The 136,417-nt window shown below is 41.8% G+C and overlaps 19 protein-coding genes, 1 long non-coding RNA gene, 1 other non-coding gene and 1 pseudogene across 35 annotated transcripts in view; 11 read left to right on the top strand and 11 right to left on the bottom strand.

Moving 5' to 3' along the window:
- LOC125316524 overlaps window positions 1-4,518 on the top strand; it is a 22,381-nt pseudogene extending 17,863 nt beyond the window's left edge.
- The window catches only part of LOC115748610 (TMV resistance protein N-like), a 47,060-nt gene extending 27,570 nt beyond the window's left edge, over window positions 1-19,490 (top strand). The window contains exons 2-6 of the mRNA XM_048285485.1: window positions 14,391-15,155; window positions 15,332-16,421; window positions 17,327-17,611; window positions 17,697-18,040; window positions 18,191-19,490. Coding sequence (XP_048141442.1) covers window positions 14,410-15,155; window positions 15,332-16,421; window positions 17,327-17,611; window positions 17,697-18,040; window positions 18,191-19,490 — 3,765 coding nt within the window. The 5' untranslated portion in view covers window positions 14,391-14,409. The remainder of the gene's footprint in view (window positions 1-14,390; window positions 15,156-15,331; window positions 16,422-17,326; window positions 17,612-17,696; window positions 18,041-18,190) is intronic.
- Window positions 19,491-22,769: 3,279 nt separating this feature from the next.
- On the bottom strand, window positions 22,770-28,886 carry LOC115748609 (peroxisome biogenesis protein 16). 2 transcript variants are annotated; one of them, XM_030685141.2, is made up of 8 exons: window positions 28,582-28,886; window positions 25,303-25,360; window positions 24,596-24,812; window positions 24,195-24,511; window positions 23,856-24,124; window positions 23,625-23,692; window positions 23,468-23,529; window positions 22,770-23,365 (listed from the first exon to the last, which is right to left on the bottom strand). In XM_030685141.2, the coding sequence occupies exons 1-8, from the start codon at window positions 28,648-28,650 to the stop codon at window positions 23,304-23,306; spliced, it is 1,122 nt and encodes a 373-aa protein (XP_030541001.1). In that variant the 5' UTR covers window positions 28,651-28,886; the 3' UTR covers window positions 22,770-23,303. The 2 variants fall into 2 exon arrangements, with proteins under 2 accessions (XP_030541001.1, XP_030541002.1); XM_030685142.2 differs by having other exon boundaries at window positions 24,207-24,511; window positions 28,582-28,884.
- Window positions 27,698-33,456, top strand: LOC115748611 (serine/arginine-rich splicing factor RS31-like). Of its 3 annotated transcripts, XM_030685144.2 has the most exons (7): window positions 27,698-27,737; window positions 30,856-30,894; window positions 31,025-31,161; window positions 32,168-32,280; window positions 32,416-32,645; window positions 32,735-32,995; window positions 33,132-33,456. In XM_030685144.2, the coding sequence occupies exons 3-7, from the start codon at window positions 31,056-31,058 to the stop codon at window positions 33,160-33,162; spliced, it is 741 nt and encodes a 246-aa protein (XP_030541004.1). In that variant the 5' UTR covers window positions 27,698-27,737; window positions 30,856-30,894; window positions 31,025-31,055; the 3' UTR covers window positions 33,163-33,456. The 3 variants fall into 3 exon arrangements, with proteins under 3 accessions (XP_030541004.1, XP_030541005.1, XP_030541006.1); XM_030685145.2 differs by lacking the exons at window positions 27,698-27,737; window positions 30,856-30,894 and adding an exon at window positions 30,716-30,835; XM_030685146.2 differs by lacking the exons at window positions 27,698-27,737; window positions 30,856-30,894; window positions 31,025-31,161 and adding an exon at window positions 31,643-32,052.
- Window positions 33,457-33,653: 197 nt separating this feature from the next.
- LOC115748614 (calcium-binding protein KIC) lies at window positions 33,654-34,674 on the bottom strand. The gene has a single exon (XM_030685151.2). The coding sequence runs from the start codon at window positions 34,368-34,370 to the stop codon at window positions 33,939-33,941; it is 432 nt and encodes a 143-aa protein (XP_030541011.1). The 5' UTR covers window positions 34,371-34,674; the 3' UTR covers window positions 33,654-33,938.
- Window positions 34,675-35,291: 617 nt separating this feature from the next.
- On the bottom strand, window positions 35,292-39,174 carry LOC115748608 (probable serine/threonine-protein kinase WNK4). The gene is made up of 8 exons (XM_048285014.1): window positions 38,721-39,174; window positions 38,151-38,188; window positions 37,786-38,013; window positions 37,400-37,620; window positions 37,169-37,326; window positions 36,671-37,067; window positions 35,666-36,555; window positions 35,292-35,620 (listed from the first exon to the last, which is right to left on the bottom strand). Exons 1-7 carry the CDS (start codon window positions 39,033-39,035, stop codon window positions 35,675-35,677), a joined length of 2,238 nt encoding a protein of 745 aa, XP_048140971.1. The 5' UTR covers window positions 39,036-39,174; the 3' UTR covers window positions 35,292-35,620; window positions 35,666-35,674.
- A 12,595-nt stretch (window positions 39,175-51,769) lies between these two features.
- On the top strand, window positions 51,770-53,366 carry LOC115748552 (transcription factor MYB4-like). Of its 2 annotated transcripts, none has more exons than XM_048285384.1 (3): window positions 51,770-52,072; window positions 52,282-53,043; window positions 53,078-53,366. In XM_048285384.1, coding segments are annotated over exons 1-3 (897 nt in total). In that variant the 5' UTR covers window positions 51,770-51,939; the 3' UTR covers window positions 53,080-53,366. The 2 variants fall into 2 exon arrangements, with proteins under 2 accessions (XP_048141341.1, XP_030540925.1); XM_030685065.2 differs by having other exon boundaries at window positions 51,771-52,072; window positions 52,282-53,066; window positions 53,097-53,366.
- A 2,745-nt stretch (window positions 53,367-56,111) lies between these two features.
- On the top strand, window positions 56,112-71,832 carry LOC115748551. 5 transcript variants are annotated; one of them, XM_048285383.1, is made up of 5 exons: window positions 56,112-56,121; window positions 56,815-56,818; window positions 68,061-68,377; window positions 70,030-70,919; window positions 71,257-71,832. In XM_048285383.1, exons 4-5 carry the CDS (start codon window positions 70,057-70,059, stop codon window positions 71,747-71,749), a joined length of 1,356 nt encoding a protein of 451 aa, XP_048141340.1. In that variant the 5' UTR covers window positions 56,112-56,121; window positions 56,815-56,818; window positions 68,061-68,377; window positions 70,030-70,056; the 3' UTR covers window positions 71,750-71,832. The 5 variants fall into 5 exon arrangements, with proteins under 5 accessions (XP_048141340.1, XP_048141339.1, XP_030540923.1 ...); XM_048285382.1 differs by lacking the exons at window positions 56,112-56,121; window positions 56,815-56,818 and having other exon boundaries at window positions 67,849-68,201; window positions 68,323-68,377; XM_030685063.2 differs by lacking the exons at window positions 56,112-56,121; window positions 56,815-56,818 and having other exon boundaries at window positions 67,849-68,377; window positions 70,030-70,326; window positions 70,429-70,919.
- LOC115748553 (pyridoxine/pyridoxamine 5'-phosphate oxidase 2) lies at window positions 56,849-59,114 on the top strand. Of its 2 annotated transcripts, none has more exons than XM_048285385.1 (7): window positions 56,849-57,003; window positions 57,088-57,137; window positions 57,245-57,302; window positions 57,613-57,645; window positions 57,811-57,906; window positions 58,367-58,531; window positions 58,617-59,114. In XM_048285385.1, the coding sequence occupies exons 1-7, from the start codon at window positions 56,908-56,910 to the stop codon at window positions 58,716-58,718; spliced, it is 600 nt and encodes a 199-aa protein (XP_048141342.1). In that variant the 5' UTR covers window positions 56,849-56,907; the 3' UTR covers window positions 58,719-59,114. The 2 variants fall into 2 exon arrangements, with proteins under 2 accessions (XP_048141342.1, XP_030540926.1); XM_030685066.2 differs by having other exon boundaries at window positions 56,850-57,003; window positions 58,364-58,531.
- LOC115748550 (probable alkaline/neutral invertase F) lies at window positions 59,565-63,652 on the bottom strand. 2 transcript variants are annotated; one of them, XM_030685058.2, is made up of 5 exons: window positions 63,433-63,652; window positions 62,581-63,276; window positions 61,355-61,792; window positions 60,239-60,797; window positions 59,565-60,052 (listed from the first exon to the last, which is right to left on the bottom strand). In XM_030685058.2, the coding sequence occupies exons 2-5, from the start codon at window positions 63,274-63,276 to the stop codon at window positions 59,760-59,762; spliced, it is 1,986 nt and encodes a 661-aa protein (XP_030540918.1). In that variant the 5' UTR covers window positions 63,433-63,652; the 3' UTR covers window positions 59,565-59,759. The 2 variants fall into 2 exon arrangements, with proteins under 2 accessions (XP_030540918.1, XP_048141338.1); XM_048285381.1 differs by having other exon boundaries at window positions 62,581-63,287; window positions 63,436-63,651.
- On the bottom strand, window positions 64,239-67,057 carry LOC125316607. Of its 2 annotated transcripts, XM_048285387.1 has the most exons (4): window positions 66,065-66,418; window positions 65,193-65,534; window positions 64,634-64,658; window positions 64,239-64,585 (listed from the first exon to the last, which is right to left on the bottom strand). In XM_048285387.1, exons 2-4 carry the CDS (start codon window positions 65,443-65,445, stop codon window positions 64,576-64,578), a joined length of 288 nt encoding a protein of 95 aa, XP_048141344.1. In that variant the 5' UTR covers window positions 65,446-65,534; window positions 66,065-66,418; the 3' UTR covers window positions 64,239-64,575. The 2 variants fall into 2 exon arrangements, with proteins under 2 accessions (XP_048141344.1, XP_048141343.1); XM_048285386.1 differs by lacking the exon at window positions 66,065-66,418 and adding an exon at window positions 66,993-67,057 and having other exon boundaries at window positions 64,239-64,658.
- Window positions 71,833-72,177: 345 nt separating the features above from the next.
- LOC115748544 (exportin-2) lies at window positions 72,178-76,746 on the bottom strand. The gene is made up of 2 exons (XM_048285380.1): window positions 73,669-76,746; window positions 72,178-72,555 (listed from the first exon to the last, which is right to left on the bottom strand). Exon 1 carries the CDS (start codon window positions 76,604-76,606, stop codon window positions 73,673-73,675), a length of 2,934 nt encoding a protein of 977 aa, XP_048141337.1. The 5' UTR covers window positions 76,607-76,746; the 3' UTR covers window positions 72,178-72,555; window positions 73,669-73,672.
- A 1,067-nt stretch (window positions 76,747-77,813) lies between these two features.
- On the bottom strand, window positions 77,814-77,885 carry TRNAQ-CUG. The gene has a single exon. It is a non-coding gene; the product is annotated as a tRNA-Gln (tRNA).
- Window positions 77,886-79,313: 1,428 nt separating this feature from the next.
- Window positions 79,314-81,127, top strand: LOC115748545 (cytochrome P450 703A2). Its single transcript, XM_030685053.2, has 2 exons — window positions 79,314-80,368; window positions 80,436-81,127. The coding sequence occupies exons 1-2, from the start codon at window positions 79,394-79,396 to the stop codon at window positions 81,072-81,074; spliced, it is 1,614 nt and encodes a 537-aa protein (XP_030540913.2). The 5' UTR covers window positions 79,314-79,393; the 3' UTR covers window positions 81,075-81,127.
- Window positions 81,128-83,223: 2,096 nt separating this feature from the next.
- Window positions 83,224-84,939, top strand: LOC115748546 (aspartyl protease family protein 2). The gene has a single exon (XM_030685054.2). The coding sequence runs from the start codon at window positions 83,363-83,365 to the stop codon at window positions 84,854-84,856; it is 1,494 nt and encodes a 497-aa protein (XP_030540914.1). The 5' UTR covers window positions 83,224-83,362; the 3' UTR covers window positions 84,857-84,939.
- Window positions 84,940-87,642: 2,703 nt separating this feature from the next.
- LOC115748635 lies at window positions 87,643-92,197 on the top strand. The gene is made up of 5 exons (XM_030685186.2): window positions 87,643-90,062; window positions 90,347-90,978; window positions 91,297-91,506; window positions 91,630-91,847; window positions 92,059-92,197. The coding sequence occupies exons 1-5, from the start codon at window positions 87,707-87,709 to the stop codon at window positions 92,138-92,140; spliced, it is 3,498 nt and encodes a 1,165-aa protein (XP_030541046.1). The 5' UTR covers window positions 87,643-87,706; the 3' UTR covers window positions 92,141-92,197.
- Window positions 92,198-93,645: 1,448 nt separating this feature from the next.
- Window positions 93,646-96,756, bottom strand: LOC115748602 (phosphatidylinositol 4-kinase gamma 4-like). The gene is made up of 2 exons (XM_030685129.2): window positions 94,727-96,756; window positions 93,646-94,131 (listed from the first exon to the last, which is right to left on the bottom strand). Exons 1-2 carry the CDS (start codon window positions 96,125-96,127, stop codon window positions 93,730-93,732), a joined length of 1,803 nt encoding a protein of 600 aa, XP_030540989.1. The 5' UTR covers window positions 96,128-96,756; the 3' UTR covers window positions 93,646-93,729.
- Window positions 96,757-98,412: 1,656 nt separating this feature from the next.
- Window positions 98,413-101,066, bottom strand: LOC115748603. Of its 3 annotated transcripts, none has more exons than XM_030685132.2 (3): window positions 100,558-101,066; window positions 100,148-100,260; window positions 98,413-98,713 (listed from the first exon to the last, which is right to left on the bottom strand). In XM_030685132.2, exons 1-3 carry the CDS (start codon window positions 100,865-100,867, stop codon window positions 98,552-98,554), a joined length of 585 nt encoding a protein of 194 aa, XP_030540992.1. In that variant the 5' UTR covers window positions 100,868-101,066; the 3' UTR covers window positions 98,413-98,551. The 3 variants fall into 3 exon arrangements, with proteins under 3 accessions (XP_030540992.1, XP_030540991.1, XP_030540990.1); XM_030685131.2 differs by having other exon boundaries at window positions 98,413-98,504; window positions 98,541-98,713; window positions 100,148-101,064; XM_030685130.2 differs by having other exon boundaries at window positions 100,148-101,063.
- A 924-nt stretch (window positions 101,067-101,990) lies between these two features.
- LOC115748601 (wax ester synthase/diacylglycerol acyltransferase 11-like) lies at window positions 101,991-105,719 on the top strand. Its single transcript, XM_030685128.2, has 7 exons — window positions 101,991-102,352; window positions 102,729-103,313; window positions 103,422-103,488; window positions 104,431-104,540; window positions 104,654-104,863; window positions 104,969-105,106; window positions 105,286-105,719. The coding sequence occupies exons 1-7, from the start codon at window positions 102,071-102,073 to the stop codon at window positions 105,457-105,459; spliced, it is 1,566 nt and encodes a 521-aa protein (XP_030540988.1). The 5' UTR covers window positions 101,991-102,070; the 3' UTR covers window positions 105,460-105,719.
- A 295-nt stretch (window positions 105,720-106,014) lies between these two features.
- Window positions 106,015-107,164, top strand: LOC115748606. Its single transcript, XM_030685135.2, has 2 exons — window positions 106,015-106,068; window positions 106,451-107,164. The coding sequence occupies exons 1-2, from the start codon at window positions 106,015-106,017 to the stop codon at window positions 107,162-107,164; spliced, it is 768 nt and encodes a 255-aa protein (XP_030540995.1).
- Window positions 107,165-108,073: 909 nt separating this feature from the next.
- LOC115748604 (protein REDUCED CHLOROPLAST COVERAGE 1) lies at window positions 108,074-122,454 on the bottom strand. Its single transcript, XM_030685133.2, has 24 exons — window positions 122,386-122,454; window positions 122,218-122,279; window positions 121,487-121,579; window positions 120,444-120,516; window positions 120,018-120,338; window positions 119,868-119,935; window positions 119,494-119,625; window positions 118,831-118,872; window positions 118,154-118,678; window positions 117,887-118,044; window positions 117,085-117,625; window positions 116,923-116,985; window positions 116,737-116,838; window positions 115,928-116,245; window positions 115,592-115,684; window positions 115,412-115,513; window positions 115,219-115,323; window positions 114,900-115,033; window positions 114,208-114,391; window positions 113,453-113,584; window positions 113,055-113,167; window positions 111,984-112,074; window positions 108,874-111,217; window positions 108,074-108,383 (listed from the first exon to the last, which is right to left on the bottom strand). The coding sequence occupies exons 1-23, from the start codon at window positions 122,444-122,446 to the stop codon at window positions 109,046-109,048; spliced, it is 5,685 nt and encodes a 1,894-aa protein (XP_030540993.1). The 5' UTR covers window positions 122,447-122,454; the 3' UTR covers window positions 108,074-108,383; window positions 108,874-109,045.
- Window positions 122,455-126,257: 3,803 nt separating this feature from the next.
- Window positions 126,258-134,526, bottom strand: LOC125316583. 2 transcript variants are annotated; one of them, XR_007199707.1, is made up of 4 exons: window positions 134,340-134,526; window positions 132,998-133,314; window positions 127,082-127,201; window positions 126,258-126,555 (listed from the first exon to the last, which is right to left on the bottom strand). It is a non-coding gene; the product is annotated as an uncharacterized LOC125316583 (long non-coding RNA). The 2 variants fall into 2 exon arrangements; XR_007199708.1 differs by lacking the exon at window positions 126,258-126,555 and having other exon boundaries at window positions 126,995-127,201.
- Between the last annotated feature and the right edge of the window lie 1,891 nt (window positions 134,527-136,417).

The raw sequence follows: 136,417 nt of genomic DNA, 5'->3' as shown, positions 1-136,417 counted from the left end.
TCGTGGTAAAATTAGCACTTTGAATAAAAATAAAAAAGAAAATATTTCAATTTAGCGACGAAAATAATTTTTTCGTTGCTAATTTAGCGACGAAATGTATTATTCGTCGCTAACATGATATAAATAAAAATAAAAAAGAAAATATTAGTGACGAATTTTTTTTCCGTCACTAATTTAGTGACGAATTAGCTTTTTTGTCGCTAAATTAGCAACGAATTGTTTTGTTCGTCGCTAAATAAGCCACAAATTATTTTTTTCGTCGCTACGTTTCTCTCTCTTATCTTTTTAATCTTTCTTTTGGCGGTATTTTTTAAAAGCCTCCCGCCCTCTCTCTCTCCCGCTTGTACGACGTCTTCAGTCTGCTGGTACGACTACCTTATCTTCCTTTCTTTTTCTGCTTCTGCGTCTTCTTCCTTTTTCTTCTTGTTCTTCCTTGCTTCTGCATCTTCTTCCTTTCTTTTTTCTTCTTGTTCTTCCTTGCTTCTGCATCTTCTTCCTTTCTTTTTCTTCTTGTTCTTCCTTTCTTTTTCTTCTTCAGCCGATTGACCCACCTCCACCCGACCACTACAGCCTGCACCACCACCCTCCGTCCACTCCCGTTGCCGGTCACGCCTCACGGTCGGCCGGCCTCGCGCGAGCCGCAACCAGCTGAGATCGTCGCTTGGTCGCCGTAAACCCGGGACCTTCGCCCACGACCCTCCTCCACCCGAGCTCCGCCGCCACCGATCGCCGTTACCCAACCACCTCCAACCACGTGAGCTGGCCGAGACCCACAGGATCGACGACAAGCCCGCCGCGACGACGATTTGAGCTCCCTGCTCGTGAACCCGACGTGCCGATGAGAAAGACGACGAGGGGCTTCGTGAGGAGGATGGCGAGGCGGCGGAGGAAGCAGCCCGCGGCGGCCGAGAGCCCGGAATAGTACCGGGAGAGCGGGACCGGGGCGAGGAGGAGCTCGAGGGCGTGGGCGAGGATCCCGAGCTTGCGGGTCCTTTGGTACCTGCGCATGGCCTTGGCTTTCTCGGCCTTGACGACGTCGAACTCGTGGGACGACGCCGAGTCCATTTCTTTTCTCGAGAAAGGCGGTGGTGGCTGGTTCTGATCGCTTCTACAAGGGAAGAGAGGATTAGAGAGTCGGATCGGAGCAGCGCATTTATAGTACGAAGAAGAAAGAACGGGTCCTCTGAATACATAGCATTGATGAATATTTCTATTTCGAGTGCTTGCTTGCTTGCTGTGGGTTAGGACGACGAGATCGCCGCCGTCCCGCGCCATCTTCCCCAACAGCCCCGGCGCCGTTGTCCAGCCACTATCCGAGCCCTAGCCGTCCGTGGCGCGTCGACCAACTACTGTCGATTGTGGAACCGTGAGCCTCGCGACCCGAACCCGTTAAGTTGACCCAACCCGAGGAACCCGACTCCTACGGAACCATGATATTATTAAGTGCTTAATCAATGTTAAATATAAATTGCAGAAATTAATTTTTTTTAATCAAATTTAAAATCGAAAAGTAAAAAAATGATTTTATCATATGAAAAAAATAAAATTTCGTCGCTAAATTGGGTTTTGTGACAAATTTTGCCACGAAAAAAAATTCGTGGCTAATCCGGCGTCGCTAAATTTAGCGACGAAAACACAATGTTTTCGTCGCTAAATTTAGCGACGAAATTTATTTTCGTGGGAAAATTCGTGACTAATTAATGAGGAATAATTTTTGTCGCTAATTTGCCACTGAGGGTAATTCGTCGCAAAATTCGTGGCCAATTAGCGACGAAACTTTTTCCTCGCTAATTAGCCACCGATAGGTATTCGTCGCAAAATTCGTCGCTAATTAGTCACAAATTTTTTTTTTTCGTCGCTAAATTTTGCGACGCCGGATTAGCCACGAATTTTTTTTCGTGGCAAAATTCGTCGCAAAAGTCAATTAGCGACGAATTTTGCAAAATTTTTCGTGGCAAAATTCGTCACTAAATCCTTGTTTTTTTGTAGTGGGAATGAATTGCTAGACATCACAGCCGACATTACTCTCCTTATGTTATTTCCTTGATGTGATTAGGTAGACATTTTCTATTGGTTGAAAAAGAAAACAAAACGTTTGGGTTTAAAGAATAAAAAACTTTTGTAATTTAAGGACATCATTTCCTCTTATGAAGGGAAAAGTGCATTTACTAAAGAAAGAAATTTAGTGCTCACATTTATTAAAATAGGGGAAATCTAAACAAAATCATCCGAAAAATCTAAAGTGGTACACGCTTACCCTTGAATTTCCAACTGTTACCTAATAATACCGCATCAACTCTCATTTCGTCATAGCCATTAACTTATTATTATTAGTTTTCTGTCAGCATGTGCAATACATGTAACTTTTACGGTGTAAAAGTATATTTTCATCTAATCTTTTGGAAGGGAATTCCTCTTTTCCCCTTAATTACTGTATAAAAATAAATAGCATATAAAATAGGAGAAAACTAGAGTAACTGACGTACGAATAATAGAAAAAAATAAATATCAACAACAATATTAAGCAATAAAATTTATTATTTGACAGCCACTTTAACAGAAGATATTTTGTAAAAAGAGTAAACAGAAATTGGAAAAGGCCTCAACAATCAAGGTGAAATGACGAAAATTGATTTACTGATTATCTATATTTAAGGGGTTCATTGATATAAAATACGATTAATTAATAAACATATTTCAAACTTCATAAAAGGAAATGATGTCCTTAACTTATAAAAGGATATGGTTAACCAAAATCCACTGCAATAATCTTAAATATTTTTTTGTTGATTGCTCCTCTCCACTGTTATGTAACATTTGTGAAGGGAAAAGAAAAGGATCGCGTTAAGGCCCTTGATTTATTCAACAACAACTCGCACGTGGAGCTCGCAACGGAGCAATTTGAGACACTACCGAACTTGAGGTTCCTTTCAGTACATAACGCAACACTCATTGGAAATTCCAAAGGCTTGCTTCCTCAGTTACGATGCCTCGTGTGGACGAAATGTCCTGTATCCGGGCTTACTGGCTTTCATCTGGAGAAATTAGTCGTACTTGGGTTTGCACAAAGTGACATTTCAGAGCATTGGGAAGGTTGGAGTCATCTTAAGGTCAGAAGAAGAGCATCTTGTTTTGTCTTTTGTTTCTAATGATTTATATTCTCAGTGAAAATTTATCAATCATTTTGTTTTGCAGGTGGCAACCCAGTTGAAATTTCTAGTTCTTGTAGATTGCTATTGTTTAAATGTTTCTCCTGATTTCTCAGCCTTCCAAAATTTGGAGGTGTTAACCATCAAAAGATGTCATAATCTGAAGCAAATTCACCCTTCTATTGGAGAAGCCAAGGGCCTCCTTCATTTGAAATTTCAGGGATGTGAGAAACTCCAAAAGCTACCCCAAGGAATGGGCAAGTTGAAAGAACTGAAGCAACTTTCCCTAACCAATACTGCTATAGAGGAAATTCCTCCATGTATAGTTTCTTTGAAGAAGCTGGAGAAGCTAGTTGCCTCTGATTGCAAATCGTTGGTTGCACTTCCTGACTCAATTAGCCATCTGGTAAATCTGTCGCACCTTGACTTGAGTGGTTGCTCGAAATTATGTAGACTTCCAGAATGGATCGGATCCCTCGTGAAATTACGGTACTTGTCATTGGAGGGAGTGGGTATTCCAGAAGATGCCCAACTTGATCATGCTCTCTTTCATATCCCCAACTCAATTGGGAAGTTAGAATGGTTGACTAAATTAAACTTGTCACGATCAGGCATTTGCGAATTACCTGAATCTATTGGGGATTTGAAAAACTTGAAAATTTTGAATATTGCTCATTGTGAGAAATTGAGGAGTTTGCCTAGTACTATTAGCAAGTTGGGCAGCCTTGAACGATTAGATGCCACCGAATGTCAGGGTTTAGGAGGGGAAATTCATATAGATGGGTTATCTTCATTGAAGATCCTTCAATTAAGTGGGACATGCATTTCTGGCTTATTCGACACATTCAATAAGCTCTCTCGTCTCGAGAAACTTGAAATGCCATAAATTGTGAGAGTCTGGGAGGGGAAATCCCAATAGATCGGTTGTCTTCATTGAAAATCCTTCGATTAAGATCGACAAGTGTTTCTGGCTTCCCCGATGAATTCGAGAAGTTGTCTCGTCTTGAGAAACTCGATTTGTGCCACTGCAACATGCTTCGATTTCTGCCACAAAGCATCAGTAAGCTGCCTTCTCTGCAACACCTGACTTATTAAGGTGTGACAATCTTCAGTCGCTGCCGGAACTTCCTGCCTGTTTAATTGGTTTGGCAATCACCTGTCAGCATCGCACATTGCCTCAACTTTCTCATCTAATCCACCTCAAAAAGCTCAATGTTGTGGATTGCCGATTGCTGGAATCCATGCCAAAGCTTCCCTCAGGATTATTGCAGCTTCATGTTGACGATTGTGATCAATTGAAAGAGTTACCGAGTTTGTCAAGTTTGGAATTCTTGTCAAAATTAGATCTTAATTCATGCGGAGAGCTGACAGAAATCAAGGGTCTAGAAGCTTTAAAATCCTTAGCAAGACTGACTGTATCAAGATGCGGGAAGTAGTCCAAACTTGACGGCCTTGAACATCTATTCAGAAACTTAGAAGAATTGGATATCCACGGGTGCACATGCATTGAAACATTACCAGACCTCTCCTGCTTCGATAACCTGAAAAAATTGGACATTAGAGGGTGCTCGAAGCTTCGTGAGGTTCAGGGACTGGACAAAGTCACATATGTGTACGAACGACTCTGGCAGCTGGGAGAAACAATTGGTCCATGAAAAGAATGCTGTGATGAGGAGCACTTTGGCTGCAATTTCCGGAACGATTCACGTTTTGCTTTGAAAGGTAAATAAAGCAGGTCAGATGTCATGGCCATCAAGTAATATTGCTCATCCTGGATAAGCTATTGATGACTATCACAAGCAATCTGAGCTGTAATTTTTTTGAAATCCCAAGTTTGAAGAATGATTTGCTTTCCCCCTTGACATCTATTTGTTTATGTTTATTTGCCTAAACACAGATACTTACGATTTGGCCGTCCAAAGTTCTTGTAGTTGGTCGCGCAGCTCAGTAAGTTTTGGATGCACTTCTTGCTCAAATAGTCGTCGGCACAACACCCGCCAGGTCTCAATGTCACATATATCTATATATGTGGACGATACTACCCATCCATGAAAAAAGATCAAATTAAATCATCACACAATATGATTTCATCATCATAGCCGTCCATTAGTGCATTTCAGAAGCCAAAATATTTGTGATTTTATTGTCCCAGAACGGTCAAGAGAATCGAGATATGCGCTTTTTTATGTAAAGCCATATGTTGATATTGTAGCCAACATGAGTGCATTTGCTCCTCCACGATCTCCTCCCCCAAAACCTCAGAACAGTAACGAAGAGATGTTTTAGTGAAATTGGGAATCAACAGCGCCTTTGAATGTTTTTTACCACACTTGATGTCTCTTCTTTGTTTTGACCCATTAGACCCTTACGCCATTTTCTCTGCATCCACTCCGCAATATACTTTGCCATGAATGTCAATCCATGCATGTATAGAGTCTATAGATACTTCTGAGAGCAAAACATTCACGAAGCTCCTTTGCTCGGAATCAAATCTATGCTCGTTCAACCTTTGTACTCTACTCAGTGATGGTGTTGGGGATGCCGAACATAGGTGCGTACCGTCAAAAGGCAAAGTCGTAGCAACAAATGGATTACTAAAGACGAATTCGGTGATCGGTCGCTGATTTTGATACGAAGAAGTCATAAATGTGCTCTTTAAGTGTGTGATTCTATAATTATGAGCTTGTTTTGTTTTGGAGGTGTCTGAAATTTGTCTTGATTTGATGTTATGCTCTTTGAACCGAGATGTTTCTCTCTAGTATTTCGAGGAAAGTGAATGAAATTTTATTTTGACTGAAAAAAAAAGTCTATTGACGTGTAAAAGCTATATCGTTCACCAGTGAAAAACTTTCCCACATTCATCCTCATAAAATCCCCATGCCAATGTGTTGACGAAGAACAAGCTGGAAATACCAATTTCGAAACTCACTGTTTTGGCTTGAAACCAGGCGTCGTTCTTCATGCAGCAAGCATCAAGGCCCGTCGTAGGGTCTTTTCCTTGGAAGAGAAATTGTCTAATTAATCTTGAATTTAGTGTACGAATTCCAATTTAACCTTAAACTTTTTATTTTTGCCAATTTAATCTTAAACATTTGCTCAAAATTCCTATGTAGTTCTCTCGGCTAATTTTCTCCATAAATCGGTGACTTGGCTATATGCCACATAGGACGGTCAGCGATAACTGGACTGACATTAAACAAAATAAAAATTAAAGATGACATTACACATTGGGCCAAAGTTCATAGACTATTCGTGTTGTTATCCTAACTTTTTCCCCCTTACCAATTACTTTGACCAATGGCTGAGTGACACATCATTTTTTCCCTACTCGTTTTTCTACGACTAGTGTTCAACAAACTCAATATACAAACACACACAACCTTAACTCCGAGTCCAGACCGGTAAATTTAGTGAGACCTATACTAGATTTACATGAATCTTGTCATTATCGGTGGTTCGGGTTCAATTTAGTATTTGTACTAGGTGTGTGTAGTAAGAGTAAAAAACGAATTGTCTCCCTTGGGCACCGTACAAATTCCAAAGGATCTATAACCGTTGGATCGCAAAAGAACAAATCCCAATCGTTCATTGAGAACCTAATCCGAAAAAGTGATTCTGATTAGAATAGATTTTTTTTTCAAATTTTGTTCCTTGTATGAGTTTTAGAGAATCGAAACATATATGGTAACTGCACAAAATTTCTATTTTAGGTCTAGGGAAAATTATGAGAGAACTAAAAAGGTAAAGTGAGAAACGTGGGACTTCATACTACTTTGTGTTTTTGAAAAGTCATTCTTTTTTTCAGAATCAACCTTTTTTTTGCTTCTTTTTTTGCTCCAAAAATGTTCTCTAGAACAGAATGAAAATCAAAATCAAAACCATTTACCTTACCAAACATACTTTTCATCTTTTTTTGTTTCGGGGAACAGAATCGGAGAATCAAAAACGTCACGCAAGCTCTATAAAACCCTATCACCGGAACGGTGGTGACTTCAAGTCTTTAACATGCATGGGAAGTGTTGTGTGTGATCTTTGAGATGAAACATTCTTAGCGTCGGATTTTCCTCTAAGAAAATTAATGTGAAGGAAATAAATACTGTTCGACGAAAATAAACATATGGGACCCACCCTTATCAATGGCCGTAATCGATTGGCTCTACCGAGACCAGCAAAATCTAGCAGTTGAAAATCTACATATGCTAGTCCGGTGACAGGAATTAAGGGAGATTGGTCAGAGAGGAGGAGATCAAAATCGAGATTTCTTTTACCATTGCCATAAATATGGTTGCCACTGAAGTTTCTGACGAAGTACAAAGCAGATGCACAACCGTTGATTGCTCTCAAAATTCAAAATCTCCTTGTTGCAGCTCAAAGCATGTGATAATCACTTTTCCTCTATTTGTTGCGGGTTAAGGACTCTTTCTCCTTCACCTTCTTCAAACTTCGGTTCGTATTTTTCATGAAAAGATGTCTGATCAATAATAGAACAAAATCCACTTTCACACATCTAAAGGATTCCTTCATTTGAATTGAAGACACAATGTCACTCAACCATTACCAATATTCTTCTGTTACGCAGGGATCTAAACAAAGGGCTTGGCTTAAAAAGAAATAAGGAAGAAAACATAAGGGAAGAGGAATTAGTAGACAGCATAAAGTAAAGGGGATACCAGATTTTCCTCCTCAACCCCCCAAGACAATTGAACATGATCGAGCCCCGACTCTGAAGAAAAAATAGAGAAGTAATCACTCACCACCATTATTAGCCCCGGAGAACAACTATGCCCCGTTGGTTGGGTACCTAGCATAGCACTTGGCCAGGAATATGTCACCATACACCCCCGTGCCACACTCGCTTTTCAACCGTCGGATCGCCTTCGCAACGCAATCCCGGCACTGCCCCGTGCTCAAATCCCCCTACGCATGGGACATGCCCAGCACTTTACCCAACCCGCCCACGCGGTAAAGGCTGCTTGCGCTCACGATGCTCTCCAGAACTGCGTCCCCCCGGCCCATTGAGTCAGTGCTATACCCTTCCGAGGTCCCGCACCTCTTCATCACCTCGGTGTTACTTCGTATCTTACCCATATTATTCCAGGGGGCATCGATTTTATGATCCCACCCCAGAACCGCATCTCTCCGGCCCATTGAGTCCACGTTGTACCCATCCGAGGTCTCGCACCTCTTTAGCACCTTGGTGTTACTTCGTATCTTACCCATATTAGTCCAAGGGGCATTGATTTTATGATCCCCATGGAGACATAAGAATCGTGGAATCATGGGTATCGAATTTTTTGGAGTTTAATATGGCCAAAGAGGATAGTTGCTCATCGACTATTGAGGATAATAGTACGGTGGGAACTTTTGTTTCTTTTTCTCTACCTATACAGACTATTGTGGAGGCTCCCACACCAAAGACTAAGCATGTTGAGGTCTAGGATCATATTCCCGAGGCAGGTCCCGATGAAGTTTTTCAAGCCCCTCGGATGCAAGATGGGTTGAAATAGCTCCACTTAGAAAATTTATCCGACAGAGATGATCAGCTATGCCACCAAACTATATAGTCTACATGGAGGGCATGACTACGATATTGGTTGTTTGATTAATTCAGTGACTTATGAAAATGATGTTTCTTATCCTCACCGAGATTTGTGGTTGGATACAATAAAAGACAATATGCAGTCTATGAAATATAATGGTGCTTGGGGGCTTGTTCAATTGCTGATAGTTACAAGCCCATCAGCTGTAAATGGGTGTATGAGACTACATTGGTCTCCAAAGGAAAAACCGAGAAGTTTAAAACCAGACTGGTAGCCAAGAATTTCCCTCAAAGAAAAGGAGAAGATCATGAAGTAACTTTTTCCCTAATCTCTTCTAAATATTCTTTCGGAGTAATCATGGCATTGGTAGCTCATTTTGATGTGGAGTTACACTTGATGGATGTTAAACCTGTCTTTCCGAATGGAGACCTTGATGATAAAGTCTGCGTGATGCAACTCAAAGGTTTTATAGCAGATGATTCGGTTAAACTTGTGTATAGAACGTAAAAGTTAACTTATGGCCTTAAGCAAGCCTCAAACAATGGCACTTAAAATATCATAGTGTTGTCACTTCTTTCGATTTTGTTAAGAACAAAGTGGATCGGTATATATACTGCAAGGTTAGTGGGAGTAAATTTATTTTTCTCATACTTTATGTAGACGATATCTTGCGTGAAGTAGTAATCTTGGATTATTGCATGAGACAAAGTGGATGTTGTCGAAAAATTTTGACATGAAAGACGTTGGTTAGGCATCTTTTGTTCTTGGCATTAAGATCCATATGAACTGTTCTCGCCGTGTATTGTGTTAGAGAAAATTCCTTCTGATGTTTTAAAAATGACAAAATAATCAAAGACTACTAATGTATTTATTGGTTGAGTAAAACCGGGTAAAAGATGCATAAGCTATTATGCAGATGTTGTCTTGACGAAAAGTCTGAAGGTTATGAGTTCTCTATCAATGGTGAACAAGACTTTAGGCATAGAGGTTTCTAGAAGCTGGACGTATCTAATTAGACGGTGAACAAACCTATAACAGGAAGTTCGGTAAAGCTTGGAAAGAGCTTGGATAGGTGAACAGTGAGGTAGAGCCGTAGTTACCAATACACTTAGAGGGAGCAGAAGATGGAAGCTCGGATACTGATGCGGGACAAGCTCGGATGCTATTTTGAGAAGCTCGGACGTTGTTGCAAAACTCAAGCTTTGGGGAAGTATTTCATATGTAACGAGCAGACTATTGTGAGATACATACGAGATGATATAATTGAGATATTAAATTATCACAAGACTAGCAAATCAGGCTAGATTCATTTTTGAAATTATCAATCACGAAGATCATCCAAGAACGTGGATTAAAGAAGACAAGGATGGCTTACTGTACGAAGAAGTCCATCTTGGGAAACCCCGATCACGATGTTATAGGCGATTTGATCAAATGGGGATTCTTTTTTTTTTCATTATTCTCAACGGCTTTGAAATCCTTTGTATACAATCTCGGCAAAGGGGAAGCTTAGAGAGTGATCCTTTGGAGAGTTTGCAATGGCAAGTTTGAAGGTAAAGGAGTACAAAAAAAGACCTCAAGGCTGAAAAGAATGCGAGAATCCATAATCTTAAATTCCAAAGTTCAAGAGAGATTCACATCCTTTGTATATCATTCAAGTGTGTGAGTGATACACGTGAAGTCTATTGACTTGAGAATTATTAGCAAGTTGTAAGCTCGGAGCTATTCACTAATGGAATCCAGCCGATTAGCTGCCGGTATGAAGAAGTAGACGTAGGTTTGAACAAAGCCGAACCACTATAAACTCTCTATGCAAATTCTCTATTCCTTGAACTCCTTATCATTTTCATTTGATATTTGAATTGCGCACATTACTGCTTTTGAGGACACCTCGGATCTTGCTCATGCTTAGTCTCCGAACTAATCTCTGAGCTTATTTATTTAGAATTTCGCATTAATTTTTAAAACTCATTCAAATTAACTATTCACCCTCTCTAAGTGATAATACTAGCCTCAACATATTGGGTTTGTTTCAAAGGGTATAGGTTGATCGCATTTTGGAAGTATGCAACATTGCAAGACATGAATTGCTTCTGTCTTAAGGGTGATAAACTAAGTCCGTCACAGTGCCCTCATTCCGATATTGAGAAAGCCCACATTAATGATGTATCTTATGATAGTGCACTTGGAAGTATCATGTAATAACTAAATATTTCAAGCGATAAAAGCGAACGTTTTTAGGGAAATATCTTCGAAAATATATTTTTTTAATAAAACAAACAAAGCCTAATTGAATGTCCCATCTCGCAAACTCTTTTGGGACATAAACAAAAGAAGGGTTTGAGAAGTCAAACACCTAACTTACTGTCATGCCCAAGTTCCACTTGTTAATGATATTGTCTGCTTTGGGCTGGAGCCCACACGGTTTTGTTCTTCTAGGCTTCGCCCGAAAAAGACCTCGTTGCAAGTTAAGAACAAGTACCACACAAATATAGTACTTCACCTTACCACACCTAGGTAATGTGGGACTCGGTTCATTCATGCCTCCTTCGCCATCCTAGAAGCCTACTAGGAATCGCTCCTTGTCCGAGTCATCTAGCCCCGGCGACCACTCCTTGCCCTTGTCGGACCTGGTTGTTAGAGGCCCACCAGCTTCTACCCGGTTCGTCCCCGAACCACACACTTTTGGCTAGCCTTGACTATGATACCATTATGTCATGCCTAGGTCCCACTTGTCAACAATATTGTCCGCTTTGGGCCGGAGCCCGCACAGTCTTATTCTTCTGGGCTTCGCCCAAAAAAGGCTTTTTTGCAAGTTAAGAACAAGTACCACACAAATATAGCACTTCACCTTACCTCACCATGGCGATGCGGAATTCGATTCATCCCTACCTCCTTTACCATCTTAGAAGCATGCTAGGAGCTACTCTTTGTCCAGTCCCTCTAGCCCCGGGGGCCACTCCTTGCCCTCATCGAATCGTGTCATTAAGGAAGGGGGACTTGGGTGTGACACTTATGTCCGGGGTTCCCCTCCTCTATGAGCGAGCGGGCGTCTAGGGGAACCGCCCCAACCGAGGTCTCAAAGGGCAGAGCCTCCGAACTCCATAGTGTTTTTATAGTTTGAGTCAATATTTTTTCATTAGTAATTTGGGCTCGGGCTCATGAATAGCTACTGCTATATATACTCTTTTTGGCGTATAATTGAGTGATGTAATAGAAAAGTGCGAATTGCTAAGTATAGTGAAATTCTCTACTGGACGTAGCCCTAATTTAAGGATGAACCGGGATAAAATCTTGTGTCTCAAATTCTCTTTCTCGCTTTTACGCTTTACTTTGTTGTTATTATGCGCCGAATTCTAACATAAACCACATAATATTTGGTGTCGTTTGCTTCGTTTTGAAAATTGCAAATTTGCTCAAGAAAAATTAAAGACAAGTGGAATACAAGGTGTTGGTGGTTTGTTTGTAAAAACAAACTAAGAGGTGCCTTGTCCCACATTGAAAAAATGTGAGTGCGTGCATGGACTAGATTTTTGCACTAATTAATAATTACCATTATTTTTTAGTGAAATAGTGCGACTGTTCACAAAGAGTTCTTACAACCTTTGAAGAGTTGTGTTCGTATTATGTCTATTCGGACATAACTTCTTAATCTTTGAAAGGTCGTGCCTGTTCGGACAAACTCCTTAGCTTTTGAAAGATCGTATCTGTTCAAACACTTTCTTTATATATTACTAAACATGTCTGTTCAATTCGGAACTTCATCTTCCATTTTTTCACTTTCTCTTTCAAGAGAAATACAGCCACGCTTTCCAATTGTTTTCTAGAGAGATCTTGGAGAAATATCAAAATTTCTATCTGTTATTCTCACCGAGACTTTGTTGTATCCCGAAGGATATTTGTCGAAAACCATTAGCAACATTGTGGGGCAAATAAATCCTTAAAGAGAGTGTTATCACTCTTCAAAGTCTGATTTCATTGTTCATCTCATTCGTCAAATTTCTCAACACAAGGTCTCATAATTAAGCTATTTACCAATGTAGCAATTTGTTTAGTCTAAAAGATTGCAAAACAAATAATGCTAAGAAGATTTGGGCCAAGAGTTGAAAATGAAGTAAGAATATGAGTGCCCCATAATTAAATTTATCATCTTTTTCTATTAAATTTCATAAGTTAATCAAAAAGCAAACTGTTGATGTGCTTGCTCGAAAAAGAATGCATTATTTTATAGAGCTTGGCATTAGGCTTATAAAATGAAATATTTCCAGTGTACAGCTCTCAAATAGATATGATGAATCTTTTGCTATATAAATGTAAAGAGGTGCTCCAAGGCACTTTCAATGGGTGGCCGACACGTGACACACTCCTTGAGTGGCATCTATCTTCACTTCCTTTCTGAAAGCAAAAAAAAATGCCTTTGATTTTTCGACATTAGTCGAACTAAAATATTCCCCTTCCAGTCCAAGGGGTGAGTAATCACTTTCGCTATAACGAAAAAATCTTACCCTAGTAATGATCAAGTACACTTCTACGACGACAATTCAGTAATCTGTTTCACAAGTCTTTTCTAGTGCACGGCACAGGTGTATAGGCTAGCATAACGTCATCTATTGAGTTCTTTTTCGTTATTTCCTTTTCCTTGCTTTTGAAAGAGTTTATCGAAACCGAATCAGATGATCACACAGAGAATCAAGAAAAATTAGAATGACACACGAGATTACCCAGGTTCACCCCAAGATTAGGGCTACGTCCCGCAAAGAGGTTTTACTATATTTTTTCGGTTTACAGCCAATTCGCACTTACATAATGATAAAACCGAGCAAAATATATATGCCCCAAAAACGGGCTAAAAAACCTAAAACCTCTTAATTCCACCATACGGGCCAGCTTAAATAAAAGCTCAAACCCGTAAAGGTTTGGGGGCGCTGCCCCCGAACCCCCACATCTCGCTCGCAGAGGTCACATGTCGTTGGGTAACACTTCGGTTTCCCTAAGCTCACGTGGGCGTACCCGGTGTGAGAAACAAGGGTCCTCGAAGTATTCGCCAACTCCAACAGCTTTTAGATACAAAATTAATGACGGGGCCAAAAAGTAACATAATTACAGTGGTGATAATAGTTTCTGATTCAAAAAACTATGGGCAAGTGCCAGTTTGCTTAACAAGCTTCTCATTTCCCAGGAATAAAAAGATCAATGCTTGGTATCTTTGCTAGTACTAATCCATTTTATTCCTCGAGATTGGGTTTCCCAAATCACCCAGCTGGCTCGTAGCACTAATTCCAAATAGTCATCCATTGGGGAAAGAGCAAAGATGCCAGGATTTTGAGACCCTACAAACGCAAAGAGTCGCTCACCCCCCCAAAAAAATAATTTGCCATTCGCGTTTATCAATGAAAAATATAGTTCAACTTGCTTGACTTTTCTCCTGGGCCAGTGGGAACATACATTGTTTTGAATTATGCTCTACACTATATTAAGCAATCAACATGTTCACATGCTTTCAAACACATTCAGAAACCTACGCTCTATTTTTTTTCTCCTCGGGCAACGGGAGGGCTTCTTCATATTGTTTCTTTATTAAACACGGAGAGAGAGGGAGTCGAACTCTCCAACTACGAATAGCTTTCGAGTCAGAACATGGAGAGCGAGGATGGGTGGTTCACGCGACGACTAAATCCAGTGATTTTCTATTAATTTGTCTACTTTTTCCCTCCCGATCCATGTGCTTCTTGAAGTATAAAGTACCAAAAACTCAGCTCACTACGATCAGCTTGTTGGGCAACCCGAATAGAGGCATTTTGTTCCTTGATATTAACCGAGAGATCGGTTCGAGAGTTATTGAAGAAGTAACAATGGCGCGGGGTCTAGTGTCTGGGCGTTCTTTTGCGGTGCTGGTTGGGTCGATTCTTCTCTCTGTGCTCGCACGCAAATTTGTCAACGGTAACAAGAAGAGCACGCGTCGAAAAGCGGATGATACCGGCGCGTCTAGCCCGTCAGCCACTTTGGCTGGAAGTGACAACTACGATGTTTTCTTGAGCTTCAGTGGCAAGGATACTCGCAAAACCTTCGTGGATCACCTCTACTACAGCCTCGTCGATGCTGGAATCCGCGTGTTCAGAGACGACAATGAGCTTCACGAAGGTGAGAAGATCGGCCCCAACCTTCTCCAGGCCATTAAGAACAGTAAGATCTCGATCCCGATTTTCTCTCGAAATTTTGCTTCGAGCAAATGGTGCCTTCAAGAACTCCTTCAGATGACAGAGTGCATGAAGAGCATCGGGCAAGTTGTCTTGCCCATATTTTACCGGGTTGAACCAGCTCATGTGCGATACCAAATAGAAAGCTTTGAAAAGACTTTCTCCCGTTTAAGTAGGAAGTATTTGGAAGAGGATGTTGCGAAATGGAAACAAGCGCTCCAAGAAGTGGCTTCCCTAAAGGGATGGGAATCGGAGAGAACTGCTAACGGGTATTTCTTTTACTTTCTTTCAACAAGATCTTGCTCGTAGACGAGGCTATTCATTCGTGTTCTTCTCATCTTGTGCTTGCATTTTTACTCTTACATGCTGTAGTGTTGTGATAGTGAGGAATAACAGGATATGATCGTTCTTCTAATGAATTTTAGCTCGAATGCTTTATAAACAGCCATGAAGGAGAATTGGTGAAAATGGTGGTCAGAAAAGTTTTGAGAGAGTTAAAGAAAGCCTTTCAGCTGCTTGTTCCCGAACAACTTGTCGGAATCGATAATGCTGTGGAGGATATCTTGAGATTGCTGGATAATGACCCTAGTGCTACCCAAATTGTTGGTATTCATGGAATGGGGGGCATCGGTAAGACAACTTTAGCCAAGGTTGTCTACAATAAGCTCTCTCACCAGTTTCATCATCGCAGTTTCATTGCGGATATTCGAGAATCCACGCGGCGCAAGGGCATTTCATGTTTGCAAAATCAATTAATATTCGATATACTGAAAATGAACGATCAAGTGTCTAATATTGATGAAGGAATCAGGATCATGGAATCTAGATTTAAATGTAAGAAAGTCCTACTTCTTCTAGATGACTTGGATGATAATGATCGGATCAAAGCTTTTGTTGGAAAACATGACTGGTTTGAGAATGGAAGTAGGATAATAATAACCACGAGAATAAGGTCTGTTCTTGATGATGTGAACTGCAAGTACGAACTTGAGGGAATTGCTGAGGATAAATCTTTGATCTTGTTTAGTAGACATGCTTTTCCGAGGGACTCTCCTCCGTGTGAATTCGAGTCTCTCTCTCGTGCTGTCGTATCCACCGCCGAAGGACTGCCCTTAGCTCTCGAGGTTGTAGGTTCGTTTTTGTATGGGCGAAATCAAGGATTTTGGGAAGACGCGTTAAAGAAGTTGAAGGAAGTACCACATATTAAAGTGCAAGAAAAGCTAAGAATAAGTTATGACGCACCGAACTATGAGGAACAACAGATATTTTTAGATATTGCTTGTTTCTTCTATGGATCTGAGATAATTTTTATGTCCCGCATGTGGGAGGCTTGCAATTTTCTTCCAAATATGGGGATTGAAACATTGAGATTGATGTCACTAGTAAAAATTGGAGATAATGGAAAGTTGATAATGCATGACCAACTGATAGACCTTGGTAGGGAAATTGTTCGTCAAGAAGATTACAATACACCTATGAATCGAAGTAGGGTGTGGATCCATGAGGAAGCCTTGGAAGTACTTCAAAGGAATAAGGTAATTATAAGCTCTATTGTTGTTCTACTCTCTTTTGACATGAATTCTCTTGATGGGAATGAATAGTTAGACATCACAGCCGACTTTACTCTCCTCATATTATTTCCTTGATGTGATTAGGTAGACATTTTCTATTGGGTTGAAAAAGAAAAGAAAATGTTTGGGTTTAAATAATAAAAGGACATCATTTCCTTATGACGGGAAAAGTACATTTAAAAAAGAAAATGAAACCGCGTTTAGATCCTTGATGGGATCCTGGTCAAACTGCATTTACTAAAGAAAGAGATTTAGTGCCCACAGTTATCAAAATAGATTGAAAATCTAAACAAAATCCTCTGAAAAATCTGAAGTGGTACGCGTTTATCTTTGAATTTTCGACTTCTACCTAATGATAATACCGCATGAACTCTCATTTCTTCATAGCCATTAACTTATTATTATTATTTTAAGGTGTAAGAGTATATTTTCATCTAATCTTTTGGAAGGGAATTCCTCTTTTCCCCTTAATTATTGTAAGAAAATGAATAGTATATAAAATAGGAGAAAACTAAAGTAATAAAGTACGAATAATAGAAAAAATAAATATCAACAATGATATTAAGCAATGAAATTTATTATTTGACAGCCACTTTAATAGAAGATATTTTGAAAAAAGAGTAAACAAAAATTAAACAAGAATTGGAAAAGGCCTCAACAATCACGGTTAAATGACGAAAATTGGTTATTGATTATCCATATTTAAGGGATATAAAATATGGTTAATTAATGAACATATTTCAAACTTCATGAAAGGAAATGATGTCCTGAACTTATAAAAGGATATGGTTAACCGAAATCCAATGCCATAATCTTAAATATTTTTTTTGTGGATTGCTCCTCTCCACTGATATGCAACATTTGTGAAGGGAAAAGAAAAGGATCGCGTTCAGGCACTTTGTTTCGACGAAAACGACTCGCACGTGGAACTCACAACGGAGCAAATTGAGACACTACCGAACTTAAGGTTGCTTATAGTGGATAACGCAACACTGATTGGAGATTCCAAAGGCTTGCTTCCTCAGTTACGATGCCTCGTGTGGAAGAAATGTCCTGCATCCGTGGTCACTAGTTTTCATCTGGAGAAATTAGTCGTACTTTATTTATCAGAGTGTGACATTTCGGAGTATTGGGAAGGTTGGAGTCATCTCAAGGTCAGACGGAGAGCATCTTGTTTTGTCTTTTGTTTCTAATGACTTATATTCTCTGTGAAAATTTATCAATCATTTTGTTTTGCAGGTGGCGACCCAGTTGAAAGTTCTTGCTCTTGTAGATTGCCATTGTTTAAAAGTTTCTCCTGATCTCTCAGCCTTCCAAAATTTAGAGACGTTAACCTTCGAAGGATGTCATAATCTGAAGCAAATTCACCCTTCGATCGGAGAAGTCAAGGGCCTCGTTCATTTGTTCTTTCATAGATGTGAGAAACTCCAAAAGCTACCCCAAGGAATTGGCAAGTTGGAAGAACTGGAGCGACTTTGCATATGCAAGACTGCTATAGAGGAAATCCCTCCATGTATAGCTTCTTTGAAGAAGCTGGAGAAGCTTGTTGCCTCTGATTGCAAATCATTGATTGGACTTCCAGACTCAATTAGCCACCTGGTAAATTTGTCACACCTTGACTTGAGTGGTTGCTCGGAATTACGTAGACTTCCAGAATGCATCGGATCCCTCGTGAAATTGCAGTACTTGTCATTAAAGGGAGTTGGTATTCTAGAAGATTATCATATCCCCAACTCAATTGGGAAATTGGAACGGTTGACTGAATTGGACTTGTCATGCTCGTTCATTTACGAATTACCTGAATCCATTGGGGATTTGAAAAGCTTGAAAATTTTGAATATTGCTCATTGTGAGAACTTGAGGAGTTTGCCTAGTACTATTAGCAAGTTGGGCAGCCTTGAACTATTAGACGCCACCAAATGCCGGCTTTTAGGAGGGGAAATTCATATAGATGGGTTATCTTCACTGAAGATCCTTCGATTAAGTTGGACATATGTTTCTGGCTTATTCGACACATTCAATAAGCTCTCTCGTCCTGAGAAACTTGAAGAACTAGATGCCACAAATTGCGAGAGGCTGGGAGGGGAAATCCCTATAGATCGGTTGTCTTCACTAAAGATCCTTCGATTAAGATCGACAGGCGTTTCTGGCTTCTCCGATGAATTCGATAAGCTCTCTCGTCTTGAGGAACTTGATTTGCGCGACTGCAAGATGCTTCAATCGCTGCCACAAAGCATCAGTAAGTTGCCTTCTCTGCAACACCTTGATTTAAGGAGGTGTGACAATCTTCAATCGCTGCCAGAGCTTCCCCCTTGTTTAACATCTTTGGGAGTCACTTGTCGGCATCGCACATTGCCTCAACTTTCTCGTCTAATCCATCTAAAAGTGCTCAAGGTCGTGGGTTGCCGATTGCTAGAATCCCTGCCGGTGCTTCCCTCTGGATTATTCAAGCTTTCTGTCCAATATTGTGACGAGTTGAAAGAGTTACCGAGTTTGTCAAGTATGGAATTCTTGTCAAAATTAAGTATCAAGTCATGCAGCGAGCTGACAGAAATCAAGGGTCTAGAAGCGTTAAAATACTTAGCAGAATTAACTGTATCAAGTTGCGGGAAGTTGTCCAATCTCGACGGCCTTGAACATCTAGAGTCTTTGAGATTCTTGGGTTTGCGTAAGTTCTTTAAGTCAGATTATGCTCTTTGTCTGGTAGAGGATGATATAGTTCAAGTTGGAGGTCTTGACAGACTGAAAAACTTGGAAGAGTTGCAGATATGGGACTGTCAGTCCCTTGTAAGACCGGACCTTTCGCAATTAACGCATCTGAAGGGATTAAGCCTTTGTGGATGCCACAATCTAGTCGAAATCAAAGGCCTTGAAAGATTGAAAGACTTGGAATTGTTGCATATCAAGAGGTGCAGATCCATTGAAGCATTACCAGACCCCTCGTGCTTCGATAACCTGAAAGATTTGACGATCGAAAGGGGCTGGAAGCTTCAGGACAGGGAATGGATAAAGTGGCAAATGTGGAAAAAATGAGAGATTCAACTCCTAGCCTCAGCAAATTGTCCACATCTGTCGAGTTTGGAAGATTGAATGAAATGATGGGGGTCAATCTCACATGAACTGGTGGGGATCACAGAGGTCCAGGAATCAAGGCGTCTAAACTCTAACAGACGTTCAGCGATGCAACTTATCGTATCTTCATACGTTCATTGTTCTACTGCAGCAGAGAGAAACAACTGATCCATGAAAAGACTGCTCCGACAAGTCGAGCCCTTTGGTCACACTGTCGGGAACGATTCATGTTTAACTTTGAAAGGTAAATAAAGCAGGTCACACTGTTCATCAGCATTCCCGCTGTTATACTTTTGTCTTTTTAAGTAGTTCAAGGAATGGAGATTTCTGGTCAGTGGAAGTTGACATGATGCAGGGGTATCGTACTCTGGATCGTTGGAGCTGTCGATAATGCATTCACAAGGAAGAGTAGAAGGATTTACCAATGTTTTGATTAATCAGTAAATTACCGACCTTTTCCAAATTGTACAAGTGTAGCACTTCAATAGATTGTCAATTGTTACAAATTTCTGCCATTATTAACTATTGTTCGCCGACTTAAGAGTTTTCTCTACTTAATTTATTAACAATTTGCTACTAGCAACATACGAAGGAGGAGGTTTGATATTTAATCACCGAATAAAAAGATGGATTATGTTCCTTTTGTCTCCTTTCCCATTACATAAAATGATTAGGTTCAATTTAACCATTTTCCATGACGACAGGATATGGTCTTCCTTCTCTTTGGTGATTCAAAGAACGGAGAAGGTGATGGATGAGTATGACATGATGCTTCAGACAAAACAGCTCTCATCAGACTGCCTTCTAAGGACATCAGATGTCATGAGCCTTCAAGTAAGATTGCTCATCCTGGATAAGCTATGGATGACTATCACTAGCAAATCTGAGTTGTAATTTTGTCGGAGTACCGAGTTTGAAGAATGATTTGCTTCCTCCCTTGACATCTATTTGGCTATGTTTATTGGCATAAACGCAGATACTTTCGATTTCATTTTATCAGTGAGGATGCTCAAATGGAAGAACAGTACAGCAGATAAGCCATTTGAACTTTTCAGGAAACCCATCAACTTCAGTTATCTCAGTCACGTAAGAATTCTTTTCGTGGCAAGTCATTAACATGTTTTTGATACACTGCTCTATTATCTTCACAAGATTCCCTGTCCATTTTGGATTCTCGATAAGATTTACGTGTCGAATATGACCAAGCACCGAATATCGATCAATTTCATCCGGTCTGGAAAAATCAACTTCAGACTTTATGTTCTGTTCATTCGAGCATTAGAATCTTTTATGCTATGCAATGTGGATTTGTTCTGCCAGTGCTCATTCTGAACCTTCGAAATAGCGAGACATAATATAGCATACTATGTATTACTAAATAAACGATGTCATTTTAAATGGGGACATGTCAACCAAAGAGAATTACGTGTGGAGGTGGTTCTGATGTGAGATGAAGAATGAAGTGACTGTGTAAATGGACTCTTTGTTTTGGCACTAGAATGCTTGACGTTGTTCAGTGGTTAACAAGTTGATCTCAGGATGATGCACCAATTTGCAGGAGCTGTTGAGGCCTTTCTTAGGGAAAGTTTTGCAGTTTTTGAAGCAGCTATTTGAATTGATGCGGTTTGCGAAGGTTCCATTCTATTGCTATTGTTCTCGACAGTTCAGGCAACTTGAGACTCTGGAATTTATATCCATCCAACTCCTGAATTGTTGAAGGATTAACACTTGACAGCAATTTCCTTATCAACTTGACAGCAATTTAGAAACAGATGACGCGTATTCGGTGTCTCGGGATTTCCGTTTGAAATTCTTTTGTCCCAGAGAGAAACGCTCTTTGATAGCCATTGCAGTTGCCCACTCGATGCCAAAGAGCTGTTTGTCAATGATTTAAATGTCTTTTCACCAATTATAATTGTAGATACTCACCTTTTTTATAGGAGCAAATGTTGACATTGTAGCCAACATGATTGCATTTGCTCTCCCACAAGTGGGCTTGAGGATGAAGAGATGATTTAGTGAAATTGTGAACCAACAGAACCTTCGCAGCAGGCACATTAAATTTTACTCACAGATGTTTTTCACCGCACTCGGTGTCTCTTCTTTCTTTGGGCTCATTAGGCCCTTACGCCATTTTCTCTGCATCCGCTCCGCGGTATACTTCTACGAGAATGCTAATCCATGCTTGTGTGGAGTCTATAGACGTGTAAAGCTATCTTTCACTAGTGAAAAGCTTTCCCACAGAAAATGTCCATGCAAATGCGGGGGCCAACGACTAGTCGTATATCAAGCAATTTCATGAAGAACAAGCTCCAAATATCGATGTCGAGGCTCGCTGTTTTGGCTTGAACCCTGGCGTTGTGCTTCATGCAGCAAGCGTCAAGGCCAGTCACAAGGTCTCTTCCTCAGAAGAGAAATTGTCCAATTAGTTTTAAATCTATTATACGAATTCCAATTGAACCCTAAACTTTTCATTTCTACCAATTTAGTCTTGAACGCTTGCTCAAAATTCCGTTATAGTCCTCCTAGCTAATTTTTTTCGGAAATCACTGATTTGGTGATATGCCACAAAACGGCCAGCGATGACTGAATCGACATTAAACAAAATAAAAATCAAGGATGGCATAGCACATTAAACCAAATTCCATAAACTATTTGTGTTATTACCCCTTTTCTTTTCCGTTACCTATTACTTTGAACAATGGCCGAGTGAAACGGCATTCATTCCCTACACATTTTTCTACTGCTAGTGTTCATCGAACTCAATATTCAAGCACACACATAGCCTTAACTCAGAGTCCAGACCGTTAGATCTAATGAGACCTACAAGACTTACATGAATCTTAGCATCATCGGTGGTTCAGATTCAATTTAGCACATCTACTCAACACGTATAAAAGGAGTAGAAGGTGAATTGTCCACCTTGGGCACTGGTACGAATCCCAGAGGATCTATAACTGAACAAATCCCAATCGTTCATTAAGAACCTATAAAAAAAATCTGTGAGGTACAACAATTTACATAGAAAGATACAATATTTTCGGAATGGAGAATTGATCCCTCGAGACTATAGAACCCCATCACTAAAACGGCGGTGACTTCCAAGTGAAAAAAGGAAAATCTGCATATGCTAGTCCGGGGGCAGGAATAAAGGGAGACTGGTCAGAGAGGAGGAGATCAAACTAATGAAGAAAGAGAGACCAGAAAATATGGACTTTTCAAGAAAAGATCTCTGATCAATAACAGAACAAACCCACTTTTTCACATCTAAAGGATTCCTTCATTCGAACCGAAGAAGCAATGTCACTCGACCATTACCAATATTCTTCTGTACGCAGGGATCTAAACAAAGGGCTTGGCTTGAAGACAAACATGGAAGAAAACAAAAGGGAAGAAGAATTCTTAGACAGCATAGAGTAAAGGGGACACAAGATCTTCTCCCTCAACCCCCCCAAGAAAATCGAACATGATTGAGCCCTGACTCCACAGTGAAGTCTGCGCGATGAGAACTTCCAGATGCAATCCAAGTTAAGAAGCAAAATCTATTTCCAACAAAACCAAGGAACCAGTGTACAATTGGGGATCTCCATCAGACCTTCACCAGTTAATAGTTGTTGCGTTATTTTCCAAAAACATCAAAATGTCGATTTTCTTCACCAAGACAACGTCCCTCAACTCGCGGTAACTCCTGAGAATAGTGGACACGGTCCTTGTAGTCTATTTCTGGCGGGCATGGCAGCTCAAGGAGTAGCACAGCTTTCTAAGGCTTCGCTCTTATGAGCCCGACATGTATGTATACCGTGTTTGGGCTCCGAAAATCAGCTCTATGACTTTAGCTGCATGAGTAAACACAAAGGAATGAGCACAATTTCCCATCATAAGTAGCCTTATCTTAGCCAACATAAAAAAATAGAAGCAAAATGGGAACATAAGAACACCTGTAAGAGCCCCAAAAAGGGGAACAGGTTCCAAGAGTCTCTCTGCTCTGTCAAGCCTTTCCCTGAAATATCAGAGAAGGAACATGGTTTTCCATCAGGAGATTCATCCCAGAAATGTAAACTTCGCACCGAAATAATTTCTGGTAGCTATAAGTACCTTGTGTATTTGCTAAAGAATGGATCTCTCATCAGGTAGAGTGCCCAGAGTAGCTTTCTTCTTTTCAACTACTTACAGGGAAAAAGAACACAAGTTGACACATCTCAAGAGAATCATTAATTTGGACATTAGATGGCTGAAGAAAGGCCAGTCCTAAAGCATTGTGATACAAGCCAGGGCATGCCAAATGGACAAATTCAAATGAACGATTACATAACTAGAGACTCTAACCTCATCTTTTTCTGAAGTGGTGTACTGAAACTTGCGGTCTTCACTACCGCACCCAGACAAAGTAACTTGAGAAAAGATGCCAACACCAAAGACATCCATGGCCAGCGAAAGAAACCAAGGAGTCCAGGACCAAGTTCCATACTTTCTAATAAACAAAACATAGATTAGTGGCCTTGAGATAAATAGGATCTCCCCCATGAGATATAACGATCCATGCACACCCTTCTCGGACAAAATAGATGACAATGTTGATGTCTCTGCCTTTGGAGCTGTCATAAAACAAAATGTATCAGCAAAAGTATACTATACGACTTCACCAAGGTTCAACTAACAACCTACCGACATGCCTACCAAGAGGTTCCATAATAGCATTCTGCTGCTGCACCCTGCGCAACCACACTGGGTCAGAAACCATTCTGGCATTCTCTCCAAATCTGTTTAATGCTGACAGTGCTCTTCCTTCCAGATTCCACCCATTCTGCCCAACGCAATTCCTGAAAGAACCAGGCCCGCTATAAAATCCAGGTTTTCTGAAATCTCCATGTCTGGACTGTGATGAGCAAACTTCTAATTTCTCCTCAGAATTTGGAATCTCCCCGCCCTGTAGAAGCATCCTATAGCCACTATTCCGAAACATGGCTAACCTAACCAAAAACCTGGTTCAAACAGACTACCAGACCATCAGGAAACCACACAGACTATAGCTACATGAAAAGTTGTTTGACACCTTTGTAACTCACTTAATAGCCTCTGTAGCTGCAATGAAGTTCCACTTCTTGGTATCACCGTAATAATGTTGCGCTACGACTTCAACAAGTGTTTCCAAGTCCTTCAATGCAGATATGCATAACGAATAAGGAAATGCGGAAGGCGCAGGATGACCAGTGTGGATCTGAGATGGGGCGGTATCAATTATGTGTTCATTGATGGCAGTTATGACACCCAAGATAGCAGTCACTGCAGTAAAATGACAAACTTTCCCAATAAAACTCCAAATTCTTTCATTATATACGAGAAAAAAATGGGGCAAGCAACAGTCAAAATTCTATAAGAACAAGCAACCTAAATTTCGATGAACATGGGCTTGCGTGTACACCATGTACTCATCAAATAAACCCCACAATTTAAGGAAGTGATGGCCTATTAGTAAATCATGCTATCTTGAGTTTCTTTATAAGTGAAGATTTAAAGCACTGAAAAGATATTTCCATATGTCTGGTTCCACTTTGACCAAACAATCTCTCCCATTAGCAATTGATGCAGGAAAAGGTCCTTCAAAACCTCATTCGAAAACGAGTAGCTAAATGTAACCAACTTCTCACACTTTTATGTTCAATTCAACCTAACTCTATCTCATAGGGCAAGCAGAAAGGCATTTGACGCAGAAAGGTGTTTCAAACCCTAAGTTGAAAATATGAAGCTAAAAGTTACCAAATTTTCACAAAACCTGCTTCTGGTCCTATTTCTGAAGAAGAGAATCGCTCTGGCAGCAGCCATGTCAAACCCTGTTCCACAATTAAAACATCCAGATGAGATGAGGGTATAAGTAGATAAGAGTCTGCTATCTTCAGAAATCAGCACACACGACATTATAATTTACCTGAAAGAATAGTCCAAACCAATCTAAAAAAAGCACACAAATAGAGATTCCTTTTGTGTGTTAGATCAAGAATATCTAGTTTCGGCTGAAACAATTTATACATGCCAGATGTGCTATGGAGTGAAGCAAATAAGACTTTTTCCACCCAGACAGAGAGGTATCAATACAGATAGATCAAGGCGGAATACAGATTATAAGCAACTAGATGCACAAATTGATGAAGAAGCTAGGCAGCATCTAAGTTAGTGCTAGGCTGCAAATACATAATGCTACCATTTGTCTTGTAAATTTAAATCAAGTTTGGAACATACTGTAAATGAAACAGGGTGGGCAGCGAAAATATTGCCAAAATGCAGATGTTTGTCAAAGACATGTCCTCACATAGAGCTTAACACCAATGCAATTGCAGACAACAGATCACTACAAGTTAGTCAACTGCAAAATCTTCCAAGTAAAGACTACGTAGAGAAGTACAGGAGATACAACAACGGGATAAAACTTTATACAAGAAGAAGATCCACAAGATCACAAAAGACCTGATCATAGAATTGATCCACCAAATGATGGCCATCAAGAGCCATAAATTAATAAACTTAGGTTGAAATTGCCAAAGGTAGTAGTGATGTGCTCTTCGACAAACCACGCCCCTTAAAGAAGTATAATAACAAGACAATGAACTAATTAAATGGCTTCTTATCCACTCTGCACAATGTTTTTCCTTCCAGCACATATGATAATCCTACTTCCCATTCTGAAGCTTCCACCACCCAACAAGGACCCACAATAATATGAACCAAAATCTATGGCAACCCATTCACAAGGAGTGCAGTGAAAGATGGCTTATGCCTTCTTATGGAAATGACACATACACATCAGCTAACTGGGATTTTTCAAATACTAATATTGTTAATGACAAAGTCCTCCTCACCGAGCTGCCCAGGAACGGGCTGCACCAACACTAAATGTATACCGATGAAAGGAATGCAATCGGCTATGTTATGATTTATCATCTTTTGTCATACAACTTCGAAGACACAACCAATCTCAGAATTGACAAAGAAAGTAACAGATATCATATGGGAACATTCCTCAGGTCATTCATCTTAATAGTACTAATTCAATCAACGTTACCTTTTGACAAGGGATCTACTTAAAAATTCCATAGAGAAAAAAACCGAAATACCAAGTAGAAGTTAATGGAACTTAACTTTGAATTTAGTCTTTTTCTGTGTTGTAATATGTACTTGCTTTCAAGTAAATATAATCCATTTCACTTGATCCAATAAAACATCTTCTCAATAGTTTCCTTCTAATGATTATTTGGACGTTTGGGTCATCATATCATTCCACATGCTTACCCAAAAGTTTCTCGTACAAGTTGAAAACTGAAAAAGAAGTCTTTTCACTTGCATATAATTTGAGTAGCAAATGTTTCATTTCCCCCTAGCTTAAGCCTAGACCTTTCCATACGATGGGAGAAGTGGCCGGTCAAAAACATCATATTTTGACTTTCCCTATGGTTGTCGATTGGTACTGGTGGACACTCGATTCATCTTTCTAAGTACACAAGGCTTAGCAATATCGCTGAAACTTTTAAGGTTGTCATGAACTAGGAAGTATCGACACTCTCCGAGGGCCTACATGTCGTGCCGTGTCGTGTCCGCCACTCTCCCACACTCGGACACTCTATAACATGCGGCAACCAGCAACACGTGAGTCTAGCATCCCGACATGCCATGTCGATACGCACGGAATCAATTTTAAGCATTTTCAATAAATTAGGGATCAAAATGTAAATTTATTAAATATATATATCATACTTAGGTCATATATCCAGCCACCTCAAAGTTAATATACCCAGCCATTCCAAAAAAAAAAACAACTAAAAGTGAAACCGTAAAAGAAGAAAAAGAACCGCTGTCATTTTTATATATACATGATAATTTATCATTTATATATAAAAATATAAATTTAATATGCAACGTGTTCCAAAAAGTCGGGATTCTTTATTTTTTAAGAAATGACACGTCGGCGTGTCGTGTCGCTTGTCGGTGCTACTTAGATCATGACTCTTATCAACAAGCCAAATCGAAACAAAAAAGATTGGGTTGTCATGGTTATTGAGATTGCAGTTAATTCTTGAATGATGGGCTGGGAAACTAGGACATTTCTCTAAATTCCCTGTGTTGAATTCTCTTGCTTCTCTATTTCTTTCCACTTCTCGATTAAGCTATTACTCTCTTGCTGAAGCACCCAATTCTCTCTCTCTCTCTCTCTCTCTCTCTCTCCTCCTCCCCCGGTGTGCAAGCAGTCACGTTCTGATGAGAATTAAGATTACCCACATACAAACAGGCTCACTAACGGAAAGTTAAGCAGCCTAGTTGCAGTTCTATTGTGCTTCCAAGAACTTGCAATTGCCCCAGTTAAGCATTTTGTAGATTACAAATAGTAGAAGCACGTAAAAGTATAAGCACACCGAGACTTATACAACTAGCTAATTAAGGGCACTTCATCGGCTCTTGCTTCTGAGTACCTATGCTGAAAGTTCCCCTCTACTCTTGGTACTATTTGAACAGAATCATGAGCAAAAATAATCCCCCTCGACAGCTGAGAAAATTTACTTTACACCTAAATAACCCCCAAAAAGAAAGAAAAAACTAAGCAATTCTGTTCCATTATCTCATCCTCGAGTCATCACCCCATAGCATCACACACCAAATGTGGTTAGTGCCCAAACTTCAACTGTATATAGCCGTTACCAAACCCCCTTGGCGGCAACAACTACAACACCGAATAACGGTATCTTGTCTTTCAATTCAACCTACTGCAAAAGAGAAAACCCCCTGGCATAGATTCCTCTCATCCCCATCTTCACGTAAGACTTTCTACAGACCGATCAACAAAAAATTAGTGTCTTTGGAAAATTCTCTGATCCACGAAGGCACGAGCTCATACCGCTAATTCAGCACCATCCCCATACTCTCACAGGACACACCTACTGCTCATGAACCAAACGTAGCAGGAACATTCGGTAAAAAGACAGTTCATCGACTCGCCACCAAATTCACTCCCTGCACACACCATGACTAATAATAGCGAATACGAAGAGAAAGTCGAGAAGGTTACGTTGGCCAGAGACTCCAAAGAGTGCACATACTCCTTGTTCCTCCGAACCCACCGCTTATAAGCCTCCATGGCCGTCGAGAATCGCTCGACCAACTCAGCCTCCGCTTCGATTCCACAACACGACAGTGCTCCAAACGATTCAGGTTCCAAACAACGCAAACATCAACGAGTTCTGAGTTTTCCTTCAATGAAATCGCGGAATTTTTCCTGAAATATTCCGAAGGCGAGGATGCGAAGCTCGAAGAACTGAGGCGAAGGCGAGCAAGAACCTCCGAGGGAAGTGGCGAGTCTTTGATCGAGTGTGGATATTTTGTCTTTTGTGGGAAAATCGCCCACCGTTGATTGGAAAAAAAATAACTGATGATGAGTTTCCGGCCGTTGAAATCGTTCCGGGTCCCACTCTTCCACCGGGGCCTGTGGTTTGGACGGCGAAGATGTAGTTTACAATTCGCTGTGGGCGGTCGATTTCGCGGATATTTTTTCTGGTGAGCGAGCGAGAAGAGGACGTGGATTTTGCGCGCTCCAATGCGTGCGGAAACTTCCGAGGATTTTCATTTTGTTAGAATTATATCAAGAGACAACCAACTAAAAAAAAGAGTTTAATTTTTTAATCATTTTTTGTTCGTAATTAACACTTTGATAATTAAACTAGTTCATGTTATTAAAGCTTAATATGGCATTTTTATTATATACGACATCAAAAGAATATCGACTAAAAAAAGCTCATGCTATCCACAAAAATGGTATCTATTGATGAAACATAATTCTAATCCATACCAATCTAATATAGTGCCGAATAAGTGGACCACATGATGAGTCGACCCGATTTAACTATGTTCCTTAGTTGGAATCAAAGATGGTGATCATTTTCCTCTATGGGGAACCTATAGGAGATAAAGCATTAAGGAGAGATAAAACTCCTAATCTCCTCAAGTTTTGCTAGTTCTCATGTGATTCCTATGATTGCTATCCGTAAATGTTGGATAACGGTTCCTTTTGGAGTCACAATGCAATTAGATTGGGGCAATTGAGGGGGTCCGAGGATGTGGTCACGCACCGACCAAAGATCATGCTTGGATCGACCAAAAAAGGGTAGTGAATCAACTCCATTCGAGGTGGAGGGCCTATCACCGATTGAGGTCTCACCCGACGTTGAACATACGTAATTGAAAACATGACAGAAAATGCATAGAAATGTTCCAATCAACTAATGTAACGACTTTGTTGTTTGCCTACCTCAACGAAAATTTGTGTACTCCCTTTTCCGATCGACCCACCATGAATACGGTAAATTCACGCTCCCCTTTTGCACTCGCAAGGGGAGTTTGATCACGGAATCAAATCTGTAGTTTACATAGTAAATAAAGACTCGCTGAAGCAAAAGTTTGATCTTTCTCCATCTAATCACGGATTATAGAAACAAAAACACAAAAAAAAAAGGGATTCTTTATGCATGCTTTGTGTTTCTTTCCACGCGAGCCATTTGCTAAATGCTAGATGGATGGAAAACTTTGTGTGTAAAAGAAGAAGATGAAAAAATCATACTCAGTTGGCACATTGTTATCTCTTTAGCTGAAAATCATTGACGATGACCAGACAGATAAAAAAAAATGTATGTAATTAATAATAGATCCATAGTCTAATGACCAGAAATTAAAGATGGTTTCCGAGATCAATTTTTATTTAATTAAAATTCATGGCCCCACAAAGAGACAAACAAAAAGTATTGTCTCCTTCAGGGGTGGCAAAAGGTAGCCTAAGCTTAGTCAAGACAATATTTCTTCGTAATTATTTCAATTTGGGTAGAATGCATCTATGTATAAAGAGGGGGAAAAATCGTAACGAGATTCGTTTAAAAGGACTATTAAACGGTAATTTTAGGGATAAGTTTGCATTTCAATGTAAATATTGATAACAAAAGTCAACCACACAATTATGATCTTCCGAATCATATATAAACTAAGGTAAAAAAAAAAGAACATATATAGAGTTACTTTTTTTGGGGGGGTCGAAATATAGAGTTCTATTCTAAAGCGGCCCATTAGCGGATGGATTAGCCCAACCCCGATTCTGTCAATCGACGGACCAACCCGTGCCACGGTGGACGAACTTCGACGGTTAGATTTTCGAGGGGGAGATTAATTAAGGAAATTTGATAAAATCACCGATGCGATACGATTATAAACCCATCGTCGTCTCGGTTCTAGGGTTTCTTGTCATCGAGCGCCATTGATTCCGAGTCGGAGCTTCCGCAGTACTTACTCTCTCTCTCTGTCTCTCCATTCGCCCGTGGAAAAGCTTTAGGGTTGCAAGGTTTGTTGAAACATTGTTCTCCTTACGAGCATTAGAGAACTAGTTATGGCGAGACTCGTCTTGTCCCGTTGGAGTTTTACATCCCGCAAGTTGAGATTTTGATTCGTCCGCGTTCCGTCTGCCTCGGCAGGTGAACTCTTCGGGCTTCTTCACTCAGCCAAATGAGGCCGGTTTTTGTGGGCAACTTCGAGTACGAAACTCGCCAATCGGAGCTTGAGCGCTTGTTCTCCAAATATGGCAGGGTTGAGCGTGTTGACATGAAGTCTGGTAATTGTTTTCCTCTTTCAGTTTTGCTCGGTGCTTCAACCCCACCTGGGCTTATGTGGTTACGGATGTATAGTTCGATTCTGCTGTCCTTAATTTGGGAGCGTAGTCACTGTGACGCCTTTCTTTGGTATTCTTTTATTTTAGATTGATTGCGCTAGCTTGACTGACGATATGTTTAAAGCACGCGAGAGGAATAAGTGCAGTGATCCGCCAATGTTGTAGCCATTATGAAAAATTGAATGCAATGACAAGTAGCAAACAAGGTTTTGGGGCAGAAAGATTCAACTTATTAGAAACTTGGGTGCATCCACTATGGATTGGAAATGAAACGAAAAGTTCTTGTGGAATAGGATGTGAGTCGCTCTAGATTTGCAGGTCGCCCTCGCGTAGTCGTCTGCAGCCGAGGAATTTTCGATTTAATCGGAGAAAGTCTCCATATTTAAGTGTTTCTTTTGACGCAGGAATCTCTACTAAAGGAAAATGAGCTGAGACATCTCTGCACAACATTCCTTTTGGAAAGGAATGCTTCATGCTTGCCTGCTCTCCTGCCACATTCAGATTGCACCATACTGCATTCCTTCCACTTCCTCATCCTTCACTCCTCCTCCTTACTGCCATAAGTTGCCATCTTACGAGAATGGTCATGCCGGGCTCTATCCATTTTATTGCCCTGTCAATCAATCACGACAGATATAGGGGGATCAGTGCACTCTGTCGCGCCAACTTCCGTTTCTGATTCGTCTCTGAATGCTGAACTGAAGCATGCTTTAGCAATGATGTCTCAGAACTGAAACCTTGGATTTAGACCTTTAATGTGCCACCAACATGACTTAGTTCAGCTTGCCACGCCTCTACAAACTTTCTGTACATCAGCCTTTCTCATATATGCAGGTGTCGTACGTTTCTAGTTTCAGCTAGGGAAAAGGAAAATGATTTAGTTGTTCGCTTTACTGTTCTCCAAGTGTCGTGCTTTTATACCTCCCTTGTAACTTTTAATTCATGGCAGGGTTTGCTTTCGTTTACTTTGAGGATGAGCGTGATGCTGCAGATGCCATTCGTGGTGTGGATAATATGCCATTTGGTTATGACAGGCGTAGGTTGTCAGTGGAGTGGGCTAAGGTGTGTATTTTGTTTGCTTACGTGTTTATTTACAGCTTATGTCTTGGCTTGAGCTTTTCGTTTGCATATGCTAAAACTTTGGGAGTGGTCCTTGGTCCAATAAAAAGTTCATTTGATTGGTTTTTCCTCTTCTAGGGAGAAAGGGGACGGCTTCGAGATGGTTCTAAGTCGGTGGCGAACCAGAGGCCCACTAAGACTCTTTTTGTTATCAACTTCGATCCCATTCGCACAGGAGTTCGTGACATAGAAAGACACTTTGAATCTTATGGGAAGGTTCTTAATGTTCGTATACGTCGGAACTTTGCATTTGTGCAGTTTGAGACTCAAGAGGAGGCTACAAAAGCTCTGGAGTGCACTCACATGAGGCAATAAATGCTCTTCATGTTTATTTATTGTGTTCTCTGCCGTGCAATTCTGGAATCAGTGTATTGAGGATGACTTTGCACTTTTGCAGCAAGATATTAGACAGAGTTGTCTCAGTTGAATATGCTTTGAAGGATGATGGTGAGAGGGATGAGAGATATGGCAGCCCTAGAAGAGGAGGTCATGGTCGGCGTGCGGATAGTCCATACAGGAGGTCACCTAGCCCGCTGTACCATCGGCGATCAAGTCCTGATTATGGTCGAGCTCGAAGCCCAGTGTATGATCGATACAGCGGTCCAGCTGGCCCAGCTTATGACCGTCAGAGGAGTCCAGAGTACGGCAGATACCGCAGGTACCATTCTTCCTTTTGAAGAAAGCTATTGAATTTGCTCAATGAAGACCTTTTTTTTTTCTTATTGAGGACTTCTTGTCATAATATAAGCGCGAGTGATGTCTCTTGACTTTTTTGTTTTTGTCCATTTCAACAGCCACTCTCCTGTTCGAAGATCGAGAACTTGAAGGTCCTCGAGAAGCTGAGTAGAATGTGGAGATTAAACCAAATAGATAGCTGCAGACTTGTTACTTGTCTAGTTTTAGGGACTTTTTGTGGAGAATATTTCCGTAATGTTACTGTAGTGCTGGTCCTGCTTGTTGCACTTAAATGATCTCTGGATGATCATTAATGTTGAACCCTCCTGCTTTCTTTCTTTTGTTAACTCTGAGTTGGCTGCTGTTAATTCACCCTTCATGTGAAAGAATCTTCTAATTTGCTGAAGATTGTCAAGAAAATATCTGCAGCTTCTGCCTTTTTAATGTTGGGAATTAACATGTCCTCTTGTGTAGCAGCATTCTGGGTGTCCCATTGAATCTTTCTGTTTCAAGCTTTATGGTCATGGATTTAGAAGCCTAGTTTTAGGCCCAAATTTTGAACTCAAAACTCAAAGGAGCTGCTAGCTGCCACAGTCTGGGAATTTTTGTGCTAGACTATCTGTTTTAAAACATTTGCGAGGTTAGGAGAAAATGCTGCTTATGGTGCATAATGATGTACATGCGGAATTTGCTCATTCATACGATAGGAATATGATCGTGGAGACGGATGAGCTGCAGCGAGCTTTTGGCCATTGTCAATAGCTGTAAATGCAGGAACAGGGAGATCCAACACCGAGGGTCGTAGTCCTAGACTCTATTCAACTTATTCAACTGGAAGGACTATGCATGATGGGAAGAAATGCGATGAGTCCTTCTATCGCCTTTGTTACAAACCTGTTTACATGTAAACGCTGGGGGACAACTGCTTAGGGATTGGAAAATTCTTTTGAACTCGTCGAAGGAACATGAGTCTGTCGAGAAGATTTGGCAAGCTCCTCGTCAAGGGCCTTCTGAAGCCAATCCTCTGCATCTTGCATCAATCCGGGGCTGAGCCTCACCATTAGGATGCAAAACTCTGTCTGGTTGAGGGCGCCGTCGCCATCAAGATCTCCCTCTTTCACCATCGCCTCCGACTCTTCTACGCTCATTCCCTCCATTCCTAGAAGGGCTGAATTCTTTCTCAGGCTTTCTGATGTTATCAAACCACTTCCAGGTTCTGCCAAGAGCCTGAACCCCCCACATAGCTCCGACACGAAAGTCTCTACGTCGAGCTTCTCTGCCATCACCGGTAACATGTCCTCGAACTCCCCGTCATTGCTGGTGGCTGCTGTTATCTCTTTGGAACGATCGCTTTCCATGTTTCGACGCAGCACTTTGCAAGCCTGATCAGTGAAATGAGCCAGCTTTTGGGATGCAGAAGAAGCGCCTGCGATGGGAATCTAGCAGATGGGTTATGTGAAAGGAAGGAGTTCTTGATGGGGGTGGAAACTGTGATGGGTTTTCCTTGGATGATATAGGCAGGGTGGTGGGGATGGGATCAAAGGGGATTTGAAGTTGTCAATGTTGGGAAAATCGACGTCGGTGATGGGACCTTACCCAGAAAGAACGTGTTTGATAGACCCATTATTCTCTCGTGGGAAGGACTTCCAGGAAGGTGCCTACTGTTTGGATGGGGCGGAATAGAGGATCTCCAAGGTCAGGCCAGAGAGATAGCTTAATTTGTCCGGAGTTGCAGCTTCTGAGAAGCTTCCTTTCTCTCCATCACTATCCTGTTGATCGCTTCTAAAATTGCTTATTCTTCCGTCTGTTCTTTTCCATGACATCTGCCGTTAGATTTAATAATTCACGCCCAAACAAAAATGAAGCGGCGTGACAGTCGCTCGGTCTGTCATCTTCTTATTTTGAAGCGGTTTATTATTCATGGAATTTTCTCATTTCAAAAGGGAGGGGAACAACAGTTCTTACCTATGAAGCCTGGCAAAAGTTCGTCCACAAACAACTCCAACATGTGATTATTGCGTTTGGTTAGGAACTCCTAAGTCTTCTACTCCCTATGAAACGCCATGGCAAACCAGAGCATATTCTGGGAGGAGTTGTTTTCACCAACATTAGGATGAACGGTGGCTTCCTAGTACGATGGAAGGATATACCGGCACAATTTGTATGCTGATTTTAGCTTAGGACACGACCATACTGATTCTTGTCTTTGTTATAGCCGGAGAAACATGAAAATAGTGAGGGGCAGCATCCCATCGTAAGACGTAATAGAATTAGGCTTAAGTAGTGAAAGAAGGGTCTCCCTTGCTTCTATTCTTAGCAAGGATATGTATTTAGGGAAAAGAGAACATCAAATGATGAATTCACGCCGGATCATACTCATGCCTCCTGCATAGACTGAAAAGATAGGCGACCATATTAAAATAGAATTAGGCTTGCTGATGAGAGCTGGAAAGAGAACTTCAAACATCGCATAAATTTGGGGTGGTTGGGCAGGACAAGCCGCATCTAACATTGTTCCGGGCATTATAACTCATATAACAAGATCTTTCTCCTTGTAGAAGCGACAAGAAAAAAAATGGTGGCAAGCCACTTGACAGGAGAACCCAAAGTGTACAGAGACGTGCATTGATCAGCTTAGGAAAATCGCCGCAAAGTGTTATTATCACTGAATAGTAAGCTTTTTCTTCATCATCCATCTCTTCTTGGTGGCCTCCAAAGCTTCCTCTCTCATTCTAGAAAGCTCGAGAAACCAACGCCGATATTGTGCTTCAATTGCATCTAGATCCAACTTCAGCTCAAGATCCATACCTTTCTCCGCAAATGATAACGAAGAACAGCTGCTTGTGAGGCTCATGACGTTAGACATTCCGCTCAAATCGGGGAAGGATGATCTTGAGTTCCTGGAAAAGTCATTCATTTGGAAATGATCTCCAGCTCTGCTATCATTCTCACACAGTTTGCAATCCTCATAATGTGAATCCCCAAAATCATCGGAGGCATACCCACTCGAGCCATTGAAGATTCCATCCATTATACAATCTACAAATTCAGCTGCTTCATCATGTTTATGTACTAGTGTCTCTGAAGCAACCGATGCTCCTGAATCTTGATCTCCCAAATTAGTCAGGTGTTGAGACAAATAGAAGTCATTGTCATAAATGGTTCTACCAATGCTATCATAAGAGTTACCGTCATCGCCTTGCAGCCTACCATCCTGCAGACCTGCATGTAAAATTAGACCACCATCTTGCTTATTCACGAGTTCAGCAGGCACACTCGTTAGCATTGAACCCAACAGGCTACCTTCAGAGACTTTATCTTTCCCAAAAACTGAGGATATTCTGGGTACCACCACTCCATCCAACATACAACTGGATGAGGGCTTCCAACCAGGTAGAAGTCTCATTATTAGAAAGTCGATCAGATCAGCAATGAATGTCACATCATGATCTGCCAACTCCAGTTGTTCAACCATCTCCGCCGCCACCGAGAGTGCAGTATCACTATCAAGGTAAAAGAGAAAATGTATATTTCTGACTCGACCTGAGAGAGAGGAGCAGCCAATTACATGTTTTCACCTTGCAAGTGTTAACACAGTCAAGGATGACAAGATACTTCAAGGAAAAAGAGAGAACATACGAAATGCATAAGAACTAACCAGCTGAGTCAGCAATGCGCAAGGTCAATGAAACAGTGTTGTCTTCATTTTTCATTCCTTTCAGCCTGAACTCGTTCTTGTTATTTATCCTCTGAAATTCCAGAACAGGGCAATGCGAAGTCTCCTTGTTGCTTCTACCACAGGTGCTTAAGGACAGCTGCTTATAGTCAGTGTCAACATCCATGGAGAGAGGACCCGACAAATTTAATGACCTGGGACTTAGATTAGGCAATGACAAAGGATCGCGAATCAATTCCTTTCGATTCTCAGTTTGGAGGAAGGCGTCAGTCAGAAGCTCCTTTGCAGAAAGCCTATCCCTTGCCGGAACGAGACATTTCTGAATGAACTCCCTAATTTGAGGATCACTCACCTTACTAAGAGAAGAAGGTTTTACCCCCTGCAGAAAAGCACTAAAGTAAAACTAGATGTTCCAACAGAAAGAGATTACCTAGAACTTTTCGAGATGATGGAGCAATAAATGATTATTGGTGAGTTTACCGAGGTAACTTTCTTATATATCTGAGCTGCATTTATGCATTCGCTGTAGGGGTATTCACAAGTAACCATCTCCAACATGCACATCCCAAAAGAGTATACGTCAACGAGTTCGTTATAGTTCTCTTCATAAAGCTCTGGTGCCATAAACTCAGGAGTTCCTGCAGCATATACATAAAATCAATAAAAGTTCATTAAATTTACTAGCTCAAACCAGACGAACTAGTCTCTCACCTATAACACTTCGAGCTGTTGGTTGCTGCATAACAGTTGCTAACCCAAGATCTCCAATTTTAACTTCTCCGTGATTTCCATTTACGAAAATATTGTCGCACTTCAGATCTCTGTGAATGATTGGAGGATTGTGACTATGAAGGTAGACCAGACCCTGAAGAATCTGCCTTGCCCAATTTTTTATTGCCTTCATGTCCACATTTTTATGCTTCTTGCGATATCTGCAAGCCAAAACATTGCATGATTAGTCTAATTAAGTCCATAAAGCTGAACTGAGATGACCATTCGGAGGAAAGACTTGAATAAGAAGAATGCTACATGTTGCAATGAAAATAAATAAACCAAACAATGTGAATAAAATGGATAAGAAACTCAAGTGAACATACTGCCGCAAGCTTCCCGATGTGAAGAGCTCAGTAATCATGTTAATAGTTTTCTTCTTGTCATCCACCCATGAATCGTAGAACTTCAAGATATTTTCATGCTTTAGTAATTTCAGCAAATGAACCTCCAAATAGAGTTTTTCCAGATCTTCTGGTGACTGCAAGACATCATCAATTCTGACTTGGTTCCAGGCAACTTCTATCCCATCAACTTCATCAAATGCCTTATATCTGAAGCAGAAGATTTCCTGGTGTTAAGAAAATTCTCTCACCAAACAACCGACTCCACATGGAAGTTGCTAGAGCTGCTTAATGAAGTGTAAAAGTTTGAAACTTCAATAGGAGAGTGAGGTGACAAGATATCATACACAGTCTTGAAAGCGCCCTTGCCCAAGATCTCGCTATACTGCGACAGAAGGAAAGAAAACACCAATAAAAATAGTTACGCCAAGGAGAAAATAAAACAACTTTTGCAGTCCCTATTCCATAATGTATTCGGCCAAGTTTTGCTCCATGAAAGTACTTCTGAAGCATGCATCAAGTGCCAAAATAACGAACAGTCAAAACTTGACAACCATCCCAGATAGTATTAGTAGTCAAAAGCCAGGATCATGAGCTTGAACATATGGTAAAACAAGTAAAAGCTGTTGTAGAATGTGATGTGCCATGTCCACAACAAAATTTGACGTTGCTTGATGCTGCAGATAAATTAAGGAAGCTCAAACACCTATAACACGGTAATTTTCCGTACTCATGGGCGGATGCTCGCCAGTGCTCACTTACATTTGAGTATACAATGTGATGCCTATTAAAATCAAGCATTTGATCATCGTTGCTAATTTGATAATCCAACTTCAATGTCATTCAATGAAACGAATAGAACCCAGCTGTCATACACGAAAAGGAGATAAATGAATAGCAAAGGCATGGACAAATACCCGAACATAGCGGCCAGCGGGATCCTTCTCGACGTAATCAGAGTCGGAGTTGGAATTATCGCCGCCACCCCTGAACAAGCCGGTGTCATTGGCAGGAGAAGCGGAAAGGGAACTCATTCCGGCCAACAACCACACAGAAACCAGGAACCCAAGGAAGAAGCAGGCGGCGAATCTGGGAATTAAGAAACGGCGATGAGTCAGACAAGCAGTCGCCGTTGATCGACCCCAAGAGGAACGGAACAACGACGACGGCGGAGCTGATGGTGGTCCTCTGGTAAATAACAGAATGCCGATCCCCAGGATCGGAGTCGGCATCCGAGAGCAATGTGGGATTGCTGTCGTTGCAGCCGACGGGGCGGATGAAAAAGAAGAAGAAGAAGAAGCAAAGGAGGAGGCGACGATGAGCTTGTCGCGCGCAGAAGCCCACTTGCCGCGCCACCCAAATCCACCATTTTCTCACACCAAACCCAGACCAAAACCAAAACCCATCATTTTCTCTTCGAGCAGATTCAAACTCGCCCGCCCCCACAAACGAAAAAAGGGAAAAAAAAACAGAAAACAAGAATGTGAGATTCCAGAGAAATGGGTAAGAGGATTCGAGGTGGGAGAGAATTCAGGGCGATCGACGGGAGAGACGGAAAAGGAAAAGAAAAAGGGAAGAAAGAAGCAAGAATTGAGGTTAAATGAACGCCATTATCGGGGACGGAGGGAGAGGGTGCGTCAGAGAAGGGATGACCAACACTTGTGCGGTCGATCTTGCGCTTCCTCGGTTACCATTTTGTTCTCTGCAGCTTCCAGTTCCAACCATGGAAAAGGCTGGAAACGAGTAACGAATTAGCACACGACGCTCCATCCATCCAGAAGGTAAGGGGGAGGGTGTTCGCAACGCCATGCCGTTTCGGACATCCTGGGCCTCCTCAGCCCAACGGTATTCTTGTCCATAACAAACTTTTGAACAAAGCCGAACGTCGCCCGCAGACTTTGGTCCAGTTCTTGTTGGGGTATAGTTTATATTCCCCATTAACAGAACGGGACGGAATTTCGCTTTCCAATGAGTGGACGAAGGTACGCGAACCCGCTCCGGCAGGGGTTCTCAAGAGAGGGCTTTTATAAATTTAGTTCATATTTTTTCATTGGTAATTTAGGTTTGGACTCATGAAAATGTATTCCTATTATTATCTTTTTTTCCTTATAATTAAGGGGTGTAACAAAGAGATGTGAGATGCTAATTATAGTTGAATCCTAACTGTCTTAATTTCTTTTTCTCCTTTTTACGCTTTTACTTCGTTGTGATTGTGCGGCAAATCCGTACAATTCTATGGCTCATTGAAAGCAAGTGACCCCATCCAAGGGCGATTGGCAGCAGGAGTTACTCCTAAACACCAGTCGTCGATCCCCTTTTGGGAGCAAGAAGTTAGATAAGTCCTTAGGCTTGAGCTATTTCCGCCCATTGAATATCTTTAGACTCGTCGATAAAATTCGAACTGTTTGAAATGATCCTCACCGCGACTTCATTCATGGTAAAATTGATGAAAGAGGAAAAACAAATTCATTTAAGGTTGAGCATAGATCTATGGTAAGCCCTGAAGCTAGACAGGACCGACACAGTGCAATCTAGTTCCAAGGTCAACGTGCTGAATAGAACCGGCAGACCGACCCTAGATCGACCCCATTTTAACTATGCTCGATGTTTGTTTTGTTTTCAAGTTGTTAAAATGTGGAGCAATCTTTATGCATGAACGAGGAATGAAGTTTTACAATTCATGTTTTATATTACTGTTGACACCGAAAATCGGGCTGGGCTTCAAGTGGTCGCGGAGCCCATGATAACGCCGTGTCATGTGAAAGCCCATGGGAAAACACATGTCGAAGCGAAAGGAATCGCAAACTGATATGCGGCTAAGACGAAATGTAGGTGACGCCATGGAAACGGTCAGTCACATCGACAGTCATACGGAGCATAAAAATTCGCATTATAAACCGTTGAAAGGATAAGGAGAGCAATTACTAAGACCAATTTGGAAATTCAAGGATAATGTGCATGGGAGTATTCGCAAGCGGCGGTTATACTTTGTACTAGTTTATATATAGTCAGAGACGACCCTTTGCAAAATGCCAATTAATCATCAATAAAAAAAACACTTATTTTTTGCACTGTAATGTATCTTACATGCATTTACCTTTATCACACTTTACATATATCGCCCTATTTACTTTTTACCTTTTACTTTCCTTTCTATCATTAATCGTCACAAGAATCCGTTTAAACAATAAATCTAGGGGCCCTAGGCTTCTCAGTGAAAGATATTTCGTCACGGACATTTCTGTCGAAACAATTACGTAACTTTTTATTATTTATTGTATTTTACGTCTTCATCTTTTTATGAATTATCGCTTTTGGCAAGTAGAGATTTCTATTGTCAATTTGACTTTCGTTTAGCATGACAAGGGATGAGTTGGATAATTCCTTGTTGCTTCAGAAATCTGTTTGGCTTTTAGCGTTGTTTTACTTCTCGTGGTTTTGTTGCTAAGTATCGAAGTTGTCTATCTAACCTGGGGAATGAGGAAAAAAAAAAAAAACACCGTATCAAAATCCCAAGTGTCCTACGTAATTCTATCGGTATCCAAATCCACTGATTAAAGAGGCTCTATTAAGTGTTGCCCTAGTTTAATTAAGCCGGATTTATGCATGGTGTAACCTCATCCGACATAATATGCGAGACTTCGAATTCCGATAGATCGGGATAAATGCGAGGATCATGTGAAATCCCGATGAACAATTATTATATGTTCATATCGAACGGATCTCATTAACGAGAGCTTTAGAGGCACTTGTTAATCATGCACAATATCGGACAGTTTGAATATCATAATATAAATTACATATGACACAAGTGAAGTGGTGCGCATTAAAAACCATAAAGTTTTCTGTACCGATTGCTTGATAAGCGCTCGCGAGACATTTGTTAATGACTTCCGTTCCATGTAATTGAAAAGGCTAGTTTAAAAAATTTCTCCCCATAACCTAAACTAATTCGCCGACCATATATTGTAAAGTTGATAATGATTGATCACGGGAAGAAGTAGCAGACAACGAATAATGATCAAACAAGATACGAATTACAAAATCAGACCACCAGAACGGGTGGACCCAAGTCAAGATCGGCTGAAATTGGATGGATCGAAAATTATGCCCGATCTAAATTCATTCATTTAATTCATGCATTGATCCATTATGATGTAGTATACGGGCAATGAATAAATATCAAATGAGATACGAATTACAAAACGGACCACCAGAACGGGGTGGACCCAAGTCGGGATCAGCCAAAATTGGATGGATCGAAAATTATGCCCGATCTAAATTCATTCATTTAACTCGTGCATTGATCCATTATTATGTAGTATGATATCAGCGACCCATGCTTGATCTGACCCGAACTGATCCCAACCCCATATCCTTTTCAACCTAGACTCCAATGCTTAGTAGATTCTTTCCTTAAATATAGAAAATAGCGTATTGCAAAAAAAAAAAAATCTAGAAACAAATTAAACAGGAAAAAAAGACTATCGACAAGAATCAAACTCATTACAAAAAAAAAAAAAGACCCTTTATAAAATTCAGATCAAGCACGTTAATAAGTATATAAGAGAGGAAATGAAGATCTTAGAAGAATGAATGGAAAATAATAGAAGGCGGCGATTAATATAACATTGTTTCATTATTACAGACAGACTGCGATTTTAATCAAGCAATCCTCTAGAAATTATTTTCGTCGGCCCAATAAGTTTGGGTTTATTAACACGACATCCTCGTTGGTTATTATTATTATTATTATGAAAAAGAGAGAGAGAATATGATACCAAAGTTCCAATTAGGTGTCCCGCCTAATTCTAGCCAAGTTTATATTTCGTATCATTGTTCATTGTACTTCTCTTGTGATTGTACTCCTCCCGGTTTCAACAGTTGTACTTTGTACAATGATCGCGCCCAAGAAGTTCTTAATTTTCTATTTCATTTGTTGCAATAGAATTAATCGTGACGTGGCATCCGGCAGTCGTTCTTGCCCCTTTTACCATCTCGAATGCAAATCCACTAATTAATCAAAAGAAGGTTTGACGATTACCTAACATTCCGCTTATACGCAAGGATACGAATCATTACACGGTCGTATCGACTATATATTGTTAGCGAGCGTTTCGAAGCGCGAGTTAGCCGTATTCAAATACGGCACAATTCGAATTTCAAAGTACGATTTACACATGACGCAAGTGCCGGGCCCATAAAAAAACTGTGATTTTTTTTTTTTTGAGCGATTGTTAAAAGGAGTGGTCATGGCGCATTTTTTAATGAATTGATTCAAAATCTCTCTCTCCCTAGCTTAAAGTCGTGGTCCACCATATATTGTAATTTGATAGCGATTGATGATGGGAAGAAGTACCGGACAAGCAAACGGAAGCTTGTGGGAGCACAAGGATATTTTGATTAAAGCGACTCTCAGTGGAAGAAACATTTTTAGAACCAAACAAAATGGACGGGTCGAGTCGGATCGAGATCGGGCAAGTGGATGGAAAATAGGTCCGAAATTGATTCATTTAACTTAAATCGATTGCTTTTTTGTGCAATATATAAGCTTAGCAACCGATGCTCGACCTGACTGTATCCAAATTCCATACCCAACTCAATTCGGACTCCAACTCTTAGAATTATCTTTTTCGTTAGGAAAATAGCGTACTAAAAAAACAAAACTAAACATGAAAACAATTAAAGCACAAATAAGAAGTCCAAGTCCATGTCCGGTCGAAATAGTAAAAAGTTCGATATTTACTAGACATGAAAAGGCTCGTACAAACAACGAGAAAGACAAACTAGTTATTTTGAACATACGGTTACACGATCGTTAATTTAGTTCGAAATTTTTGTACGGAAATTCAATGTAGTCTTTCCGATCAATTTTCTTCGGGAATTGCCGACCCATCCTACGTGGCAACACCGCCATGTCAACAATTTCGAAGAAAATTGATCGGAATGACAATATTGATATTTTATATAAAAATTTAGGATTAAATCGGCGAAACTAAAAAAATTTGACTACATTGGCGTACTTGGGTCTTGCCTAGCTTATTCAATGCAGACAACCCTGCGGCCTAAACAAGGAATGCCAGTCTCAGTGGCTGCATTATGGCAATTGTAAATGAAAAGTACATAAACCTTTCTTAATCTTTATGTTCAAATGTTACGCGCAACATTAAAAGAACATTGTTGTAAGATCATCTTATCGTCGCGGCCCTCTTGAGGCAAACCCCGAGGAGGTTTAACGGATTGCCAAGCGGGCACGAACGCGAGGCGTTGCTCGCTCTCGGCACGGGTTCTCCCAATACTCTTCTGATTGCAATTTCATTTCCTCGATTAATTACGAAAATTGTTTGAACTTCCACAAACCAGATCAGTGCATAAAGTAAACGCGCAAGGCCGTACTAAATATGGATGGAATTTCTAATCATGAAATCTTCCATCTTTACAAAGAAAAAAAAAATGAAATTCCATTTAAGGTTCTGTTTGTTTCACGAAAAATAAGAGATTAGGAAAATAATTTCTTGAAAATGACTGATGCGAGAACATGTTTTTTATTCTAAATGATTCCTAATTATGCAAACATGGATATTTCCTCCTCCTCCTCCTCCTCCTCCTCCTTCTTTTTTTTTTATATGAAATCATGAATTGCAATTCCTACATGCAAGCTACATATTTTTATTATCATTTTTTTTTTAAATTTCCTGAACGTTCAAGTTATTTAGTAAAGCAACGAAATGAACGCTTGAATTGAATCTGATCATGGTTGTCGTTCGAAGAGCAAGAAGAAAAGTAAAGGTTGACTTGGATTTGTCCTGTTTCATCTTATCCTCCTCAGGTCCCCTCTCTCTCTGTTGAATTGGCTTTTTGATCAGACCCCTCTACACCAGATCACCAGATCAAGGTCAACTCATTCGCTTCACTGCAAGCTCACGCAATCATACATGACAAACCAGACAGGTTGAGCAAGGACGAGGAGCAGAGCAGAGAAGAGTCGTCGAATACCGGCCTTGGATGGTACGGCACATTCCAAGGCGGCCGCCAACTGCGAGCTAGGCGATGTCTCTGTTGCAACTTTCATAGGGCAAATCTCCGGGATAAGACCGATGACTTGAATGATGATCGAAACGATATGTTACCAAACACGAGCGACCGCTGGATCGGTTCGGGAAAACGCACGCCCCGGGTGCCGGCACGGCCTTGCATTCTGTGGTCTCAACACCAGAAGATCCAAACGTGGTCGACTCATGATGATGAGGGGGTCGCAGAGCAACGATTACCAGCCAATGGTCCAACGAAATCTGCTGTAATTTCTGAACGAAGCTGCCCATTCCCTGCAAATATAAATCCTCTGCTCTCCCCCGCTTCCTTGTGAGCCCATCACCTCTTCTTTCCTCATTTTGTGTGCACACTTACTCCTTGCTTCGTCTCTTAATTTTCTTTTCTTCTTCAGCTTATCTCTTATCCTCTGCCCCTGCAATGCACCTAGCGCTCTGCCCATTAGAAGTTGTACTAAATGCTTGAGTAATTTAAAATGCAAGAACTCGACCTTTAATAAAATGGATTTTTCTTTTTCTTTTTTTTTGGTGGGAAAACAAGTTCTTTTTTTTTTTTTTTGGAAATATGTACCAATGATTTTTGGGCAATAATCTAGGTGCCAACACTATAAATAGAAATCATAAATAATGTAGCTGAAGTTTAGAAATCCTTAATTTGATCGTGGATATTAACTCATAACTAATTTCCGTCAATCTTTTTTCCCTTGTAGCATGGTGAGTTATCAAGTTATTATATATGTCGCATACATGAAGGCAAACGATTAAAAGATATATTGCTGAATTTTGCAATTTCGGGCTGTGATTGTGACGCTTTGGATTTAACTCACTGAGGTATTATCCGCTTTGGCCGATCACAAACCGAGCCTCGCAGATTTGTCCATTGGCGTATAGGCGGGCACCTTTTCAAGAGGGCACCCATCCCGAGAGCGCTCCAACCCGAGCACGCTAAACTTTGGAGTTTCAAAACTAAGTATTTCCGTTACATCAAAATGGTTAATTTCAATTTTTACATGTATATTCCAGAATCGCTCTCCCCCTATTCGGTGCACGGTTTGGTTCATTCCCGCCAACTTCTCTATCTTAAAAGCTTGTTAGGAGCCGCTCTTTGTCCAGGCCCTCTAGGCTCGGCAACCACTCACCACCCTCGTCAGACTGGATGGTTACATTGGTTCTATAGACAAATTGTATTTCTATTTGGCAAATTTGATGGCCATTTTCTTTCAAGATTCCTTAATCCCTCGCCACCAATCGGTGCAGCTAAGCATTCCATATTACTCCTAGCAAAATCACAACATTAGGATATCAACATGTCACCGAAAATCTTGTGATCGGTAACTTTCTTACCAACCATTTTTTGGTATTTAGCAATTCTTTCATAAATCTACTAGAACGGAGAAAAAGAGTTGCTATTTTAGAACGAAACAATAGTATGGTCTGTTAGGTTTAGAGAATGATTTTGTTCACTAATAAATGGTATATTATATCAATATACAAGAGATGCCTTTATATAGGCTTAGAAAAGATGAAGAGTTTAGTACTCTTCCTATGTAGGATAAAAGGGAAAGAAGAAAAGCCTATATGTTTTAACACGAGGAAGGGTATAAACGTAAATACATACAATAAAGGGGAAAATCCTAATCTTATATATACAATATATCTAATACTCTCCCTTAAACTCAAGGTGGGTCAACCAATGAGAGTTTGGAAAGAGCAATAACAAATCGTTGTGACGTAAGAGATTGGTGAAGAAGTCGGCAAGCTAGGCTACAGAGGCCACAAAAGGAAGAGAAATGATGTGTTCCTAGAGCTAATGACACGTGATGTAACAATCGATGTCGTCGTATTTGGTATGCTCATGAAAGACTGGTTTTGTAGCAATGTGAATAGCACTCTTTTTGTCACAATAAAGAAGAATGGGAGCAGAGGAGGCAAAACCTAGATCAGCAAAGAGACAACGAAGCCAAATAATCTCAGCTATAGTATCATCCATAGGTCGATAGTCGGACTCGGTAGAAGAGCGAGACACGATAGACCGATTTTTGGCACGTCAAAAAATCAGAGAATCACCTAGAAAGACACAAAATCCTGTGATAGACTTATGATCAATAACATTCGCCTCCCAATCAACATCGGAGTAAACATGAAAAGAAAGTGAGGAAGTCCATAGGAGAAAAATAGAGTGTATCAAAGTACCACAAAGATATCAAAGGATCCGGAGCACAACAGCATAATAAACTGTATGAAAAGTCGTTACAAACCGACTAACAAGATAAACGGCATAGGCAATATTATGGCAAGTGGTCGTAAGATAGACAAGTCTCTCAACAAGAACCCAGAAGCCGGTAACATCAGACAAAAGCTCACAATCATCCAAACGAAGCTATAAATGAAGTTCAATAGGACTAGCCGCAGTATGAGTATCGGATAACTCAACACGAGCGAGAATGTCAACGATATACTTCTGTTGGGAGAGATGAATACCGTGTCCACCGCAAGCAACCTCAATACCGAAAATATCATAAGAAACCCATATCCTTCATAGCAAATTGACGGTGAAGATGTTGCTTAGTATAAGCAATATGAGTGAACATAGAGTAGCAGAATAGTAGAACCAGCATGAGAAATGTGAGTGAACACAACATGAGCATTCTCACTCTAAACAAAATCAATTGACCAAACAACATCTGCAAAACATTCAAACCAAGCTCGAGGAGCTTTTTTGAGACCATGAAAGGCCCAACGAAGACAATAAATCTGACCAAGAGAATGAGCAAGACCAAGAGGTGATTGCGTATAGAGTTCCTCTTGAAGAACCTAATGAAGAAAAGCATTCTTTACATCAAACTGAAAGAGATGCCAATTACAAATAGAGGCTATTGCAAGAAGAATGCAAACATAAGCTATTTTTGGCAACAGGAGCAAAGGTCTCCTCATAATCAATTCCATACTCCCGATCAAAATGATGTGTGACAAGACGCCCTTTATAACACTCAATAATATCATTAGAGTGAGTCTTGATTTTGTAGATCCAACGATAAGATATCAAGGACTTCCCTGGTGGAAGAGGTTTAAGATCCCACATATCGGTGTGAAACAACTCCTCGGACATAGCATCATGCCACTTGGCATGACGTACGGCTATACGATAATGTGATGGTTCCCGCAAAGTGTGGATAGCAGCCATAAAGAAACCAAACTCATCGAAATAACTTGTTGCCGCCACATATTAAGCCGGAGGACGTCAATCCCGTAGAGGGGACGGTGGGCAAGAATCGTCAAGAGGCGTCGGACTAGCAGGTGAAGTAGTTGAGAAGGATGCATAATAGAAGAAGGTGGTGACACTGGATCGGGTGGAGAAGATACAAGAGGAGGATCAGAATATGAATCAAGAGAAATATCCATAAAAATGGATAGAGAAGACTGTGAAGAAGTAGAAGAGGTGGAAAAGAATGATAGTTGATCAAAGAATTTAATGCTATGAGAAATACGAATACTGTGTGAAGAAGGATCATAACACCCGTAGCCTTTATGTTACGTGTTGTAGTCTGAGAAAGCACATCGAATTGACTTGGCGGACAATTTGGTACGCTCATGAGGAGGAAAAAGCACATAACACGTACAGCCAAAAATACGAAATTGGTGATAAGTGGGTGGTTTCGAGAAAAGACATTGATGAGGGATGGCTTTGGAGAGGACAAGAGAAGGAAGTCGATTTATGAAATAGACAGTAGTAGAGAGTGCTTCGGCACAACATTCAGGGGGAACAAAATTAGATAACGGGAGAGCACGAGTAGTATCTAGAATACGACAATGTTTTCGCTCAATAAGACCATTTTGAGCGGGGACACCAGGACAGAAAAACTGAGCTAAGATTCCTTAGAAGTTAAGAAAGAATGAAAAACTATAGAGAGATACTCTGCACTCGAATCGAAACAAAAAACTTTAATAGTTTTAGAGAATTGAGTAGAGATCATGGCTGTAAAATTTTTATAGATAAAGAGAAATTCATCACGAGAAGGCATGAAATAAACTCGGGTATAATGAGAATAATCATTGATCAACGACACATAATACTTAAAATCAATTTTAGAGAGTAGAGGGCAAACTTCTGAATGAACAAAATCAAAACGACAAGTAGAAATAGAAGAGCTAATAGGAAACAGAGATGCGGATTGTTTAGCTAAATGACAACTAGTACAAGGATGTATAGCAGTAGATGAAACATGCCTAAGTACACCATGCTAACTTAGAAAAGACAAGCAAAACGTAAATATATGACCTAGACCTTGGTGCCAACAATCAAGATAGAAGATGGCGAGAACAGGTTGAGGTGAGAGAAGTTGAAGATGCTACATCGTATACAATCCTCCATATATACTACTCATGCTAATCGTCCAACCACTCGTACAATCTCGCACAGCACAAGAATCAATGGTAAACGTCACAATATAACCCAAATCAACAAATTGCCCAACGGATAAGAGCTTAAGGGCTAAATTTGGTATACACAACACATTAAGCACATAAAAGCTTTCAAGAATAGTAAGGTGGCCTTGCAGAGTGGCAGTAAGAGAGGATCTATCAACCGTAAAGAACTCTTCCGGATTTTTCGATGCGGTTTGTTGAGTGAAATAATGAGCAGAGGCAATCATGCAATGAGCAACACTAGAGTCAAGAATCCAGCAAGAATTATTACTTGAGGATTGGGCAGCAGATGCAGTAGCAATAGAGGAAGATGCACCAAAAGAACCAAGATGAAGCCGAGCTAAACGAGAAAACCGGGCCTCAATAATAGCAATATGATCGTCCCAAGACGAGGATGAAGTGGCACGATCTGCGGATGGAGAAGTAATAGGTGCAATTGAACGCAAGTATGCATCAGAAAGATCAAGCAACTTTTGGAAACATTGATCCTAAAAAATGTCTATTTTTTTAACAGCGATTACAAGAAAGACGTGACCTTCGGCGAGTAGAGGCACACTGGGAACCACGTTGAGAACCCCTTGAGAGAAGCCGGACTGGAAACCACGCTGGAGAGGAGCTAGATTGGAAACTAGGCTGAAAACTATCTTGAGAGGAGCCGGAATGGAAACTCAGCTGTGGAGTGGCCGATACGGCAAAGGAATCTAAAAGTGAAGGAGTACCAAGAATTCCTCGTCTAGTTTCCTCGGCTTGAATTTCCTTGACTACATCAAAGAGAGATGGAGCAGGATAACGATAGAGAATATAATTGCGAACTCCCTCAAAATCCGGTGAGAGTTGCATCAAGAAATCATAGAGACAATACTTGTTATGATGTTCAAGCTTAGATGTAGCACAAGCACTGCAACAACACACGTGGGACATGTTGTACGAGCCAAAACATCAAGTTGGGATCAAAGAGACGCCATATAGTTACAAAAATCACGAACGGATAGTGTACCCTGGGTGGCACAATGAAGTTCCCGCATAAGCTAATAAATACAGACAGAACCTGTTTATGTAAACATTTGAGTAATTTGATCCCATAACTGTTCCGCACCAACAATTTGAGAAAATTGGGGGCGAAGATCGACATTAATAGAACCAAACAAGATTGTCCAAGCTTTCCGATCGGTAACATGTCGAGCCCTAATTTCATATTCACTCAAGCGCTAGGTTTGGGCTCAACATTATCAGACAAAGATGTAGTTCAAGAATGAATACCATCAACATGCCCATATAAATCACGATAAACCGGAGCAGGCATCATCGAGGGTTTCCAAATAACATAATTAAAGCCATCCAACTTAACATCAATACGATCACAACTATCAACCATGATTCCGAGATCAACAATCTATAGTAGAACTAAGAAAATATATGGGTGGCGAAGAAAAAACCCGAGGTCAATTGCGAGATCGAGGCGAAAGAGGAAGTAGACCGGATCGATCGAGATAAAGTCGAAGAGATCCGACCACGATGAGGATGTCGGACGGATTGCGAAGGCAACGGGATGAAGACAATGTTGGACAATCGGTGCGAAACAAAGGAGTAATGAAAAGCACAAGCGTAATGAAGCGGGACCGCCGTAATTGGGGATTGATGTACAGTACTCACAAGAAGCAAACCCTAGCTGTGACAACGTGTTAGGTTTGGAGAATGAATTTTTCCTTTACTAAATGATATATTATAACAATGTACAAGAGAAGACTCTATATGGGCTTGGAAGAAGTGAAGAGTTTAGTACTCTTCCTATGTGGGACAAAAGGAAAAAAAGAAAAGCCTATATATTCTATAACATATGGGAGGGTATAAACGTAAATACATACAATAAAAGGGAAAAATCATAATCCTAATATATACAATATTTGCAACATGGTTAAAGAATAAATAAGCGGTAAGTAATTTAAATGAGAGTTGATAACCAAAAGTGGTTAGAAATTAAAATAAAAAGAAAATTTCGCGAGTCGCTTAAGTAAAGGGTATCAAATTTTCATAAAAGTAGGTAAATTTTCATAACAGTGGTTAGAATTTAAGATGTTGCTGAGCATTGATGAGCTCTCGAAAGCTCTGATTCGGGGAAGATCTTATGATGAAGTTGTCGCTGTCGATTTCGATCAGTGGCACACGCTCTGACGTTTCTCAATGATAATATCAGACTGGTTTGATCTTTTTAGGCAGGGGCGAGGTAGCTTGGAATCACCACTGTGCTTACTTTACGTGCACTGCTTAATGCAAAAGGCACGTGAGAGGGGGAGGAGAAGGGCAGATAGCGAGAAGGGTCGCTGTGTTCTTAGCGTGTATTACGTGCAGACTGCCCACTCTTGGACGCAGCTCTGGCCAACATATTTAACCCTCTTCCCGGGTGTGACTCTATGAATCACCTCACCTTTATAGCTACACCCTTTCATCACTAACTCAAGTGCACCTCCCCCCCGGGATTCTATTCCCGTGTCGGCGACTCGTGACTTGTCTTCCCGCCAATCGTTTGCGGGGCGGTCCGCAAGGACCGATTAGCTCTCCGGTCATTTGTGCTCGAGAAGAACGCAGATCACGTCCCTTGTGATGGCCGGATGCACCCTGCTGGCCTCTCGCCGTGGTTGACCTGTTGTTGAGAGAGCCGGAGATGGGGAGGGCTCCTTGCTGCGCGAAGGTCGGGTTGCACCGGGGTCCTTGGACTCCTAGAGAAGACTCATTGCTTGTTAACTATATTCAAGCACACGGTGAAGGCCATTGGAGATCACTCCCTAAAAAAGCTGGTAATTACTCATTAGTCAGCTTTGGCTACTAAAGTGCCCTTCGTTCCACGTAATTCGTAGCCCTAAAATTTGATATTTATCGCCTTAATTGATTTCTTGTTCTATATTCAAACAATGAAATTGAATTTCTCTATATCTGAGTGGTTATGATGAACTTTGAATATTCAAGCTAACTGAAAATCGTGTGCATTATTACAAAATGTATGAAGGGCTCCTGAGGTGCGGAAAGAGCTGCCGGCTCAGATGGATGAATTATCTGAGACCCGACATCAAGAGGGGCAACATAACTCCGGACGAGGACGATCTGATCATCAGATTGCATTCCCTTCTCGGCAACCGCTGGTCACTCATTGCCGGTAGGCTCCCCGGTCGGACCGATAACGAGATCAAGAACTACTGGAACACCCACCTCAGCAAAAGGCTCCTGAGAAGCCAAGACACCCACCTGACACACCGTTCGCCCGGAAGCAATAAGAGGAGGAAAGCCACCGCCAAATCCGCTAAAGAGAGCGCCAAGAAATTGAAACACGGCAACAAGAAGAGCCCTGGTAAAGCATCTGTGGAGGCCATGGAGAGGCCGAAAGTTCATCTTCCCAAGGCCATTAGGGTTACTACGTCCTTCTCGTTACCTAGGAACGACAGTTTCGATTGCAACACTGCGGTTAGCGGGTCCTCCAGCCAAGGAGGGTTGCTCGACAGAGAAGCGGCTCACGTTCCTTGGTCGGATGAACCTGCTGGGGTGTTCGGCTTCTTCGTTGGCGATCCGCAAGATTGCGGTCAGCACCAATTCTCCAATGGTCGAAACTACGACAACACCGCCAACGGTCATCGTACCGACTGTCCATCCGAAGATGAACCAGCAAAAGATCAAAACGGGACGCTGGACAAGCTCTACGAGGAATATCTACAGCTGCTGAGGGCAGAAGACGACCATGTCCAGCTGGACTCTTTTGCCGAGTCTTTACTGATGTGAGAGAGAGAGAGAGAGAGAGAGAGAGAGAGAGAGAGAGAGAGAGAGAGATTGGTTTCAAGCCATGCAGACCACGCACGTCACAATCAAACGGGTGCTGAGGTTAAAATTATAAGAGAGCGATCGAGGTTTTGAATCGTAGATTCCACAAAACACGTGCTTACCTTCTAGCCAAACTTGGGAACCTCGGATGCCATTGTAGGTTCTCAAATTATGAGAACGGGCAACAACCTCTTGTAGAGTTTCCATCCCCTCTTGTACTTTCTAGGGTTTGTTAAATGTATATGATGATTATCATTAAGAACTCTTACCCTTTTCTCCAAACCCTATGATGAACTCTCTCTCAAAGGCAACGTTATACTCATGGACAAGTGGATAGCGAAAGGCCCACAGCGGCGCGAAGCTAAAAACACCCTTTTACACGAGCAATCTCTTCTTTTATTTTCTTCTTCTTTTATGTTCTCGAGAATTTCAAATAATCACGAGAAGTCACGATCCACTGCGACAAAAATGAACTAGCGCATATCGATTTCACTTTTGCCCTAGCTCGCTTCGACGGATATAGCCAATTAGGAGACCCTTGTTTTCTTGTTAATTAGGTTAGTTTTGTTTCTGATTTGGTAATCAGACGCTACTTTATGTCGTCTTCTTTTAACGTATGAAAAGAGAAGAACAATGCAGAAGACCAAGACTTTCAAGATCGTTAGGCAAGCCGGCGTGAGAGCTAGTCTTTTTAGGCAGACGATTTTTAAAAGCATCCTCGCTACGCACACGTTTATTCCTCGGATGAATCAAACAATGTCATCTACTAACATACGTCTCGGAGATCTCCCGTGGTCTAAACAACTGATCAAACCCCGCCCAACGTGCGCATGTGCGCCTCATCTAATCAAAGAGCAACTCGCATCCCTAATCAACTAATTAACGTTCTGTCAAACATTCGGATCGTCGACACTGCTCCCTAGGAAGGGCAATCAGTGTCCTGGTTTAGGCTGCAAGAGCTGTAATAATTATTGAGATTCGAGCAAATGGGTCCATTCATCGACCATGTTATTGATCAGGGTGTCGCATCATCTTTCTCTTTCCTTCCTTGGCCGCTGTTAGCTGAGCTCGTGATCAACTTCTGGTCCTCATCCCCTGGTAGATATGGTGGAATCAGGCCAAGACAATTACCTCAGTAACACGAAAAACAGGAGCAAGAGACCGAAAAAGACAATTTCGGAGCGAGAGGATGACGCGGAGATCATGGACCCCTCCGCGACCACTACCGTTCTTCCAATCAATTGATCTCGCGCGCTAATCAGACAGGCATTAGTTAATGTGCCTGATTGATGTTAACTCAATAAGTAAACTTAGTTTTTTTGATCAATCAGAACGTTGACTTTCCCAAGTCGTGACTATTCCACTTGTCTGATATAGAAGAAGAGCAAAAAGAAGTGAAGCATATATCGTTTTGTCAGCTTCCCTGTCGTGGGCTGAGCAGTGCTTGACTAATCAGTCTGACTAATCGCACCAGGGGAAGATGATTAGCAGCCACACTGACATAAATGTCTACTGAAAAAGGAGACGTACTGGCATATTGCGTTATACATTCTCGACTTTTCAGGGGTTTCTAGATTGATTATCTTCCACGTCTAGGACGGATTGCTCCAGTATTCTCCAGAGGGGCGGTGGAAAGGAGAGAATGATTGGATTGATTGAAGGAATTCACAATAGTCAAGCACCTTCTATTTAAAAGAGAAAAAGAAAAAGATTTGATTTGCTTCTCCCTCTTTATATCCCACGAGGAATTTCATCTAAACTAGTGTTCATCCCGGTGCCTCGCGCGAATCTAAATCTTGTATATTCGCATAAGGTATTTCGATAAAATGAACGAATTAGGAATTAATCAATCGTTCCATAAATGGGAACGGTGAATAGGTTAGGAAACTATTTCGGAAGCCATATTTTATGCTTGCGTTTTACTACATAAGCTATCATAATATGTCCATTGTAGTCCGAAATCATATAGTTGAAAATGAAGAAGAGTCCTTAAATTTTTTTAAGATAAATTTACCATCCTTTGCTTTAATTTGGTATAAACTGCAACAATTTAACAGACGAATCTACAGTAAAAGAATGTTAGTGTTACATTGAATATTGTTGGATATCGGTTCCTAATTATTCTGATAGGGCCATAGATTGTGTCTTATTGAGTATTTTGAATGATTATTCAATAGGGTGTTTTGGTGGCAATGTCACTCCTTTTTCTTGGTGGGGCCTAAAGTTCGGAAATTTAAAAACCCCTCCTTAAATGAACGGGCAGGTGGCAGGTGAGGCTTTAACTTTGGACCTTTCCACACTTCAAGGGCAAACGGCAAAGGATACCAAACCTAATTTGTTGAAAACAAGAAACTTGAATTGACAAAATTATCTCGAGAGAGTTTCTTGTCCCGAGAGGAAATTTCTCGGACGTTTCGGAAGATCCAGCCTTGACAGGAGCACGTGCTTCCTTCGCACGTCGTGCTCGGTCTTGACAAACCCAAAGCTCATCTCTGTTCAACGCTTCTCTTCTCTTTAGTTCAGAAACCTCTTTCTTTAGCTTTGAATTTTTCCTTACAACCTTACTTGTCAAAAAGATCTATGAAGAATTTATGCATCTCATCGTGGGATAGTTCAAAGGCATCAACCTCGTATTCTTCGAATTGAGTTGACCCTTAGAGAGGGATGCGATATGTAGATGTTTGATTCACATTTAGCGTCGCTCTAAGTCATTTCTCCTCTATCGGTCTTAAACACTCTATAATCTCTAATTACAAACACAAAAAGGCCTCTCTCTCTCTCTCTTTTCATAAAGAGAATTAGATTACAAGCAGTTAACATTTTATGAGCAACGTGAGAAAGCAAGATAATTAGAGAGTTGAAGCTCTTTCAGTTCCGCCATATCCTTAAGCAGGCTTTAAATCCTTCTAGTAGTCTCCCAAGCTTGAATTAGCTATTAGAGAGTCTTCAGCAAGGAGAGCGACTCGTTGGACAGAAGATCACTTTCGCCGGCTGGGAAAATATTCAATGATTTGTAACCACCGCGCCATCAACTTGCGTGGTGTACGTGAGCCTGCATAAAAGAACGACTATTCGCCATCCTCTAACTCTGGTCCTTCCAAATAAATTGGCGGCTTTGGTTCCATTCAGTTGCTCACTATTCCTTAGTCTGTCCGAGTCCCTGCGAATTTCTCATTGTATTTGACTTGTTCACGCTTTACTTGGTCCATCTAACGTTTAGACATATTGGCGTCCGAGACTAGACGTGGCTGGTTCTGGTTCCGGTTCCTAGGCCCAACGGCCCTTTTAAAAAAAAAAAAAAATCGGGTCAGAACCGGCGGTTTCGGGCCGGTTCCGACAATTATGGAACCATGGGCCCGGTCAATGGGCCGATTTCGGGCCTTGGTTCATTTTGGTCATGTCTATCCGAGACCTTATTCGCCCTTGATAGTGGTAGAGCAATCCTTGCTTTAACGAAAGTTGGAACGTGATTTGCATATTACCCTTTACTTCTATCAACCAATCAATAATACATGCATCGGTAGACCCCAATTATTATGTCATTTTCAAAGCATCACAAAAGGATTTTCCCATAGTTTTTATTAGCGACATGATGCCAATAAACTCTTTTCTATATAGAACGGAGCGTCCACATGAAAACCGAACTACTTTTGGCAATTACAATGTTTTATGAGACTTAGACATGCATAAATCTTTTTATTGAAAAGAAAAGAAAAAAACATATCTACAGTTTCGTAAAAATTAAGGAAACGTGGGAAAACAAAAATTTCATTCCAAATCTACAACAAACATATCCCCAAAAAGCAGAGCGGAGAGAATCAGGATGGGCAGTCCAACGGCGACGGCGCCATGGAAGCAGCTTCTCCTCAATGCGCTGCACTCCAACTCCGGCCTCAAGCACTCCTCCTTCTTCCAGCTCGTATCCCTTCGTACCTTCGCTCTGAGAAAGTTTCGATTTTTAAGACATCCCTTGACTTTGGTTCCCCTGTTTTCTTGGTGCCAGGCGACTGTCGGATCCAATGGAAGACCCTCCAATCGAACCGTCGTCTTCCGGTCTCTAGCTTCCCATACGCACGATCGTCTCCGCTAGTGTAGTAGATTCGTGTTCTGCAGTTAGTAAAGTAGGCATTTGAGTTGCTCCTTCTTGATTGATTTTGCAGGGGGTTTCAAGAGAACACCGATAAGATCCAAATTCATACCGATTCCCGCAGTCGCAAGGTTCTTTCCTCTCTTGACTTGTTTACTGCCTCGCTAATTCTGGTCATTTGACATCATTCCCACTCTCTCCTACAAACAATGTTTCGGAGTCCCAAGCTCAATCGACCATCCTGCTTTCTGAATTTGCAGCATCCCTCATTGGTTTTGAAATGGGAACCCGTTGCTCTTGCTCTGATGTTTTTGACAACTGAACAATCTGCTTGAGCAGACGTAGGAATGCCTACTTTTAACTTCATCTCGCAAGTGCTTGTTCATATCTGACATTGAATTCTGTGGATTTATTATACTAAATTCGGCTTGAATTCTGCAGATTGAAGAGCTCAAGCACAATCCTCTAGCTGAGGTAATCACCGTTTGACGGTATATGTTAGTTCATGACGTCTTCAGGAACTTTTATCAGTGCTACAAAGCTACTGCTTACTTGCTTAGACATAAATGAATGGGATTTTAAAGTTTCTCTGATCTCCTTATAGTCTGTTGATGTTAGAACTTGATTTCCTCTCTCTAGGTATGTTGGTACTTTACCGACTCTTGGGAGCAGTTTCGGATTAGCGGAGTAGTTGAGATGATTGATCACTCGAATCCCGATAGCCTGAAGCTTCAGGTGCATATTTCTTCTTGAATGTTCATTTTCATTCAATGTTGATTCATGTGCATTTCTTGTAAGGTTGGTATCAATACATGTAAATAATTTGGAGAGTTGTCTGCTGGTTCTTGTGGTTTTGGATTCAACAAAGTGTACAGTCTGTGTGCATCCACAAGGTCGTTAAATGAGCTCCTGAAGCTGTTAACTGATCAAGAAGATGACTGCAAATGATGCGATGATTTTTTTGTCATGTCAATATCACATATTCTTTGCGAACAAACAAGCATGATACCATGAAGCTCACGCTACTGCACGTGATGTGGAGATGGGCAATTGAAAACCATATGCAAACCATGCTTAATCAAGAAATGAGCGACGGTGTAACAAATGCCAATGTTGAGGCTAGCAGTCACTGCATCACAGTTCTTATTTAGATTACCTTAGATGAATTCATTACTTCTAACTCTAAATGCAGCAACGAGAGAAAGCTTGGCATGCTTGTTCTGTGAAATCCAGACTACAGTACTTGGGACCTACTCCTGGCCTCCCCTCCATAAGCGAACATTTTACAGATGAAAATTCTTTAGATTCTTCGACCGGCCCTGTAGATTCATTTTGTCTGCTGATTCTGGATCCGGATCAGGTTGAATATTTTATCGTCTTGAACTTACTTCCTTATTGCAATCATCAAGATGATAACATTCTCTTGTCTTCCCTTTCTCATCCAGGTTGACTATTTGAATTTGAAGAGTAACCAGAGGATGACTTTTAAATCGACTAAAAGTCATTCTGAAGAGAAATGTTGGGTTTCAGAGAGGATTAATCCATGACTTTTTTATTTATCTAGTATCTGATCTTCACAATCTACACAGATAAAATGGCGAATTCAGAGCATTTCCAGTGGTTTTCTTTAACACCAACATTTCTAGGCTGATGTTATCTGCAGATAATCTCTCAATCTTTCGGCACCATGTGTAAAAGAATAAGCCTTTTCACCTGGGATTAGTAAGCCAAGCACAAAATTCTCCAGAGAAGCGAGCAGATGCATCTGTATGCATACTTTAGTATGGCCAAAGACTGACGAACTTTGAGGAGTACTTGGCAACTTTTCAGTTGCTTTGCCATCTTGAGGAACATTTGCTATCCTCCATATGGTAGGTTCCCATGGTCAGAGGTATTTTCCTTGATCAAGAGAATATAAGAGAGTCACGGGTATTTGTGCTTGATGAATCGTAATTACTTCATGTCCAAAGACCAATGTGCACCATACTTGATCAGAAAGTGTGGTCATTCTATTAAAGGACCTAAAAGGTCTACATTGCTAATCATAGAAGAGGGCATTAAGAGAGTTTTCTGCAAGACGCTGCCAGGAGAACCTGGATGCATCCATCTGCAAAATTTTCTGTCATATGGTCTCTGTGTCAGCCGCTATCTGAATGCACGTCATTCAACAGTGTTCTGCAGATGTCCAATTTGGCTTGACTAGGCGCATCGAGGACATATGAGATGACTAATATCGCAATTGATGGAACAAAGATATGCTGTCTTGTGATGACGAATTGGGTCCTTTAATTTCAAAATCAAGGACATCAATTTCTTGTAATTTTGAGAAAAGGGGTCTTCTGTATGGTCAACATGTTGTCCGAATCTAATACAGTCAAAAGTTTTCTAAAAACCTTCAAGAAAGTTCAATTTCTCTAGTGTTCTATATGTACCTGTATGGTATCATTTTCCTAAAGGGTTGAAGCCTTTGATGGCTTTAGCCCAACGCACCAGATATACTGGACAATCTTTCCTAATTTGTGTGTAGGGGTATGTGCATCCCTTTCCTCTAAGGAGGTGAAAGGGGAAATTTTAACAACCGTATTGGTTTAGAACGAGGTGGAGCGAGTGAGCCTAGGCTTGGATATCTTCTTGTCCTCTTCAAAAGAAATGATGGATATGTTGGCTGGGTTCTCAATCATCAGCTTTGCAATCAGGTAGCCAGAAATGCTCCATGTCTGGTACTTTCTAGCTTGTTTCCCAATATACCGCCCTGACCTTCCATCGTAATATTCAGGCCAACCATCCTTTGCGAGGCGCTTTTCGACCAACTCAATTGCTCGCTTTGCTGTCTGTGGCCTACCAGTCTTGATACAAGCCGCAGTCAGCAGCCATAGTAGCACTGTGCAAAAATGACCACCGCACAAGAAAAATAACTTGTCAATTGGATTTGTCTTTAACATTTGTCACATACAGGTCAACTTTACAAGTTCGCAAGAATTGAAGAATAGCCAGGTGATGGTAAAGAAAGTAATTTTTCAATGCTCTTTATCAGAAGAAGATGAAAGTGACAATAACTGCACTTTACCAGGCCAAGATCCGCCGTTATGGTAGCTCCATCTTGTGTTCTTTGGATCACATCCAGTGACTATCCTCCATTCATGACCCTCGAGTGCAGGGTAAGTGATCTTCAAAGGCATCTCCCCTATCAAGTCCTCCCACCGGTCCTCAATTAGCTCCATGATTGCTGTTGCTTGGGCTGTTGTAGCCAGAGAACTCAAAATGGCAATGCAGTTGCCAACTAAGAACCACCTGAAGTCCATTCGAGCTGGGCTAACATTTCCTATGAAATATCCTCCCCGAAGTGGCATAAAATCAAACACCCAGTCAGGAATCGATTCTGGTATCACATTGAACTTATTGACCGCCGTATCAGAATACTCCTCTGTTTTGTAACGGTAGATGATATTCAATTGCGTATGATCCATCCAATAGTACTTCCTAAAGTGAAAACTTAGAGCCATTATCCTTTTGTCAATTCGCTCAATAAGTTCCTTGCCATCACGCTCTGGTTTCAGCAACTGCTGTGCACACCTTAGTGCAAAATAGAAGAGAGCCTGGATTTCAATCGGATAACCATAGACACCCTGTTTCAAAGGTAAGAAGGTTTCAGTGTCAATCATTGTTTTTGTCTTGAGACTAGAGCGGTATTTAGGAGCTTGGAGCTTCCTGGGACAATGTAAAGTTAGTGCACCTAACCTTTTTACCATCTCACACCTCTCATTTAGCTAAACCCTTGTGTAATCCTTGATCATTTGGGGGAAAAGAACGTTCCATGCCGATGCTAGTTTTAAATAGAAACTAGAGATAAATTGGCCTCGACATGTTTTGTCTATCACCATTTGCAGAAACTAGCAAAATAGTTAATCATTTAGGTGGCGGCACTTAAGCATTACTTCAGCCATTGAAACATGCAGTTGGTATTGGCTTGCTCTGGAGGCTAGTGGGGACAGAAACCTTATCAGCACTGCTCTAGCCAGCATCAGATGCTGCTCAGAGAGGTAGGATGCAAGTGCTAATACAACAGTTAATGAACCACTAAAAGTAGATTCTAAAATTCTCAGATATGCTCAGCATGCGCCAAGCCATTTTGACAAGTTTTAGCTCGATAAAACTCAAGAAAAAGAACGATGAGAAAACTAACCATTCTTCTGTCAATCATGCTACAACCATCTGCGCAAAGAAGCGTTGGGAAAGTGTCGAATCCATCAGATAGGCAAAGATTAAGTATCAGCTTCATTCCTTTCTGCACAACTGGCAGGTCCGCAAGGGAATAATCATGCGTGCACTTTGTATATGACCTCAGCAGTATGATCCACCAGAACCCTGAATCAACAGGTGCAACTCTTCCTATCGCACTACCACCAAAATCCGCAACCAGTCTCTCCTTTTTGTCTTGCAAGTCAAAACCGACTTTGAAGCTTGCGGGCATAACTCCTTCTCCAAGAGTGAAGTTATCAATTCTCTTTTCCCAGCCTTGGAGATGAAGGGTCTTTAACAGGAAGTTCTTCACAATTTCTGGTTCCATGTCTTTTTTCATCAGGCAAGCCAATCCACTAGGTACAAAATCTCTAACAAAGACCTGAGGTTCATACATTAACAAAATCAACAAGAAACCATGCTCCTGAGACGACCACAAAAATGCCTGTTAGAAAATCAGCTTATCACGGTGAAGACCAAACAAGAAGCCAAAAGCAACAGTTTTCACGGGGAACATTTATGCCTGATCGCTTGTGTATAAGGTTTGAAAGGAATGAATTGCTTAACTATCTTTAATCATCTTGATACTCATGAAAATACCAAGATCAGCAACAAAGTTGGATGAAATTGTATAACTGGTCGTGATATTCATTGAACTAATGTTGTCCCCATGGTTACTATTCTAAAGTGAGCAAAAGTATTTCGTGGATAAAGCGGGGTAGACCCAATTCTTTCAAATAAGGATTAAACACAACAGATTCTCAGTATGTGCAAATATGATGTGAAGGGGAGGAAGGCAATGAAGATTGGGACCAAGAGTAGAATCTCTGCACTCGTTAGTTTTAGAAATAAGCATAGCCCATGTAAATGAAAGAGTTGCACATCATAAGTTGAATCTGCAACATATTACACCTAAATGCCCAGTAACTGATTCCTACTTTGGTAACTTGGTCATTACCAAATTCAAACCAAGAGAATTCCATATTGAAAGTCACACCATCCACTAGGGTAAAATACGAGATCGCTCATGAGCGGATGAAACAATTAAAGAACAAGGAATCAAAAGGTACGTGCATATTCTCCCCTAATGGATGACTGGAGCCACTGATCTATCTGAACAGTAACATATGCATGAAAACAGGACAGACTAATAAACTGCCCTTATATTACCTGATTATAATTCAAGGCATCAGCGTTTGGATCCATGGCAGCCAGAGTTCCCACGGGCTTGCCCTTGTAGAAGACGTATGACTTGTTAAGCCTCTCCCACGCTTCCTCCATCACCGGGCTTCCATTGGCGGGCAGTGGGGCGTCCTCCATCGAATCATAATTGTTGAGATTGGCGCTCAGGCTGGGGCACGGCCTGATCGTGGCCTTTACGTTGTCCGAAGCGTCATGACAGAAACTGGCCTTCCTGCTCGGTTTCTCGGGAGACGCCTCCTCTTCAACCAAACCCGATGGCTTCTCCATCGCTTCCGCATCTCCATCTTTAGCAGAATCTGAAGAATCCCCATTCTGCTCAGGCATTTCGATCTCTCCAAACTCGGACGGCGATTTCCCGTTCGCATCGAGCGCTTCGCTCCCGAGAGAGCTGGAAGATTTCAAAGCGGCTTCAGCATCTTGAGGTTCCGAAGAGGTCGATGACATTGCAACGGCTGCAGCGGGAACTGGGAGAGAAGGAAGAGAATCCGCATTTTCAGGGGAGACCGATGGGACCAGAACTTGACTAACCGAGACGTCTTCACCTCCGACGACCGGTACGGATTCCCGCGGAGACTTCTCGGCAGTGCCGGCGCTGGAGTTCCTCGGGGCGGCCCGATCAGACTCGCTCTCTTTGGGGAGTAGTTCTCCGGGCGACTCGTACATCTGAAAGAGTTTGAAAGATAAGAAACGCATGCCACGCAACGACTCCACGTTTGCCTGAGCCCCGAGAAGCCACATCTCCACACACAAGCACCAAAGAACGAAAACACGAAGAAGACGAAGAAGAAGAAGAAGAAGAAGAAGAAGAAGAAGAAGTACCTTGAGAATGCAGTGTAAAACAGAAGGAGAGAGAGAGTTGCAGTCAACAACTGGAACTGGAACTTGGAAGGAGGAGGGAGGAGGCGGGAGCGTGAGCGAAGCAAGAAAGGCGTGGGCTGGCTTTCTGTTCCGGCGGTTATTACTGTAGCAAAGTAGGTCTTGTTGCGGAAGTATTTACGAGAAGTGCCACCGACCACGATCCGAGTCGACGCATGTGGACTCTCTTCTTCGGTGCGGGGTATTTTGGGAAAATTGTAGGTCTATAAGCAGGAGAGTGCCCCAGCACAGCATTATAGACTATACACGTGCCTATTTGCTTCGACGGATTTTCGCGCCATCGACCCGACTTTTTTGCAATTTCAAAAATTCGGGATCTGGATGGATTTTTTCTCCATTAGCTCTTAACAAGAATTTTAATCAGATGAAAAGAGAATGCGATTCGTAGAGCCGATGCCGCGTTAGGACGATACAGCACAACTTGTGTGCGATCTCAAATTATGTAATTTGAATCGAATGTTCTCTTTCGATAAGAATATTTTAGCTTCATTCATTTTGTAATAATTGGTTGATTAAACATGAAGTCCAGAGGATCGGCAAGACATGACCAGTGATCACAAGAGGGATAGAGGTGGAGAAGCGAAGAGAGCCCGGCACGCCAATCGTCGAGAGTACTCGACTCGTAGAACCACAGTGCTAGATTATATTTGAACTAAAGAGAAGCTGACGCCGACCCATGAATCGATAGAATAGAATCCATGACTAAAGGATGCCATGAGAATTATCAATGTGTTTATCACGCGTATCGAGATTAATTAGTTTCATTTATGCGGCACTGCACATGATTAAGCACAAACGCAAGTGTATGGTAATAATGAAACGTGGGTTCTCATTTCCACAATCAGATGTGTAAGTTTCAATCAAGCAAATGATGTGGTGGCTGAGCAAAAAGAGTTTTGCTATTCTGCAGGGCTCTCTGCACCAGCGACCACCGCCATAAGACCGCCTCCGATGACATCAAACTCATCACTTTCGTCGATCAACCGGCGACTGCTGTTCATCGACGCACAGTCGCTCGATCCAGCCGTTGATCTCAGCCAATTCAAAGAGTCGAAACTAATATCAGAAGATCACAGCATACTGCATCTACTTGTCTTACTCAGTTTCCAATCGAGAAATAGGCATCCGTCCCATCTACTTGTCAAACTCCCATATGACGCCTCCATCCTCTGCAATGTCAAGGAAAAAATTTTATCATATCATAAGACATGAATTTGGCGGAGCGAAAGCTCAATTCGCCAGATAAACAAGACCACGATAGAAAGTATCACGAGAAAATGTGTACAGAACATCATTATATTTTACACTCCGAGCACATGAAAGCAGAACATCGTTTCTATGAATTCTAAAACGACATCAAAGTTTTGTCAATTTCCAGACTCTGTTCTAGCTAGATGTCCTTATTGTAATACACCAACACGACAGCAAATCCATGCCATTCTTCATCTTCGGCTTTGCCTCACCTGTCCTTTTCTTGTTTCAAATCATTAGCTACGCATGAGTGAACCAACTCATTTGTTCATTAATGGAAGAAAACATCAACACAAGAAGCCCTAGAGTAGGTTCTAAGACCAGCGTGCATTTGCACAGGCGATGATTTCCTTAGAGGACACTTTACAGTCGTCAACTGTGCAAATGCGTATGGGGACATTCAATCGCAGCTCCTGTGATACCTAAGAAGATGATATAAGATATTTTCTCACCTTTGACTTTCTTATTTATCCAGGTCTCCACCAACATTCCTGCACCAATTCCACCGGCAACGCATGCCCCGTAAAAAGCAAGAGTCAAGGGCAAAGATCTTCGAGGAAGGAAGTAATAGTCTGGAATTTGCCTAATCTTTCTAGGCAACCGCTTCTTTACAGTTGGTTTAGCAGCAGGATCCTTTTGTATGTCACCGCCAACAGCTTTCCAGTCCACCCCTTTGAAAGGATCTTTCGACTCTTCAGTTCCCATTGCTAAATACAAATTTGCAATGGATTTAACTTGGAAAGTTCAAACCGACTGATCACACATACTATATATGCAGGATAATGACAAAAAGCCTGCAGGTAGACAGAGGAAACTGACGAATTTCCCAAATGGAAAAGGCTGCATTTTAATCAATCATGAGTCATTCTATTTGCATTTGAAACACACTGGTGAGAGAGGCTACTACTATGCAGCAAATCACCTATTCCAAACAACCCTTTGAACGAGTACAAAGAGCATGTTAGCTTGTAAAACAGCAAATTGATTTTGTAAATGAGCAGTAAATCTCCATAGATGGCAACTTCTCTGAAATAATCCATTGCAAAAATTTTGTTCTTTAGAGAACTTGTTCCAGTGAAGCTAAAAGCTGCAAATCCATGATGACCAGCAAGTCACCATAAGCTTTCAGCAACTAATTTTGATACTACTCTCAGTAGAATGTCTCATGAACACAGAATCCAAACCCCCATATACTAAGAAAAAGACGTATTCTAGTCACCAATTGCAAGGAACATTCAAGTCCCAAATAGATAATTCCATTTCCAAAGCCTAAACAAGATAAACTATGGAAGCCTGGTAAATAGTTTGCAAAATGGACCTTTGCAAGTTCGAATTATGAAGGAAGTTGTAATCACAGTCTTCAAAGCATCCCCAGTCTTGGCCTTCGGCCACTATAATAACGCTGCCTCAGCCATCGGAAGGGATCAGAGGAGCTAGCCCATGCAGTCAATTTCAATGAGCACTATTCAAGCTCTTGACTCTGATGTTATCTAAATTTTCATGACCGAAGCAGGTGAATCTTTTTTCCCAGCTAAAATACAAACGTCTCAAAGCATGAATCTGATTGGATTAGATATCTTCTTCCCAGTAATGCGCATACCGTCTATCATCATGGTTATGAAGTCAATACCACATCTATCTACACCAAGACAGGAGGATATGAAATTATGCTAGAGTACCCATTGACGAGGACAACATCCGCCTCAGAGCCAAAAACCTTAAAACTAAGCACACACCATCGGAATTCGAAACAACCATGCCACCATAGTCGATAACCAAGCATACAGTTTAATAAAATCGACCCGGGTCCGCAGGCTAAATGACGTGTATCCTACAGACAAGTAAGTAACATTCTACTAGCCGCGTCAAAATTGCAAACGACAAGCTCACTACGATCGGAAACACTTCACCCGCATATAACCAAATCCTAACCCGATGCCAACACTGGCCAGATGAGCACGACAGAAAGCGGCGAAAAGCAGTCAAAGAGGCGACCCACATTGGCATTTCTGAGCGATTAGCTCCACCGGCTGAGCGCTGAAGACCAGTTCGATTCGGACGGACGGTGGGTCATCGCCATGGACACGCAATTTCCAAAAGCGACGCCACAATACAAGCGATTCAAGCAGCAACAAATGGGTACGAACATGGATTTCGAAGGAAGCGAAAGAAATCGCACAAAGAGGAATAAGCCAATCAAGAGCTTCAACTTCGATATCGAGAGAGAGAGAGAGAGAGAGAGATGGGCTTACGAGTCAGTCGATGCAGGTGTCGGCGGACGGAAGCTGAAGCTGGGGTTTGCAAATCGTCGACATTCTCCACTTCACCTGCTTGGACGGCTTCCACTCGTCAAAAACTCTCCGTCAGGTTTCCGTTTTTAATTCCGTTTAAAAATGAGCCCTTGTGCATAAAATAAAATTAAAAAAAAAACCTGAAATTAATTTCAAACAAATAACTATATGTTATGATATGAACACACCACATCAATTCGTTATTTATGACCGATCAGATTCTATTGATAAAGTACCAAATATCACGAATGTCTTTCCGATATCTTAAATTTTTTCTTGTCTGTATCCAATAACCAAATAAAACATTTTGCCAAAAAAAAAAAACTAAATAAAACATAACGGCACGGTTTCATTCGAATGGCTCGGCGCCACTGCATGCGCAAATAGCAATTGGCAAATTGATAGGATGTGACTATTTATTTCGCAATGGAAGTCCGACGGAATGTACTTCTGAATCAATTATACGAATTTAGGATTTTTATGGGATTTAACAGGAAAAAAAAAGTTTGGGATGTATTATCTCCCGGGCAGTGTAAGAGAAGTTTCATGTCTCTTTCAATTAAGGGCCGGTTCCATAAAATGAGAATTAAAAATCGCTGGTTCCTAGACTCGACCCAAAAACAGGATCAGCGGTCCGAATGGGTATTGGGTAGCGTGTGTACCGGTCCGGTTCGTACTCAGCGGTTCTCATTTATTGAAATCGGAACTCGGACCCACTCCTTCGATTCAGTGCGATTTGAACGGTTTCCTATTCTTTCACGCACCTGTGCTACCAACTGCGTAGATATATGTAGCCATCATTCCATTGCTGCAGTGTACATCCATGATGTAGGAAGGTCCGATGGGAGTGGTTGGACAGAGACAGGTGGGATTTTCCCTTATCCTATGAAATCGAGGGGTGGCGCACAACCGCACGGCGCCACCGTGTGCTGCGAGACACCAGACCAGACACCGACCACCGTTTTCTTCCTCGCGAACCTAACCAAAAGTCCCGAACGTCACTGGTCCCACTTTCTCTCGCAAGGCAAGGCAAGGCAACAACCGACGGTGTCGTGTAGCTCCAGTTTCCCATCATTCCCATTCTTGATATTTTTGCGAGGAAAATGCTCCGATGAAACAAACCGACGGGATGCAGCATCACATCCATTGACTGCGCAGAACAAGACCCAAGCATCTCCTTCCTTTCTTTCCTCATTTGCTTCTCTTTTGCTAGATTTGGCTCTCTCTATCTCTCCCTCCTGTACAAGCAGGCCTTAAGTTAAAGGCTGGCGACTGCCCTCCTGTGGTGTATGCATGGTTTAGTTGCCTCCGTTCCTCCACCATAAGTCTACCTGCATGATTTTCCGGTACCCTCTCTCTCACCTCGCTGATTAGTGCTCCGGTTGTACCTCAATCTCCATCCTAATGGTGTTGTGGTGATGGTGTTTTTCTTGCTTTGTTGCTTCGAACATCACTGCCTCCTGCTTAAAAATGAAACCTTTCTGATGATTAGTCATCTGGGTCTGAATTGTTATGTTTTCTGTCGTTTTCCTGTTTAATTGGTAGCAGCGAAACAAAAAAAAAAATTGTATTTCTTTGGATATTCAAGCTCTTCCTGTGAAGGGACATGAGACTGCATTCATAGAGCTTGTTAAGGTTCCATGATCGATTAGACCATGCTTGTTGGTACTTGTCTTGTTAGAAGAGGCCGAAAGGAGTCTATTTTTCTGCATTATGGCATTTTTTTTTTCCTTATGATCCCTAGAGTTCTACTGATATTTCAGAAAGGAATGATGCAAGTGTTGGCTCGTATAAGCTCGTCCCTTCTGTCATGATGTCATTCTTTAATGACTCGTCAAACCTTAAAGTCGTTCTTACTCCCCGTGCTTTTACTGAGAGCTATGTTGTGATTTTTATCCCTCATAGTCAATAGATTTGATTGAACTTGGCCTGAGTTGGGACTCTATTGGGAAAAGTTATTGCCAAATCGATTGACTCGTGGCGTCTTAATTTGCTTGGGTTTTGTTAACCGAGACTTCCTAGTTACGCAAATGGCTGATGTTTCTATAACCTTGCCAACGATATATTACCTGCAAACAAACTTGTCAATTCTAGCGTCTTCCATTTGTTTGTAAGAGCAACATATAGTGAAATTGAGTTTTCACCTAAGTTGTGAGTATCCTTTTCTGTGAGATTATTGAAGTAAGAATTTTATGGGACGGTCGTTTTTGTTCATCGGATTGTTCCACCAAAGCCAGGTCAATTGACCGAAGTTTCATTGACAAAGACATTGCAATGACAATTCTTATGGGACTTTGGTCTTTTTGTCCATCCAAGTTCCATGAAGCAGGGCTTGTTCTTTGCTAAGGAGCTTAAGCATTAGAAAGCTTTCTGTTGAATGCGCACATGACAAATTCAGATGGACCACACATTTGATTGTGTATTCTGTTTTCATAATCACATTTTGGCAAACGAGTATAGTTGGTTGTGCGACACCATGTTATCATGCTGTGTATGTGGTTGAAAATGCACAACAAAAGAACACTTGCGAGTGAGGTATGATTGGTTACTGAATGTTGGTCGGAAGCTCAAGAACACGATAATACTCACCATAGATTATTGGTTGACTACTTAAAGGCATTTCGGAAGTTATGTAGGTGGGATTTTTCTTTTACAACAATTAATCAGGTACATTGAATTTTAGAAGTTGAGGAAAGTTGTTAAGATTGCAAAACTCAGGACACAAGTTACGTAGCCATTTCTTGTACCTGCCTTATACCTCCATTTGTTTCTAAACTTATTCTTCTTGCTTCTCTCTGAAAGGTCATTTGGGGTTTTCGACATAGTTGATGTGTTTTACTAGAATTTCAGGAACGGTTGAAAAATTTCTGCTGATATTAGTGCAACTGTATAGTTGCCTTTTATTTATTTATTTTTTTATCGTCTTGTGTATAAAGATGGCGTCATGTTTTGTGGATCATAAACTGTATATTGTGATTGGTTTACATGCTGTCAACAGCGAAATGTCTGAAAGGCTCAGAGAGTGATGGCAGCAGCTGAAGCCAGAGCTGTATGGCAGAGAACAATAAACCGTTATTTTGTACAGGAGGATGCAAAAAGAGCCCCTAAATTAGCTTGCTGCCAATCATCATCAGTGACGTCTAAACAGGTAGATGCTGGACCAACCACCACAGCCCATGAGGGTGACCATCCAGATATAGGTTTCCTGCCTTCCAATGGGAAGCCTTTGTTTTCTGATCTTTGCGATGACACAAGATGGTGGCTTCATCTCCAGCCAATCCGTGGGTTCCAAAAGGTTTTAATGAGTGAAAATATAGATCTCCTTGATGTTGAGATGAAAAGTTTGAAAACGGGCTTGGGAAACTTATATTCTGAGTCGCATAAGATGGTCTTGCAGGATGAAGAAGACCATAAGGATTTTGACGGTAAAAAGCGAGAGATGGAAGCCGAAGACAGTGGGGAGGCCAAAGATATGAAGGATATCGATATGGGAGGAAGCTATGCCTGCATGCAAATAGATGATTTTGGCTCATCAGTTTCCAAGCAGCTTATTGAACTTGGTTTTGAGCCAGATTCTCCATGGATTAGTAATGCAAATAATGATCCATGGTGGCGTGCGATGGATAAGGGTGAAGTAGCCTTCTTGGTTGCTAGGAAGTTGCTTGACCATGTTGAGAATTGTGATCTTCCCCCGCCTCAGAAACTTCATGTTAAGCAATGCGCCTACTCAAAAATTAGATGCTTCAATCATGATAATCCTTCTCACATGAAAGCGCAGCCAGTGACTCTTTCAACACCACCTGTTTGGTCACATGATTTTGATCCTGATGAAACAGTTGGAACATGTGTGGCTTCATTGGAAGAATATGTGCCTGGCGAGTTGCACAGGTACTTGGCGCCGTCAGTGTACTTAAGTAATTGTCATCCTCTTTTGTTGCTAGATAGGGTAGCTGCTTCTTCAAAGAGAGTATACTGCTTAAATAGGTAATATCCACTTGTTATTAGCTCTAGTCCTTGAAATAGATAGGGAAGAAAAAGCACCTTTGCAATGCAATGATCACCATAGCCATTTTTCAGATGGTTCAGGTTTATAGGCCGATCCAGACTGGTGTAGCACAATTTCTGAACGAACGTTTGAAAATGCGACGCGATGCTATACTATATAGGATGGAAAGTAGTTTTCTGCCCCATATTAAGTGCTTCATTGGTCTTTGGAAATTTGCAGCAAAACTACTGACAATGCTGGCCCTGAGGATATGAAGGAAGCATATGAAGTTCCTGATGGTGATCCTTGCAAGTCTCAGCTTTTGGAAGCCCTCCGGCATTCTCAAACACGTGCCAGAGAAGCAGAGAAGGCAGCAAAGCGTGCTCATGAAGAGAAGGAGCACATCATTGAGCTCTTCTTCAGACAAGCTTCTCAGCTTTTTGCCTGCCAGCAGTGGTTTCATCAATGGCAGCTAAAAGCGTTCTACTTGCAAGCTGAGAACACTGATCAGCCAATTGTCACACCTGTCCCTGCCATCCATCCTTGGATGCCTCGCAAAGGTATAATAGTGCGGTCGAAACCTCCTAAGAATGCCAATACTAAACGGGGAAAACAGGGACCAATGTGGCTAGACATTACTAAGTATGCGCTCACCGTGGCATTAGGTTTGAGCCTTGTGGGTACTGGTTTGCTTGTGGGATGGACCGTCGGGCTGTTATTGCCTCCTTTTTAGACAACGTACGTGGTTGTGCAAAGCAAAGCCTTCTCTGCTGGTTTGTGAAGGAGCGTTGCATACATGAGCAAGATCGGTTGCCACAGAATTAGTTTTGCCAATGTGTAAATTTTATGGTCATTAGTAGTTTCTCAAATCAGTGTAGTTTTTCACGCCTTTTGGCGAATGTGAATTGTGTTTTAGATGCACATATAGGCCTGTACTCATATACCCAGCTGCTAGATTTATTCTCGAATAAATTTTAAGGTCATGAGGAGGAAAAAGAAGTTTTCTGCCATGAGTCCATGGGACAAGTAGCCCATCCGAAGGACGCTAGGTTGACCAAGCTTCACTCAGAAAGATACTGATTTTGTGATTGACAAGATGACAAATCACATAAAGAAGTGACCATCTTTTAGCAAATTGAAGATAAACGAAACGAAAGAACCAAACGAAAAGGCGGCCAATAGTTTACGATACAACTAAAGATCTTGACCAGGATTGAAGTCACATCCACATTTTAAGCAAGACTCAGGAAAAGTTGAACACGATTACAGCCACTGCCGCATTTGTAAGCAAAACTCGGGGATAATTAACGACAAAATAAAGATTTATACAACCTGAAATTAAAAATTTCCGAACTACGACCAAAGAGCCGTAGGACTCAAAACTGTGCAAAGCTTCGATGTGATTATCATGTAAAAGACTCCATAAAACCCCGTCCCCAAACCAGATAACGGCACCAATTGGAAGTCGAAGTTCCGTTTCCTCACAGCTTTAAGCAGATGCAACTTGCAAAAAGAACCGCCAAATAAGCCCTCATATCTGCAAAAGATACTGATGATGAGAAGACCTCGATCTTTCATATCACAAAGAATCAACAAAATGAGTGGTGTTATTGTTCAGCTACTGCAAAGAGTCTGGACTTTAGATAAAATAACTCTAAAACAAGCAGGATCAGCAACCAATATTTAAGTTTTTAACTACCAAGGTTTTAGCTATAAAACTCATCGGTCACATCTCATTGCATAAGTATCAGGTCAACAAGTGATAAATCAGTTATCAAAAACTCAAAACTTAATATGGGGGTAACCGCAAAGAAAACAAATATTAAACACAAGCATCAAGAGGAGTCCTCTATTGACATGCACATTGTGTCTTCCACAACCAACAGAAACATGGGATATTAAATAACTAGTAGAAGAATCTCCTGAATACACAGATACAATGTCCTTAAATGAACTTTTGAAATGGCACCAAGCCACAAAATAGTAAGTTGACTGATCCATGCATCCAAGTTAAAGCACCAGCATCATATAGAGGTGAGGTGACGTATCCACGGTGACAATTCAGACACACAAAAGGGGACTAAAGAAGTACAGATGATATACACATGCTTACCTAAACACGATAAAGTTTCCTTAGATGTGTTATTAGACGTCACACCATGTAAGGTATGCGAGGGAAACTACACAAAAGTGTGTAATAGAAAAATCTCATCACGCAACTATTCCATAACTTAAAAAATGACTAGTTGGGTCATTTAATCTCGTCTGCTTGATTAAGGAAAAGTGAGGGCCAAAAGCGGAATATGAAAATGTACAAAATAACGGTAATCCAACTTATACCCCCCAATTTCGACCAAAAAAAGAACTTATACCCCCAAAGCAACTCCGGAAATGGCCACGTGTTTTCCAACTTATTGCTAAAAATGAACGATGAAATATGCTCCAAAAAGTTATTACAGCATAAGATCTTCCAAAATACAAATAAATACACACCAAGTCAATTTTAATCTGAATAATCAGTTGTCAATTCCAATGCACTGATGTTCTGTGAGTTGTGCGACATACTCCCAACGGAAAAACACAGACATACGTCTTGCATAGTGAAATGAAAGAAATAGTAGAGAACACAGACTTGCAACGTCTGTTTAGTACCTTCTCAAACAATAGGGCAGTTATAAGTGCTGCAGAGCTGAAGTAATGCATTCTGGTTTGCTGGATCAAGATTCTCACTGATGATCTGAGGATACTTCCCAGGAGATAGGGCAGACAGTCTTGCCAGAGAAGTCACCAAAAATTCTCTTGGTTCCCTTATATCCTTCAAAGGGTCCTCTTCCTTCCTTCCAGCATTGTGGAGATTGACAAAAGTGGCAGTATAACCGATATTTTCAGCTACATCTGGAGCATCTGGCTCTTCCACAAGTGTATCCTCCTCAGGGCGAGAAAGCAAGGTCATAATGCTGTCTAGCATCTTCCCCCAGTGTCTGCTAGCTGCTGCATCTAAAAGAAGAGGACTTTCACAGAGCAGCCTCGTTGAAGCAACCGCAGTTAGCTTACGTTCAACATTCCCGGCGATTAACTTTAGATTTGGTATCCAAATCTGCTCCAAAATCATGACAAAAATGTTGGGCTGAACAGCATTCATTGAGTCAACAAGGTTAGAGGGACCATGCTTGACCAGAAACAGTGACATAAATATCAAAAGAGACTTCACAAACTTCGTAGTCCGTCTATTCTGGAGACGTGTAAACAAGGCATGCCAGATGTGGGGGATGTAGGGCGCAATCAAACTATAATCTAGATTCTCAATAACAGTGTTGAGGACAAAGAAGCCCTGTTCCTCTGTGCTCGTGGACAGGACTAGTTTGTTGAATATGCCAAGCACCTGGCTCAGCCTACCTCCCTGACTGAGTTCGTGTGGTGACTTTTGAAGAAATGCCTGAAGCAGACGCACAAGTGCAGGGACATTTGGACCTCTATTCCAAAGATCAGGCGACAACAGAATCTCAAAAATCGGCATGTAATTAGCTGGAATGGGTGGTCTGTTCAATTCAACAAGCTGAGCCAACAGCTGAAATGCGTAGGGGAAGAACTCAGTAACATCCTTGGTCAAGATCGTCTGGAGGCTGGGAAAGAGGCTTACTTCAAAAGATGATATTAAAGAGGCATCCTTCTCACAAGCCCTCCTGACAAGAACAGCCACTGACTCAAATAAATAATGGTTAAAAACTGGATCTTTCGGGTTTTTACAAACTTCATTCAGAATGGAGGTCAACCCAGCAATACAAGGTTCAGCGATCCCTTGGGAGATGTCAGCAACCCCAAGGACTCGCATGATACATTTCATAACGTATGGGTTCTCCTCAGATTCAGGAAACCGCAAAGCCGTGAAAAGGTTGTTCATTGTCACCATAAGAAAGGGGCTGATATCTGCAGAGGTGTATCTTGCTTTCCCACCCTCATCCCTAACAAGCAAAAGCTTTTCAATGCAGCTCGCAGCATAAGAGTGAACTACATTGGACTCCGAACTAAGATACCTAACCACATCAGGAAACAACTGCAAGGTAATGCCCTTTGGTATCTGACTCCGAAACAATGTTAAGAACTTGAGAGCACCCGCCTTTAGCATGGGAAACTCGTTCACATTCTGACTCTTCAACTCTGGAACTATAACGGACATGAAGAAGCTCTCAACGTTAACGACATCAGTAGAAACAGCATTACCCCCAGCCTTCTTTGTCGCCAGTGAAACAACCAAGTATATGGCACAATCCTTGTCCTTCCAGTTGACAGCTGGGTTTGTAGCAAATGAGGTCAAAAGGTTCTGTATCTGAGCAGACACAATGGCATTAACCTCTACCTTATGATATGTAGCAATCCCTTTCAGAAGTTCGCATGCAATCCTTCTCCTAGTATCAAGATCACTACCTTCCATGTCCCTCCTAATGAACTCAATGTAATTCATCTCAAAGAGCTCCTCATCTTCCTCCCTCAAACGCACATTAGGGATCACGATGCTCTGACAAATCCGCTGAATTACACCCTCCCCTTCAAACAACTTATGGTGCACACTTGTACTAACAGTCGTCAAAAACTTAATCGCCGTAATGGCCAACCTATCACGACTAGAGGACTGAGTCACATCCCCAAGTAAACTCCAAACAGCAGATGCAAACTTATTCAAATAACCTTGGAACTCGTCCTCATTCTTCTCCATATAAAGACTAATATTCTCACACACAGCAGCTCTAAGCTCGTCCACAAGCGCGAGCCCGTCAGGGCCACTGCTCTCGAGTGCAGGATATCTAGTAGTAAGGTACTTTTGGAACTCACCCATCCACTCTCCCATATGATCCTCAAAGAATTCCGGCAGTTCTTGCACATTAAGAGAATAGAAAATCCGACAGCACAACCGCTGAGACTCGAATAAAGGACGCAAGTTTACAGCTTGACCAGAAGAGGAAGTTTCGTCAATTAGCTTAGCAGTCCTCAGGAATATCTCCAACAAAGGCGCAGCGAAATTATCCAAGCAATATTTCAAATCAAGCAACAAGTCATTGGTTTTGTACTGGTAAAGGAACTTCTCGAAAATAGAATTGGCGGTACCAAGAATCCCGTTGATGGAGGCATAGTCAGAGGCCTGCGAAGCCTTCTGGAGATTGGACACAAGATCAGGGAGCAAGGCAGGCCACAGCTTGGGGAAATCGTGCTTGCTGATCACGGCTAGGGCTTCGCTGAGCTGGCTCTGGATTCGGGCCGACGAGGACAGCATCAGAGGGACAATGAGGGCTTTGATTTGCTCCTTCTCGGCGTCGGGGATCGGAGATGAGGAAGGGGCGGGAGCGTCGGAATCGGGGGGAGACGGGGCCCAGCGAGTGCGTAGATGGTTCTTGAAGTTAACCGCGGCGGCCTGGCGGATCTGCTCGTCGACGGAGGACTCGGCGACCAGGCGGAGGACGGCGAGGGCGTAGTTGGGGCGCTCGGAAGCGTCGGAGAGGGAGGACTCGGCCTGGCGGCGGGGGCCGGGAGCCGGAGAGAGGGTGTGGAGGAAGCATTGGGAGAGGAATTGAAGCGTCTCCTGATTCCACTCCATGGGTAGCTACAGCTTGAGCAGCAGCTCCGATTTGGGGTGGGGTTCGTCCCCTAGGGTTTTAGGGGAGATTTTGAAAAGCAACGGAGGGTGTGATTGCGGAGCCTTCCACTTCCAGAACTGGCAGAGCGACGCAGGGCAGCAGAAGGAGAAAAAGAGGGAAAGTTGGGCTTTTCTTTATTTACTTTCGGAGCCCCAATATTTTCGGTTTTCGCAGTTTAGGCCCGCCATTTTGAGTTTTAGTGCAAACCAGGACAGGGTAGACCCGACCCATGGTGCTTGGGCTGCACCTTCATGGGCCCAAATTGGAGAAGCAAGTAATGAATTCCAAGCTTGAAGTGGCCGAAAATTCATTTGAATTCTACAGTTTTTACTTCTGGCAAAACTATAGTCCTGTCAACAATTGCATTAAGATTAAGCGAGTTGAAGGACCAAAAAGCCTTAGCTGCAGACATCATGCGGATTAGAGAGTACAAATTTATCAGCCCATGGGAAAAACTAACTTTCTGCAAATGCCTATTATGTGTATCTCGCGGTACGAAAATATTGTCCGAGAGACAAGTTATGTCACCGTAGTTAAGAAGCATGCAAGAACCGATTCGAGGTCTTCTTATGAAGTTCCAATTCGCATACTGATTTCCTCAACGGATCACATTAGCACACTATGACTGAAAATAACAATTCATTAACCTGTTAAAGCACAGTAACTACCTCGATGTAAAATAAGATTTACCTAATTGAACGCGACTTGGATGTCATATTGATCCATCACTTTTATTTGTAGAGAAGCTTATATGGTTTTTCTCCCAAAAAAACAGATCGATACCCTTCTAACCAATAATCAAGGGTAAGGAAATCGGAATAGGTTTCAAATTTGAAAAGGAACAAATTATTTTGCTTCTCTGGATATCATGGATTGCATTGTAAACTTTCTCAATTCGTAAATTCCAAAATTCGTGAAATCATATTCTAACAGCCCGAAGTTTTCTACTAATTACAAAAAAAAAATAATAATAAAACGACATACATATGTAAATAGATATTTGTTTTCCTTTTTTTGAAACCACAGGGACCACAACGTTATTACATGCTCAATTTGATTTACTTCATAAATCCTACACCAAATTATTAAAAAGAACATGCGGTAGAAAAGACAAAATTGTTACGTCATATTGGATTGGAGGAGGGTACTACAAAGGATGCGGCAAAAAGGTTCCACCGAGATTTGAACTCGGGTTACTGGATTCAGAGTCCAATGTCCTAACCGCTAGACCATGGAACCACTTGTTGACTGTCATTCAATTAAATTATACTTAAATCTTATTTGTAAAAAAAGCGACTAACTTTCATTGGCTAATTATTTTAAGCGATATGAGCGATTATTTTTAGGAAATTATTTTTAAAATTCATTTATTTTTGCGAAAAAAAATGCCATTTATATTTTAAGGGGCATCAAAATATTTATTTAGGTCAAAATGATATATTGAATTGACTAGAACCAGTCTCGAGTGAAACTATCAAAATAAATTCCATTTTCTATCTACTTTTTCCTGCTACTAGTTCCCTTAAGGCCTCGTGATTTACAGTATCATTTGTAAATAAGCATCGCTTTAAATTTGAGAAAAAACACGTTTTCGATTCAACGAGGTCAAGGAGTGATAGTTGAGAGATAAGGCTTGGACAATCTGTGACTCTTGACAAGTGTCTATGACGGAGGAAGTGAAGCCACACCTCGAATAAAACAATTATCGCCGGGTCGTTTTGTGACAATTATGAATCTCCCATATAATGGAGAGAGCGGCCTAAGAGCTATATAAATTTGCATCCACCCTAAAATAGTTACCACCTTGCAAATTTACTTTGCATACTTCCTTCAAGGTATGACAACACGCAACGGACCGAGTTGTTACGCATCACATAAAAATGTTCAATTAAAGAAATGTCATGTCTAAGGTAAAGAGAGTTGGTGAACACTCGACACACATAGATTGCTTGTGTACGTTTTTAGCACGCACACGAGCTCTCACTAATCTCATTGGGTTCATAATTGATAGTGAATTACCAAAAGAAATGATCCAAATAATAATTTTCGAAAGGCGAGAAATTTGGGATCCACGATTCTCATTGATATCAATAATATTCTAATGTCTTTATTTGTTAAGATTTATGTCAAAGGGCAAAGATCATGTGATCGGATGAGTTTTTTTCGTTTTTGAAGATATTGATTGTTCTCGTATTATGTGCAATCAATATCATAAAATTCAAAGCTTTTGTTTATTAAGTAACAATATGAATATTTTGGGATACTCTTTAGCACCACCAAACCAATTGGATTTCTTAAAATGATTACTAATCCTTAACTTTTGGAGAAATCCTTTATTAGTGGTTGTGAATGACTGATTTTTTTTTTTTAAATCTTTTCGTCCTTTCTTTTTGATATATGAATATTTTGGGATATTCTTTATCACCACCTTCGTCCTAACTTTGATTTGATGAGAGTGGACCCCATTGTTAGTTGATATATCTAACTTTTTTTAACTCGGAGATTTTATAGCTTCTTCTAGTTGGATCTCCAAGAATTTGATCCCAAGTCGGTAAGACATGTGATTCGCACTTTAGACGGTACACACTTGGCGCGCCTCACCAACATGCAAGCATGCCAAGAAGGTGATGAAAGAAAGGAGCCCTACTTGATCTCCTCCTGCTCATCTCATCTTTAACCAAATCAACATCTATATGAACACAGAGACACCTATCTCAATCCCCATTTAATACTTAACCTAAGATAAGATGGTGCACCAATCCATCGTCATTTTATCGATTATCTCATACCCCCTCTTTCTGCTAATCCAATGGCGCTTCTCCTCTGTCGTCGCCGTAGCTTCGATCCTATTGGCATGCATCGCGTTCCCTCGCTGCTCCGTCTCGAAACCCAAGAATTTGCCTCCGGGCCCACCGAGATGGCCCATCGTCGGCAACCTCCTCCAATTGGGCCGCCTCCCTCACGGGGACCTGGCCTCTACGTGTCGAAAGTACGGCCCCCTCGTCTACCTCCGCCTTGGCAACGTCGACGCCATCACCACCTCCGACCCCTCTGTCATCCGCCAGATCCTCCTCCAGCGGGACGAAGTGTTTGCGTCCCGGCCTCGGACCCTCGCCGCCGTCCACTTGGCATACAACTGCGGCGACGTGGCCTTGGCCCCGCTAGGCCCGCGTTGGAAGAGGATGAGGAGGATTTGCATGGAGCACCTATTGACCACAAAGCGCCTGGATGCGTTTGCGAGGCACCGGGCCCACGAGGCCCAACACTTGGTCCGGCATGTTTATGGGCTTTGCTGGGACGGGGATCGGGCCGGGATCAACTTGAGGGAAGTGCTGGGTGGATTCTCCATGAACAACGTGACGAGGATGCTGCTGGGGAAGCAATATTTCGGGGCCGGATCTTCGGGCCCCCAAGAAGCCACAGAGTTCATGCACATAACCCACCAGCTGTTTTGGCTCCTGGGGGTGATCTATCTGGGGGACTACCTGCCGTTCTGGAGGTGGATCGATCCCCATGGGTGCGAGAAGAAGATGGAGGAGGTGGAGAAGAGAGTGGATGACTTCCACACCAAGATCATCGAAGAACACAGGAGAGCCAGAGAGGCGAAAATGGAGGGACTCGCAGGTGACTCCGACATGGACTTCGTCGACGTTCTTCTGTCTTTGCCCGGCGAAGATGGAAGAGACCACCTGGACGATGTGGAGATCAAAGCTCTCGTTCAGGTCTCCATATTTTCTCTCTCTTACATATTCCAATGTTGCGTAAACTGATGTTTCGATTCGATCGCAGGATATGATAGCGGCTGCCACCGATACCTCGGCCGTGACCAACGAATGGGCCATGGCGGAGGTGATAAGACATCCGCGAGTCCAACGCAAGATCCAGGAAGAGCTCGACTCGGTCGTGGGGCGCGAACGGATGGTATCGGAACCCGACCTGGTGCACCTGAATTACCTGCGCTGCGTGGTGCGAGAGACCTTCCGGATGCACCCGGCTGGGCCGTTCCTCATCCCACACGAGTCCGTCAGGGACACCACCCTCAACGGCTATCACATCCCCGCCAGGACGAGGGTCTTCGTCAACACCCACGGGCTGGGCCGGAACCCCGACGTCTGGGACGACGTCGAGGACTTCAGGCCCGAGAGGCACTGGCCGGAGGACGGGAGCCGTGTCGAGATAAGCCACGGGCCCGACTTCAAGATCCTGCCCTTCAGCGCGGGGAAGAGGAAGTGCCCCGGGGCGCCGCTTGGCACGACTCTAGTCCTGATGGCCCTGGCCCGGCTCTTCCATAGCTTCAACTGGAGCCCGCCCGATGGGCTGAGGCCCGAGGACATCGACACGGCCGAGGTATACGGGATGACCATGCCCAAGGCCCGGCCGTTGGCGGCCGTGGCCCGGCCACGCCTGCCCGAACATCTGTACCTCTAAATTTGCAAATAAAGCAAAGTGAACATGCCCCCCCAACCTGCTCTTTCCAAAGGACGAGTCAAGTCCACTTTCTCGCTCAAGTCTCTTCCCGATTCACAGTGAACGTCCCGACTTTTTCTCCTACAGGTGCTTGGCCCACTACGAGCTGTAAAATGCCTCCCATCTATAGCTTAAAGATAATACCGCCATTACCACTTTTCGAGGACATACTTTCCCCTGTGAAAAGGAACGGAGTTCGTGCTTATCCCGTTGTCCATCTTGATTTTGCGATTTAGTCATTTAGGTTTCTAGTAAGAATAAAATTGAACAAGATAAAATAAAAAAATTAAAAAAAAATTATCGTCGTCGGAAATCATGACGTAGCCACGTTGTTAATAATTTCTCCTGAAACCGTACGTTTGTAATGGACGGGGAAAAGCTAAAATTAAAAAGAAAAAAAAGAGGAGGCATGCAGGAAGCGCATGAATTGCAATTAGTACTCATCTACCTTCCTAAGTTTTGCAGCTCCTCTCGCCCTTCTCCATTCAATCTTTGCCTTTACTCTCGGCACACCGCTCTCCTCAACCACAATCAATGAGAACATGGGAATTAGGAGGACACCTCTCGTCTCGTGCCCCAACGAAAGGACCCGGTCCCATGGGTGCGGGACCTGGATCGGGCAACCCCGGCTCGCGGCGTCCCTGTTCCGAATATCACACGCGTCATGCGTGCCCGGTTATTTCTCTCGAAGCGGTCCGTTTCCACGACCTTAATCACATCCTCCACGTTGCAAAACATAAAGCACATATCCGTCGTATCATGCTAACGCCGATCGCTCCACGAACTTATCCAATACAACGACTCTTCAGAACAGAAAACATATGTTAACCCCGTTCGACCCAATTCGGAGGGAAAAATTGCACCATTCGAAGATGACATGTGCGGAAATCAAGCTTTCTAAATACGGTTTGCTCGATCGATGCAAGGTACGGTCCGTTTCGCACATTAATGAAGTGAGATTGGGTTAGGCCATCCACACCTCAAGAACGACATGAAATCGGCGGAACATGGCATTCTAATCCTACGAGTACGAGATGTGGTGCGACGATTCATTTGATTAAATTAAATCGGGGGGCCAAGCCCGGGGCCCACCTCCTCCATCAAAGGAAAGCCGAACGGTGCGGATGGGAAATTGCAGCTGCGGGCATTTAATTTCCAGTTATTTAATGGCGCGGCCCAACTCTCACCGAACCCCGAAAAAGCCCGCGGATATTTGTCCTCCCGACCAAGGGCTTTTACGTCATCCGACATTCCCACTCCCCAACAACTAGTTTTTTTTTTATAAAAGAATCTGGTGCTTTAGCGAGGGATAAGAGCCCTGAACTTCACTTCATCCGTAAAATTTGAAGTTGTGCACAATGATTCACGAACTGCGATATTGCCCACCAAGTTTTCATTCGTTTAATTGGTTCCTGAATTTTAGATAAATATCCAAACTCATCCCTATAATAGATGAGATATCTCATATTAAACCTTTTATTAATTCAAGTTTATGGATAAAATTAAATATTTTCATTCAGTGTAAAGATTAGTTTAACATTCGATAAAAAAAAAGATAAGTTTAATAAGTACCAAAAGTTCATAAATCACGTTAAACACATTAAAAGTTTAGAGATAATATTGTACTTTGGGCAACGTTGGGCTAAAATTTAAAGGTTATTTAAAATTTATGGCAAAGTTCAAAAATTACTTGTCATTTTTCCTTATAATTACGTCCCCGAGAATAGAGTTTTAATTGCTATTACGTCCTCAAGGTTTGCTATCCACGCGCACGCGCTCTCTCTTTCCCCTACCTTTTTTTTAGTCTGGGAGTGGGGACAGTAGGGATGGGACGTAATGAAGGTCTGAATTCGTACGGAAAAATGACTGCATTGCCCCTCCCGCCTCGGACAAATGCCAATTACTGTTGCTATCCCTTTACTTTACACTTCGTACAGTAAGTACATCCCGTGAAAGGAGACAGAAACATGTCTTGGTAATCTCTCTTTGATGTCAGGTAAATTTGCTCAATCATCGTAATTACTGTTGGTAATTTTTCACTAAGGCAAAAGAATGATGAGCAAGGAAAGGGACCGTCAGAGAAATGCTGCCATCTGCGCACCAGTCCAGAAGTGGGAGAGGCCGCTTTTCAATTCTACACATCCTCCGTTATTTATTACTCTCTCGCTCTGCTCTTCTTCTTCCTATCTAAGGTACCTCGCTCTTTCCTCTTCAGTCCTCTGCGAAGCTGAAAAAAAATAACGAGAGCAATGGAAGGAGGACCACCCGAAACCCTCCTCCTCCTCCTCCTCTTCTCCTTCGCCTCCCTCCTTCCTGCTCTCTCCACTCCCGCCACTCTGCAGCTCCAGACCCATTCCCTTGTGCTCCGCCCTCTCCCATCTCCTCCCACTCTCGCCTCTTGGCCCGAATCCGAAGCCGAATCCGCCGCCTTCTCGTCAGAGTCCGAAACCTCCTCCTCCGCCGCCGCCGCCGCCGCCGCCGCCACCTCCACCGCTCTCTCCATGGAGTTGCAGCACATTGACGCTCTGTCCTTCAACCTCACCCCACAAGCCCTCTTCCACCTCCGCCTCCAGAGAGACGCCTCTCGCGTCCAGTCCCTCTCTGAGCTTGCAGTCGCCGCCGCGGCCGCTTCCCCCGGCGGCAACGCCAGCCTCCCTCGCATGGGGTTCAGCAGCTCCGTCGTGTCGGGGCTCGCCCAGGGGAGCGGCGAGTACTTCACCCGCCTCGGCGTGGGCACTCCTGCCCGCTACGTCTACATGGTCCTCGACACGGGCAGCGACGTCGTCTGGATCCAGTGCGCCCCCTGCCGGAAATGCTACTCCCAGACCGACCCTGTCTTCGACCCTTCCAAGTCCACCTCCTTCGCCGCCATCTCCTGCTCCTCCCCGCTCTGCCGCCGCCTCGACTCCCCCGGCTGCAACCAGCGCCGCAGGTGCCAGTACCAGGTCTCCTACGGCGACGGCTCCTTCACCCTCGGCGAGTTCTCCACGGAGACCCTGACTTTCCGTCGCACTCGGGTTGGCCGCATCGCCCTCGGTTGCGGCCACGACAACGAGGGCCTCTTCATCGGCGCCGCCGGGCTGCTGGGCCTCGGCCGCGGGAGGCTCTCCTTCCCTGCGCAGGCCGGTCGCCGGTTTAACAACAAGTTCTCCTACTGCCTGGTGGACCGGTCCTCCTCCTCCAGGCCGTCCTCCGTCATTTTCGGCGACGCGGCCATGTCCCGACCCGCCCGGTTCACTCCGCTACTGAAAAACCCTAAGCTGGATACGTTCTACTACGTGGAGCTCATCGGGATGAGCGTCGGCGGTGCACGCGTCCCCGGCATCACGGCCTCTCTTTTCAAGCTGGACCCCGCGGGCAACGGTGGGGTCATCGTCGACTCGGGCACGTCCGTGACCCGCCTGACCCGACCCGCGTACGTCGCGCTCCGTGACGCTTTCCGGGCCGGGGCGTCGAACCTGAAGCGGGGCCCGGACTTCTCCCTCTTCGACACGTGCTACGACCTGTCCGGGAAGACGGAGGTGAAGGTGCCGACGGTGGTGCTGCACTTCCGGGGAGCCGACGTGTCCCTCCCGGCGTCGAATTACCTGATCCCGGTGGACAGCAAGGGGACGTTCTGCTTCGCGTTCGCGGGCACGATGAGCGGGCTGTCCATAATCGGGAACATCCAGCAACAGGGCTTCCGGGTTGTGTTCGACCTGGCGGGTTCGAGGGTCGGGTTCTCTCCACGTGGGTGCGCGTGAGCGGTGTAGCATGTGTGGGATGTCGCTGCACGTGCGGGAGTCGGTAACCGTGGGACCCTCCCAAGTCCTTTTCTTTTCCTTTTTCTTTTCAAAAAGCAGAAATGTCTGTTGGAATTTAGCAGGAACAGGACGCAGAAAAGTTTTCCGCTTCCCCCCCTCCCCCTTACTTTTCTCTTCCCTCTTTTCTCAAATCGAGAAATTGTTTTCGTTTCTCGTGTTATGATTATATATAAATTAAGCTGGCAAAGCAAATATTTTTCGATTTCCGACTAATACAAAGAGAGGCCAACGTCAACCTGCCGATCTATTCATCTTTCAAGCATTCTCACCATCTGGGATGGGATTGGAATGAGACGTACTGTAATCTTTTGACTAGATTGTCGGCATCATAGCTCGATCTGGTCGATTGGATTGTGGCGAGAGGCATCGAGATCTATGGGTAGAACTGAGATTTAGATTAGACGACAGACGCAATAATTGACGAGCGAAAGCTACTGCCGAGCGCAATCCGCCGCGAAATGCATGCAATTTCTGATCTCTCTCTCTCTCTCTCTCGCATGGATCGGGATTCGGACAAGACATGCGCTGTCGTTCGACGTGTTTTGCCCCGTGCTTTCAGCGTACTTCTCGATTTGTGGAGAGGAGATGTTGCCATTGCTTACACAAAACGACGGGTGGGTCTTTGGCGCGTCACGTGTTCTGTGATTCAGCTGGTGGTGATGATGGGAGCCCGTGCCTTTTCTCTTTTCGTTTGGGATTGGGATGAGCGATGATGACTCCGGCCATATAGCGATGATTCGTTTGGTGGTGATATGCTCGTGCTTTTGCACGACAAAGGGTCATGATGATCACTCGTCGGTAATAAGTAGGAGCTTGGTTGACAAATCTGTGATTAGAAAAGACGGGCCCTCCGGCACTCACGAAATTGATCGGACAAAACTTGACTTTGATACTGTCTTAGAATGTCCAACCCCAAAATGTTCAAGTTAACGGAGATTTATCACTTGATTCTCGCACACGTGGAGAGTGTGGGAATACCTTCCTCATCATGCCTCGATTTGTAAGGAGATGTAATCTCATAAACCCTATCTACCATTAGCTACACCGATATCTCGACGGATTTCTTACTCGCGCGGTTACTCGTCGCATATGACTCGACCAGTTTACATTGGATAAAGCCCGATTTTTATGATCAGGCCAAGGAGAAGGAAAGCATGGAAACGGTATCTTGTCACGCGAACCGTATCAAAGAGCCATGTTCTGTGATGGGAGACCAGATGCCCTGTTGTGCTTGTGAAGTAAAAGGGACTCGGAAAGCAAATCTGCAGAGCACGGAAGCCTTGCTTTGCCATAGGGAGTGCCGGTCCATGTTCACAAGAGAGAAAAATCCATGTGAAACCTCGCACGTTTCTCTGCTGTTGTGGTCCTATGGAGACTATATTTCTTAAACTTGAGAGGCAAAAGACCCCCGCAAATGGATCCTGGGCCTATCCTGGGAAAATAGGCTAGAAGAGTGTCTTTTGTGCGGGCTTGGGTAATGCTATCTTGTTAGAAAGCTTGGCCGCTTAGGCCCGACTCGTCTAATTTGCACATAAATAATTTCCTTACAGCGCATGGCCAATAAATTATAATTACCCTAAGAGTCCACCTAGGTTCGAACCCGTCGGTAATCACCTCGGCTGCAAAATTGAATTCAGTCTACTGGGCGAAATTTAAAGAAAGTGAATCGTTATGGTTTGACTAGCTATAGCAGCCTAGCAGGGCTTGAATTTCTTTCTAGATCTTACATATTTAAGGAACGGAAGATCAACAAGCAAAAAAAGGGATCACATGACGTCTAGAAATTAACTTAATCTCTTCTTAGTGGAAAGCAAGTTCAAATTTGTAACAGATACAAAATCGAAAGAAATAATCGTTTGTCGGCATGGATAAAGTCGGAGGAAAGATATATTATTATTTTATCGATGTATGATGGAATGGTGTAAGAGAAAGAGAGAGAATAAGAGACTTATATTTTCGTCTGTTTAACTTTTTTCATCGCGAGAAAAAAAATATTTCTTTGACAAAAAAAAGAAAAAGAAAATAAAGATTTCACTGATGCCTATACGTAGCTTGATAGTAAATGAAATGGATTATGTCATTGATGCCTCTTTCCTCTTATTTCTTGGTCATGCTCAGCCACGGGACAAAGTGAGGGGGATAAACCTATCAAAAAGGTCTTGATTGACCCTTCATTCTCCTGAAGAGAGTTGCGTATTTCAGTTCGAATCGACCGATTATTTAACATAATATTAACATACCGTGAAATTTGTATAGTTGAAATCGAAACGATGCCTCTTTACCTCATTAAAAGAATTTTTGTGTGGTTTTATGTTAATTTGAGTGCGAAGCCAACTCCAGAAAAAAGAACAAGAAACATAATCGAGCCTAATAGCCTTGTAGGATCGATACGACCGATCTCATTATAGGGCAAGACTTGTTTGTTGTTGCTGCCGTCGTCGTCGTCGTCTTTCTATTCAAATTTCAACAAAAGCATCTTCAAAAACTTTTAGCCATCTCTCCTCTTTTCAAAATTTTCTTATTCACTGAAAGAAAAGGACAATTTACCAACAATTTTAAGAGAGTCATATGTCTTAAAATTCAGTTGGGGTTTTTTTTTTTTTTCCAAAAGTCAATTTTTTTTAAAAAGATTTATAGATGTCCCATTTATTTATGCAAAATTTATTGGCCAGAAAAAGGGAAAGGACAGACTCCAATATTTTCTCGGACTTGGCGGTATCATCCAACGACTTATCAGTGGGGTTTAGCAGTTCCCCCACCTCTTCCCGTACATCCCGCGAAAAACCCTCCATGGCGGTGTTGACGGACTCTCCATTTCCATTCCTTGCAACTCCTGCTGCTTCTTCTGCGGCATCGCTCTTCGTCCCTAAATTTTCAATCTCGAGTTGGAATCGCAGCGCGCGGCGCACTTTCCGTATACCCAGCTCCCGAATCAGCAGAGCCCCCTCTCCGCCTCTCCGCTTACCCTTCTCCAATGCCAGACCCCTGCCAGTCGCGGCTCTGTCGGGCCGTCGAGCTAAGCGACGCCGGAACCGCCTCAGGGAGAAGCTCTTCCACGACCAAAAGGTGCGTCCCGATTTCGCTCGTTTTGACCCCCAATCCGATGCTCAAGCTCCCTCTTTTGACGGCATTCTCGAGAATGATGTTTTTATCGAGAGCGGTTCTCGTAAAGATGTCCCTTTTGATCGTGGTGGCGAAGTTGCTGGTCTGGTAGAATCTAAACGCAGGGTATTGGGTGAATCGGTTATGTGGAGTAGATTGGAGAACTGGGTCGATCAGTATAAGAACGATCTCGATCTTTGGGGGGTTGGTTCGGCTCCTATATTTACGGTGTTTCAAGATCCCGATGGGAAGGTTAAGCGTGTCACGGTTGACGAGGGCGAGATATTGAGAAGAAGCAGAGGGGTCTTGCCTGAGCACCGGGACTCAATTGAAGTGAATTCAAAGATAGCCCGTGCTAAGGGTTTAGCTATGGAGATGGAGAGTGGGGGCAACGTGATTCTAAGGAACAGCTCAGTGGCTAAATTTGTTACTACGGATGCAGAATCTGGCTTTGTTAGCACCCTTCGAAATCAGCCATTTCATTCTGCTCTAAGGCCTAAAGTGTTGGGAGCTGGAACCATGGTCTTGTGTGGTGTCTTTGTATTTTGCGCGATCAAGTGGTTTTCAAGTTTCAGGAAGAGGGAGGTGCGGTACACACAACTGGAGAAGGAAATGATGAGGAGGAAGATGAAGGCTAGAAACGAGAAAGAAATGTTGGAGAAGGGGCATTTGGAGGTTTTTAGAGACGCTTCGGAAACGCCAGTTAATTTCATGCGAAGGCCTCACCTGGATAAGCATGCGCTTGCAAGTAGTATCCGGCAAGCAAAGACTTCAAGCAGTGAATTGGCAGAGCCCAAGCAGGATCCATTTACTCCTGTGTATGGCTTAGCTGTTGGATTTGATGGTAAAATCGAGGAAATAAGAGAGCTGGCTAAAAGAGCTAGGGAAACTGAGGGTCGAGAGAGTTCTCTCACTGAAGGATGTGAAGGAGAGAAGCAGGGACAGGAGTCGTTATCTACTACAAAGGAGTTCAAGCAACGCGATGAAGATGCAGCTAGCTCTCCAGTTAAATATCACGCACATACCGGAGGGAGCATGCCCGCTAATGAATCTCATGTGATATCAACACCTGAACCAGAAAGTGATTGGGATGCATCCCATAGTGAATCATTGGCAGAAAGAAATGGAGACATCAGAGCTTCCAGTGTTTCGGCCATGGGAGATCATAGTGACATTGGAAGCTGCAGGCAAGACAAGGCTACCGAGTGCATATCAGATCTCTCCAATGCACGCGAAATCCAGTCCTTAGATGCTCTTGATGGTGAAGCACACCGAGGAAATGCGGTCAGAAGGAAACCAAAGATCATACGGTCGGTGAAAGAAGCTAGAGAGTATCTTTTTGACAAACCTGGTACACGAGAAGGAAATGAAAATTTTAAGGAGGAGGATATGGGAGAAAGTGAGATTAACAGCAATTTACGAGAGACAACCAACATAGGCGAGCAATCAGCTAGTGTTGGCATGTCCGGAGGAACACCTAATTCCATGGTGAATGCTAACTTCCATGGAGATATGACTGCTAAGGAATTAGAATATATTCCCGAAATGGTCGATAATTTGTTAAGGCATGGTGAAGTAAATAGAGCATATGATAGCAGCAATCCCCCGACTTGTCAGAAACATGAATCTAATGGCTTGACTGCTGAGGCTGATACATCTGAAAAATCTCAAAACTGGATGGAGGAAAATTTTAATGTGGTTGAACCCGTTCTAGAAAAAATTGGGGATGGATTTAGGAATAATTACATGACTGCAAGAGAGAAAGTAAATCAGCAGTTAAATGTCGGTATTGACTCGACTCAGCTTTGCCTTGATGGAGATACTGGTGAACTCGAGTGGATGAAAGATGATAGCCTTCGGGAAATTGTTTTTCAAGTTCGGGATAATGAATTGACAGGCAAGGATCCATTTTATTCCATGGATGCTGAAGATAAGCGTGCTTTCTTTGCGGGTCTCGAGAAGAAAGTTGAGAAGGTGAATGAAGAGCTATTAAAAGTGCACGAGTACCTCCATTCTAACATCGAAAATCTTGACTACGGAGCAGGTAGTCATTGGCCTACATTTCAGTTTTCCATTTGTACATCTATCTTATGAAGAAGACTAATAGATGCCAGAAATAATTTGTGAACGTGTAACAGTATGATTCGTGAGAGCTTTAGAATAGTGGAATTCCGAATCTTTTTTTTCTTTATAAAAGAAAAAGAGAAAATCCTGTAATATCCTGTTTTGGGTTGTCATCAAACTGTTAGGGCTTTGTTGAATGCTGCTGTTAATACTGCTCACATGTATTTTCGTTTGGATGATAATTTCTTTCCTCCTCTTCCTCAGATGGCGTCAGCATATATGATTCATTGGAAAAGATTATTCCTCGCTGGAAAGGGCCTCCAGTGGGGAAACCGAACTATGTCAATAGACATTTGGAGGAAAAGAAGGCATCAATGACTGGAGAGGCTCAAGTATCGCATCTTATGAAGAAGGATGAAGAGAATTTAGTCGAGAAATCTGCAGGGAATGGGGATAACACATCTTCCTTAGCAGTCAACAGTGTAAATAATATTCAGAGTAAGGATCTAAAAAAGACCAAGATCCTCATAGAAGGCAGCGATGGTTCTGTTAGAACTGGTAAAAAATTGGGAAAGGAGTACTGGCAACATACAAAAAAGTGGTCTCGAGGATTTTTGGAGTCTTACAGTGCAGAGAGGGACCCAGAAGTTAAATCTGTCATGAAGGATATAGGGAAGGATCTGGATCGTTGGATCACTGAAAAGGAAATAGAGGAAGCTGCTGAACTAATGGATAAATTACCCGAGACAAATAAGGAATATATTGGGAAAAAACTCAATAAACTCAAGAGAGAGATGGAATTGTTTGGACCTCAAGCTGTAGTAAGCAAATATCAAGAGTATGCAGAACACAAGGACGAGGATTATTTATGGTGGCTAGATCTTCCACATGTATTGGTAGGACTTGAACTCTCGTATTGCTTCTCCAATTATATCAGTGCTGCTTATTCTTGGAATGTTACTACAGGATTATGAGCCTTCTTTTGGGATATCTGTCACTGAGATTTCGTTATGCATGTAAACTGAGTGTACTTTTGATGATTTTTAAAATACAATGTATCACAAGATGTTGCTAGACCTTCATTTTGATTATATTAACAATTAATCCTTTCTAAGAGGGACAAAGAACACTACATAAAAGCGCATACGGTTCTCTCTCACTTTTGGCAGGAAGTATTGAGAAATAAAATTGCTTTTCTCTGCTTGTTTTTCCAGTGCATTGAATTATATACGCATCACAATGGGGAGCAGAAAGTTGGATTCTACTCATTGGAGATGGCTGCAGATCTTGAATTGGAACCGAAGCCACATCATGTAATTGCTTTTGAAGATGCTGGTGACTGCAAGAACCTGTGCTACATTGTTCAAGCTCACATGGACATGCTAGGAACTGGTCAAGCATTCATTGTTCCTCTCCCACCCAAGGTCACTTTTAACTTTCTTGCGTATCCCGAGTGTACTAACAAAGTACATCCTTTTGTTTAAACCATTTTGAGGTGAGTGGCGTCATCATCTTTGGAGGAACTGTTAACTGTTTCACATTTTCAGGATGCTTTTCGGGAAGCCAAAGCGAATGGCTTTGGTGTAACTGTCATCAGAAAAGGAGAGGTCCAGCTAAATGTGGACCAACTTCTGGAGGAAGTGGAAGAACAGATTACTGAGATTGGGAGCAAAATATACCATGATAAAATCATGCAAGAACGTTCTGTGGATATAGGTGCATTGATGAAGGGTGTGTTTGGAGTCAACAGTAAACCCACTAAGAGGTAATTCCTGTTTATTTTCCATGTTAGTAAAGGTGGTTTCGGATCTTTGGCATTAAGGCACTGCCACTTTCATTACATTCAGCTTTTGAAGGTGTCCTACTCCTTTTGGCCGTACGGAACATATTTATCTCTACAATAGGTTCACCTTATAAATTCTTGTAATACCACACAAACTTAAGCATTTATCTTTGAGTGTTATTTCCTTTTTCAGGAGAAGATTAAAGCGGGCAAGAAAAAAACCGAGCCGTCCTAGGAAAACAAAGCGGACTGCTTTTCCTACAGACGAGAGTTGAGTGGCACAGAATGACTGTGACTTATGAAATCCTGAGCCGCTACAGCTTTTTCGCAGCGTTTTGCCTGCCAGAAATTGTATTTATTTCAGGAGTTTGACTGTCGCATCAGTCATTCCCAAGCCATCCCATCAAACCCCACTATCTGCTAACCAGTTTTGTTCGTGCGACCTTTGCCAATTCAAGTGCAAAATGGGGTTGCCCCTGCACATGTGCGCTCCTGCTCTGCTTTGAAGAGGGTATCTGACTGAAACTAGGATGAACTCTACATCCTTAAAGGAAGATCCTCGCGCTGATGGCTTAGAATTGTATCAATTACCATGTGGAGAGCTCGAAATTTTGAGTCGCCACCCTTGGGTGCTGAAGAATGTTATTTGGATGAGGTGGAAGTCTAGACTTTGTGGACCTCATGTGTGCGCGGGTTCTATATCTTTTTGCTTCAACAGCGTTTCATTTAGTTGGATCTGCCGGATTCTTCGTGGAGAGAAGAAGATCCCCCTTGCAGGGCAGTTTTTGCCTAGCCAGTGTAGAATAACTAGCTGCGTGAACATAACCATACTTTCACAGCCTTTTGGCTAAGTTTGAGTGTACCTGCGCGAACATTACTTTTCAATGAGTGAAGTGAAGTCGTTGATGTTCTGAACTAAATGTGTTGTTTCATTCCAGGAGGCATTACATATGATTTGGTCAATCTCGAGATATCTCTGACAGTAATGCCTCCCGAAGCCTTATGGGAAGCGGTGGTTAAAAGAGGATGCACGTTGCTTTCGGTTCCTTCTGGACACCTAACCAATCACATACGACTCTTTTCTGAATCTTCAGAATCAGAAGTTTATCCTTTTGATCCTTACGTGTTTACATTCTACAAGGGGATAGGCTGCAACTCATATGCTTTCCAAGGATGGGAAGTAGGCTGGGTTCTCTATTTGAAGATTGTGTCTGGGTCTGTGCGATGGCCTGAAAGTCTGCATTGTGCACCTTTCGAGGCAGTGCAAATAAGCTCAGCTGAAACTTGAGCCAAAACTTGGACAACTGCTTGAAAATCCGCCAAGTCAAATGGTGAAACACAGGCCCAATGCTGTCTAGTAGCATCAGTACTGTTTATTATCCTAAAACTAGCAGTAGAACTGACAGAGGTAAATGGTATTGAACACGATATGGCAGTTTAGGACGTTTCGATTGCTAGCACGACTTGAGAATAGGTGTCAAACATGACATGCTGACTCAGCTCCAGACAAAACAGCAACCGCCACATTTTAATACATTCGGCCACTTCGAAAACACATTCCATGCCAGCCTTGGATGCATGTCAGTGGCATCGGCTGAAAAAACTACCCAACAGACTGTCATATTGGCCAAAATTGAAAAGAGAGAGAATCAATATAACTCCAGAGAGCAATGAATAAATGCATGACAAAGAATGTCAGTCAGCACCTAAACAACAAACAACAGTTTGAGGACATAAACTTTGTGCACTTACAATGAAATAAAAGAAGTACGAAAAAAAACCTGAAACAAAAGGTTACGACTAAATGATGAAACGACCCTCTTGTCCTCATGTACATACATATGTACAGTATGGTCAGTACATATCAACTACTCGAGTATCTAGGATGATGACCCGCAATCTCATCGAGGTAGCTATCCATCACTTGGGATACAGCATCTAGAAATGCAGATTCGCTGCTATCAGGGAGCAAAGATTCTTCCGCTTCCTGAACAATCTCCTCAATGATGGACCACCTATTCAAGGTCTCTCTGCACATGATGCTCCCAATAGCAAAGGGAGTGAGGCCTCTTTCTACTGCCTTTTTTAGCAGCATTGTTGAGATGCGGAGTACGCGGGCACATTTAATGGGAAGGTCCCAGCCATGAAATTTCAGAAGGGCAATATCTTCTTCAGCGTCCAAAGATCTTATGTAGTCAATTGTCTCGGGGGAGTAAGGCTGGCGAGATTGTGGCCAGTACAGCCAATCAAATGTGCAATCTTCAAACTGTAGGTGGAGCAAGAAATTTATACATGAGTAAATAAATAATCAAGAAAACTGGATGAGCATAAATTAAAGAAAGCTGTGAATTCAACTGATCCATTTAGGATACCAAGGAGATAGCATAAAGTACTTGCTCTCTCTTTATATATTAAAGTGATGAATGAAACTACCACGCAAGCTCAGTGAATACAAGTTGAGAAGTATGATTGTTCATCATTTAGGATCTTGTAAGAATACACCCAGTATTTGGAAAAGAAACAAATTAAGGAACTTAAAAAAAATTATTAGAGAGCTTTTGTGCTCCACAAGCACTTGAGTCTCAAGCATCATTTGTATAACCACGAGTTAAAAGTAGTACTAGATCTTAATTGAATGTTAGTACCCAGACTATTACTAGAATACCCGATTAATTTCATCTAGATCTTAATCTATCAGGCTCTTTAATCAATTGCTAAATGGTAACTTGATTTAATGGATGTCAAGCACAGGCACCTATCTATTGCATAGTGGCATATGAAAAAAGAAAACAGATGGGCATATACAAATTATTTTATGTAAGAAGGCAACTACAAGGATGTTAGAAGTTGAGAGTACTTACACTTTCAGGTAAGCAATATCCATGATCGATTGGAATCAACAGTGGTTGGCCACTCGCTCCCTCTTTGCTTAAGAGAATATTTCCAGCATGCCGATCTGCATTAGCCAATCTTATGTCCAAAACAGAGATTTTGTGCACTTCATTCATAGGAAAAGCCCCAGGTCCCATGTCCTCGCAACTGCCCTCATTCTCCATGAACATTTGCAAGGACCCAATCTTCATACTTACATTGTTTGGATGGTTAAATCCTATATTCAAGCACTTGATCATTGCAGTAGGCGGAACTCCAGCAAAACCTTCTGCATCGCCATATAACGTGCGGCGCCCAGTCTTTGGATGATCCAAAAGGTATGCCGCAACTTCTCTAAAAGCTCCTTCTCCAACCTTTGTACCCTTTTTCAGTCCTTCACCATTTTCAGACAAAGGCAAACCATTAGGGTTGTTAATAGCCATGGGTTCCTCATCCATTGGCTTAAAAACAGAAACATACTTCTGCCCGAATGAATCTCGCATGAAATAAGCTCCTCCGGTACCCTCCATGGATCTCACTGGCTGATACCCATGTTCCAGTCCCTCAAAAGACGAGTTGATCATGTCCCAAATGAAAGAAGACAACTCAATTTTGGGGTTAACAAGAATTGGCTCTAAGCAGAATTTTTTCTCTGGAGTCTTCCCCATGACCGAATCTCTATCAACTTCACCCTCTTTTCCATAGCTCTCTTCACTAACACCACCTTGTCTCTGGTCATTCTCTTTTCCAGCATCAGGCTTTCTTTTATCATTCAATTCTGTTGCTACAATAGACAATTCAAAGTTCTTCTCAACAGGCCTAGGCCTAACCTTAGCAGATTTCCGAACCAGCAAATGTATCACCGCGCCGTTTTGCTTAGAGATATCCTCAATAAGTCTCTGATCTTCAATTCTCTCTCCATTACAAACAACTTCCTGCTCATCAGAGTCAATGAAACCTCTTGCTTTCTTAGCAATCTGTTGCTTGACATACCCAACATCCTTGCTCCGTTCCACATGACAAGTGAATTCCTTCCCACAAGTCGTCCTCACATGGATGACCTGGAGATCTGAGAGCTTCAGAACCAAATGCAGTACATTCCCATCCTCCACACCATAGTCCCGAACTAGAGAATTATTCCTCGAGAGTTCTCGGCCTCCACAGACCAGCGTTTGATTTCTAACGACAAAGCCTTTACAGCTTTGGATCCGCAGTTTCACGGACTCAATTGAATCAGTCTCTAGCACTCGCATTGGCATCATCGAGCCAGAAAGGGCGACGTAAACCAATATTGGTTCATCGATGGGCGTACTCAATTGGGAATCAAATAGATTTGGGAAGACGAAAGAATCATTGCGGACAAGACTCACAGCAACACCGGCGGATGACATTTTGTGGGCACTTGGACTACGGTTGAAGAGTCAAAATAAAGCTTTACACCTTAAATCGACTCACAAGAGTTTCTCCCTCATAAATCCACGGAAATCACCATAATTATAATCTGATCATCCGATTAAACTCAGATGATCAAAACATGGAGGAAAATCTGAACCTAAAAACCTACACAAGAGCAAGAACGAAAGAAAGAGGCAAAGGAGCCACAATCTGTCCTAGAGATTCATTGTTCATCCATCGGACGCGTTCGTGGCCAAAAGGGCAAATCCCCAACAAGAAAAAGACGCAGAAAAACGAAACCTTTCACGGATCCAACCAAAGACAGACAATTTTTAACCTTCAGAGCTTCGTTCTACAGCTGAATCGCAATCGAAATGAACCCCGACGACCTCAGCAAGCCGCTAAGATCGGAAGGATCAGAGACACGAGCCCGGTACAATATCGGGAACAAATCGAAACACACTGGAGAGAGACAAACAGGATTCTTACCAGAGAGGAAGAACCGAAGGAAAAAGCAACAAGGAAGCTCCGCTTAAATTACACGACAATTTTAGCAAAAACCACAAGTGATTTAGATGTCTCGCGTTTCACGGGGCTCTTCCTGGTTCCGAAAAGAAAAAAAAAAAATTGGGTGTCCCAATAATTTGAGAGAGAGAGAGGAGAGAAAGCGTGCAGGAGGAGGCAGTACGCGTAGAAAGACGCGACTTTGTGCCTCTGACCAGAATTTTCATGTTGAATGAAAACGATCCCTTACCATTCTGTCCTGCGGGTCCATCTGACGTGGATATACGTGTATTGTTTCAAATTTTTGTGAGCAATTATTAAAAATCAGACCATATTTTGAAAGTTCGTTAAAATAATTGAGACTTTGATGGGAAGAAAACTGTTTTCCAAAAATTATACTCCGACTTTTGGGACGACGGAAAATTAAGGGCGCGCGCATGGCAACACTTCTGTCTCAGAAATTAACTTATGGAACAAAATTTGATTTTTCTACTTCTGCTCCGGAAGTTAAATTGTGATTAGAGAGAAACGTTTGATAACATGACAAAATTTCTACTTTTGAAATAAAAATTCGTTTGGTAAAGATGGGCGGCAACGGTTGCGGCAATGGGCGAGTGGTGGTGAGTTGTGATAGAGGAGGCGTGGTTGAGAGAGAGATGCTGAAAATAAAAAAGAGACTCAAGTAAGAGAAATATTAATGTTGAGATATTTCTACTTCTGAAAGAGAAATAATTTTTTCAACTTCTAGAATTGGCTCAAAAACAACTTCATAAAATAGAAATTTGCTTTAGAAATTGTATTATCAAACGGCCGCTTCAGAAGTTATATTACCAAATGGATTTCTTCTCCATAAGCATTTTTGGAGCAGAAATTCGTTTCCGAAAATATTACCATAAGCGCCTATGAAAAACGTATTTCATGAATTGAAAATAACAAGTTTAGGTCAAGGAAAAATGACTCTCCTTCTATCAAGAAAGAAATCTTTTTCCTAGATCCCAAACAAATGAAACTAATCATTTTTCTCTATGAAAAATATTTTCTCGTATCTTGAAGTTTTCAATGAAAGAAACGTCGCACGCTATAATATTCAGTGATATTAGTTTGTTAATTAGCCTTGACTAACCAAAAGAACAGCCTTCCCTGTATTCTGATGTAGCCTTGACTTTTTGGTGTAAGAGGATTCTGAAAGAACTTTTGAATATAGATTAGCGATTAATAACATGGTAATTGGTCTGCATTATATTGATTCTCTTCAAATGGGTAAATCAATTTTTGTCCTAATGTTTAATCCTAATGATGAAGCTGCTGTATCAAGAGAATGAACAAATTCCAATTTTTGGGCCAAATTTAGAGTGACTAGCCAATGACGATATTATCTTTTCTGGATTTGTAATGCATAATGGTTAACTAGATGTACAGGACGGGAGATTCGGAGACAAGCAATTGATGGTCCTGAGGACCAAACCAACCCATCAGGAAGCAGCTTAGATTGACCTGTACTTGATACGTCACCAATTACATCATGTCTAACTGGGGCTTCGACTGCTGTTGATTCGTGGACCAATTTGGTTTTTGGGTTGTTGTTTTGTGGAACCGAGCCGTCCGTGGCCGAATCTTCCACGTTCACAGCAGAAAAGACAGACAGAAAAGAAGCCCCACTTCAATGGCGGCCTCTTCTCCCCAAAAAAGGAAAAACATGGCCGCCTCTGTTTTCAAGCAGTCATCTTCACTTGCTCAATTGCTTGATCAACAGAGGAGAATGTCTCACCAAAGGCAGAGGGGAAAGCAGAATCAAATTTCGATTTTTGATGAAGTATGATATGTTGCATTGGCCTGATGGAGCATGAAGAGGAACGGAGTACACAAGCAGATCGCAAACCATCAATTCTATCCCACAGAAATTGCTCTCATACAGATCACGCTGCAACTAAGCACACCTGATGACAGACACAGGCAACCGCAAAGCCGAGCAGAGCTCCGGCAAGGACCTGTGATGGGGTGTGGCCTAACAGTTCCTTGAGCTTTCGCTTACGAATAGGATGCCCTTGGAACAAATCCTCGACTATCATGTTCAGAACCTGCAAGAGCAATGAACAAAGTGATCAGCTGACAGGATCACACCACATTCAACAGTGAGTGCCCACCATGTCACCCGTCAGGGAGACCCCTGGTAATATCAATTTAAAACATCAGAAAGATTGCATAACTGAACAACCATTTCGTGCATGCCGTCAGGATCTTTCTGATGTATGATGAAGTGTGACAAGATCTGCATGTTGGTGGGTTGTTAAAAGAGAAATGCCAAGTGGGGAGAAAATTGGCTTGCGATTTTCATTTTTGAAGCACCGAATCAGAAGAAACAGTGCATTGCCATGATACAAATGAATGTACTCATGATTTACATGTAGCTATGCAAGAGATCATCCTCCAAGTGCAAGCGTTCAGATTCCATGCGCCGTTGAAAGCGAACATGATCATAGCAGGTGGCGTCAATATAAAGATATGCATCATTATCTAAGTACAAGCAAATTCGCTCACCCCGCCACTCTTCGGTGGCAAGAAAATGAAATATTCACAAGGACTGCTAATCCAAATCTACCTATGAAGCAGTAATGCTCCATGGCCAAAAGCCGTACAATCCACCACACCATCGTGGATAACATAAGCACTTAACGCAATGAAAGAGCATCAAGCCATTGCTCAAGTTCCACTAGTGGAATCTATGGACTTGCTGACTTGACCACAAAGTGCTCAATGGATGCCATAACGGCGACAGGTGTCGAAGACCCATAAACTGAGATCAGTCTCAGGCTCTCAGCTGCTATATTTCTAATTTCTAGCCAGCAAACAACCAATCACTCACTTTTCTTCCATGGGCCTAGGCTTGAGAACCATCATGATAAAGATTAATAGAAACCTCAGCCAAGTTGTTGCATTTCTATAAGCTCAATAAACATTGTACCGCAGAATTAAAAAGCTCAATGAACTGGCACTGTGCACAGATAAAAAGGTGAAAACAGCAGATGCAATTTTAACTTATAACCTTCAATCTTTCATCTTGGAGAACTCAGTGAATGCTAGAAAAAGACCATATGGTGTCACACTTCACTTAATATTTGCAGATTATTCATTATGCCTATCACTGCATTGGTCAAGCAAATAGAGAAGTGGTCTTCTGATATAATCCCTAGTAATGCAACGACAAGCAGAGACAGAGAGCACAAAAAGCATTTTTTATGGAAATTAAGCTCGAGAAAAGCTATGCGATAATTATGTACAGTGTGGTAAACAACCAAGCCATCACATAGAAAGGCAATGGCAGAAATTTCCACACCAAAAGGCACCAAAAGTCCAGGCAAAGATTGCATTAAGCAATTTCCTCGAACAAGCAACACATACGATCGATTCCAAATATCCACACTGCTATCGAGATTCAAGACTAGAACCTCTTCACTAAGTAACCGTACCACAAGTAGCCCCAAAGAATGGAGAGAACAAGAAAGACACTTCACCTCAGCTTGCATGCCAGCATGTCGTCGTACACCAATGGCATCATACATAACAATCAAACTGAAACCCAAGCAAACCGGAAACATTGAATCCGCCATGCCATGACACAGCGCCACTGAAGTAGTTAAAGCAGTACACAAAGCCGAGTGAGAAGAGGGCATGCCTCCACAGGCAAAGTAGATCCTCAAATCCCATACTTTCTCCACAAAGAAATTCAGTACCACCTTCACCGACTGAGCAAAAAACCAAGCCAACAGACCCGAAACGAAAGTCGGGTTCGCGGCTAAGGTTGCGACGAAAGGACTGATTTTGACCTTAGCGCTGTAAGTCAAACTTAGCAAAGCGATTCCTATTCCGCCATTTTGTAAATACCTACTACCATTACAACTGTCTACAACCCCCTCCGACTCACCATATGCTTGTGCCGTGGAAGCCAATTTCTGGAAGTACAGACCTGCAAGGTCTTTGACGCTTCTGAAGGCTCTGGCCGAAACCCAGTAGGGGTTTAACGGGGAAGTCGCGTGATTGAAATCAAAATCGGGACTTTCTTTGTCTGGTGGAGTTTTAGAAGAAACTGAGAGAGCAGAGGTTCTGGGTTTCCTGTAATTAGCAAAGTTGAAGAATGAGTGGGTCCTCGGACCGAGCGGCTTTCGGACAGCGCTCACGGCATTGAATGTGGAAGGAGTAAATGATGGTCTGAAGAGGACACCAGCAGTCTCCATAAGAGGGGCTTCTGCTCTGGAGTTCAATCAGCATCTCAGAGAAGAGAAGAGCGAAGAAAGCAGAGAAGGTACGACCTCACAATCACAACAAGCCAAATCTACGTGTTGCCATTTTTGTGCCAACCGAGGAATGAGATCGGCGAGGAGAAGAAAGGGGCATGAAGGGTCCGCCATCGGCGTAAAATGCTGGAATGATGCATATTTGGGTTCAAGGAATATGCTTTCGTATGTTACTTGTGCCCAAGTCCGAGCGGGACCCACCCATATTGGTGTCCAATATTCATAAGCCAGGACAAATGTATTGCCCCGGAAAAATTCTTGTAAGAGTCCGGATTCGGAACAACCCGCTCCTTTACAGCAGCTATTGAATAGTTAGCGTTCGTTGGGTACTCCGTCAACAACAATGCTGCCCAAGACAAAATGCAGATGGGACACGCTTTTCTTCGGGACAATGACGTATAGTTAATGAGTTTTGATTCAATATGTAATATTATTTATAAGCTTTTAATATATTTAAAGCAATTCATGAATTTCATTTCAATGTTCAATATAGTTCTTAAACTTCAAATCTATTCAATGCAGTCTATAAATTTTTTATATAAGTTCTATTTAGCTCTTAAACTATAAGTTGAGGAATAATATTGAACAAATTTTATAATTCAAAAATGACATTGGACATTGGATTAAATTTTATGGATCACATTAAACAAATTAAATATTTATAAATCACAGTACATATTAGGGCATGGTTCACGAATCTTTTGAGTCATTTATCGTTTTTTCATTGACCCTTTGATGGACTCTGGTTGGAGCTTTTAAGCACTCGCTGCATGCACCCACTTGAGGTCCAATCCAACCAAAACTGCTGCAGCACGAGTCAGAAGAAAATAAACAGCCGAGTCTGTGACATTTTTGTGTGCGTGAGTGAGAGAGAGGCCAAGCAGATCATGCAGAGCTGTGCTCGCAGCTCGGCTGGGATGTTGTGGTGGCACCATTTTGTAATGAGGTGTCAGCTCTAATCTGCCAGTGTATAGGAATGTGACACACACAAGCTGTTTCAACGTGCATATGCCAAGACTTGGGAGCAGAAAGATAAAAACTTGTTTAAGAATTGGAAAAAACACTTGCAGGGTCTTCAAAGTGTGCACTTTCTGTTCTGCTGAGCATATACAGAGGGAAACGGCTTAGGCTTTTGGTCCCAAAATGTCACCTGAAGAAGGTTTTATGTGGAGGAGGAAAGTGAAACCCAATCTTAAGCCAGTTGAAACAACTAGCAGATTAGACAAGACACAGAAAGATGAAGGAAGCAGTGCGGCAGTGGCCGAGGGAGAGCCCTTGAGTCCATCAGCTCAGATGTTCCATGAACCAAACTTCAATGTGTACATCATAGTCATCATGGGCTGCAAAACTCCGGTCGACCTCCCTGTCATCAAGTCTAATCTCGTCCACGCTCTGCTCAAACATCCCCGCTTCTCCAGTCTGCAGGTGACTTCCTTGCTCTCTATTATCTTCATGAAAAGTATTTATTAGAACTATGCAGGTTATCTGTATTCTAAATTCCAAGTTCTTGGCATGAAAATCACTGATTCATCAGTTATGGACGATATTATGCAAAATGAGTTTTTCCTAGAATTTTCTACTTCTTGGTCATAACAAACACCAGTAAAAAGAAAACATTTTTCAATCAGGGATGCTCATTTTTAACCCTGCAACATGCTTTATTAGAACCCTATCTCTGTCCCAAAGTATCAACATGCATTAGTGGTAAATGATGAGTTTCTAGCTATTGCATTTTAGATCAAGATTCAAGACTCCACTAGTTTTGAGTAATTCTTGATTGGGGAATTCCGAAAAACGACAGGTTGAGGATGAAAAGGAGAAGGGGAAGTTTAGATGGGTTCAAACAAATGTGGATTTGGAAAACCACATTATAGTTCCGGAGATTGGACCGGGAATGGACTCACCTGACCGGTTCGTCGAGGATTACGTCTCCGATCTCAGCAAAACCACCATAAGCAAGACACAGCCACTGTGGGACATCCACATCCTCAATGTCAAAACCTCCGATGCCGAGGCAGTCGGAGTTTTCAGGATCCACCACTCGCTTGGAGATGGGACTTCTCTCTTGTCCTTATTGCTCGCTTGTACCCGTCAAATCTCCGACCCAGAGGCCTTGCCTACGATCCCGGTGAAGAAGAGTAGGGAAAAGAAAGACCAGAGAGATTATGGCAGGATCTGGGGGTGGTTGCTAGGTATATGCTGGTTCTTGGCGCTGATGTGGAATACTGTGGTTGACATGATCATGTTCGCGGCAACCGTGCTGTTCTTGAAGGACGGCGAGAGTCCTATTAAGGGCCCACCAGGCGTTGAACTTATGCCTCGACGGTTTGTGTACAGGACTGTGAGTTTAGAGGATATGAAGATGGTGAAGAATGCTTTGAATGCCGTGAGTTCTAGGAGCTTGACTTTGGATCCTACGCTAGCCATACTCTTTGTAAACTGAAGGAGGTAGAGAGTTTCTACATCCTCTAAATCACGAATTTGGATTTTGCAGACGGTGAATGATGTCGCGTTGGGGGTTACTCAGGCAGGTTTATCCCGATATCTCAACTGGAGATATGGTAAGCCTCCCTGACTAAGAACTGTAGTCATCACTTGTAATCTGCATTTAAGCTTAAGGAAGAGGCAAAGATTATCGTTTCGTAAGTACAATTATTCATATTGCTAATTAGATCGGCTTATTTAACCATCAAATTATCCTAAGTTAAGTAGGACAAATATCTGTGTGATGCCTTTATATTGGCAAAAGAACACTAAAAGTGTCAATATTTGTGTACGACGCTTACTTTAGTGCCAGTATTTTTTTTTGGATCGCTTAAGCTTCAATCGGAGAAAAAACGATCACTTAAGTGCCAATTTCAACAAAAAATAATTATTTAAGTGTCAATTCCGGCAAAACAAGACACATGTCATTTTTTAAATTAATTTTTTAATATTATGTGGAACTTTTAAAAAAAAAAAAAGTCAGTCCACATGGTGTCCATGTGGCAATTTTTTTTAAATAACCAATCCACGTGGACGCGACATATAATATTTTTTTTACAAAATAAGCTAAAATATTTTTAAAAAATTAAATTAAAGTTAAAAAATTAGCTAAATAACTATAAAAAAAACAGAAATTTAAAAACACATTGCGGCGGCAATTGCCGGCGAGGGTGGGAGGCGGCGGCGGTGAGGGTCCAAGCCCTAGCCGCCGCAACACAAGTTTTTCTTTTCTTTTTGAATTTTTTATCTTATTTTTTAGTTTTTTTAAAAAAAAATTTAACTTTTGAATTTTTTGAAATACTTACTTACAAGCTCCGGCGAGCCACGTAGATCCGACATGCGAAACTCACTGGAGTTAGCACTAAAATAATCGTTTTTAAAAAAAATTGGCACTTAAATGATAAAAAAAAAAATTTGCACTAAAGTGAGCGCTGTAGACAAATATTGACACTCCTAGTGTACTTTTGCCCTTTATATTTGAAGAAAAATTTCTATTATCATAAGTTTGCATTGAGCAGCTGAGACCAAGAATAGGCATGGAGCAACCGAGTTCGGAAACAACCTTCCAAAGAATATTCGCCTGAGGTCGACTCTCCTCATTAATTTGAGGCCATCCGTCGGAATCCAGGTTACCGCATCTTCTTTTCCCAGCCGATGCTTAGTTTGTTAAATACCATTATAACTCGGCTTTTCTCATGCAAGAGAGTAATTTCATCTGTTGTGGCAAGACTGAATTTGCAGGCTTTAGCTGCTATGATGGAGGAGGACACCAAAGTCAAGTGGGGAAATAGGATTGGCTATGTCCTCCTCCCCATTACCATTGCATTGCACAGCAATCCTTTGGATTATGTCCGTGAAGCTAAGGCCACCATCGATAGGAAGAAGCACTCTCTTGAAGCTATATTTACCAACTCCATTGCCGAAGTAGTTCTCAAGCTCTTCGGCATTAAGGTATCGTTACGAAAATTTGAAGGACCAGTTTCCATTTATTTCTTGTTTCGAAGACGCCTCCTCGAGTGCCCCCCAGTGTAAATTTGAGTTTCACGTGTTGGGCAGGCAGCGAGCGCGCTCTCTCACAGAGTTATTACTCGTACAACAATGTGCTTCTCGAATCTAGTCGGACCTCTGGAGGAAATAGGCTTCTATGGACATCCATTGGCTTACCTAGCGCCGGGTTGTTATGGTCAACCACACGTGCGTATCTCTGTTGCCCAAAATATTTTCATGTCATGTTATGAACTCTCCGTGTCTTTCGATATATCATGGTCTTATCGATTTCCAACGCAAGTCCAGGCAGTCGCGGTTGCTCTCTGTTATGAAATTAGTTTGGGAAGGAGCACAAATACATTAGTCCTGATGTCCCCGTGTTGCAGGGCTTGATGGTGAACTTCCAAAGTTATGTGAACAAGATGACTTTCGTAGTATCGGCCGATGAAGGCACTATACCCGATCCTCATCGGCTGTGCGACGACATCGTCAAAGCGCTCGAGCTTACCAAGGATGCTGTGTTAGAAAGGGGGCAAGGCAGGGGAACAACAGCGCTGTAGTCCCGAACATCATCCTTGACGAGATTTCCGCATCACGCCTGTCAGCAATGTGTAATAACTGACAACGAGGGACTAGTTCTTATCTTATCTGGCAGCCTTATCCTTTTCAGCAACAGGGAAGGCATTAGAACAGGGTCATCAGTGAACGAGCTAAAGAAGAAAATTCTAAAATTAGCATGCTTTTCGGTTTCTAGATGTTAGTTGTTCGGGTCAAACTGTGATTGAGTAATGCCAAATATAGAGAGTTTGTTTCCCTCCAATGTGGCCACGGCTTTAACTGACGTATTTTGCTGGATACGTGTTGCCGTTAATGCCAAGTGAACCCGAGAACGATAACAAGACCCAACCCCGCAAAGAACCCAGAAAAAACATTCCCCAGAAGAACGAGGTACGAGAGAAATCCTTCGCAGCGTCGAATTTTTTCCCAGGACTTTGAGATAAATTCAGCGATCTCAATTCTGATTTCATCATCATCGTCGTCATCATCAGCATCTGCAAATACACTTTCTCTTTCCTGGGAAACAAGTTTGAAGAAGGTTGAAAACAATCCTGGAGATGGAGTGGTCGGCAACATCTGCTAAGGGAGCTTACCTTGACACCCTCAAGCTGGTATTTTTATTTTCCTTTCCTCTTTAATTTTCATTTATTTTTTGCTCCTTGGGATCCATGAATTCTTTACAAGAGAGAGCTCATTGAGAGATCAGATGTCTTGTGGATGTGTTTCTTTTCTGGGTATTTCTGGATTTTTTTTTTAAGTTAGAAAACCAATGGAAATCGATTCTTTGTTTTCTGTGAAAATGTAGAAAATGCCAAGAACGAATTGGTCTTGTTCCGAGCTGACAAACCCAGAAACGCTCGACCTTAAAATTTGTGAAAGGCCATGTTTTGATGTCGATCTTAGTCGTGAAATTCGGCATCACCACCAATTTGTTTTGTCGTGTACTTAAAGCACTGCACTAGAGCTAACTCTGTTTGCACAACCGTATTGCAGTGTAGGGATCACAGACTACGGCCATCCTACCCCGGGACAGCGGTTACCCGGGAGCTTGGGAGCACCGAATTCATTTCAGCCTTAGCAGCAGGAATGAGGGCGAAACTCATGGTGGAGGTGGCCTCCGGTGTGTCCCCGTCCACGATTGCTTTAGCAGCTGCTGCCCGGCACACTGGGGGCAAGCTCGTGTGCATTGTCCCGGAGCCGGTGCTCGCCGAATCGAAGAGAGTGATCAAAGACACGGGTCTTAAAGACATGGTCGAATTCAAAACCGGGAACCCCTTTGAGCTACTCCCCAAGTACAAGAACATTGACTTCTCTCTTGTCGATTGCAACTCGGATGACAATGCTGACTTGCTCAAGGTGCTGGACGTCAATCCTAGCATGTCGGTGGTGGTGGCAAACAACTTGGTGGGCGAAAGAAAAGGATTGGAGGGAAGCGTAAAGGGAGTGCCGAGCAAAGTTGCTGTGAGGTCGACGAAACATCCCATAGGGGAAGGCATGGAAGTAACTGTGATCATGAAGAACGATGAGCCGGAGAAGACAGACAGAAGAGGCGGAAGAAATCATCGTGAAGTGGAAGAGGGTGGGCCGGCGAGGACTAATAAAAGCAGATGGATATGTAAGGTCGACGTGGAGAGCGGCGAGGAACATATTTTTAGGGTGCCAAGAAGCTGGAAGAGTAACAATCCGCGCCAAAGAATTCATAACTGAGGTTTCGAATGTCATTAGGATCGCCATGCGATGAAGTGGGGGGTTCTCGGATCCAAGATTCAGGGTTCGCTATTCCACCAACAACAGTCCCTGTTCACCGCACAGAGAACACGGAAAAGCCTAACGACGGATCAATTGAAGACACCGGAGAAGAAATTGTGCAGAGTTCTAATGAAAGAGGGATGGCCTGAGCTTACCTTCTTTCCTCCTTAAAAAGTTCAAACAATTCAAACTAGTCCTAAGGTTCATACTGCCACTATGCAAGTGTTGTGTTTACTCTTTCGCATATCGAGTGTGGAGTGAAATGTACTAATATGTTATGTGGATTCTGTAATTGAGGAAGCGTATTATATTAAACTTCATAATGCTGTAATGAAAAGGTGTGAGATGGGGCATAGAATCGTGAACTCGATCTGTGCATCTTTAAGACAATTTTGTTAAGACCCAGATCAATAACTCGCTACAACCTTGTCAGTTTAACTGTTACCAGCGTACTTCGCCAATCCGAACGCATAAACAATACTCTGGCCAAACACGAATGCATAAATAGAATGGATGAACCACCGTTGTTGATGCCCGAGTTCTATCAAGCCTAGGCAGATGATAATTCGCCAACTTCGGACTATTTTACGCTTGCATTGGCTACCATTAGCAGAATCAATAACCAGTTTCATTGAAAACTTTCTATGTTTGAAGAGAGGTTCTGGCAAGTTGTAAATACCCTACACTTTCTGCTAGTTCTGAGAATGAATGATGCGAGTCTTTTGAGTTCTATCATCTTATTATCCCTTCATTAAGGATGCGCAGGAAGACATCTTCTTTCATTGACAAACTGAAAGAGAAGATTTGTCTCTTGTTTTGGTTGCCTCACTTACTCATCAAAGGAAAGATCTTTCTTCCGCTGGAAAATTTTCAGTAAGCCCAGCAAGGCCAGAAGATAAGCTTTATTTCCATGTGCTCTAGACAAGAGTTAACAAGCAGCATCAACTTCAACGACTGTGTCAATAATAGCCTATGCCTACTGAAAGAATATCAAAGTCATATACAGTTTGCCTCCAATAAACTAATCAAAGCCGTTGTTGTGAGAAACTTTTATCTTCTCATCTGTCTTCAAAAGCTCTAACACGAAATCAAACGTCAAAATGCAATTGCGACAATGACCAAAACTGTTGCCTCAAAAGGATTTCCTAGTTTGAAAAAGTAATAACCCTTCTTGAACCTGCACGCCAGAGAAAATAAATCATTAAGGCACAAATAGATATAAAGCTCATCCAATTGTCTGCTCAAAGAAAACTTAAAACATACAGGAGAGACCATCACCCTAAAAAAAGTTGCTGCATATATATTGCCTTCCAGATGCAACTGAAGTGGCACACCCACAGAACATAATAGGGGCATTTTAAGAGACTCTGCACAAACAACACCATTTCTCACATTGTGAATACACTTTGCACCCTCTCCAGACTATAGTAGGAGGGAGAAAATACTTTGATCCCTATCCGATTGGTATGACCTCAATTTACAGATGTGTTTATCTAGTGTGCAGAGTCAGATATGTGATGAGAGAAGATTGAGTGGATGAATAAGAGAACTTTTGAAGCGTTGCATAGTCATTTATCCATGTACTTGACTTTAATCTGCACATTCAATTGGAGTGCTCCTGAAAACACAGAGACACAGAGATGGGAGCATGGTTATAGGAAACAAACCTCATCTTTTCATAAGATGGCCTCAGTACGAAACTGACAGGATGACTGGAGTGAACCAGAAAAAATTCCACGCTGCCTGTCCTTTTTCGCTTCCGAAATAACAAAGCTCACCATTTTCTACCCTTTTTCCTCATGCATCCTGCCTCGCATTATGAGAACTCAAAATGCCAGGTTATGTAGCAGCAGCTGAACAAGCTTCACTAGAAGAAAAGCTAACAGACTTGGGAGCTTCGCTCCCTCTAAGTACTCTGTTGCGTATCATTTTGAAAGATTGTGATCCATTTGGCCTGGTGAGCAAACTAATTGGCATTCTCAGAATTTGTTTCCTATTTCGTCTTCCCCTGATCAAAATGCTGAAGGTTTTCTCACCATCACAAGTTGTTTCACCACTTCCACCACCATTTTCTCTTTGCATACCTTCATGACTTTGCAAAATACTGGGATTTTCCCATCTGAATGAATTTGATTGACCATTTCCCTTGACACTTTCTGATCCGACACTTTCTGATCCAATGCAATCAACTATTTTGGTATTATCCACCGCCTGTGATGGTGGAGGATGTACTTCTTCCTTACAGTCTTCCACATCGTCAATACCCACAGGCAGAACTGGAGCTGGATCTGAGGTATCAGATTCAACAGGCTGCACTTTTTGCTCCAACATGAAATCCCTGATAGGCTCAGCAACAGGTGATGGCACAGAGAATTCCATAAAATGACATCCAGGACAAATAGGGCTGATATTACACTGCCATGCATAGTGATTGGGGTGAAAGGCACTGCTCGTCACAGGAAAGGTACTGGTGGATATTGGCTGAGGCTGAGTATAAGGAGGATACAGAAAGGGTAAGCGCTGCATCATGTTCGGAGTTGGAGGAGGTGATGGGTAAGGTTGGTGAGGAGAGGAACATAATGGGGTAACTGTGGGCATCACAGTAGCGGGCCCTGGATGGAGTGCCATGTTGACTGGCCAAGGTGTAACAGTGGGGACGGCCCCAGGAGCAGAAGGGAGAGTGATATTCATGGTAACAGGTGTGGCACGTGCAACAGCTGGCAAAGGATTAAAAGGAGCTGCAGAGGCAGATAGTTTCTTATTTGGCAGTACCCTCCCCTCACTCGAGTTCAACGTTAAACATTTATTTTTCACATCCTCTACCTCTGACAAGGAGCTGCCTGAGTTTTCATTGGGTTCAGAACTCCTCGATGAGTCCTTTTCATCGAGTTCTTTCTCCTGAGGATCATCTGAACTCGACACTCCACTGCTGTCGTAAACTTCATTGTTCACCATCTCCGCCTTAATCATAGTTGATTCAAGACTTCCTACATTCTCTGACACCATCAAAGTATTTTCTTCTTCCTTCACATCAGGAGATGAAATTGGCTCTGGCTTCTCTTTTATTGCAATTTTGCCCTTCAAGACTGGGAAATCTGATACAGAGTCCTTCGTCTCCTCTTCCGTTTTATTTATTACTCCTGCTAGCTCTGGGTCAGCAGATCCTTTATCTTCGTTTGATTCAGCATCATGTTTTGAGATGTCGGCCTCCTGTTTATCAGGAGTTTCGTTGTGGAGTAACCTTGCATGCAATTTAGAGATGGTTCCTGGAGGTGCTAATGCCACTTCCTTGTATGAAGGAGACTTTTCGAGTGTAACAACTGAACCTTCCACTGAACTCGTTTTGTACGATGCAGAAGTTGATGCATGTTCTCGTGAAGAGCCAAAAGCCTCGGCACCGTCCCTAGAGTTCTCAGTTACTGAAGTTTTAGCAGCAGGAGGCATAGACTTAACTCTATATGTTACAGCTTTAACTACTCTTCTGCTGAATTTACTAGCTTGGGAATTATTGACAGTATGGTGATCCGGGTAAACAGTGTGAGAAACTGCCCGTTTCCTTATGATGTAATACCTATTACCTGGATGAGAATTCATCCCAGCAGCATAACTCATATCTGCATCCGTATTCTTTTTCTGATAGCTGAATGCTTTTCCAATGGTTGCCCGCCGCTGCTTTAATCGCCGTCCCAATAAGCTTGCCGATCTTGGCCTTTGGACAGGTTGCCAACCATCATCTCCATCATGTGTTTCCAGCAAGATTTTGTCAGCATTTAGTGACTTTTCCTCAGTAGTGTCTTCCAAGAGGGGCTGCTGTATGTGGGTCGATCTACGTTCCATTACCAGATCAGAATCTGACCCACTTCCCACTTCAATGCGTTTTTCCTGGTCAAAGTCTGTGCTACTTCCCTTTCTTGGTTTGAGGGGCTCTTCATCGAAATCTTCCTTTGAGGATTCTTCGGGAGAGGCATCAGAGCTTGGTGGCAAAATACTCTTTAAAGATTTTTCCCTCAACTGAAAAGGGAACTTGCAGTTAATTTACAGAGTAAATTCACAGCTCAATAGTGAAAGAAAAAAGACATTCTCTCAATCCGCCCTTCTACACCCAGGGGAAAAAGTCACTAAGCAGAACAAACGAGCAATAAAAGCAAAAAGGAAATAAGAAGGAAAGTAGAAAGCAGAAATGGCCATCCCATAGAAAAGAAGAATGCTTATTGACACCCATCTTAGTGACTGCAATAAAGGGGCATACCCCCCCATGCCAAGCTTGTGGAAATAATGAAAGCCAATTTCAACCTTTGATTGGAAAACAAACAAATGAGCCAATTATACTCATCCAGTATAGCAGTTAGGACATGATCAATTCTTTCTGTTTGATAGAGCTACCTAAATAGATTTAATTACTGCCTTAACACTATACTAAGACAATAACTAGTTGCTAAACCATTTTCCAAGTCTGTAAGTCACTGCCTATTCACAAATTTAACAAAAGTGAACTCAAAGATGCAAGCACTCAGGTCAGGAGGGCATGTATGGCGCCACTGCTCTTTATATTCATTTGAAGAACCTGACAGAATGAGAGGCCTATCAACATGCCAAACTTTTAATAAAATTCCTAGCACATCAGTAGGGCTGCTACTAGCAAAAATTAAGTTGCGGTGTAAGAAAGGCAGGACAGTCTATTGAATTCTCCATGAGCAAACAAAATGAAACTCCAGGTTTCACCATTGATGATGACAAAAATCATCACGTATTTAGTGTACAATGCAGTCTCAAGTACCTTTGAATTGTAGGGTTTTCTCTTCATTGCTAAAGCATCCCTCCCTTTGCCATCCTGACTAGGATTTATGTAGTCAAGCAGATCAGATACGCTGCCAAAATTGGGACAGGTAATCAGCAATCGCAGGAATAAGGGGCCGGGAAAGAAAAACGTACATTGAACTTCTAGCTAATTATGCCAATATAAGATTGATAAGTACACAGTACCCAAATAGACATTTCTGTAACAACTTTGACAGTATCAGATGCTCTTGATTAATGAGTCTCATTTGTATAGTTCCCATATCCCAATTGTTGAAAATTTGCAAAATAAAAAGACAACTGATTCCAGTAATGAGAGGATGGGGGATTCGATTGTTTGATGAAGTAATTCTTTGAGGTGATGTGTGATAATTAGGTTGTCGCGAGTTGGTTTGTAGCAGGGTATTTCGGACAATTTTTTATGGAATGAAATGACAGTAGCAAAAAGAATTAAGACACAAATGGTACACAAAGTAAAATTGCTATCGTGGTATGTGCGTTGGATCTAACAGACCATTCCATATGGCATACATGATGTATTGCATATCAGCCGCAAATTCAAGCCAATCTCTCTAAACTTGTATTCCTTCTCATTGACACAATGACTGGATACATGACTATAATCTGGAAAAAGTTAGCAGAGATATGCTCCACCCCAGAAGCGATATATTGTTGATAATATCGACAAGCGAGATTCTTGAGATCAACCGATATGCCTCACTAGGATCAATTCTGCCAAAAACTAGTCCTAAAGAGAGAAGCATCTAAGGAAGATAGCAAACGCACCATTGCCTACCTTGCTTCCACATTTGATAAATTTAATAAAAAATTTAGACCATTCGACAGTAGAATAGATTGGAGAAAAGGACAAAGACAGCTATTGCCTGTTTAAATAATCTACAAAACACTAGATGAGATAGTGTATCACAACGCTCCAAGCAATGTAAAATGATTTTACTTCGTCTTATCAATCATCAATCTTGTCTTTGACCATGATCAGTTAATTAGAGCTAATAAATGTGCAAAATATATTTCTATAGTGCAATTCTACCTTAGGTGACCTTTGCTGGCTATGGATGCATCAGGCTTTCTGGCTCCATTACGTGCAGCTTCTTGCTGTTCAAAAGCCTTGGACTCAAAATACTCAAGCCAAGCAGCAGCATCCTGTTGGTATTTCAGAAAAAGGAAAGGTAAGTTCTAAGTATCAAAGTACATGTGCAGTACGGCAGAAATCACAATGCTAAAGAAGAGTGCATCCATCCAAACCCAATCAATTCAAGCATGAACATGATCATGTCCAACAACGCTCATGTTGTGTCATTGCAAGTGGCAATCACGACTTGCATTGGAGAAGATGCGAATGAGTGATAATAACAATTCACTGATTCGATAGCTAGTTGTGTATAGCATCCATATTTAGAAGTTTGACCTAGTGTATGAATGTACAACCTGTGTACGCAAGTCCTCGGGGCCCAACTTTGCTCTGAGAATTTGTAAGGTTGTTTGTTCATGCTGAACACTTAAGGGGTAAGCTTCCATCAATGAGAGTGCAATCGCTATGGCATGGTAACTCGCTGCTGTCTGCAAAGCATCAAGATCATATGGGTCACTAAAGTCCAATTGAAGATTGTCTTCAATACTGAGAACAAAACAGGAGTCCTGCTAATGAATTTGAAGCTCATAATGTGCTGCTGACAGCAAAATATATAGAGTTCCAGAAAAGACAGTCTATGGAATGTCAATTACCCTTTTAATGCACCACTGGAATAGCAGTATGTATATTTTCCGTACCGACGTGTGTGCCCTCTCATACACTTCTCTTAATCTCATCGCATGATGGCTAAACGTCTCTTCTTTGGGTTTCATCTAATTAAATGGGGACTCAGGACTATCTGAGATTTTTCAACAAATATTTACCCCGCTGATGACAAGCTCCTTTATGTTTGATTATGAAGTTTGAGATGAAGTGAAATTGAGCAGTTCCTCACCTCCCTTCAGCTGAGCATTGGTCATTCAATCATAAATTATTTCATTATCTGACGGAAGGCACCATTAAGAAGTCCATCCTAGATTCATTGCGTTTGGCTACTAGCCTTATAGAGTGTTAATGACTTGTAGCCAAAAGAGATCATTAAGCAACCAACTCACTGACAATAATTGCACTTGAGAAAAAGGAAGGGAAAGAATGATTGAACGAAAGAGACCTGGATATGGTCTGGTCCAAGTAACCTCTGGTTACATTTTAGTGCTTTATGGAGATATCTGAGGGCAACATGCACATTCCCCAGGCCTTCTTCCATCATTGCCACGTTGATATATGTAGCAGCCGTATTGGGATGAGAAGGACCACAAGTAAGATGTAACAGATAGAGAGCACGCTTTACATACCTGCTCAGCATAAATACCAACTTCAGCACACAGAAAAGACAAAAAAAGCCCTACAACACATAAAAATGACTAATCTTCTATAGAAAAACAGTCTTGTTGATTTTGATATTTTAAATTCCTACGACAAATCAGCAATTCCACAGAGAAGTTTCACTCAACGGAATATACAACCTAGCAAGGATGCAAACTGGTACATCTCAACCCCCCAAGCAACTTGAAATATAACTCGGATTTTGGAGTATATTCAACAAATGAAGTAATGGTAATTCTAGAATTCCAGAGAGTCAGACAATGTATCATGCAACACCATCCTCAGTGACTACCAAGTTATGCATGTGGAAGAAATGAAAGTATGCGAAACACATTTTGTACATGTCACAGGAACATATACACCAAACAGCAATAATAATAACCTTAAATTGGAGACTGTCATGAAGCATAAAAGCTAGATAATAAAAGACATAAAACTTCAACAAATTATAGGTAGAAAAAGGAAAGACGAGCATACTTGAGAGCTAGCTCCGTGTGTTGAAGTCTGTAATAAAACACTGCAAGGTCACCGTAACTCTTCATTGTATCCGGGTGATCAAGTCCCAGTTCTCTCTCATTAATGTCCAACGCCTTTTGCTGATATATTGCTGCCTGTAATTGGGAAAATTTTCTCATGAACATTTAACTGAAAACTGAAGTGAGATTTGAAAACAAAAATTATTTTAGGGGCCGATGCAGAAAAAAATTGATTCAACAAGATTGTGCATAGCAAGTTCAGCAGTCATCCTGCCACAATCTCATTCTTTACAGTGATATTGTGTGCTAATACCAGATACCTGATTGAAATCTCCAGTGTGATATAAAACTACAGCAAGAAGACTGTAAGCCCCAGCTGTCATTCGATGGTAAGGACCGCAAACTGCTACAAGCTTTGCCAAAGCCTACACGAAACAAAGGACATTCAGCAGGAGATGCAGTTAATTCACCAGGAAAAGAAAAGGATGGAAGCAAGCTGTATCAACAACATACTTTTGTCCCATAAGCTACTGCATCTTCAAGTTTCCCCTTGTCTAAAGCAGTTTTTGATGATTCTAGCAGCTGCCTTCCATCAGCGGATGAGCATGCTGCTTGCTGCAGAGCAGCATATTAACCTGTTTAATAAAAGAGTACAGACCCAAGAGAGTATAATTCTGTGTAATAGTGTATTACCTTATGCACTGGCACCAGGCTGATGACATCTGTTATGCAGAAAGGATGTTGAGATTCCATGTCAAAGTCCCTTGGAACCAGCTCAATACCAACCTATAGAACATTAAGAACAATGTATTGGCATTGGATTCCACTAAAAGTAAGGTATCCTTGTTCAGTAAGGCTAAGTTCCTTCACCAAAGGAAAATTCTACTGATGCACTTAGTCCTTTGGGCCTTTTTCTTTCAAAAGTATTCCTAAACTGTAAGTTCAAGTTAATATTATGATTTTAAAAGAAATTGCCTTAAGCAGAGGGTTGTTTGAACATTTTCACCACGCATTCATAGAGTCACATACCTTCTGGCATAATCCCCGCAATACTGCAAATTTCCTAACGTCTATGTAGTTTAAGCTGCTAACATCCCACTCATAGCGTTTCAGCAGAAAAACTTGTAACCATCTCCACACAAGGGGATGGAAACTGCAATCTTTACTTTTTTCTCCTCTTGGATGCACACCAAGCATCAGATTCAGTGCAGCAGCTACTGACGTTGCCATTTTCTCAACATTAGTGACGAAAGAAATCACAGCTTGAAGAATGTGCTTGAAAGCTCGTACTATCATCTCATGAATACAGAGAGATTGCACATGCGACAGCTTTTCAGAAAGCTTGACCTGTTAAGGGAGAAAAGGCACAGGCATCATGATCAAAGGGGACTACATCAGAGCCATACTCTACCCTATCTGGTAATAAGCAAGGAAAAGCATCTGCAACTAAATTTCTCATCTTCTCAGCGTCCAAATCTTACAGCGGCTCAAGTACCAGACAATGAGGATATGGCCAGATCCATCACATTAAAGGACAGAATGTAGGTTGTACAGAGGAAAATTCAGACTTAAGTTTCCAAATGATTAGCTAAATGGCACACACACGAATGTCTTCATGAGAACATGGTGAGGTGCAGGTTAGAGAATGATATTGAGAACTAAGAAAACCAATTTTCACTGTGATTGCAAAGTATTCAGAAAAAGGAAAAAAAGAACCTCTGCTTTGTAACTATGTACATCAATTTTTATCCTGATTAGTTCACCCAAGGACAAACTCACAAGTTGAGCTATAAAGTAGAAAGTAACAATGGATTGAAGTCCAGAGAAAAGGAACTTACAACATGTCCAAGAGAACGCATGCGAAGACCTCTAGTATGCATGAAGTCGGTTAGAGTCCGACCATCAACTGGTGAGAGTTCTAACGAACCAAAATCAGTAACCTATGTGCCACAGAAATAAGAATTGCTTAATTAGATATTTGGGCAGAACAAATTGCAGGATTAAAGAAGAAGTACAGTCATTACCAGTTTTGGAAGGGCAACGTCATTATAATATTTCTGAGACAGTTCGATGAGCTCTGGCAAAGACTGCTAAGTGGTAACCATGTGTAGTCAGTGAGTAAGTTTGTATTGTCAACAATTAAGAACATGCTAAACCCTCCATGATTATCTAGAACAAGATGTTACCTTCCGGTGAAGTCCAGTTTCTGATTCTCTTAGGCGGGCAAAGGCCGCATCAGAGATCATAGTCTTGAGTGCAAGCTCATTCTCTTTAGCAATAGATTCAACTTCAGTCTCCATAGAAGGTGATATAGCATTTTCAGCTTCTCCAGCAACACAATTCGCCTTGGAAAAAGAATTCTCCATCTGCAGTCTCAGATTGGCTCCATCTGGGTTTTTCTTGTTGTTCTTAAGGGACCTGAGAGGTGTCCCAAGTCCTTCGACCTTCATCTCATTTCTTGTTTTAGCCTTCTCAGTACAAGCCTTTTTATCCTTGGAAGAAGAATTATTTTGATCTTGTAAATGTTGTATCCAGCATGCTCCAAGTTCCCATCTCACAAATTGATCTCTCTCTTCATCCATTTTTTCAAGCTCTCCAAGGCTGTCTTCCAATAGTCTCTCTATGACGGATTCAGAAGCACTGAGCTCATCATGCTCTGAAGGATGCAACTGTTGAACATGTCTATTGTTTTCTGGAGCAACTCTTGTATGAAGGAGTAATCTTAAACTGAGAAAAAACCAAAAAGATATTGAGAAGTCATGATGAGGCCACCCCAGTGACATAAGGACACAAAAGAAGTGCACATGCCATCCCAAAAAAGAGGTGCACATTCTCTCGGTAAGGAATTTCTCACATGCATATTGTCCTTCTCTACCCCAACAACAGAATGATAAAGTCTAGATTCCATAATGTCAGTTTCAACGTTTATAGGAAAACTAAAAAATCAGCTATTGTGTTTCATTAGAAGAACGAGTTGAGCTGGAAAACCTGTTAATGTTGAGGGCATTGGCGCCACCTTCAGGTTGATCCAGAAGTTCAATGCCTGTAGGTACAGGAAAGACCTTTTCACTCTCTTGCCTCTCAACTTTTACGACAGCAATATAACCAGAATATCTCACGTTGACGATTCCTAAAGTGGATATGTCCTGCAATCAATATGTATGGTGTTCTTAATCATTCAGTTAAAAATAAGATCATGCAACTAGAAAGTAAACTATATGATCACATAAATCAAACATAAAAGAAGAAGCATACATGGGCAGCAGTATTTTCGTCAGCAGTAATCCCCTTGAGCAGGTTTCGTTCCACTAATTTCTTTTGATCCATCCCAGTCAAGTGAATCCCATCAACTTTTGTATCTATCTTACAGCTTGCATTGGAAGCGTCCTTGATTACTGTGATGCACAAGTCTCCCATTTTCTCTGAATACAAATAATTCACGTCTGCAGTAGAGCTGATTATATCCAGATGTCTCGATACATGCTGCACAGCTGAAACTGCCCTTAAAATGGCGACATCAACAAACAAGCTATGCAGAAGAAAAGCTCTTCTATCCCGGACCTGCCTCTCTTCTGCTGTCTTGCAAGGCATAGATGCAAGATACAAGAACTCGTTCGCCCATGGCAACAAATCACTTCTGCCATCTCTTCCTAGACCGCCACTATTTCCGCCCCATCCTTCATCCTCCACAGGCAGAGGAGGAAAAATGGATGGAGATTGAGCTGCGACTGGAGGTATGAGCCATGTGTTTGCTCTAAATGCATAAGGAAGGTTCCCAAACTGCAATATTGGAGCAAGGACGAATCATTGTAGAGCACAGATGCTACGTAGAGCTGGAAAAGTAACCTATATGCTTATGGAAAATACTAAAGTTCAAAGAAAATGTTCTTAAGCTGACATGGCTATATCAAAAACTAAAAGTTCCAGCACACCTTGTTTCGTTCTGAAAATGCTTTCATGAGATCATCATACGCCTGTAAAAAGACAAACAACATATGGAAGTTCACCATGCTTGCGTCATCCAGAGAGAGATAAGAAATGAAGAATAAAGCAAAGCCATTTCAGAGAAGAAAATGACTCATTTCCATGATCCAAAAACAAAAAATATCAATGCGCAGCACATGAGACAAAGTGGACCACTTCCAAGAATCCCGAGAAACATATTGATCAAGCATCCAGACATGAAGATCTAAAAGTGGTCATTAATGCAGCAATGGACAAAGCTAGGAGGTGTTTCGATGCAACAATAAAGATGCCAACATGAAAAATAACGATACTAGAAATGGAACATATATTAAGCTTCAACAGAGAAACAAAGTCGGTCCGAAGAATTCGACCAAGTTTTGTAACTATAAGAGATATGCACAATCAAATTCCTCATTTGATGAGAGAACAATGTCGCTCAGCAGAAGAAAGTCGGAATACACAGAACAAGATCTGAAATGTTTTTACCCAGTTACAAATTTTTATTTTCTTGGTCCGACCTCTTAAGCTTAAATGAACTATAGCCCAAAACAAGCAAATCGGATTTATCATGTACAAATAAGGAAGTTCAGCAGCATGTTAACAAAATCAGCTCGGAATGCGAGACAAACATTGTAAAAAGCTCGGCTGTGATGTCGCAACAAATCGATGAGATTGTGACATAGAATCGGCTGCTTTCCAACACTGAAGAAGCCTCGCTTGCAGGCTTCTACATGGACCAACTTCCCATTGCACAGCTTCACCTGAGCCACCCATATAAACAGTTGCACTCTTCAAATGGTTGAACCAAGATGAATATGCAAACATCACTAATTCGCAACAGTTTTCTCATTAGTCATTAATCAAGCGCTTCTAATCATAAAAATCATCAAAAGAGAGGGGAAAAAGCTGTGCTACGTTCCTAAAACCCGACATTGTTTCGTAACGTGAGAGCAAGACACTGGTCAAAGGCGCCAGGAAAGAAAGTCAGAGAGAGAGAGCTTACATCAAGCGAGAAAAGATGCTCATCCGGAGACACCTCATCGACGTGCCGTTTTGCCGCCTTTCTCACATCTGCAAAAGCAATAAATGTCAATTTCTGAATGATCGGGGTGCGCGCGCGCGCGAGAGAGAGACACAGAGAGAGAGAGAGTACACTGAAGAGGAGGAATGAGGTGAGAGAGAGAGAAGAAGTCGTAGAAGCTCCCGAGCTTGGGGCAGGAATGGCTCATCTCTCCTTCTCCGTCCACGGCGGGGTCCTTGGGCGGGTTCGACGGCGGAGCGGCTCGCTTAGCGGTGGCCTGAAAGGTCTTCCCCGGTTTCTTGACGCTCTTGTCCGGCGATTCCGGACCATTCTTCCGAGCCTCAGGCTGGGGAGGGTCCTTGCTCGCCGCCGACGGGCCAAAACACGTCGTGCAGGCGACGATGTCCAGAAGGCGCCGCACGTGCGCCACCGCGCGCTCTTCATCGTAGTCCTCTGCTCCGCATCAAACACAGAGAGAGAGAGAGAGAGAGAGAGAGAGATGAGAAAGTGGTGAAACGACGCTGTTTTCGGGGATGAAAACGTGGAGATCAGTGGTACCTTCGACGAGAGTGAGCGTGCATGGCTTAAGCGCAGAGACGTCCACGGTGTCTTTCAATCCGGGCCCTCTAACCTGCGTTGCGTAGCCCCAAATCCAACCGTTAATGTCCCCCCTCAAGCTGAAATACCATAATTGCCCTGGCTCATTTTCTCTTTCATTACTTCTCCTGAGACTTTCCCATCAAATATTTCATAATCCTTGACTTCCCCAAAAAAGCAGAAAATCGGTTTTTGACTTTCAAGCAAAAAGGATGGGAAGAAATTAGGTGATTTCAAATATCTTTGGAGAGTATGACTTTGAAATGATTGAAATTAAGAAAATGTAAAGAAGTAAGTGAAACCGTAAAAAGCACTCTTAATCTCGATTTGATTTCACCATGCATTTATCTAAAATTTCAAACTCGATTGTAAGCTTATCGAAAAGATGTCGATTTACTTTTGAACTTTTCAGTTTTACCGACATAATCCGGAGAATCTATGCGAAATTTTAATGCAGTCTTTCTGACCAATTGCCGTTGAAAATCTCCGACATAATTGCTCACGTTATAGTGTTATGACAAATGACCGATGATAACCGAACGTTGCATCAGCAATTTTCGGTAGCAATTAGCCAGAATGATTACATCAAGATTTCACAAGCATTTAAGATTGCAATGGCAAAATTGATAAATTTACGACTGAATTGATGTTTGTGTAATAATTTGATGACCTATCGTGTAATGTACCTAGAAAGCAGGTGGGCCAAAGAAAAGGGCTTTGCCTCTTTCGATTGATCCATTCCCAACACTCGCACGAACAGACCGAACCCCCAAAGATTTCGCATTCACAGATTCCGCTATTATTGCCACACTGTCCAATATTGACGCCGCAAAAGAGATGGCAAGAAAAATCGTTTTCCATGAAGAATGGCGCGATTGGACCGACCACCCAGGCCAGATCATCGTACTAAACGTGAAGACTGTCGATAGAGAGAGCGTGGAAAATCTCCCAACGTGCTACACAACCCATTAGAAGAACCGCAGCAGGGTAACTCGACCCCTTACCTCGTGCGACAGCGACAAGTTCGTGACGTGGCACGTCTCAGCCTTCACGCCCAGGAGCCGGCGAACGTCGATGATCCTGTCCGTCGAGATCCCCTGAGAATCGAAGTGGGAAACGGGTGAGGAAGAAAACATGCCCGGATCCGCCTTTGCCATTCCCTGGCATAGAAGTAAACCAGAAACAAGCACGACGCTCCTGTGCTGGACTATGGAGACAGATATCTTTTACTGTATGACAATTTCGAATGCTTGCTGATGTATTTGGCAAGCTTTAGAAGCCGCTCGTTTCCAAAGCACAAAGTCTTGTTGTGTGCGGGCTTCTACTACTTCTCCTCCTACGGGTCCCGCTTATGACTTCTTAGCTAAGACACCAAACTGGAGCACCAAATGTGAATGAAAATCTAGGCACTGCAAACGACTTTTCTTTTCTTTGGTTCATTTGCTGTTTCCTTCTTTATCTCTGCTGCCCGAGACACGGTCGCCTATCTTAGTACCAGGAGATGGTAATGGACCGGCAATTCGAATCTCTTGTCCGGCTAAAACCTCGCACCCTAGACTGTATACTAGATTTCTAGTTGTGGCAATGAACCAGGTTTCCAGTGCTGCTAAGGTCGAAAAGACGTCTGATAGGTGAAATCAGATGTAAGATGGTAAATTCGAAGTGACATAAGGGGCTTGGAGCTCAGATGTTGTGAGACATAAACCATCCGTAGAGAGGGACGACGGAATCGAACCTTGAGTATCACGTGAGTTTCGTCGGGGAGGTTTACGGTGATGTCCATGGCTACCGGAAGCACTGCAAAATTCAACAATGAATAGAAGGTCAGATTCGGAAACTGCATAATAAACTTAAAGGATATGTCTTTTCTTATTATAAAAGAAGATTTGCATATAAGGAGTACCCTTCTCTTCCTTCTTCTTCTTCTCTCCTTTGGCCTTTCCGCGGTTGTTCCTGGGCGCCATTCTTGACCTTCTTTAAACTCTACCTTCAAATTAACAGCACAGATGACGTCATCGTCTTATCCTTCCCATTCACCACACAGAAACCGACAATACAGAGGAAGCGAAAAAGAAAAAGAGTTCTGCAAGCCCATATGAGTCCAGCTACTTCCTTTTCTCATGTTTTATTGAATAACAAGTTTCGGAAGAAACCGCAGATTAATTTTCGAACAGTACTATCTCGACTCGGCTGATTAGCCGAAGGATGAATACTTCAGATAACTTCACAAAGAGAATGCAACAGTTGCACCAAAAGTTCCAATCTTGTTGTTTCGACAATTAGACTATGTATGGTGTTGGCATTACGAGGTCGGGACGGAAGCAACAAGCACCAACCGTATCGAAAATTCAGACAGGGTGGAACTAAATAGATGTCTTAGTCTTGAGGCATTGAAGAAGCAAGAGAAAAAAGGGTCTCTTTTAATGAAGAACAGAAGCTCTGAACTTGAAAGCGCCAGTAGCATATCGTGGCATCTCAACAGCGCGGAAAAACCGAGATTTGCGTGGAAGAACCTGGTGGAGATATGGCCGCTGCAATAGTAATAGTGCTTCAGAGATACAGAGACGAACAATTGGTCCGTGCAATTCACAATGAAGCTCTCATCCACCGAGGAGGAAAGGGTGAGAAGGGAAGAGAAGAAATGAGGAGAGAGGGAGTCGGAAGGAGAGGTTGGTGTGATAAGGAAGGAAGGGCGGAGATTTAACAGTCTGACGCATGGCATTTTATGGTGTAATTATCATTTTATTTTCGGATATTTCTCTGATTTGTGGAAATATCAATATAAAAATTGCGACTTTTTTTTTTTTTTTTGGTCCAAGAAAAAAAAATTGCGACTTTGAATTATCACTTTGTTTGCAAACTAGAGCAAATAGGCAACCGCCAAAGTTACTGCAGCAAATTTGCACACAAGGAGGGACCACTTTTCTGATAAGATTTTCACTCGAGGCTAGGAAGACAAAAGGCAAAATCAGCCCAAAAAAAAAGAAAGTGCAGAAGGATTTCAAGGATATTCGATGAAGATACAACCCAATTGCCGTTTCATTTTGAGGTTATTTCCCCAATCATGTAAGAGCAATACAAAGTCTGAACTCTGCATTTGCAGCTAAAATTTAGAAGTTGAAATGAGAGAGTTCTTTCTTTCTGCTGCTTAATTGCATCTTGGATGAGGAGAGGGACTCTAGAATGCCGCTCTAAGCAAATCGTTTGCCTGAGTTCTTACTTCGTTCGAATCGTGCTAAACTTAGATCTGCATTCTCGTGCGTGCTTGGCTCACCTAAATTAGCGTATTTGCCCCATGTTAGTCCGCGTTTCTTGAGTTACTTGTAGGCCCAATGGATAGTCTTACCGCAAGGGACATTCCTATCACTACTTGATCCGGAGTAGCTGGCGTGGGAAACAAATTGATGATTCAGAATCCTTCAAAGTTGCTGTTAGTTAAAGGAAATAGACAGAGGGTCAAGGGCGGCACAACCGGATCCATCTCCATCGTGCAAAGAAAAAATGAACAGCAGTTGTTGGCAGTGCACGACATATCTTTAGTCGAACCATACATGTTCGTCCATGGAAATACATGATGCACACTTTGGTTTGCGATGCCGGGAATGGTACAAACATGTGGAAAAACCAGGTTTATTATCCAAGTAGTCGGATCCAACCTATCTTTCGAGCGGACTAGAAAGTACGGGATGACGACGCTTACGCGATTGCAAGTGTATGTATACCAAATCAGGTTCCATGTGGGTGGAGGATAACCCACCATTGTTCTTTCGTGAAAATGATGGTTGGTGGATAAGCTGACCCTGACCTTCCATTTCTTGTAAGGTGCCTTCAACCTTGAGCAGAATGTTGATGAACGCAAACCATATTACAGGTCCAGGAAAATCTCCTGCCCATCCATTTCTACAGGAGAAACTGACATGTTTAATTGCAGACGTAGCAGGAGGAAAATTTTGCAGTATAAGATGGAGGAAACAGATCTGAGCTGTAGTATTCTCAATCAAAAACCCCCCCTGCCCGAGACTCGGTGTCCTCCTTTGTTTTGTTAACTTGCGAGGATTAGCGAACTCTGGATACCGATGACTGTTTGGTGACTGTTCAACGGTCTACGCCATTGCGTAACGCAATTCCTCAACTCATTCTCGTCTAGTCCTCCGTTATTTGCGTGGTTCACGATTTTTCAACAGGATTTCTTTTCCTTGAAATTTGTCGAGAGAGACTTGAAACAAACCCAAGAAAGAAATGGCAACACAGCCACTTGCTATGAGAAAGTTTGTTTGGCTCCATCTATGAGCCAAAACAGGCATCCTCATCGCATCCTTTCAACGTTATGTTTTGTACGCATCTTGCCATTACCGGTTACCGGGCATTGCTGTAAGTTCTGTCCATGAAAATTTATCCCTGGAAACTTGTATTCAGGGCTTCAAGGGGGGCCTTGGACGTGTGGGAAGTACAAAAGGACTGAACTATTTTTGGAAATGGTTAACAGAAGCTCTTTCTGGTTGCTGCTGTCCATGAAGCAAGTGAAGAAATTAACAATGAAGAGTCGGGACATCTGGACGGTGGAGAGGTATTATGCAATTGTTATTGCCCAAAACCATTGCGTTTTGCCTTGGTTCCTTGTCAGCAAAAGCAACAATAATGTAATCTTTCCATGGCAAGAGCTAAGTCTAACAGAGATCAAGACACCTTACAGAATCATCTTACACAGCAACTGCCCATACAGACGTGGAAGGATTATTCTAGCTCAATAATGAAACAGCTGATTGCTCAGTACCCCCATTTAGACATTAAAATATCGTCTTATTCTCTCTCTTTTCCGCATAGCTTTCCGGTACAATAATCAACAACATTAATGCCCCATTAACATGTTTAGTCAAGCGCTAACACAATCTCCAACCAAGAACAATCAATAAACAACACAAGAATCGGAGGGGGTCAAACTGGTGTCCACCCAGAAAAGTTTCATTAATCCCCAACAGGACCGGTCTTAGCCATTCGACTTGATAAGTGGGGCGGTATTACGTCGCATTTCACCGGCTTAATATACCATAAAAGGACATCCGGCGATTAAATTATGAGCTTTTCTTTGCGGCGTGTGTGACCATGTAATCGATTGGTTTGTTTTTTGTCTTACCAGTGTTGTCCATGTGCCGATTAGTTATACCGTCCAACATGCTACTGGGAGAAAGTGAATCTAAGATTGTCATAATGAGAGTCCTAGATTGGTCAAAACCATCCAATCACTTGACTGTATTACATGACCAATCATCTCTCCAGCATAGCCGGAATTCAGGAATTGCGTTTCATGACATTCAATTGTCTTCTTCGTGCAATGCTTACTCGATGGAATATGACAGGTACATACATAATGACATACTTTGGTGATCGCTGATGCCATCACATATGTCATTCACCATTTGGGTAATACATAAACCCACGTTCGCCTACCCGGATTGCTACCTTTGGTACGACTCGTGATAAATAAGTCTGCTGGCCTAAAAAGTTATGTACTATCGTTTTATCATCATCAGAGTGCAAGAATGCACTTTAACATACACCATAAGGCTCACTTCAACATGTCTCCTTCATTATGTTGGAGCCAAGAAGATCAGCAATCTCTCCTTGATTATGTTGTAATCAATAGGATCACAAAGGTCGGATGTTGCATGACTACCGAAAAATCAACCTTGCAGACAATGGTAATAATCACCAGTACCTCATACGTGCACTACTGATTTAACCATCTTTTTACCTCTCTGGAACTAATATTAGACACCATTTCCAGTATGACTATGAGTGACGACAAACTGTCGTGGATCTTCGACGTATAAAAGATTAAAAGCACCACTATATTCGAAGCAATACATGGAGAAAATAGAGGTATTTCCACCAATCTCAGACAGAAACCTAGGGCAAACAAGTGCGAAAGGAGAAGGGCAGGAGCATCGATTAGGATACAGTCTTTACCTTCTGAGTTGAATTCTCCACGAGTCAGCACTTGTATTCTGGAAATGTCTGTTGTCATTCTAGGATAGCTCGCATCAACCTTTTCTTGTTCATATCACCTTTAGGCCTTTGACACGTACAAGGAGTTTTGAAGGTCAAACCACTCAAATTGAGCACAATAAACTTTTGCATTCATACTGTCATGATTATGCCCTAAGTACAAAAGTTAAAAGATAAAGCTAGCTTATCATCCACAGTAATAACCACTTAACCAAATAATCGAAGTCTCTTCAATCAATTCTCTCGTTTTTCAACCCAAATTGAGCCAAAAGATAACTTAGAAAATTGGCATCCAACACTGGCCTTAGAAAACCCTGAAAAGCCAAAAGTCTAGGACCGCTGCTCTTCCTTAATGCCCTGTCGCTCGCACCACATGATCACCGACCGAGCATTTCGCAATTCCAATCCGTGGCAACGCCAAAATTAACACCCCCACCGCTCATCATCAATTGGGGAAGTCGCCATTCGTTTCCTAGGTCAGGATTGCCTTACCCCCAAACCCCCTCCAAGGCTGAAACACTGCGTGGCCATAACAGATGCTTGAATAATAAAGCGTGAAAATCAAATTGAGGTTTCTACTCGAACAGACACACCTTGATTGTGTTTTCTCTTTGGTCTAAAAATACTGTCTGTGTCAGTGGGATGGCAGAATTCTTTCCAGAGCTAATGAATGCGTCGAATTGCTAATAACATGCAGCCTGCAGGTTATTTTCCTGCACAATTCACGAGTGTATTGTCAGATTCTATACTGAAGTCCAATTTCAGTCAAAGCTGTGGCCGACTTAATTAACGTACAAGACCAAAGACGGTACCAAAGAGGTATATAATTCGACAAGTAGTAACACTGTCGCGACCTAAATCAAGTTTTCAGGCTAATGAATTATCAAGCTGATTATCTAATTAACTTAACTCGGACTCTCTCAAGTCCATATCAAATCACAACTTATTGTTCACTATTTAACAGGCAAAAAGATTTTCAAATCGGAGTCGCCACTAATCATTCTGTGGTAGGCTGATTAGACATATAAATAAAGTATCGGGAGAAATACTTTATTCCTACGAACCAGAGATTCATTGAGTTCGGGAACTTGGTTACGCTAATATTTCTATTAACGCCTTTTTCGGTACCTTTCATTTCAATGAAAATTATCCGAGTCGGCAATTTTCAAGGATTGTGATTTAAAGTTCTAAAGATGTAATTATTTTTTTATTTAAATGAATGATGTAATGCATGAATGTAATTGTATTTTAAGAACACAAGTCTAATGATAGGATAAATGATGACTATCCTAGTACGACATGAATGCGTAACGAATTTTTTTAGTTTTTGAATCTAAAAAAAAAATGCAAAAACAACATGAATTCTAACCTACATGTTATGCAAAAATGACATGAATTTAATTTAAATGACATGTTATATTAGAATAGACTAATCTACTAATTTAAAATGAACGTGCCTTATCCTAAATGACATATGAATGCAACATGGCATCAATGTCTTTTTGAATAATAAGACATGTAATATCATGCCAAACTATATGATATGACAGACTTTAATGACATAGCAAAACTATATGACAGGGCTAATCAATGCAGCATGAAAATGACATAATGGCTATGTGACTACAGCTATATGAAATGCATATGTAAAATAACACATTCAATCTACATGAATAAAATGTTCTAAGTTATATGCAATTTTTACAAATGAGATATTTTTGATTTTTTTATTTATTTTAATTTTTTTTTTTACGTAACAAATCAAATCATACATGATCATTTATGAAAATATTTTCCTATTCGAATTAGATAACAGATTGGATCGAGGAATCAAATCTAGTGGTTAATATTAGATATCTCGATCCACATGCCATCGAGACAAATCTCGGGGTTGAGAGTAGTTCAAATTTGCATGTTGTAGGTAGGGAATTACCCCTTTAATTCGAAATGGTTTTTCTAATCTAAAAATATGCTCAAGACATCAATAAAATTTAAATAGGCAATTATCACATACTACAATATCAACAGACAAAATGTTGCCTAAGTGAAATATCATCCAAAATCCATATCAATTCAAATAAGAAACGAACTTGAGCAAATTGAATTTACCTAATCTGAAATATTTCAGATTTTTGTATCTCGTATTCGAATCTTCTATGGATCGAGATAGCTTTCTGATCGTGATCAACAGAGGGGGGCACGACCAAGGCTCGAGATCGACGGACAGCACCACCAGATTCACGTGCACAATTGATTTGCGGACGGATCAGCAAATAAGATCGGCAATAATGCTACGGGGTTCTCGGGCTTCCGCGGTTGGACAACTCAGGTGGATCAGCGGCGGACGAAGTTGACTGGACATCCGAGCCGAGGGCTGGACAACGGGCTGCTGTAGAGGCGCCGGTGAGGCTGCAGAGACTGGAACACTGCCCGGGTTGATACGTTGGGGGAATCGGATGCCACCTGGATAGGCTCGGAATTAGTGAAATCATCATGCATCAGAATTGGACCCCATGATTAGTCGTTGATGAAGACTAATGCTGAGCGGTAGTGCCTGTATCACTTCGTATTGGAAAAGCGGGATGACGGTCAAACTAGAAAAGGACAGATCCTTCCTCATTGCGTTTGCTTCGTCGCTCGCCCTTCTTTTCCTCTCCAGTTTCTCACGCCTAGAGGGGGCCATTTGGGCCCGTGGGCCCGGAACCGGCCCAGAACCGGCCCGTTGACCAGGCCCACGGTTTCAACCCGGAACCGGGGGAACCGGCGGTTCCGGGTTGGTTCGGAACCGTGAAAATTAATATAAAAAAAAGGGGGCATGGGGGCAGAGAGCCGTTGGGCTCTCTGCCCCCGGCCCGCCACTACCCCCTTCCCCCCTTGGGCCGTTGCTTTATAAAAAAAAAAAAGAAATAAAAATAATTCTTGCCTATAAATACATATGCTTCCCCTTTCATTTTTGTCACAAATTCTCTAAACAATCTCTCGAATTCTCTCTGAAATCCTCTCAAATCGCTCAAATTCTCCCAATTCTCTCAATCCCAACTCAATTCTCTCAATCGGATTTCCGATCAATTCTCTCAAAAATGGCAAGTGGAAGCAGAAATGCTAACGAGGGCAAGATGACTATGGAAGATTCCGAGTATCCCATTCCCGAATATGATCCTCGTGAGTATGCAAGTTGGGAAGACGACGATGATAATATCAACTATGTCCCGATTCCGAACGTCGAGCACATCCCAACACAAGAAAGTCTTCATCCTCCCACCGATGTCGAAGAAACGTCAACGGCAAATGAGCCGGAACGAAAGGGCCAAAATAATACATTGGACTTGTGGCTACACTTCGACAAAGTACGTGATGAAGTCGAAGGTAAGTATAATATAAAATGTAAATATTGTTCGCAAACATATAAATTTACGAAAGGAGACGGCTACGGAACATTCCGTCGGCATTTGACGAAAAAACATCCAACGCAAGCGGGGATCGACAATACGCAACAACAAATTTCCGAGTACGCCACTTCTAATCCTTATCCTTTATTTCGTTTCACTGAAGCACTTTATAAACAAACATTAGGTGAATATGTTGCCCTTGATCATGCTCCGTTTAATACTGGTGAAAATTTTAATATGAAATATTTGATAAATACTGCGTTGGTTCCGCAAGCTGCGTTGGTTCCGCAAGCGCCAACTATTCCAAAAAATACTTTTAAACGCGAATTTTTTCATCTTTATAAAAAAGGAAAAAAATCTTTAGCAAAATTTTTTGCGGAATTCAATGGACGTGTGCATATAGGTAGCGATATTTGGAGTGATCCTTGACAAATTCATTCTTATATGGGTGTCACGTGTCATTGGATAGATGACAATTGGATGATTCAAAAAAGACTTATTGCATTCCGAGTTTTTGATGAAAGACATTCGGCTCATAATATTTATAGAATAATTAGGCAAGTTTTAGAAGAATAAAATTTAATAAATAAAGTATTTTCAATTGGTTTTGATAATGTCGCCGCAAATACCGCTTCTATTCCCGAATTAGAAAATATTTGCAAACCCACTTTTGGCGGACAATTTTTTCACATTAGATGTGCTTGTCATGTTTTAAATTTATGTGTACAAGATGGTTTACGAACTCTTGACACTTCTCTCGCCCCAATAAAAAGTGCAATTAAATTTTTATGGAGTTGTCCCTAATGTATGAAATCATGGGGAAAATTTTGTAAACAAAATGGGAGAAGGGCAAGAAGATTTCCAAAAGATATTCCGACTCGTTGGAATTCTACGTACGAGTTGCTTCGGCAAACTTTTGAATATAAAGATTTATTATGTATGTTTATTTCACAAAATATTCCCGAAATTACTTTACTTCCTCAACATTGGGACGTTTGCAAGAAAATTTTAGATATTTTGAAAATTTTTAATGATGCTACTAAGACTTTATCTGGTATTTATTATCCTACAACGCATTTATTTTTAATAGAGTGTGTTAATATTGGTAGTGTTTTTAGTGAATATGAAAATGATACCGAATTAGGTCGAACTATTTTAGTAATGCGAGAAAAATGGTTGCATTATTATTTACAAATTCCTCTTGTCTATTTAGTTGGTATTATTTTTGATCCACGTATTAAATTAGACGGTTTACAAGATTATTTGAATGTGTATTATTATGATTGTTTACATTTGGAAGATTCAATAGATATTTCAAATATATTAGGACATGTTAAAGAATCTATAGTAGCATTATATGGAGAATTTTGTAGTAGATATGGTTTAAGTGATTCTTGATCTTTACAATCTACTGCCTCACGTAGCGAAGGTGGTAGTTCACTTAGTAGAGGGTATAATATGCTTAAGAGTAGGCAAAAAAGCAAAAAGGGGCAACAGGTAGTATTTCCGAATTAGAAAAATATTTAACCACTCAATTTGAGTTTCGTGATGCGGAACATAGTACAGATTTCGAAATCCTGAAGTGGTGAAAGAGTCGCCAAATCGAGTATCCAGTTCTCGCCCTCATCGCTCGTCAAATATTAGCAACCTCTTTTTCAACGGTTGCAATTGAACAAGCATTTAGTGCTGGAGGATTAATTTTGGACTCTCGCCGTTCAAGATTAAGCCCGGACTCTGTGGAAGCTCAAGCTTGTGTCGGCGATTGGACGAAGGCGAAATATCGACACCAAGAGTTAGATCGTGAACACGAATTTTTTAGCGATGATGTTGGAGATACCACCGCCACGGGCACCACAACGGGTAGCGACGATTGACGATGATGTAAGTTGGGGTTCTCAAAGGTAAAAGAACTACATGGGCTTTGATTCTTCTATCTCCAAGAATATATGTAGGCGTTTAATGATAATTCATTAAGTTCAAACCCATTCCTTCTTTTTTTTTTTTGGCCCATATTTTATTACAATGTACAATTTAATTATATTTTATAATTTATAATTTATTATATTTATTTTATTATTTATTATTTTAAAAATTATTATTAAAAAGGAATTGGAATGAACCGGCGGTTCCGAAGCGGAACCGGAACCGACCGGGGAACCGGCCCGGAACCGGAACCGGAATTATACACTGCCGGTTCCGGTTCCACCTTTTCGTGGAACCGGAACCGGCGGTTCCACCGAACCGGCCGTGTCCGCTCACGCCTTTTCTAGTGTATCTCTCCCTCTAGTTTTTTTGAGTTGTCCGTGTAGAATCCCCTGTTCAAGTGAGAATTGCTCCCTTTTATAGCCGACGAGCATGTGCGCTTTCTAAGCGGTGGGAGAATTGATTTTAAATAAAACTATCTCGTTGAAATCTCCGTTCTTGTTATTTTACCTACTTTTCAAACTACCAAATCAAGCCAGAATCTTCTTTTTCATTCCCCTACAGATATGGATGCGTGAATATCTTTAACTGTATGGGCTCATCTTCTCTTTTTATTCGTACCCCTTTCTTTGAATCTCCTTTCTCAATCCACACCCCTCAAAGATCACGTTCTGTTGCGAAATCCTTCGCCATGTTCGACCATATGGAGAATAATATGGAGTCCATTCAACATCGGTCCGACTCAAATGTAAAATGTGAACGCATGTTAAAATAAATAAAAATAAATGAACTAAGTGCAAACTATATGCAAAATGATTTAATTATATGTATTTTTTTTTTTGTGTAGGGACTAAAATTAATCCCTAGTTTTTATGCAAATTATTAAATAATCAAAATTTAGGTGTCAATACATATTGGTCTAGCCCTAGCGTTCTGTCAAAGCGCGGCCAAAACTTGTTTCTCAAACATAACAAAGGGATATCAAAGTAAACTTTTCGATCTCCACATTCAGCAAGTTCAACTAAAGACGGATAGATGTTCTAGAAATAAACTAGAGCTGCAAGAACCACTGAGCCATTGATAGATAAGCCAGTAATACTTCTTGTAGAGGAAAATTTTATCTCGGAACTGAGTAAAAATGCTACCTAGTGCCATGGTATATGAAAGAAGTGAAAGGATGAATATCCCTTGCAGTACCTCCATGTCTTTCAGATCTCAAATCTCCATCCATGGTGGCTGGACTCGAACTCCACTTCAACATAAGTGCGTAGTTGAACTTAATCTCATTTTGTAACTTCTTCACCTGTGACGCTGATTTGCAGTAACTATTTGATACTGATGTGATTCTTCCTTCAAAAGGAGAAAATGGAGGATATGAGCTCATCCTGTGCAAAACCTTGATAAACCAAAATGGGGAAACAGGGAGAATGCTTGGTTTAAAGCATGATGACACCGAACATAAGAATCTCGAGATCGTGAAGCTCCATCATCATGCATCACTTTTGTTTTTGTTTCTACAACAAGACAACGGCAAAAGATCAATCAATTTTCGTACAGATAAACTAAGCATATCACCATACACAAGACATTGGCTCCACAGCTATCATAAACTAGAAGCAGCATCCACTGTTCATTAGCTCGTTTTGTTGAGTTCAAAAGAAAAAGATACAGAAGCCACGTGAATAACAAGGAAGGATCAGTTTCAATCTATGACCAGTGCAAGAAGCACGACAGCCAGCGAAACACAAATCCAATGTCAGGAAGACGTCTAGTTTAGCATCCAAAATTAGAATGCATCCATCCCTTGTATTCAATCAATAGCCCTGTTAACAGCCGTAGAGCACAGGGTAATCACTGTAGACGAGCTTGCGACAGTCGCAATGCAATGACCAAACAAGGACAGGAGCCCTCTTCAATTCCAGATCATATCACCATCGTTGATATCAATTTCTTGCTCAAACCTTTACATTTTCAGACATCATATCCTTCTCGTGTAACTGTAAGTAATCAGGAAACAGGATACACTTATAATAAAGAGGTGAATGCACGAAGACGTAAAGAGATTTTTAAGCGGCTTTTACTTATGAGGAAAGGAAATGGAATTCATTTTGGTAACCATCTGCAGCTTGGAGTATAATTCAGCAAAATCCACATTATAGCACGCACGCCATCGTCTTTAACCGGCAGAAGCATTCAGCTCTAGCCTAAGTTTAACCCTCATTCTTATTTCTCGACCTTGCGCATGGAAAAACGTCAGGTGGTATATCCAATGCAGAAACAAACTCACAATCGAAAGGGGCAGAAAAGCATCTGCTAATGCACAAAAACATGACAACAAGGCAGTTCCGTGGACCACTTGACGCCATTCCAGCTTCGTCTAATCCTGTCGAGTTCCAAAAAGCCGAAGCCTGTGAGCTCAAAACCTCGTGGATGAAGCAGAAGCAGCATAAAATGTGCAAAATCACCGAGCCACGGGAACACGCCAAGCAAATCGGTCCAGCACCAGAAGTAAAAGCAAAACTGACGACAAAATCATAACTTGTAAGAAACCACTACAAGGCAATAATGCTCGTCGCGCCACTCTAAGCTCTGTTCCGCCATTGACGGACGGAGGAACAATGTAAGAATGGCGAGTTAACCATCTCTCTATCCCTCTCTCTCGATGTGGGCAGATAGGACGGTGGCAACTGCCGTCCTCGCCGTCCTGGGGCGGTGGTCGTGGGTCGGGTTCCGGCGCCATCTTTGCTTAGAGTGTTGATTTTTCCACTTTTTTTTTTGGCTTGTAAATTGCGTATAAATAGATTATTACGTAGAGTGCGGAGGTTTTGCTTGTATTATTATTGAGCAGGTCCATTCTATTAAACATCCTAACTATATGGAGAAGCTGCTCTTTTCTTTGTTCTATTACATTATAAGAACACAATTTTTCTCGTTATTCGTAATTCCTCGTAAAGAGAAAAACAACATATTTTAGGAAGCCTTTTTCACATTAGCTAGTAAGTTTTGTATGGATAATAAGGGCGTGTATGATTCTGTTTTTCTATTTTTTTTTAAAAAAATTATTCCAAAGAGAACAATTTTGAAATAGAAATTCATTTGGCAACGTAATTTTATTTTTCTATTTTCAAGATAAATTTGTTGACTCATAAATAGATTTGGAATAGAAATGAGAAGTAAATTTTTTCTATTTTTTTTTATATTTGGAACAAAAACAGAAATATTTTTTTTTTCATTGCTCACTCTCCCTCTCTCTCACGTGCGATATCCCTCTCTCTGAGGTCCTTGCTGTCGGTTGCCATCCAGGTTGTCGCTTTTCGCGGTTGCCGGTCTCCACTCCACGATCCTCGGCCAATTGTCATCTTTCGCCGGTTGTCGGTCACCCGCGATTGTCAATTGCTAGTCACCGATTGCCGTCCGCTGCTAGTCCCCTCTCTCATGTATCTGCCGTTGGCGTCGTCCACCATCCGCAGGTCCTTGGATGCCGTTTGCTTATCTCCATTCACCGGTCTCCGGTCACCCCCAGTCAATTGCCCGTCTCCGATCTGTTAACCGTCATTCATCCTTCGTTGGTCGCGGTACCATAAAAATTTTTACGTTATTATCAAATAAATTCATGTTACGTGAATAGAATTTTTGTGTCGTTATCAAAAGCATATCTTTGCTTAGAAACTCGTCAAGGAAATAGAGATATAAAAATCTATTTCTACTAAGAAATAGAGTTCGTGGAAAGAATGCATGAAAAAAATGGTAGTCATTTGCGCCTTAAGTTTTCTTCGACTAGCATCTTCAACGACATGTTTAGAAACTTCGATTCCGATTGTTTCACGGAAAATATGACTATTTCGAAAAATTATTTTTCGAAAATTCATTCTTTTTAAAATTAACGATATTTTATGACATTTAGCAAAAACATGAAAACGGATAAGGAATTATTTTTCATTGTTTGGAAATAAAAATATATTATTTTCTGCAAATCATGTCAACAAATGTGGGCCATTTGTTATGGCTTAGGAGCTAGGAGAAGCTATGGACTAGCCTGGGGGGCGAATCGAGCGGGGGGGCATGGCTTCGATTGGCGTATGGATCGAAGGAGGAGCAGGAGGCCGAGAGTCTGCTGGAGTTGAAGAGGTGTTGAAAATGAGGAGACGGAAATGAACCAGCGTGTCGGATTGATGATGATGGTGTTAAGCGAGCGGTTCTCGAGAGGAAAGGAGCCGTGACCAAGATGAGAAAATGATTTTTTGCTTTCGAGAATGGATATGATTTTCTCCAATTTTAGAAAGATATTTTCCGTCGATCAAAAATTTTTTTTTTTTCTTACGGATTTTCCGCCCTCCGAAGAAACGGACATGATAATTTGTCATCATCCGGCTCGAGCGAGTTTTGGAGATCTACGTTCTATCGAACTGAACGAAAAGCGCTTTCTTATTTTCTTAACTCAAAAAATTAGAAAAAAATATTTTTTAGGAAAATTTCTATCTTGAAACAAACGGAGCCTTTGATCAGAAATTAGTTGAAATTTCTTAAGTGAAATTTTTCACATTACGCCATATCACTCCTTATTGAAAAAATAATGCATTTTTAATTTCCATCTCGATGATAATGGCATGTGCTTAG

This window comes from Rhodamnia argentea, chromosome 9 (genome assembly GCF_020921035.1).
Source record: "Rhodamnia argentea isolate NSW1041297 chromosome 9, ASM2092103v1, whole genome shotgun sequence".
Lineage (NCBI taxonomy): Eukaryota > Viridiplantae > Streptophyta > Magnoliopsida > Myrtales > Myrtaceae > Rhodamnia > Rhodamnia argentea.
This window is presented reverse-complemented; position numbering and strand designations above follow the sequence as displayed.

Coding starts and splice junctions, on each gene's coding strand:
- LOC115748606 (XM_030685135.2), top strand. CDS start 106,015: ATGGAGTGGTCGGCAACATCTGCTAAGGGAGCTTACCTTGACACCCTC. Junction 106,069..106,450: donor ACCTTGACACCCTCAAGCTG/GTATTTTTATTT, acceptor ACCGTATTGCAG/TGTAGGGATCACAGACTACG.
- LOC115748544 (XM_048285380.1), bottom strand. CDS start 76,606: ATGGAGTGGAATCAGGAGACGCTTCAATTCCTCTCCCAATGCTTCCTC.
- LOC115748635 (XM_030685186.2), top strand. CDS start 87,707: ATGGCGGTGTTGACGGACTCTCCATTTCCATTCCTTGCAACTCCTGCT. Junction 90,979..91,296: donor TAGATCTTCCACATGTATTG/GTAGGACTTGAA, acceptor TTGTTTTTCCAG/TGCATTGAATTATATACGCA. Junction 91,507..91,629: donor TTGTTCCTCTCCCACCCAAG/GTCACTTTTAAC, acceptor TCACATTTTCAG/GATGCTTTTCGGGAAGCCAA.
- LOC115748603 (XM_030685131.2), bottom strand. CDS start 100,867: ATGGAGACTGCTGGTGTCCTCTTCAGACCATCATTTACTCCTTCCACA. Junction 98,714..100,147: donor ATGCTGGCATGCAAGCTGAG/GTGAAGTGTCTT, acceptor TTGCTCTTGCAG/GTTCTGAACATGATAGTCGA.
- LOC115748551 (XM_048285383.1), top strand. CDS start 70,057: ATGGCAGCAGCTGAAGCCAGAGCTGTATGGCAGAGAACAATAAACCGT. Junction 70,920..71,256: donor GTGCCTGGCGAGTTGCACAG/GTACTTGGCGCC, acceptor GGAAATTTGCAG/CAAAACTACTGACAATGCTG.
- LOC115748602 (XM_030685129.2), bottom strand. CDS start 96,127: ATGTCATCCGCCGGTGTTGCTGTGAGTCTTGTCCGCAATGATTCTTTC. Junction 94,132..94,726: donor GATATTGCTTACCTGAAAGT/GTAAGTACTCTC, acceptor CTCCACCTACAG/TTTGAAGATTGCACATTTGA.
- LOC115748601 (XM_030685128.2), top strand. CDS start 102,071: ATGTCACCTGAAGAAGGTTTTATGTGGAGGAGGAAAGTGAAACCCAAT. Junction 103,314..103,421: donor TGAAGAATGCTTTGAATGCC/GTGAGTTCTAGG, acceptor TGGATTTTGCAG/ACGGTGAATGATGTCGCGTT. Junction 104,864..104,968: donor TCAAGCTCTTCGGCATTAAG/GTATCGTTACGA, acceptor CGTGTTGGGCAG/GCAGCGAGCGCGCTCTCTCA.
- LOC115748546 (XM_030685054.2), top strand. CDS start 83,363: ATGGAAGGAGGACCACCCGAAACCCTCCTCCTCCTCCTCCTCTTCTCC.
- LOC115748553 (XM_030685066.2), top strand. CDS start 56,908: ATGGGCAGTCCAACGGCGACGGCGCCATGGAAGCAGCTTCTCCTCAAT. Junction 57,646..57,810: donor AGCACAATCCTCTAGCTGAG/GTAATCACCGTT, acceptor TCCTCTCTCTAG/GTATGTTGGTACTTTACCGA. Junction 58,532..58,616: donor TGATTCTGGATCCGGATCAG/GTTGAATATTTT, acceptor TTTCTCATCCAG/GTTGACTATTTGAATTTGAA.
- LOC115748611 (XM_030685144.2), top strand. CDS start 31,056: ATGAGGCCGGTTTTTGTGGGCAACTTCGAGTACGAAACTCGCCAATCG. Junction 31,162..32,167: donor GCGTGTTGACATGAAGTCTG/GTAATTGTTTTC, acceptor AATTCATGGCAG/GGTTTGCTTTCGTTTACTTT. Junction 32,646..32,734: donor CTGGAGTGCACTCACATGAG/GCAATAAATGCT, acceptor GCACTTTTGCAG/CAAGATATTAGACAGAGTTG.
- LOC115748545 (XM_030685053.2), top strand. CDS start 79,394: ATGGTGCACCAATCCATCGTCATTTTATCGATTATCTCATACCCCCTC. Junction 80,369..80,435: donor AGATCAAAGCTCTCGTTCAG/GTCTCCATATTT, acceptor ATTCGATCGCAG/GATATGATAGCGGCTGCCAC.
- LOC115748552 (XM_048285384.1), top strand. CDS start 51,940: ATGGGGAGGGCTCCTTGCTGCGCGAAGGTCGGGTTGCACCGGGGTCCT. Junction 52,073..52,281: donor ATCACTCCCTAAAAAAGCTG/GTAATTACTCAT, acceptor AAATGTATGAAG/GGCTCCTGAGGTGCGGAAAG.
- LOC115748609 (XM_030685141.2), bottom strand. CDS start 28,650: ATGGAGGCTTATAAGCGGTGGGTTCGGAGGAACAAGGAGTATGTGCAC. Junction 24,125..24,194: donor ACCTCTTGGTAGGCATGTCG/GTAGGTTGTTAG, acceptor GTTTTATGACAG/CTCCAAAGGCAGAGACATCA. Junction 23,693..23,855: donor CCACTTCAGAAAAAGATGAG/GTTAGAGTCTCT, acceptor CCCTGTAAGTAG/TTGAAAAGAAGAAAGCTACT.
- LOC115748550 (XM_030685058.2), bottom strand. CDS start 63,276: ATGTACGAGTCGCCCGGAGAACTACTCCCCAAAGAGAGCGAGTCTGAT. Junction 61,793..62,580: donor ATGCCTTGAATTATAATCAG/GTAATATAAGGG, acceptor TATGAACCTCAG/GTCTTTGTTAGAGATTTTGT. Junction 60,053..60,238: donor TAACGGCGGATCTTGGCCTG/GTAAAGTGCAGT, acceptor ATTTTTGCACAG/TGCTACTATGGCTGCTGACT.
- LOC115748614 (XM_030685151.2), bottom strand. CDS start 34,370: ATGGAAAGCGATCGTTCCAAAGAGATAACAGCAGCCACCAGCAATGAC.
- LOC115748604 (XM_030685133.2), bottom strand. CDS start 122,446: ATGGCGCCCAGGAACAACCGCGGAAAGGCCAAAGGAGAGAAGAAGAAG. Junction 116,839..116,922: donor ACGTTGCCCTTCCAAAACTG/GTAATGACTGTA, acceptor TGTGGCACATAG/GTTACTGATTTTGGTTCGTT. Junction 116,246..116,736: donor TGCGTTCTCTTGGACATGTT/GTAAGTTCCTTT, acceptor CTCCCTTAACAG/GTCAAGCTTTCTGAAAAGCT.
- LOC115748608 (XM_048285014.1), bottom strand. CDS start 39,035: ATGCCGACTCCGATCCTGGGGATCGGCATTCTGTTATTTACCAGAGGA. Junction 38,189..38,720: donor CCGCTGGCCGCTATGTTCGG/GTATTTGTCCAT, acceptor CTTCTGTCGCAG/TATAGCGAGATCTTGGGCAA. Junction 37,621..37,785: donor ACATCGGGAAGCTTGCGGCA/GTATGTTCACTT, acceptor TTTGGCTTGCAG/ATATCGCAAGAAGCATAAAA.
- LOC125316607 (XM_048285386.1), bottom strand. CDS start 65,445: ATGGGAACTGAAGAGTCGAAAGATCCTTTCAAAGGGGTGGACTGGAAA. Junction 64,659..65,192: donor GATAAATAAGAAAGTCAAAG/GTGAGAAAATAT, acceptor TTGACATTGCAG/AGGATGGAGGCGTCATATGG.